The sequence below is a fragment of the Pseudorasbora parva genome, chromosome 22 (assembly GCF_024679245.1).
Source record: "Pseudorasbora parva isolate DD20220531a chromosome 22, ASM2467924v1, whole genome shotgun sequence".
In the NCBI taxonomy this organism is placed as follows: domain Eukaryota; kingdom Metazoa; phylum Chordata; class Actinopteri; order Cypriniformes; family Gobionidae; genus Pseudorasbora; species Pseudorasbora parva.
In genome coordinates, this window is record NC_090193.1 from 23,829,606 (window position 1) to 23,973,784 (window position 144,179).

At 37.6% G+C, this 144,179-nt stretch overlaps 3 protein-coding genes and 1 long non-coding RNA gene across 10 annotated transcripts in view; 2 read left to right on the top strand and 2 right to left on the bottom strand.

Moving 5' to 3' along the window:
- Window positions 1–2,770, top strand: part of foxp4 (forkhead box P4) — a 141,747-nt gene extending 138,977 nt beyond the window's left edge. For all 4 annotated transcript variants that reach the window (XM_067432294.1, XM_067432291.1, XM_067432292.1 and 1 more), the window contains exon 18: window positions 1–2,770. This exon is cut by the window's left edge and continues 2,703 nt beyond it. The gene's annotated coding sequence lies outside the window, so the exon portion shown is untranslated.
- A 7,999-nt stretch (window positions 2,771–10,769) lies between these two features.
- mdfi (MyoD family inhibitor) lies at window positions 10,770–41,866 on the top strand. Its single transcript, XM_067431092.1, has 5 exons — window positions 10,770–11,246; window positions 11,863–12,003; window positions 26,356–26,496; window positions 39,975–40,250; window positions 40,379–41,866. The coding sequence occupies exons 2-5, from the start codon at window positions 11,901–11,903 to the stop codon at window positions 40,630–40,632; spliced, it is 774 nt and encodes a 257-aa protein (XP_067287193.1). The 5' UTR covers window positions 10,770–11,246; window positions 11,863–11,900; the 3' UTR covers window positions 40,633–41,866.
- On the bottom strand, window positions 40,534–87,917 carry LOC137057973 (uncharacterized). Its single transcript, XR_010900557.1, has 4 exons — window positions 87,772–87,917; window positions 83,257–83,464; window positions 80,548–80,649; window positions 40,534–40,670 (listed from the first exon to the last, which is right to left on the bottom strand). It is a non-coding gene; the product is annotated as an uncharacterized lncRNA (long non-coding RNA).
- A 34,082-nt stretch (window positions 87,918–121,999) lies between these two features.
- tfeb (transcription factor EB) overlaps window positions 122,000–144,179 on the bottom strand; it is a 42,970-nt gene continuing 20,790 nt past the window's right edge. For 3 of the 4 annotated variants that reach the window (XM_067431342.1, XM_067431343.1, XM_067431344.1), the window contains 8 exons: window positions 138,084–138,349; window positions 132,166–132,453; window positions 131,350–131,442; window positions 128,424–128,541; window positions 127,658–127,714; window positions 127,069–127,144; window positions 126,782–126,929; window positions 122,000–125,053 (listed from right to left, as the gene is read on the bottom strand). In XM_067431342.1, the coding sequence (XP_067287443.1) occupies window positions 124,529–125,053; window positions 126,782–126,929; window positions 127,069–127,144; window positions 127,658–127,714; window positions 128,424–128,541; window positions 131,350–131,442; window positions 132,166–132,453; window positions 138,084–138,284 (1,506 nt within the window). In that variant the 5' untranslated portion in view covers window positions 138,285–138,349 and the 3' untranslated portion in view covers window positions 122,000–124,528. The remainder of the gene's footprint in view (window positions 125,054–126,781; window positions 126,930–127,068; window positions 127,145–127,657; window positions 127,715–128,423; window positions 128,542–131,349; window positions 131,443–132,165; window positions 132,454–138,083; window positions 138,350–144,179) is intronic. The other variant, XM_067431345.1, reaches the window with a different exon arrangement.

A 144,179-nucleotide genomic window follows, 5' to 3' on the forward strand; every position in this document is an offset into this window, starting at 1 on the left:
CCACGCTAATAAGGGATGGCTGACAGGGACTCAGATCGTTTCAAACACAACAGGAATCATTTTAAGGACTGTTCGAGTTATTATTTTCTGCTTTTTTTTCCTATGTTGGAGGATCTTTCTAACATACCTGGTCACGCGCGACCTGTGTATTCATTTCATACACACCTTCGAAACACCTTCAAAGAAATAAAACCAAAAATAATGCTACCTCCTTTTGAAAACGATTCACAAAATAGATAGGCCAATGAAAGTCACCTATAGTCATTCAAAAGGTGTAAATTCTTTCTAGTTTTTCATTCATCCACAAAACGAAATATAAAAAAACCACATTGTCGGAAAAACCAAAATATGATTCTTGTTGCATAGCTGTGAACGGAGCTTGTCGATTCCTCTCGATTCCAAATTCATTAGCATGAATGGAAACAAATAAACGAGACACAACGGGGAAAAAAAGAAGACTACCTCTCCACTCCCTCCTGAAAAAAAGAAAAATGCTGAGTCCTGTTAAGTATGAAGCATTAAGTGGTCAACATATTTAAAAGGGTCTACTCCAAATCACATATTCCCCACTTTAAGTGATCTATTAGCATAGTGTCTATGTACAGGTCCACTGTGCGGAGGCTTAATTGTGTGTTCTAATTCCGCATGCATAATGAGAGGCCAGGCCAATGAGAGCCATCGAGCTGGCCGGTCATTAGAGCGTACTCAATGGGCCAGTCAGTTGGGTGTCAGAAATGATGATAGGCAGAATGCATTAACGTAGGCCACTCTTGCACGGACCCCGCTTCCCAATTAATGCAAAGTGTAGCTTCGTGACGGCTGTGGAAAAAATAGCGCACACACACACCATCCCAGAGAGATCATCACGCTCCTAGTAAAATGGGCCTTTATTTTTACCGCACGACGAAACCAAAATATCCAAAGAGAACCATCGAGCTTGTGCTGCAAGAACTGAGGATTGCGAAGGAATTGAAAAACTCTCACAAATGAATTGCTGCATTCACGAAATGGACTACAATTGTGCTTTAAGCCGGTACATGTGTAAACAAAGCTGTTTTGTAAGATGTGGACTGAAACACATCAGTGGTGATCGCCATGACTCCTTGGTTACTTTTACGCGCGTTGTGATGATGTATTATTGTATATTATCGTTCAGCTTAGCTCTCAAGGGCATTCCCTCTTTTTCGTGTTTCATTTACTTGTTTTCTTTTCGCTTTTATTTTTCTGCACCTGTTTTTTTTTAGCTATTGTAAAGTTTTGAGCTCAGAATTCCTATACTGTATTGCTTATGCTAAAGTGTATGTATTTATCACATTATGTGCTGCAGGTATCATGGTTAAATTTAGTTTTCCTTTTTCCTCCCCCCACAGTTTTTCTGTCATGAAACGCCTGGGACGATGATTTTTTTTTTTTTAGTTTTTTTTTGTGTATTATCTCTCGAAAAAAGACAGATTAAGAGTTAGATAAGTGGTTTAGGTAACACACCTGTTTGTATATTTATCTTAGCTAGGTCTATTTTGATACTTTTGTCTCTGTAGTGCATTTATGCATTTTTAAGGAAAAAAGAGAGAAAACAAACTAAAAAGTTGAACTCATTGTGTAATGATACCTCAGAAGGACTTTTCTCAGAAGACAGGACCAAAACTTCAGAAAAACAGTGAAAGAGAAGAAAAAAAATGTGTAGAAAAAATGTGTAGCCCTCTCTTGCTTATAAGAAAGAGCAACTTTAAGGTGTTTTTTTAATTATTATTGGTCCTTTAGGTGCCAATATGTGTACAGACTCCCTTTAAAGTCAACTCATATTTACCATGAGCACTCAAAGCTGTCTCTCATAAGGCAATAGCGCTCCAGATTTGAACAGAAAGCCTCTGAGAAAGTGCACGGATTGGCTCTCTTCAGCATTACGTCGACTGAGAGCGTCTTCCTTATGTTTTCAGACTTTTCTGCACACTCATGGCACTGAAACGGGACCATGAAGTCATGCAGGCTATTTTCGACCACTGTTTGCCATTCGCTGTGAACTTGGTGTGGCTTTTCCACAGTAGCATACCAAATAAGATTGTGAAAAGGCTTTTAGAAATGCAGTTCATCTTCAGTGACCACCAAAGGGATTGTGGATAGACGTTCGTATTCCAAATTGATCAAGTCTGCCACAACTGTAACCAAACAAACGCGTGACGAAGGTATTTCACATTTCACGGTTATCCACTCTACAACCCAGAGCTCCATTGCCCGGTTATGAATAGCTTTGAGCTGCCGCTCTCCAAGTAAAGGACCCCTGCAGGGGAGCTTTTGCCTGATGGTATTAACTTCTTCGGCCAATCAAATGGAACTACCACTTCGACTCTCCTCTCATTGTATTTTTACGAATGTGTGTACATTTTCAGCAGTGACTTCTATGTACTTTAGTTTCATTTTAACTCGTTTACTTCTCTTTATTATTTTTTTACATTTGTTTTGCTTTTTCAGATGAGACTTGGGGGAAGAATATGTGGTGGCTTTTGAAATGGTATAGAAAATAAAAAAAGGCAACTAGCCATCCACCTTTGTCATTCTAACCCCCGGTGACCATGTTTATGCCAGTCACTGCCGTTTTTCTTCATGCTGTATAAAAAAACACATATATCTGTGTATTTGTAACCTGAATCTTCTTGTGTCTGTTCATGCAGACAATAAAAAACTGTACAGTAGGTCTAGTTGCATGTAATCTGTACTAATTATTGACAATGGCATTATAAAATGCAATAAAAATACTTATTACACTGTCTAAGGCTGTGCATTGTAATTTCCTTTTTTCTTTAAACATATTAATGTGTTTGTGTAAATAGCCCTCTTATTCATGAATGAAGTCAAAAGGAATTTTGTTTTCTTAGTCGTTCATAATTTTTATGTTGATAATTAATATCCCATTAAAAAGAATCATTCACCCAAAAATGAAAATTCCTCAAGTTGTTCAAAAACCTGTGTAATAAAGATGTAAAAAATAAGATATTTTGAAAAATGTTGGTAGCCAACCAGTTGATGGACCTCATTGACTTCCATAGCATGGAGAGTTTTATATATATATATATATATATATATATATATATATATATATATATATATATATATATATATATATATATATATATATATATATATATATATATATATATATATATATATATATATATATATATATATATATATATATATATATATATATATATATATTTGGATGAACTTGAGGGTGAGTAAATTATTTTTGGGTGAACTATCCCTTTAAGTATTATTATTATTTATGTATTAATTATGATTTATGATGTTCAGTACAGTAGAAAAAAAATTCATTTATGGAAAGTAAATTGCAATACAAATTAATACAAATAAAACTAATAAAAGTGTTCCTTAATCTACTAAAACTATCTCAGACTAAATTATAGATGTGCATGTTCTGGATGTACAGCCATTTTGCATTTATTGTATAAATGTCACAAATAAAAAAACACAATGGCATAACTAGGACAGCCATAAAAATGACAGGAAAGGGTCAAAGGTGTACATTATACAGTAAATGGTTCAAAATGTATTTTTTCTCATCATGCAACAGAGAGTTGAGATATAATTCACTTTAAAACATGCAAACATCCTGGCCAGCATTTGGCAGTTTGCAATAAGACGAGGTGTTGTGTTGTGTGGCTTTGCTGGAGCTTGTGCATATGGTGTTTCTATCTAAGACACACACACACACACACACACTCACACACAGCTACCAAAAGTAGTCCAATGTGTGAGGTGTAGAAAATGTGCTCTCAATTAAGAGCACGCAAGGGAGGTGGCTTCCCCTAAATCATGCAAAATGCATGTGACACGGGTCACAAAGTGGGTGATTGAACCAGAAAGCAGGGGCCTCAACTTCAAGAAAGTGGAATGTCTACAGAGCACTTGCCTTTTCAACTAACTTAGGAATAGGAACATCATGGCCAAGTCCATTTGATGATACATGTTGAGTAATAGGCTAATGTTTGCAGTTACCTTTTTGTGTAATAGCATCCAGCTAATCGCTAGCTTATATAATTTATTGCACACATTTAATCTGAGTGCAAACCTTCTCTCACTTACTTTAAATGCTGTCGAGTAAGCTGCAGACTGACTGCTAGCGGTGAGTACAGTAATGGATATAATCATAGAAGATTTGTGAGGCATCAATCACATGACGACAATGCATATTTTCAACAACTGCTCTTTTTTAAAAAGTGACCATAAATATTGATTGTATCAATAAAATGAGTCTCGTATAAAATAGGTTCAAAATCTTTTTTATTGGAATTGTGTGCTTCATAAAATGAAGAACATCTGACCTTGTGTACACACAGACATACCTATTGAATATTGAAATACCTAAGTTCTGGATGTATATACATTTTATTTTTCAATTATCACAACAACAACAAAAAAGCAATCAACAGCTCAAAAACATTGACTAACACTGACTTGCATAAAAAAAGTTTTGTTGTTGCTTATGCATTGCTGTCTAGCTCTTCAATCTCAGACTGACAACATTAATATTCATGTGTTCAAACCCTACAGAAGTGTGTCCATGTGATGGTCTTGTTGTTGTGTTACAGGCTCTGTCCACCAGGAGGGGTAAATAAACCAGCCAAAAACTGAATGGGACAAGAAAAAAAGGAAAAGAAAAGGAAAATAACAGGACAGGCCCAGTCAGTGAGCCCTTTCAGTCTTCTGAGAAAATCTCTCACTGACACAGACAGGGTGGAGAGTGTTATTTCAACCCATTTAGACCAGGATCAGGTTCTCTGATTTTCTTTTCTTTTTCTGCCATCTCTTCGCTTCGTTTGAAATCTGCCCTGAATGCTCATCTTTAAAACACACAGGCCTCCGTTCGGAAGACTTGTTGCTGCAATATTGAGAGAGATGATGTAAAAATGTGGGCGCTTTCGAGAAAGTTCGATTTTTATTTGATTTAATGCATTTTGAGATTCTCTCCCAGAGTTTGACAGGAAGGAAACTTACACTGGCCGCTCAATTTGGTAAAAGTTTTGGAAAAAATAGTCGTTTGTTGAAACGACATTAAACTCAGCAGGTAAACTCCAGATATTTTCCAAGACCGACTGACTCAGTCTGACTGATACTGTTTGCAGTGACTCCTGCTACTGATTGTCAAAATACCTCATCCGCTCCACTTATCCGCCTAGATAAATGATAAATCACATGCACATAAACACTCATTTAAGTGTATCCTCCACCCTCTGACGGTAGGCTTCATAATGAGTCTAATTAAGATGGCTCTGACAGAATACCTCAGCCTGGACTGCTGGCTTACAGAAGGACCCCAGACAGGAGAACAAAGGCATCTTTGTGAGTTATTAGAAACACATTTTCATCCCTCTCCCTTTCCCCGACCATGCCAAGATGTTCAATTCCGCTACAAACAATCAGTGTCAAACGTTTAAAATAACATCCAAGAGAAAAACACTGGTGGACATGAGTAATGCGCATGCCTCGATGTTTCTTACCAATATCTTGGAGAGGTTCTTGTAAATTAGCATTGTTATAGCTACTGTAATTTATAGTTACTTAAATTCTATTGGTTTCACATGAATCACTAAAGTATTATGGGAAGTCATTTACTTAGTCAGCACTTCAGTTTCTCAAGGTTCCAGCAGTTGACCTAGATATGGTTATGTACAATGCTATAATCACGGAATGATGCATTAGTCAGGCACTTAAAGGGTTAGTTCACACAAAAATGTAAATTCTGTCATCTCCCCTTCGTTTAATTCCAGACCCGTGTCCGTATGATGTCTTTACTACCTTTCTGAGGCTTGAAAGTTGTCATTGCATAGCCTCAATGAAGGGACAGGAAGCTCTCCGATTTTTAAAAGATTAAAAAGATCTTTGTGTTCTGAAGGTGAAAGTCATATGGGTTTGGAACAACATTAGGTGGAGTAATTAATGACATCATTTTTATTTTTTGTTGAACCAACCCTTTAAATGAGTAGTTCACCCCCCAAAAAAAGAAGAAAAAAAGAAAATTCTGTCATCATTTAATCACCCTCATGCCATAGACTTTCTTTCTTTTGCTGAACACTGAATGTTTCAACAGTTCTTTCCATATAATCAAAGTCAATGGGGTCCAAAACAACACTGAACCCCATTGACTTTCACTGTATGAACATTTTTCAAAGCGTAAATAACCAGAGAAATTACATTTTTGGCTGAACTATCCCTTTAACAGCTGATGCTTGGCCAAGCACTGTTCTACCCAATCTGAGCCACATTTAAGCAGGCAAAGCATAAAATCTCATGTCTCCATGGAGCCATGCAGTAGATTAAGGCCATCAGAACCACAGCAATCTTAGGCCATAGAGAGAAGAAACTAAGCAGAATGGCACCTGGTAAATGTCAGGTTAATTACCAAGGCAAAAACCTTAAAGGGTTGAATATCATTGACCGGTCAACAAACATTGGCAGAGGCTAATGAGTGTCTGACGCTGTCTTAGGAGTGCTGTGTTATTTGCAATGAGTGTCATTTTGATTTTAGCAGTGGGTGAGGGTGTGGACATTACACCTTACACAGTCATCAACATGTTCATTTGATTTCATCATCAATCAATCAATCAACTTGATTTATATAGCGCTTTTACAATGACAATTGTTTCAAAGCAGCTTCACAGCTAAATTTGATTTGGCTGTACAGTTGTTCTGGAGAAAACAGTGATGTTATCAGCTTATTTTAATTTATCACATAGCGACAATGTTGGCAGATCAGTATTATAGTTTATAGAATTAAATAAGACCTAATTCATTCATTTTATTTGTATATTTAGTTGAATAACTTGGATCATAATTTAAGTGTCCCCAACTGAGCAAGCCAAGCCAAAGGCGACAGTAGCAAGGAACTAAAACTCCATCAGGGCATGATGGAGAAAAATAAACCTTGGGAGAAACCAGACTCAGTCGGGGGACCAGTTCTCCTCTGGCCTATTAACTCACAGTGTATGATTATTATTCTGGCAAACTTACAGGTCTGAAATTATAGTAGATCAGAATATTCGAAATTTCTGTGTATCACACAAGAGACGGGTTCATTTAGGATGGCACGTTGATTACACAAGAGTATGAATACTTGAAAGATATCAGTTTGTATGACATACACAGAGCTCAAGTCTGCAGAATGCTGCTGTTGATCGACGTCGGATCCAATGGGAGTGTATCAAAGTGTAGCGTTCCTTTTTACATGTGCAAAGCATTTGCAGGAAACCGCTAAAAGAGAGAGCGAGAGATTATGGAACCATAAACATGGAATTCAGGCCTGACACTGACATAAATGAATATAAATTGGAATGCGTAGAATCATTCCTGCCCCCTGTGCAAAAAAAAAAAAAAAAACCCAACAAAACCTCCACTGGCGCAGATGGCACGGGTCTAAAACTGATTTAAAAGTTGTACACATGATTTTTATCTGTTCCGCTCAACAACAAAAAAATGTTTAAAAGCACATTCAGTGTGCCCGCAGGCTGCAGGCAATTGACTATGTTGACCTTTAAAACATTATTTTTACCTTTATTTTACATTATTATGTACCATTATTTTCTTTCATTTAAACATACATCTTTCATATGATTTACATATTAAATCTTAAATATAATTTCTCTTTAAAAAAAAAAAAAATCTCTCTCTCGCTTGACTATAAAATCTTGGCTCTTGGCTTTCCTGTAGCTCAAACAGTAGAGCCACGCCAAGGTCATGGGTTCGATTCCCAGGGAAAGCAAGAACTGACAAAAATTAAAATAAAATAAAATAAAATACAGTTCCTTAAAATGCAATGTAAGTCGCGTTGGATAAAAAGTGTCTGCCAAATGCGTACATGTACAACAAACAAATATATTAAAAATAAAGTAAATATAAGGAAAGGAAAGAAAAAAATTATAAAATAAAGAAGTTTAAAGCCGGATTTGGATTTGGAAGCTTTAAACATCCCAAAGAGCACTGTGCAAGCGATAATATTGAAATGGAAGGAGTATCAGACCACTGCAAATCTACCAAGACCTGGCCGTCCCTCTAAACTTTCAGCTCTTACAAGGAGAAGACTGATCAGAGATGCAGCCAAGAGGCCCATGATCACTCTGGATGAACTGCAGAGATCTACAGCTGAGGTGGGAGACTCTGTCCATAGGACAACAATCAGTCGTATACTGCACAAATCTGGCCTTTATGGAAGAGTGGCAAGAAGAAAGACATTTCTTAAAGAAATCCATAAAAAATGTCGTTTAAAAATTGCCACAAGCCACCTGGGAGACACACCAAACATGTGGAAGAAGGTGCTCTGGTCAGATGAAACCGTTATGTTAAGCGTTATGTTTGGCGTAAAAGCAACACAGCTCATCAACCTGAACACAATATCCCCACTGTCAAACATGGTGGTGGCAGCATCATGGTTTGGGCCTGCTTTTCTTCAGCAGGGACAGGGAAGATGGTTAAAATTGATGGGAAGATGGATGGCGCCAAATACAGGACCATTCTGGAAGAAAACCTAATGGAGTCTGCAAAAGACCTGAGACTGGGACGGAGATTTGTCTTCCAACAAGACAATGATCCAAAACATAAAGCAAAATCTACAATGGAATGGTTCAAAAATAAACATATCCAGGTGTCAGAATGGCCAAGTCAAAGTCCAGACCTGAATCCAATCGAGAATCTGTGGAAAGAACTGAAAACTGCTGTTCACAAACGCTCTCCATGCAACCTCACTGAGTTCGAGCTGTTCTGCAAGGAGGAATGGGCAAAAATTTCAGTCTCTCGATGTGCAAAACTGATAGAGACATACCCCAAGCAACTTACAACTGTAATCGCAGCAAAAGGTGGCGCTACAAAGTATTGACTTAAGGGGGCCGAATAATTTTGCACGCCCAATTTTTCCGTTTTTGATTTGTTAAAAAAGTTTGAAATATCCAATTAATTTCGTTCCACTTCATGATTGTGTCCCACTTGTTGTTGTTTCTTCACAAAAAATTACAGTTTTATATCTTTATGTTTGAAGCCTGAAATGTGGCAAAAGGTTGCAAAGTTCAAGGGGGCAGAATACTTTCGCAAGGCACTATATATATGATCAAAATTAAACTTTCCTATATTTTAGATTCATTGCACACCAACTGAAATATTTCAGGTCTTTTATTGTTTTAATTCTGATGATTTTGGCATACAGCTCATGAAAACCCAAAATTCCTATCCACAATTAGCATATTTCATCCGATTAATAACAGAAAAGTGTTTTTAATACAAAAAAAGTCAGCCTTCAAATAATTATGTTCAGTTATGCACTCAATATTTGCTCGGGAATCGTTTTGCAGAAATAACTGCTTCAATGCGGCGTGGCATGGAGGCGATCAGCCTGTGGCACTGCTGAGGTGTTATGGAGGCCCAGGATGCTTCGATAGTGGCCTTAAGCTCATCCAGAGTGTTGGGTCTTGCGTCTCTCAACTTTCTCTTCACAATATCCCACAGATTCTCTATGGGGTTCAGGTCAAGAGAGTAGGTAGGCCAATTGAGCACAGTAATACCATGGTCAGTAAACCATTTCCCAGTGGTTTTGGCACTGTGAGCAGGTGCCAGGTCGTGCTGAAAAACGAAATCTTCATCTCCATAAAGCTTTTCAGCAGATGGAAGCATGAAGTGCTCTAAAATCTCCTGATAGCTAGCTGCATTGACCCTGCCCTTGATAAAACACAGTGGACCAACACCAGCAGCTGACATGGCACCCCAGACCATCACTGACTGTGGGTACTTGACACTGGACTTCAGGCATTTGGGCATTTCCTTCTCCCCAGTCTTCCTCCAGACTCTGGCACCTTGATTTCCAAATGACATGCAAAATTTGCTTTCATCCGAAAAAAGTACTTTGGACCACTGAGCAACAGTCCAGTGTAGCTCAAAAGTGGCTTGACCTGGGGAATGCGGCATCTGTAGCCCATTTCCTGCACACGCCTGTGCACGGTGGCTCTGGATGTTTCTACTCCAGACTCAGTCCACTGCTTCCGCAGGTCCCCCAAGGTCTGGAGTCGGTCCTTCTCCACAATCTTCCTTAGGGTCCGGTCACCTCTTCTCGTTGTGCAGCGTTTTTTTGCCACACTTTATATGCGGTTTATATATATATATATATATATATATATATATATATATATATATATATATATATATATATATATATATATATATATATATATGTATATATGTGTATATATGTATATATGTATATATGTATATATATATATATATATATATATATATATATGTATATATGTATATATGTATATATATATATATATATATGTATATATATATATATATATATATATATATATATATATGTATATATGTATATATGTATATATATATATATATATATATGTATATATATATATATATGTATATATATATATATATATATATTGTATTGTATTGTATTGTATACAGTTAACATTAAAAATAATATATTAATTAGCATTTAAATTATATCATATTAATAATAATATTAATTATATTATATATTATATTAATTATATTATATTTATTATATTATATTATATTATATTATATTATATTATATTATATTATATTATATTATATTATATTATATTATATTATATTATATTTATTATAGACTTGTTTTGTCTATTATTTTGTGGTCCTGGAGAGTGTAATTGTAGTGTACAGGCATCTCGCCTGCAGGGAGTAATCAGCCTTCAATGTCATTTCCTGTCGAACTCAAGAGCTGAGTGCGAGTGCGCGCTGCTGTTGCAGAGAGTCCTGAGCGACAGTGCGCGCAGTGAAAACAACTGAAGAGCGACCTCAACAACTTTCATCATTACTGGAATTTAGGAGGATATGAGAGGGGGAAACCACTTTCATAGCTGTTTGTTTCGTGTCTTCCTTTAGTACAGTGAAAAATAAGACTTCACTTTACGATGTTTTCTGTCAAGTTGTTTGACTCTGGGAGAGTTTGAAGACGAAGATAACTCGTTTATTCAACACTGGAGATAACTGTCGAAATTAACAATAACGGAATAACGAGTGTCAACATTAATGTAAATAATAAAGCAACTCAAAAACTTGGAGAGAGCGAGAGATACATGAAGAGAAAGAAAAGACTTTCCCCCGCGAAACGGGACACTTGAAAGTTTGTTTTGCGCGAGCACTAAAAGATGCATCACTGAAACAACACTGGTACCGAGTGACCATTGCAGGTAAGACTTTTAGACTGTTTTGTTTTATATATGCCCCAGGTTTGTCTATAAATTGAACTGTGGACACGTTCAACAGGTTTGAGTGAGTTTTAGCAGGAGCGTGCAGAGACTCGTCACAGACAAACCACAGCATGAAAACCAACAGAGTCCTGCTGTTCTGTGTGCTGTTCGTGATTCATACAAGATTGTTGATTATTCGGACTACTGGAGTTTTTATGAAGTTATGTTTATTATTATTTATTATTATGAAGTAACGTTATCATATCTTGAAGTGGACTACATAGCTTTATTTTAAGAAGTTAATCATTAATTCAACACATGCCATTTAATTGAAATGGCATGTTCACCACAGGAATGCCATGGTCAAAATAGGTTGTTTATTTCTTGGACATTCAGGTTTTTTGGTATCATTTCTGGCCATGTTTCTCTGTTTCATTGTGCCATTTTAGTTTCTTCTTCTTCTGCCAAGCATTATTTCCCAAGCCGCTGGTGTTTTTAAGTACTTTGGCCCACTGACATGAGCCAAACAATAGGAGGGAAAAGTGATAGTGGGAACAAGGACAGCTGTATGTTCGCAGGCTTGAGCCTGTTTTTCATCGGTGTGGTTCTTTTGCAGGGTAATTTCTAGTCGCCTGGCACCTGGCTCCAGAACAGATGTCCAAGGAGGACCACAGCCACAGTGCCAACCCACCCGAACATTCAGATGGAGCCCAACCAGACAGCCGGTCCCTGGAAACTCTCATCGACCCATGCCCAGGTACAAAAGACACAGCCAGCAGGTCTCTGGATGTACCTTGAATATAATTTGTATAGTCTCTGAAATCAAAATCACAATTATTTTTGTATGTAATATTGCAGTATTTATTATAAATGATTTATCTGTGCACAACATTGTTGAATAAAAATAATATGACCTTTTAATCTTTAATCAAAATAACTTCCCCTTCATCTTGCAACAACTTCTCTTTTCTGATGATTTTTGGTGCGAAGGTGGCACAACCTGTTTGAGAAGCCATTTCATTCTTGTTGACTTTAATAAGTGGATTTTTGCCATTTGATCACAAAAAGAGAGTGAGCTAGGCAGTAGTTTAGGGCATCATAGGTACGCTTCTGACTGTTTCGAAATGTAGGTAACTTAATTATACTGCCTGAAGATACTTTTTTAAACATAATTACTAGGCAGCATCTTATTCATGGAGATGACAATCCCAGAATGCATTGCTTTGTAAAAAAAATGGCAAAGCAACAGAAATGCTGGTTATATAATTCATTGTGCAATGATTAAAAACTCAGGATGATTATAGATTTCTAAAACAGAAAATATAGTTATTTTTTTAAAGAAAAGATACATAATACAATAGCTTTTCTAAAACCTAGTGAGAAACCTCTTTAGGCTTGTCTGGCTATCACCAGACCAAGCTCAGTCTTTTAAATTTGAACATTGGTCTGGGGAGTCTGCTCTGTATCTTCTACTGTACAAGAGGTGTGATAAACGAGAATAATTCAAATGACTCTATACGCAGTTGGATAGTCCTTCAACCAATCAGACCACAAGAGCTGTGATCAATGAGCATAATTCAAATGACTGTGCGTCTCAATCAGCTCCTTAGTTCAGTAGTCAGGGCACTGATCAGGACATAAGTCAATGGGCTGACTCCCTGATCAGTGCATTGACTACTGAACTAGGGAGCTGATTGAGATGTACCTTCCATATGCAACTGGATAGACTTTCAATCAATCAGACCACAAGAGGCGTGATCAACGAGCATAATTAAAAAGACTGTACGCAATTGGATAGTCCTTCAACTAATCAGACCACAAGAGGCGTGATCAACGGGCATAATTAAAAAGACTCTACGCAATTGGATAGTCCTTCAACCAATCAGACCACAAGAGGCGTGATCAACGGGCAATGATCCATCGCTCCTCTATCCGTCATTGTGTTAAACCTGCCAATAGTGCCAGGTGAATAAGTCTTTGATTGGTTTGTTTGCTTGCATTTATCGAAAATACTGTAAAAAAACATAATATTGTGAATATTACAATTAATTTTAACATAATTTAATTTAATAATATATTTAATAAGTTACTTTCTGTGATTGCAAAACTGAATCTAATTCTTCAGCAGCCATTATTTCAGTCTTTAATGTCACACGAACTCATTCTAATATGCTGATTTTAAATGCTTAAATTATATTGTTGAAAACTACCCTTTTAACTTTAAAACTTTACTATTTTTGTGGAAACTGATTTATTTTTTCAGGATTCTTGGGTGAATAGAAAGTTTAAAAGAAAAGCATTCACTTGAAATCTAAATCTTTTGTAACATTATAAATGTTGTACTGTCACTTTTGATCAACTTAATGCAGCCTTGCTGAATAAAAGAAAAAATCTGACCCCAAACCTTTATGTATATATTAAGAATATACTAAAGAGTATCAACAAAAATCATTTAAAATAATTCAAATGTTCCACTTATAATAAGAGAATAAAGAGATAATAAGAGAAGACACTATTGTTTTAATGCTTGGCTAGTGGAAGTCTGCAAATAGAGTTCACAGTGCTAGTGAAACCTTCTGTGGTTTGAAGGCAATGAACTTTGCTTAGCTTTGGATTCAAGCATTGCAGTGAATGGGGTTCAGCGAGCTGTGGTTTGTCAGTTGGGCTTGGAGGGTCTCTGAATTCCAGAGGAATCAGGCACTTGGAAATGCTTTTCAGATCTTTCAGACTGTCCCATTAGTGAGGGGTCAAAGTTCCAGATTAGTTATGGTGCTCTACACAGAGGGCACTGCAGAATATGCGTGTCCTGTGTGTGCGTGCGTGTGTACAACCAAACATGTCCGTTTTTGGTGTGGGGGCCGGTGAACATGTGCGAACAACAAGTGGCTTTGAGTGCACCACCTCTGCAAACTGCCACAGTCCCCTCCGGAGGAATCAGATCTGCAGGCGGAGGCCTTGTATTTACTGTGGGAGAGGGCAAGTCCTGGCCCAGTCTTCCTTTTGCATAAAAGTGCTGCAAAAACCAGCGAGCGTGTTGATTCCTGTGTTACTGCCACAGCCAATACACCATGGTAAAATTAGGCTAACAGGCATCTATGCCACCTGCCCAATAACCGTTAATTATATTGAGCTCAGAATTGTTCCTAGACATTTGAGGTTTGTGCCTCAACATGAAGCACACTTATTTAGATTGCAAGGAATTCTCATCTACTCGCTGCGTTTAGACATTAGCTTAAGTCGTTCATCCTGGGGTCGTTCTTTGTACCTCGCTTAATACCTCTGAGATGATCCTAGATCTTCTAATCGTGATAGCTGATCTCTGGCTAATTTGGTCCTTCAAAAAAAATTGTGCATTGGATTAAAATATCTGGATCAAATTGTCTAAGTTTCTATGTTGGAGATGCATCAATACTCGAAACCACGATTAGCAATGCAGCGATTAGCTGGCGGCAAGATATAATTCTATTATAAAAGATATAATGGCGGCAAGACAAAAGCTACCTGACCAATAATTTTTGTACCTTTATAAGGAAACAGCCAAATAACCAATACATCAATAAAAAGTGCATTGTTTTTGGTAAAAATGATTACAAATTATTTATACTCATGATTTTATAGTATTTGCAAACCCTTTAAATTTTTATTTTCATTCAGATTTTATTTTCTAATTAGCAATTTATTTAATTTTTAACTCAATTTAAAGCAGATTTGTTACGTGAAAGTATTAATTACATTTTCTTAAGGGTCAAGATCAAGTTCTCCGTATCTACTGCGCTGCATCAAGCCATCCCATAATATGTCACTGCTCAAATGAATACACGGCTCAGATTAACTACAGCATGTGTGTAAACCTCCAATAAAATTATAAAGTAATTATTCTATCAAAAATAAATCTCTCAAACAAGTGGCTGTTTGTAGTATTATACACAACATTAGCCTATATATTATTACATTCAAATACATTTTTATATTATTATTGTTATTATTTAAAATGATTATTGCCCCTGGTTCAGTAAGGAAATCTTGTAATAAAGTATCAGTGATCAGCGAGGTATCAACACCACTTAAAAAGATCTAATCCTGTTTACATGAAATAAGCTGCTCGTGAGCAGGTTTAAGCTTACGGACCTGGTGCTATGACCACAAGTCCAGGATGAGCGTCAAAGAACCAAACAGTCCGAAATCATGCGAAATAGCCAACAATCAAATCCAGCTAACTGAGCTAGTGAAGTACAAAGAACAGACCCCTGGTGTTTGCATTTGTCTAAATTGAAACGTTTACATTTTAAATAATGATGATATTGTGATAAATATAATTTTTACAGTTAAGCCCAACAGAATCAGCAAAAAAAAACTCTTTGCAAACACAAGCTTGCATAAGGCCGCCTGGTTACGGATATGGCGCCCGTCCGAGGCTGAACACTGCCTGCATTGACTGGCGTTCTTCAGCTTTAGTGGCATAGTTCTGTGTGCAGGCCTGACTCACTGTGGGAGATGAACCATCTACACTAACTCCCTGCTCTCCAGAGTGCATGACTAAAGCTGTTTTCGCGAGATACACAGAAGGATTTGCTATTTCAAAAATCTTGATCTTTTTTTCGTTCGGTTCAGCAAAGAATTAAATCTAAAGGCCTTTTTTGTGTAATTTGAAACTTGACGAACTTCCAACATCTCTGCTTTTGCTTGAATTGAGTTATGATTTGACAGCGATGACAGAGAGCTCTGTTTGTTTTAAGATTTATGAATCCTGTAACTGTTTTTATGTAAAGTGCACTGCAAATATAAGAGAACTACATAGATGTGGGAGACTGCAAAGAGGGCAACATATTTCTATGCTATCTATGCATTGTGGTTTGATAAGATCATTTTGGAGTATGTTTCTCAAAACTGTGGTCAACGATACAGAAAGCAGTTATGTGGCGGGGGTGGGATTTTTTTTCTTTACTTAAAGATATTTTGCATCCTCAAGCATCCTAATTCTGTACTTAACCTGTATTTTAATAATCAACTTTCTAAAAAAAAGCCATGGTTCATTCCAGCAAAGAATTACTGAATTGATCAATTATTTCTAAAATAGGTTAAGTTTTATTAGCATGTTACATTAGTATGTTTTTTATTGGCACAACAGGATGAGAAATCTTTGAAGTCAACTTTTACGCTTGGTTTATGTTAAAATGACAAATAAATGCCTACTCAGAGGGCACTCCACAAGATGCATCTGATTATACCATTTGGATGCTCTAAATTGATTATTATTTTGCACATAAGTTAATTGGCGTTCTAAATGAATACACTGCTGCATTGTCATGCACACACATACCACATGTAGACTGAACGCACAGAATCATTCAGCACGGAAATGCATTTTACAACAGTGTTCTGTGGTTTATAAATAAAATAGCTAAGAAATTGAAAAGTTTTTGCATATATTTCTTAGTTTGAGTATCAGCTTAACGTTCAGGCTTATTTGTTCAATAATGATGTCATCAGCGAGTAGTTGACATCAACTTGACTTTCATCATATAAATGCAGACTTTAAAAAGTCTAAAGTCGTGCAACCCCATTCCAAACCTGTAAGACTTTCGTTCATCTTTAAAAGAAAAAAAAAAAATGAACACATGAAACTTCCATTGACAGCTACGCAACTACCACTTTGTCATATCAAAAAGTTCATAAAGAGATTGTAAAAGTAATCCATAAGAATTGAGCAGTTTAGTCCATTTTCTGAAGTGACTAGATCGCTTCATATGATGAACAGATTGAATTTAGGCTTTTATTCACATTTAAACATTGATATGCAAACATGAACAGAAGCTCAACCGTACTTGCTTGACGTGCAAGAACAAACCTCATTGATTCTCACACATCTAATGAACACGCATGAGCTTCAGTTTACCATAACTGATGTGTGAGTAGATTCATTTTAATATGCGAATAAAAACTTAAATTCAATCTGTTCATCATAAAAAACGATCATTTCTCTTTTTGGACAAAAAAAAATTGGACTAAACTTCTCAGTTCATATGGAATAGTTTTACAATCTCTTTATGAACTTTTTGACGTTTCAAAGTGGTATTTGTGTGGACTGTCAATGGAGGGACGCAAAGCACTTATTTAAAGGGATCCCATGGTGTTGAGACTTGTATGGCTTAATATAACATAAATGATGTCTCTTACTGAATTATGTGGTAGAAAACCCATGAAAGATCTACGTTATTTAAAAAATCGATTTTATATTTGGACCATGGGCGGCGCCATTTTGTTTGCGTTCTAGGTTGATGACGTAGAGTGGTTGAACTCCTCAATCAGCTGGCGTTACCCGTTGCTATTTTTACCACAACGCAACTCGAAAATTGTTTCAGAGTTAAACAAAACAAATGAATTGCTTTGTAATTGTACTTAAAACACACTCAAACATACATGTGCACACAAACTCACCTACACAAGTCACAAACAGATCGGCGGGCGCGCACACACACACCTGACTGCTCTGTCTCAATCGCATGCATCATCACCAAAACATCCTGCCTCTCTTCCTCACGTTACTTTATCCCATCGTCCTACCTAGATATTTCCCTCTGCTGGTCACATTAGGCATTATAGTTAATCTACTATCAACAGTCTATCTAGGGAACAGGATGTGTTGAACAGGATATCAACACAGGGAATAGATTGAGGGTTATGTATGCGCGCGCAGTGCGTTCGTGTGTGTGTGTGTTCGCGCCGATCTGTTGGGGTGTGTGTGTGTTCGCGCCGATCTGTTGTGTGTGTGTGTGTGTGTGTGTGTGTGTGTGTGTGTGTGTGTGTGTGTGTGTGTGTGTGTGTGTGTGTGTTCGCGCCGATCTGTTGGGGTGTGTGTGAGAGTCTGTGTGAGAGAGAGAGTTTGTGTGCACATGTATGTTTGAGTGCGTGAAGTCGGACAGCTGTTTGTAAATCGGCTTTACTCGTTATTGCGGTGGAACGTGAGACTGAATGACTGCACTCGAACATGCACTATGGTGTCGGACAACACTACAAATGTCCGTCCCTTCAAATAATGCCCTATTTAAGGGTATAGGGTCGATTTCAGATTCAGCCCCTGTCGTGGAGACTGAGCAGCCCAACATCTCGATTGAGACAGAGCCTGTCGTGTGCGCGCCCGCCGATCTGTTTGTGACTTGTGTAGGTGAGTTTGTGTGCACATGTATGTTTGAGTGTGTTTTAAGTATAATTACAAAGGAATTCATTGGTTTTGTTTAACTCTGAAACAATTTTCGAGTTGCGTTGTGGTAAAAATAGCTACGGGTAATGCCAGCTGATTGAGGAGTTCAACCACTCTACGTCATCAACCTAGAACGCAAACAAAATGGCGCCGCCCATGGTCCAAATATAAAATCGATTTTTAAAATAACGTAGATCTTTCATGGGTTTTCTACTACATAATTCAGTAAGAGACATCATTTATGTTATATTAAGCCATACAAGTCTCAACACCAGGGGATCCCTTTAAAATATTTCCATTTGTGTTTAGAAGATGAATGGAAGTCTTACAGAACTGGAACAACATGAGGATGAGTAACTGATTTTTGGGTGAACTATCACTTTAAGAGAGTGCTCTTCATTTCTTAAGAAAATTCTTAAGAAAAAAAGTTTAATTGTAATGAAAGTTGCAAGTAAGGTTTATGTAGTAAAAATTTGTCAACATATACTTTTTTAACTATATGTGGTGCTTCTCCTTGTTTATTATGATTCGATCCTGACAAGTTCACAACCCCCTGAAAACAAGTTCACAACCCCATGGGTATCTTCAAAAAGAATGGCTTTTATACATTTTTATATGATTCATTTTTTCTGAAACAGTCCATTAAAACTCTTGTGTAAATGATATTGCCAAGTGACAGCAGTAATCTATGGTCCACTCATGACAAATATAGTCTATATTCTGACACACTTGAGCAGTCTTGTTCAAATGGCTTGATATTCACGGTACATAATTATTTGCAAATGTTCAGCAGGCCTTTCAAGATGTATATTTTGGCTTCTCCTGACATGTCTGGGGCAGATGTCACTCGCCGGTCTCCTTTGTGTGAGAAAGATTGAGATTTCATCATGTTGGAGCGTTGTGGGGTTTGTCTTTGATACCTGGCCTGATTTAAGTTGCTGTCGTGATTCTCATGTGTGTGTGAGGGGGATTCCTGCAGCTTTCACTTCAGTTATAAATCTTGCTGTTAAAATGGCAAATTAGAAAGCATTTCTCAAGAACATTTGGATTTTTTGACTGAGAGGGTTCAAATGAGAGAGCAAGAGAAAGAGAGCGAGCGCAGATCAATGCTGACCTATGAGGCAACTGTTGGCCTCTCACCAGTGTGTCTGAAACTTCCTGTTGCTTCTTTGGAGCCAGCAGAGGTGCGTGACTGTGCAAAAGTGAATGTTTTTATGTTAAAGAGAAGCAGGAGACATGGAATGTCACGCACAGAGATGCCAAGCCCTGAATCAGAGATGCAGACCCCCCACTTTCTTCACACTGCTCTATCTCCTCACAAAAACTTTCAAGCACAAGATATATTGCTGTTAAATCCTCCCTAAAGCCTGTTAAATACCAGACATTTTCTTTTTTAATGAGCTTACAGTGTGTCTCCCCCCCCCCCCCCCCCCCCCCACCTCTATTGTACTTGCTAAATAATCTGTGAATTTGGATAAATTCCAAAACAGTTCTTTGAAGCTTTTTCCCCCAAGCGTGTGTTTTTACTCTTGGCCAGTGTACAAGCCCAGATTAGACTCTATTGTTTCAGAGCCAAGCTTAGTGAAGACGTTACCGTAGTTATCAGCATGTCTCTTCAGAGGATCAGCCACAGACATTTGCTTAATTATTTTCTTTTTGCTTCCCTAATTACATCCCTGAGGGGTCATTGCTATAAAAAATGTGTCAAAGTCATGATGGGCTCACAAATTTGTAACAAGGGGAGCATGAATGTGGGCTTTAAACGAGGTGCTCTGCTTTAATCCATCTGAGATGCTCCACTAAGTGGCACCACCTGTTTCCTGTAGCACTCAGTACAATTGCAGTGCGTTGAGTAAGGTACAGATGAATGTGAGTAAATATGCAACAGTCAATTGAGTTTTTGTTTCTGGGAGCAGCATACTTATGGCTGAGGGTCATTGATTCAAAGGCCTGGTGAAGACCAACCATATGGATTTAAATATACTGTAACATAATTGGTACACACTTTTACAAATAGTTGAACAGCAAAATAATATAATGTTGAGGGTCCAATGGGTGCTGATCTAGTCATCCCAGGGCTCCAGGCACCACGACCTGATTACTGTAAAACCACAAAAATAGAGACAAAAAACAATAACAGTAGTTGTACTATTATTTCATATTATATATACGTTATGTCTTGTCCCACATTTGTACATTTATAAACCAACAATATTATAAGTAGTGCTGGGCAATTGATTAATTGCATCCAAGATAAAAGCTTGTGTTTACATAATATATGTGTGCACTGTGTAGAATTATTATGTATGTATATCAATACACACTCCTTCATGTATATATTTAAGAAATATTTGCATGTGTATTTTCTGTATACTATATGTGTATATATTTAAGAAAACTTTGCATGTATATACTGTGTGTGTGTGTGTGTGTGTGTATATATGTGTATATATATATATATATATATATATATATATATATATATATATATATATATATATATATATAAAACATGTTTCTTAAATATGTGTATTTATATATACATAATAATTATACACAGTACACACAAACATATTATGTAAACACTGACTTTAAGTAGTTTAAGTTTTCATTAATAATAATATAATTATACAAAATAATTATAATTATACTAAAATAAAATGATTACTAAAAATTATTAATATAATATTGAACATTCTTCCTAAAATAAATACTACAAAAATGCTACAGCAATATTTTGAATTTGCATCATTGCAACCTCTAACAATTTTATGATCCTGGCAAGAAAAGTTTTTGTAAAATGTGTCTGTTTATTTACAGTCTTGTGCCCTGTATACAGACATCTCTGACTACATACTACACACCTACTCAATAAAATGAAAAACTTCTGCTAACAATTGTTGATACTTGCAAATAGGTCTTATGAAAGCACAAATTCCACTTTAACACACATAACATATGATAGCTCCCAGCATGTACTGTTACATTTCACATGTTGCATAATGATTTTAGAGATAGCAGTCGCAATTATTATGCAGACATGACACAACACATTAGGAATCTGTCCTTGATGACTTGTTTTTGCTTTCTATATTTGCATTTTAAGATTAAATCTGGTGTTTAGCACCTTCTTTTCTCAAAGTGATCTCAGAGTACACCAGTTGGGAATTTAAGGAACGCAGCCTGCAGCGTAGTTTGATTCTGTAGCCCTCCAATTCCCAAATCTGTATCCCTCTGTTCTCTGTGCCCTGTGGCCAGCACATTGTTCCAGATGCCTGCAGAGCTACAGCAGACCCTGTCTGCCAAACCTGAAGCCGATGATAATATTAGCCTACAGCTGCATAAAATCGACCTCATTTTTATGCCTTTCATTTCATCTGTTCTTTTTTCTTTTACCTCTCCCCCTTGTTTTTCCCATCCTCGCCCTGTGCTAGCATAATATCACCCTCGTGGATTTTAAAGAGTGATGGTTTTAATTAGTCAGGGTAATGACAAGTAATTAACTCCCAACACAAGTGGCCGGTGCACTGCTCCTTCAGGCCCGCCTCTGAGATTGCCTGATATTTAACAGTTTTCTTTGTCACGTTACGCCAATATATTTTTCTCCAGGCATACACTGAATAGTGAAGTTGCGAGTTTTACACTTCACCTCAAATGCAAATTATCTCTAGAATGAAAGGGATGTTATTTTCACTGGCACACAAGAGAAAGTACTTTTCAAATGGTGTAATCTCTTGTATTAAAAAGTATAGTATTCTATTAAAAACTGAATTTACAGTCATCACTGTTAGGGGAGGTCTCGTCAAGTCAAAGGAGAAGTTCTGGATCTCAGAGTTGGAGAAAGTTCTAATTCAAGCATGTCTCTTGCCTAGTCTTCAGTTCAGCTATTCCACTGAGACGCATGGGGGTGTGAAATATCTCTAAGTCTCTTGTCAGTCTCTCTCTCTCTTTCACTTTTGTCTCTTTCTTCTGAAAGAGCATTAGTAGGGGTTGCTGAGGACAGAGCAACTCTGCCACAAAATAAAGAAAGGCTGGGGCTTGAGGGTTGAGAGTATTTCAAAGTGTCCCTGTAAAGCCACATGGCTGCTCAGGCTCTAATACCAGGCCTCATACCTGACTGCTCGAAGATTATAGAAAGTCTCAGTGTGCGCTCCCAGACCTCAGGAGTAAATAAGGCAACACCACCGAAAGAAGAGAAAGAGATTGAGAAAAAGAGAGACGCAGAGGGAAATGAAGAGCTTCGAGGCAGAGAGAGTGACTCAGAATCAGCCGTGTATGAGTGTCTTGGCCTATTAACCGGCGGATGTTATACACACCCGCAAAACATTGGTCATTCTGCTCAATTCAGGTGAATTGTGTCATTTTTTTGGATAGTGAAATCATTCTGTCCCAGTTTAATATTCAGAGGAAACTGTTTATAAGTTGATGTCCCTAAAAAGTGTAACATTTTGTGTTTGTTTGAGCATCCATATTCTGTTTGAAATCGTCATTATTTTGCAATTCTGTTTAATGATGTTGGTGAAGAAACAACACACTTTTAATGGGATAGTTTATGAGTCATATCATATACACACCTAATGTTGTTCCAGTCCTGTATAACTTCTTTCTAAGGAAGATATTTTGAGGGGGAAACAGCAAACAAAACAAAATAAAGTCATTGGGTTTCAGATTTGTTTTTGACCCCCACTGACTTAGACAAAACAGACCAGTTTGACATGAATGACGGAATTTTAAATTTTTTATCAGTGGACTATCAATCCAAAAAAAAAATCATGTGCCAATATTATACAGAATATCGCTGTGAAACTTAGCTAAGATTGCATCAATAGGGTGCTGATGTACATTTTCCAAGCAGTCTTTACCACAGACACCTCATTCCTCCTGTTGTCGTGGGAAAAGTGCTATAAAATTTAGGTGGGCCCTTTCCCCCCCACAACAGCAAACATTACATGTAGCGCAATGCCTTTAATGCCATAAAGTCTTTATGACTATTACTCACATACTATATTTTTATTCCTATGTTCTTGTGTTGTTTACTGGGAAATGTATGAGCCCTGTTTACAAGTCAAGTAAAATTTCCACACATTTTCTGCCTCTAGGGTACACACACGTTGTGTGTACAAGTAATGTCCTATACACACCATAGATGCATAGACATTTAGCAATTTTTTTAATGTACTTGGCCAGCTCAAAACAACTTGCGTGTCTAAAGCACTAGATCGTTAACCCAGAGATCTGACTTAGAAAGACTTTTGCAAACGTGGCGTAATTGCTGAGATCATTAAGAGCAGGTTCTTGAAATTCCTCATTGCTTCAGCCACATAATGTGTAAGGCTTAGCTGAAACTATGATGCCTGCACTGTAAATCTCCCCTGCCTGCTGTACGGCTTGATTATGATGAGGAATTAAAGCTCTGCCTTTGATAACGGCTGGGTTCCAGTTGCTAATGCTCAGTGATCCACAGCAATGGGAGAACAGAAGGAGCTGACGCACGCTTCAGTGCCACAGAGGTATAAAGGCAGACCTCTGTTCAGCAGCATTACCGAGGCAGGCTTCAGTGGTCTGTGTTTTAAAGCTAAAATGGTTCATAAACGTGATCCCTGTCTGTCCACAGTCCCTGCTCTGCTCTCACACTCACCCACAACAGCTTATAAACTCTCTGAACCCTGCAGGTTTTACTCTCTCATTTTTTCTCTCATTTTTCTCTGTATTGCCTTCCTCTAATAAACTGAACATCTTTCTGGAATACTTTAATTATGATCACAGAATCAAGCTATAATTCACTTAAAGGGTTACATCAGTGATTTAGCATTGAGCTTTGTATTTAAACTGGGTCATTAATGTAGTAGAAATGTTAAATTATTTTTGAATTTGGTGCCTTCCAGACTGAGAAAAGACAAAAAAATGTCTCATGGGAATGAAAGACAACAACACCCAGAATGCACTTGCTTCGCTGCCCTACAAGGCCACTCCCAAAGTCACCGCTGGATTACTGGATCACTTTCCCACTGCATACATATTCATAAAATCAGTTCAGTAAGAAAACAGGCACTACAATTAAAAACTGAACATTTCTGTTCAATAAAGTGTGAGTGTGCCGAACAAGAGCAGGAGTCAGATTACATTCATTACGAGAGCTGAGGTAAGCGCGTCTGCAACATACATGCGTGTTCAGTCTGCCGCGTTTTCAGTTCATGCCTTTGGAAGCTTAACTTTCATAAGAATTCATTTGAAAAGTTGAAACACTCCGCTCCAATAACATGAATCCGCGCAGCTAGCCAAGTGCTGTGTGTGCTGTATGTTTTTTTAAATCATATATATCCTAACGTATCTTCTGTACAAGATCACCTGTAAATAGATTATACAGTATGTATACTGATGTTAAATTTTATTCACTTCTGAGAGAAATCATTAGATATGTATTAAAAATTAGTTTTTCTCAGTTCTTTTTAGGCTGACAAGTTCTCTGCTGTGGTTAGAGGTTAATTTTTGTGACTTTCGCTGCTGTTATTGTGACTTTTTCTGCTCTGTCAGCAGCTGTTTCCAGATGTGAACTTACCAATTCCAGCTCCTTTATTACTACACAGCACAGGATATAAGGCCTTGGGGTCTGCACAGCACCACAGGATGCATTCAGACCTCAGCAGGCAAAGTGTCAGGGGATATTTCTGCTGCTAGCACGAAGTGTTGCAAACACTTTTATTTGTCATTGAGGTTGAGGAGGAGAAAAGGTTGATGCTTCTGTGAGCCATGAGTTCAGACCCTGACAGTTTGTCTATTGTTGGAGTTTTGGTTGATGGAAGCCCTCATGAGTCCTCTTGGTTTGCCTGCTCGGAGGTGAAATAGTTTTAGTAGAGAAAATAAATATGGCCATCTGGTTACGATGTTGTCAGCCGGTAGATCTGTGTTCTGATAGGTTCAAGATTTCCGTCACTCAAAATCTCTTTTATTTCTTTTTCTGGCCTTTTCTTACTGGAGAACTTTTATTTTATTTTTAAAAACTACCCTGCAAAACAATATATTTTAAAATCGACTCGTGTGTGGGATGCCTGAACACTTAATCAACAAATTGGTCTTATTTAGTTGGATTTAGGTTTGCAATGCTTTGTCCAAAGATGTCCATTTGAATGATGTAACTGCAGTGCTTTAAATTAGAATTTCTTTTTCTTTTTTTACGGGAGGGTTTTACCATGCAAACTGCCTATTAGTCATGCATTGGATGACTAATCGACTAATCTGTCATCTTGTCGAGACATCTTGACCCTGCATTTCTATAATAAAGTGATCATCTTGTCCTCAAAATTACAAGATAAGGAAAACAATCACACAGAAAAGGTAGAAACTGGAGGCTGCCAAGATAAAAGGCAGAGAGTCACTAAAGGAAATAAGCAGAGAGCAGTGGACTGATGTTCCACGGGAGATGTTGTGTGTTTATCAGACAGCCAGTAAAGCCCAGCTGGCTTCAATTTGGCTAGGTATGGGACAGATGCCAGGAAGGAGCAGAGCTCAGTTGTACTCAGCACAGCTAAACACAGCGCTTCTCCTTGCTAAGACCCAGTCCTGAACCCTCTTTGATGTCACGCTGCTCTAGCCTTCTCAGACAGTCCTGTGTAATTACCAGGCCACATAATAAGACCACTTGGCTCCAGCGTTAACTTATAAAGCACGCACACACAAACACATGCTGCTGACCGCATGAATGCGCTTTCACGGATACGTGAGCACAGCACACCAACTGATGATCTAGCAAAATAGCTGATGCAAATATAAACACAAACTGAGCATCCAGCATTGTACTATTGCTGCATCAAGACTTTAGAAATGGATTTCAAAGCAATGCTTTGTGCAATCTCTTTGTAACTTTTATTTTCTTTCTCTCTCCTCCGTGTTTGTGTTTTTTGGCCTCAGAGGGGAATGAAACCGGTGAGCAGACAGCACCGAATTCAAACACTCCACCCATGGAAAAGACAGGAGACGTGGAGAATGGCAACAACAACAACAGCCTGTCCCAACCAGACCTCACCAGCACTCCTGGCAAAAGCATAATATGTAAGCATGAAACTTGCGTGGACTACATTACCCAGCAGCCCTTCTCAGTTCATTTGTGCTTGGTATATATGTTGCACTATGGAAACTAGGACTTATAACACTGGCCAGAGGTCTCTTGAACTCGGGGCTGTCAGTGAATGTTTTTTTATTGCAGTTTTTATAGGACAGGAAATGGTGTGGGGAACTGGATCAGGGGGTAGATTCAAGAAAATATCCCGTAGAAGAAAGGGGTTAAAAAATGTAAAGTTCGCAACTATTGAAAAAAATCGTAAGAATTTCTTAAAAACTTTGTTTTTTTTTATTATAAAGAAAATGACAGGATTTGATGTTGTACTCGCTGTTTCAGTGGCCGCCTTTGTTTACTGCCTGCAGATCACCGTAAGAATCATAATAATCATGTACACTTTCTTCACTTATCCTTAACTTTGGAAATTTAAGACAAGTTGGAGGTTATCCTGACTTTGAGAGGTTGTTTACAATGATTTTTTTTAAAGATTCTTGAATTTAAAAAAAAAGTATTTTTAAGTTTTGTCTAGAGCAATCTTAAGGAAGAAAAAGATACAAACATTCTTAAGTTTTTCTTTAAAAAAAAAAACAAGAAGAAAATGACCTATATAAGAGCTTTGGCACAATATTTTAGTGCAAATACACGAACTTCAGGGCCGTGGCTCTGACTGATCGTAAAATCTTGAGCAATGAATGTTCTGGAGATGAAGGAGAGATGCGTGTACCGAGGTGTGTGTAGATGTAGACTGGGTGTGTACTAGTCATTAGGATGTGACTAAGTCGTCTGACTAAGGGGTAGATTGTGGATATGTCCTTTCATTGAGTCACACCAGCACCAGTCCCCTCTGGGACAGTATATCCACCCATAACCTGAAATAACTGCAAACACATAATGAGCACACTGACTATTCACACACTCATCTGTGTTTATGTTTATCTACAGCTCAGTGTATTAAATCAATCCATAAAATCAGTACAGCACAAAACATTTTTGGGTATACAAATATTGCTGTAAGAACCCAGACATAGATTCACTTTGGCAGGACAATAGAAGAGGGTCTCCTAATGTCAACTGATGTTGGTTAAGAAGTGTGTGAAATGGCCCATACTTGCTTTATTTAACATCTGAGATTTTATATTTTTGGAGGTAGCTGCTATTGTTGTTATGTTTCCTTGGCAACAGTGCCAGGTGAATTATAGCACTGTGCTTTTGGCAGTCAGCACCAGCTTTCTTACTGCCCTCCAAAGCATATATTGGTGATAGTGTTACATGGTCTTTCAGCTTACTTTTCACATTAAACATGGGCTTTTTGATTTGTATGATGTCAATTTATTTAAAGTATAATAGGGCTGAGTGGTATAGAGACTGAGCGTATTAAGGCCACGCCCACACCAAACAATCCAACGCTCTCCATTGACTTTCTTTTCTTACTTATAACAAAAAACAGAACAATGTCTAAAAGCTGATATGTGACGAGGTGTACAGCAAACAAGCTAAAAAACACAGTTAAGTTTTTAGAAGCTGTCAACCCAAAAAAAAATAGCATTTAAGGAGACAAAAGTGGATACATGCAATAAGACGTGAAGCTTCAGCAGGAAGAATGGGTCAGTTTTGGGATCCTGACACTCAATATGGTTACGTGTGCAGTAAACATTTTGTCAAATATCCATATGTCAGTTTTATATATTATATTTCCTGTAGCTGACTACGTTCCCCTCCAGTGGGTGTAGGTCTCAGTGTAATATAACATGCTGCGCTCTGTCTCAATTGCCTCTATCCACTTTTGTGTCCTGAAACATTCATTTTTTGGGTCAACAGCTTATAAAAACTTCTGGGTTGTTGGTTAGTCACATATCAGCTTTTAGACATAGTTAGTTTTTTTGTAATACGGCAGAAATGACAAGGAGGCCGCTTCCCGCAATAGAAAGTCAATGGAGACTTTGTTGATTTTTTTCCCATCTGCCACACGATCTTTCAGAAATCAAATCTAATATGATGATTTGGTGCATATTTCTTTTCAGTATTCTTTGATCAGAAGAACAGCATTTATTTGAAAAATAAATATTTGTTGACATTGTCTTTTGACATTACATACATGGCAAACAAATCATACTCCTTTTTTTAATCTTACTGTTCCCAAACCAATATTTCACATTTACATTAAAACTGTGACATACGACACATGAAAGTTTTGACTATTTCCATGGATACAAGCTTCTTTAAAAGACGTCATGAAAGCCACAACTTCATCGTACTGGTACTTTTACTAGTTAGAGCTGGGGGGGGGGGGGGGGGGGGAAGCTGAAAGTGACTTCCCGTAAGTGTTATTCATGATGGAATAAATAGATCCATGCAGGACCCCTAACCTGTTTGCACACAGTCACAGGTTATGAGAAACATACTGAGAGAAAGTATAGTAAGGACAGGCCCTCACTGTGTGTGCGGTAGTTGAGGTCGTGCTCTGGTTGTCCAGTCTGAGCCCATGTGCTGACACATTCCAGACACCTACTGCTGCTTATTTACAGGAATAATTGTGCTGGGGCGGCTGCTGCCATTTCCTCTCTCACCTTCACCTCCTCCTGAAAACCCTTACAGCACATCTAAGCATGCAACCAGCCAGACTTTAGCCACTGTCGGGCCAAACCGTTTTCTTTGCTTCATCGTTCCATTCCGTACCGATCAGGGCCAGCCGTTACGGATATAGTTTCATTTTCCACTGTGGGGCTGATAACCAATCCTGTTATCAATAAGTGACAAATCCTAAGTGGCGACGTAACTACACGTATTCTACCAGCACGAATGCCGTGCAGTACCAGGCTTAAGTGGAAACACAACAGGAACCGATACTGTTCCTAGAACCATTCGGGCCAATGGTGGAAAGGCAGCTTTTATCTTGAAGGAAACCAACGCACAGACTAAAAACAAAATAGGTTGCAGTGGTTGGGAATTTGGTAACTGGAATTCTTGGGGAGACTTTGAGAGCGGAAAGGCTTGTAACATGATCTCATTGCCTCTTCACAGTCTAGCAACATTTAATTATGTTGACGTAAATTGAATGATCTTGAAGCCATGTGTTTACGCCGACCATGTTTGGACATCGACTTCTCATATGGCAATGATATTGAGCTCATGTTAGCCCACTGCCACAAATCTGTCACACCTTAGTGCAGTCGTAATGTGCAGGTTTAGTGTGACAGAACAACATTACCTGTCTAAAAGTTCCCAGTAATGAGCTGGCCGGAGTGCAACGGAGACTCTCTACTGGCTGATTCGTGTAAACGCTTGGCCAGAGCATTGGGGTGTTTAAGACCCTGTGAAGACCCGGCGTTCCGCGTCACTAAGAAGAAATCATAAAAAGGAGATTATGCATCCTGCATTTCTTGGCTGTGCGTCCCCAGCACATTTTTTAAAATGGCCATAAAAATGGCAGCATTACGATTGCATAACAGAATGGACAAAATGTACAGCTCCATCCCAACTTTTTTCCTTGCAAACGTGTCTCCCTCGACATGTTTGGTTTTATTTGCAGATGGACCCGTGAGATGTGCCTATTTGGGACTCGTAAAATGTTAAACACTATTGCATCATCAGGTTTATAAGGAGTGTGCAATCCTTTATGGATCCATGTGTGCTTTGAGGCTGGCGGTTGCTTATTTATCTTTTTTCTTTTATTGATTTTTCTTTTGTTGTTTTTTTGGCGTACAATTTCTGCTTCTCGACAGTGATGTAGCAAGTTTAATGTTTTGCTGACAAGCAGAAATCAGTGACTTTTGTTGAACACAGAAGTGTGAAGATTCAGCTATGTCCAAATTCTCCAGCTCAGGGCGATGATGTCATGGATGTTGCAAGCGTGTCTAGACTGAATGCCTTCAACAGGCTGTGAGAGTGCAGAAAGGACTGTTAAATTCACTTTCATACTTTGGATCTGTTTCTAGTGTGAGTGAGAAATGAAAAAGAGAGTGAGAACATGGGTTCAGGTTCAGGTCCTCTAGCAGTTCTAGATTTCTAGCAGACCTCTAAGTTTGATGTAAGTGTAGATTGCTTTTACAAAACTATTTGCTGGATTTTTTTTATTTTGTTTCTTTGCCATAAAAACGATTAGTTCACTTCAAATTTAAATTTCCTGATAATTTACTCTCCCCTATGCCATCCAAGATGTTTATTCAGTGGAAAAGAAATTAAGTTTTTTGAGGAAAACATTTCAGTATTTTTCCCCAAAATGTTGAAGGTCCAAATCAATGCCGTTTCAAAGGGCTTCAGAGGCTTTTCATAATCTCACTTGAGGAATAGGGTCTTATCTAGCAAAACCATCTGTCATTTTCTAAAATAAAAATGTATATACTTTTTAACCTAAATTGCTCAATTGCATCTTGCGCTGCTCTGCAACATCACGGATTGTGCAATCACATTGGAAAGGTCACGCTAGACATAGGCAGAAGTACCGCCCGGTGTTTGCAAAAGGCTCGTGTGAAGACTAATATAAACACCCTTAAAGGTCCCGTTCTTCGCGATTCCATCTTTCAAACTTTAATTAGTGTGTAATGTTGCTGTTAGAGCATAAATAATACCTGTAAAATTATAAAGCTCAAAGTTCAGTGCCAAGCGAGATATTTTATTTAACAGAAGTTCCCTTTCAAAGCCTACAGCGAACGGCCAGTTTGGACTACAGCAGGAAGTGCAGGGATGTAATGACGTCACTAGAACCGTTTGTTGACTAACCCTCCGCCCACAAGAACACGCAAAATAGGGGGCGTGGTCTCGTTGCTCTCCCACGTGGAGAAGAGCACACATTCAGCGCTTGCATCTCCCCGTTATGGTAAGAGGCGGGACCTTTCTGGGCAAAGTGCGCTAAGCTGCTGTCCAATCACAACACGGGAAGCGCTGGTCCAATCAGAACTCGTTACGTATATTTCTGAAGGAGGGACTTCATAGAACAAGGAAATCATCAGGCCGTTTTTAGGACAGAGAAAACAGCGCTGTACAGATAAGTCAATTTTGTGAAAAATACTGTTTTTTTTTTACACGCGAAACATGAACTCATGTTATATTCCACACTGTAAACATAATCAAAGCTTCGAAAACACGCGAATAACAGGACCTTTAAGCAAAAAAAAAGGTTAAACAGCGATATTGGATGATTTTGAAGTTGGAAATTGAGTTTTTTGGTTTGTAAAGGCTGTTTGAATTAGTCTGGTACATTCACTTGGGGCGGGTACTTCCGCCTACGTCTAGCGTGACCTTTCCAGCATGATTTCACAATCCGTGGCACATCCCAGAGCAGTGCAAGGTGGGCAATTTAGGTTGAAAAGCATATAAATGTTAAATTAAAATTATTATTAAAGGTTTGGCTAGATAAACCCTATTCCTTTTCTGGGATCGTGCAGAGCCTCTGAAGCCCTTCAAAGCCCTTTGAAACTGCATTGATTTGGACCTTAAACATTTTGGTTGCCATTGAAATCTATTATGTGAATACAAATCCCGGAATGTTTTCTTCAAACTTTATTTATTTTCGACTGAATAAAGAGGGGGGGGGGGGGGGGGGGGAATTATATGGAAATTTTCATTTTAAACTAATCCTTTAACACTTGTCTAGAATATTTCAAACATTATCTAGTTAACGTATCTGGTTTACTTTACCTTGAATTAAATATATTTTAATACAAATGTTGGATTGGTAATATTAGTCCTTGAAGAAAATCGGACTAATTGGTCAAAAGAAAGCCTTTCCATAATTAGGATGCTTTCACCTGACCCTGAGAGAACGCATTCATTTAGAGATTTTGCATGAGATGTCGTATTTTGATTCAAAACCAACGCAGTGAATAGCAACTGGCCTGAAACATTCTCACATTGGCCCTGGACCACTGGGTCATCCTTACTATTGAGCCCTGGGATCAATTTAAATTCATAAAGGCCATTTAATCTGCCTATGAAGTCTGGTTTAAACTCACCCTGTAAGGTAAAATTGCATAATGTCTGTAATCAGCATTGACAGTCTAGACTCTAGTGTTTTGTTTATGCTATTTATATGCACATACTTAAAGATCATCAATACACTCACTCATCTCCCTCATACATCAGCAGAAGCACTTCAAGATATTTATTTTTATCAATGCATTCCCTCTGAATCAATTGCATGGACTTGCCTCTCTCCTGTCAAAACGGCAACTAGAAAAGTAACAGACAAGGGAGGTCCATATACTGTAAAGAAAGGCTTGATAAGAATTAAATTTGATCAGAGAATAGTCTCATTGCATATCCCACCTCACTGTCCCATTCTGGCCTTTTCAGTGAATTTTTCAGCTTCAGCAGGGCTTAAAGCTCAGTTCCTGTCTCCATCATCGCATCATCTATTATCAGAGTTCAGAGGGGCCGGCATCAGGGGAAATAAACGTCTTAAAGGAAGAGGGGAAAATGCTAGCTTAAATTACAGCTTTAAAATTCTCTGATTAGAGTCTTCATCGCTGGAGATTGTCATTGAAATGAGCTCAGGCAGAACAGGATTAAAGACTACTTGGTCTCTCTTGTGAACCTACTGTATGCTTTATTTTTTTGATGCCACCCTGTAAAATCTGTCTCTGCTTCTCAGAGAGCCGTATCATTTATCCCTTAACACATTTGGATGTTTTTTTCTTTTCTTTTCAGCTTTGACAAAAGACATCCTTGTTTAGAAAGTAGGGGATTTCCATCTAACTGGTGTTAAGATATGGAGCTTTCATTTGCACCATCTGTCCTACATGTTGTTTTTGTCTTCAGCTGAACATTTCTTTAAAAAAGATAAGCATTTATGCGTTTAATAGTTTGTTGCTCTTGGCGATTTCATGTGTTTGTGTTTTCATTTTGTATCAATAAGAAATTGCTGACTCACTGGCTTCTGTGGCCCCGAGGACTTAAAACAGAAGGTGGTGTAACTCACGGCTGTTTGGGGCAGCGGGGGATTTTTAAATGAGGTGTTACGGGAAGTCTGGGGCCCTGGGCAGGGAATTTAAGATGAGATAACTCCGCTGATGTTTGGGGGTCTCAGGGGCCTGGAGAGGCTTGTGTTTAGATGGTATGGGTCCTGAGTGATTCTAGACCCCCAAAGAAACTTGACATCTCAGGGCTAAATTTTACATTTTAGACAAGGACAGAATAGGTGATGCTGAGAGCTGTTGGTCCATGTGCTCTATGGAGGAATTTTGGAATTAAGTTGTTTTAGGAAGGAAATAACACTTGGATCCATACTTCCTTTGTGCAGTAGATTATTTTAAAATAAATGTAATAGCTAATTTACCAGAATAAGACTATTTAAGGACAAGACAGACACTTCTTCTAAAGAATTGTTTCCCCTTTGATTTACTTTCTGCCAGTTGTCATCAGCTTCACACCAACATTTTGACACTCATCTCTCCCTTTTGTTTCTGGTGTTATGGACTTTTGGATACATGGTAAATGATGAAAATTGATGGTAGGCTGCAGCCTGTTTTAGTATCAATTAACTCAACCTATAGCTCCATTCTTAATCATCCTAAGTTTGTGTACATGTAACTGCACATGTGTTTATGCACTTTATTTTGAATGCTAAGAGCATAAAGCGTTTCATAGTTTTGCCCTCTGATTCTCAGCAGAGTAACTTCTGGCTTCTGCAGAAATTTCTGACTTTCTGGCAGATGCCCAGGAGACCGGCTGACGCTGCCTGTTTACTGCACTAAACACAAACGCACACAAACAAAGTAACATCCATGATTTAAATACCTCATCCAAAAACTGCAGCACAGGATAAAACAAATATGCCCCTGCTATTTTGGATTCAATTTCTGACCACCAACTTTCCCAAAAAAAAAAAAAATTCCCTGTGGTCTTTGAAAATGTTTACACCCTTTAACCGCGTGTGCACTTTTATTTAGGTCAAAAAAGTTTGAAATGCTGTGGGTGTAACTCAGGCAGTGTACAATACAGTGCTGTTCTGAGAGCCACTAATGCTTCTATTTAACCTTGAAATAGACCCTTTAAATGCAAGTTTGGATGAGTCACAACATAATTGAAAACAATGTGTTTCTTTGAAACCATTTCGTAAGTTTGGCAAGTTTTAATCTTTCTCAAAAACGTTTATTTTTTTCTCTTGCTAGATTTGAAAAGCCATTGTGTCATTCTAACAAGATATATTGTTCATCTTCTTATTGAGCCACTTTGTTCAAAGATACCTAGTCTTACCCTTACAAAAGAGCATTCATTAGTAAGGGCGTTCATAAAAAGCATTCATTTAATCAAGCTATTCACATTTCTGCTACTTTTTCCATCATAATAAAACCATTTGAGTTTTAGTGAGATAGTTGAGATAGATGTATTTTGATGCATTTAATGTGCCCTTTCTGCTAATTACTTCACTTTTTTTCCTTTTAAATCTCATTGAACCCAAAATTTTGAATGGTAGTGTATAACGTAGAGGCCAGACCACAGCAGCTGGTGGTGAGGAGACAAAGTATTTCAGGGTTTCTGTCTTTGTGTATGAGAGAATCACACATCACAGCTTCAAAATGTCAGATGTAAATCCAGGGTGAACTGAAGCTGTTTCTGAAGCGCTGATCCTCCAACAAGAGCTGGCAAACTCAAGATATACGCACATTAAAACCTGACAAACAATATAAACACCCTGCCAATCTAACACCGAACATATGGACTCGAGGGTGATGTTTACCCGATGGAAAGGAACTGGCTTTTAGTCTTTTCATAGACTCTGACTTTTAATGCACTTCATATAAATGATCTTTTTTGTTTTCCCTTATAACAAACCGAACATCTGGAGAAAAGTTTGAAACGGCAACATATCCAATCAGAGCGGATTTGCTCGGCCAGGCTCCAACACCAGCACGCTGTGGGCATGTGTCCGCTCGGCCATTATCTAAGGTAGCTGATTGCCAGTTCGGTCTTCTAGACCTTCGAGCGTCAGACTCTGTGAATAGAACGAGGTGTGTTTGTGTATGTTTTTCCTGGACTATACAGAGTCCACATGCCTCGGCATGGGCACCAGACCTCTCGCTCTTTTTCTCATAAAATTCCCTTCAGGCGTTTCTCATATGACCTGAAACGTGCATTAAGGTCAAGAAAATGTTTATTGCAGCAAAAGGATGGGATTAAATACTATCATCATTTACAGAAAAAAATATAACAAAACGTTTCACGTAAAAGGTCCATTTAGCCTTTCTCTGTTTTGGGGTTTATTTCCTTTGGCTCTGATGGTCTGAATTTCACATAGTTTTTCTTTCTTCCAGAATAATTAGTCTTTTGCGGCGCTCAAGAGTAAAATATATGAAGTGCTGTGTGGAGCACTTGCCAAAGTCAACTCCACGAGCAGTTTGTGGAGGAACACTAGAACATTTGTAGGCTGTAAACTCACAGGGAGACTTAGTCTGAACTTCAAAACGCCAAGCGATTGGCCTCATCCTCACACCCAGCACAAAAAAAGACTGACGTTTTAATTATCATGTTAGTCATAACTTCGCTGATATGCCTCTCCTTTTGTTTTCATTACCCTGATCTGGCTACAACGCGGCGTATCGCTGTACGCTCTTTTGTTTTCGATGGCAGGCTGCATGCATCGCGGTTCACTTGTCAAATATTTGCCCACCATACGGTGCCCACGTTCAAGAGCTTCATTGAGAATTTGTTTAATCAGTGCCCATGCCTGAAACAAAACATTTATTTTTAATCAGACTTGAAAAATGTTTTTGACTTTTATGAGACATTCTATTTGGTTGAAATCAGAATGCAGATATAGTATTTTCCTGAAAATAAAGCTACATTCACATTGTCAGTCCAAATCCAATTATTTTCCAATTGAAATCTGATTAGATTTAGCAAGTCTAAACAGCCAAAAATCACATGAAATTTTTACAAATCTATTTCATGCTACAAGCTTCATATGCAGTTTGGAATCCTATTCAAATTGCATTTCTGGAAATCCGTTTCAGTCTGACTACTCTGAACAGATTTGGATTTTCTGTGATTTATGTGGCTTTCTCCAGCCACTTAAAGCGCAAACGTAAGACATTGAAAATGATAATAAAATATCATATATTACGGCTCACAAATTGGATCTGAACAGTTGCACAATCCGATATGCAAATAATCAGATTTGGACTTAACATCAAGCTTAACATCAAGGGTGCTTCCCAATTCTGTGCATCCTCGTTTCCTTTCCTAGATTCCTTTCCTCGCTCCTTAGCTCCGCCCCTTCAGGATGTGAGGGAAGGACGCGAGGAAAAGACGTGAGGACGGAGGAATTGAATCAAGTGAAATTATATATCCTCGCTCCCTTTAACGTCACTTCAAAGCGGCGTCAATTAATGATGACTGCACCGCTGGATTTAGTCGGGATTCTTGTACATTAGAGAAAACTATTTATATTGTGAGTTACAGCCTCCACAAAATACCACGTTTGTCCATATTTTAATTAATATTACCAGTTATTATTAACAACGAATTCCAGTTATTAACTGCTTTTTATTCATTGTATAGTATTGGTTTCTATTTGTTTCTCTATTTGTTTCGTTCATGTGCTTTGATATAATTCTGCAACTTTCAGATGTTGTTATTTGACAAACATTTGTGTCTTGTACATGTAAACACAATAATAGTAATGAATAAACTGTGGCACTGTGGATATGAAGGGGGAGGAGAATTAATGCATACGTCACGTTTAGTCGATAAAGCACTTCCGCAAAGGATCCACCTGTGTATCCTCGCTCATGACTCCTCAGGAAGCTTCCTCACTCCTCCATCCTCGCAGTGCATTTAGAGAATTGAGATCTCCTACAACATGGTTGAGCTCCATCGGTTTCCGGGTCATAGGATGGAGGACGGAGGAGCGAGGAAACGAGGAAACACCCCAAGTCAAGAAAAAGAGAGAAAAAAAAAACGTTGTATACAAGTAGGGTTGGGTACCGTACTCTATACTTTTCAGAGCACCGACCGAATTACATCAGTACTACAGAGTACTGATTTACATGAATTAAATCCGTACCACATTTCGGAACCTGAGAATGCACCTGGTAATATAGACTAGTGTTTTTGAATATTAAACAGCAAAAAGGCTATTTACGAATTTTGCGTGAATGAATGGCACTGACCCGCAGTTTATTTACCACATACACACACACACACACACACACACACATAGAATTGCGTGTGACAATCACGTTTCCCTCTCATACGAGGACATAACCGCATGTCCATCATATCCAGTCGCTCTGAGAGTCACTTCATCAGCATTTTACCGTTTCATTTGAGAAAATCTACCATCATGTTATAAACACACAGAAACTTAAAGGTATTTACGGCAACCTGTCAAAATAAAAGTTCGGTTTAACTTGAGAAATATATTACTGTTGTACAGTAGAATTAAGATGTGTCTCAGTGTAATAATAATGATAATACTAACACTAATGTAATAATTATAAACTATAAAAACTACATTTTTTAAGCAACTTACATTTTTCTTCCAAGAATTGATGTTACTTAATTTTAAAATTGTTTTAATTTTAACAGTATAAAGCTCAGTTGTGCAGCTTTGTTTAACAAAAAAGTTTAATTAAGTATAAATTAATAGTATCTTCATTGGATTACCAGAAAATACACAAAACAGAATTTGTGGGAAATCTTTTCATAGAAATTGATTTCAAACGAAAAAAATTATAATATGGTTGTTTTATGAATTCAATTAATTGAATTTTACATGATTATATGACTGGCACACAGCAACGGTTGAAGTTAAAATCTTCTTTGTGTTGTACTGAAGAATCAAAGACACCTACATTTTGGATGCACTGGGGGTAAGCAGATAAACATCACATTTTCATTTTTGGGTGAACTATCCCTTTAAGTATAAGTTACTATTTACTAGCAAATATTACAGTGAATAAACATCAGAGACTATGGCAGACCAGGCATATTGTTATTATGACTTGCAGTTATTGATGTATCTCTTCAGTACCGAAAAAAGGTACCGTTGGGTACCGGTTAAAATGTGAATGGTACCCAAACCTATATATAAGTCACATTTATTTATCACATTTCTGATGATAAAACATATTCCGGTAAAATGCAGTAGACAGGGTTGGCTGCTAGTTAGCATCTTGACAGTTTTAGACTCTTTACTGTAAAACCTGATCATTGCTTTTGTTATCTTAAAGCTATCCTGTTTATATTTTATTTCAATTTCTACATCTTTGGGCTTATTTATTTTTCATTTTCAAGGCACACAGAAATGTTTCCGGCAAATTGTGCTCCTTTGCTTGATTTGTGTATGTTGTCTTGTCATTTGCTCTCTGTGGGAAATGAATCGTAGTGGTGATCTCATGTTGTTTATTTGTTCTTTTGTGTACTCTTCCTGCAACTCTGAAGCAATGATTTGCAAATCCATTCTGGTCTCTTGATCTCGGTTTATTAAATCCTGTTTCTTTGTTTGTTTGCTTGTCTGTTTGCTTTGGACTTTTTCTTCTTGGTTCTTTGAAGATGGTTAGGGGGGAAAGCCATCAGACTGAAATGATACACAACAAAAAATGAAAGGAAACAAGCTATAGAAGAAACGGATGAACATGATCGAGTAACTAAGTGAATCTCAAATATGAGGCATATAAACAGTCTAGACCCAATGCTTACGGCAGACCAGCAAGCTCCAAGCGGATATTCTAAACACATGCGCTCTTCCCATCAGGACTCTTGTCCCTACTGAATTCTGATGGCGGTTTCCCAGAAACAAACCTCGATTTGGTGTAAATCTCCATCAATCTTGCCCTTTGTTTCCTTCTATGAGTGACCTGTTGACACAACTAGGGCTGGGTGATTAATTTAATTCACTTTTGTTTGTGTTTGTGATATAAAAGTAAGCAACATTGTGATTTCAATGTGCTTTTTATATGCTCATTAAGTTGCCTAAAGACTCATTAGACTAGTTTTGTGAGCTAACAAGCATTACAGACGCTTTAATAGTCTCTGATTAAAAAACAACAACAGCATTGATCATCATAAATGTTTCATGAGCACAAAATCAGCGTATTAGAATGATTTCTGAAGGATCACATAACACTGAAGACTAGAGTAATGTCTGTCTTAAGACGTAGCTTAGAGGTAGTATGCTAGATTTAGGATTAGAAGCTTATTACAAAAATAAAATTCTTAGGTATTGCAAAAGATTCTGCCAGATGCCCTCTTTTGGAAGTTGATTGGTCCACGACAGGAAAAGGCTAATTCCATTATAAGAAACAAGACACTAACTACATTTACTGGCCACAAATATGCAGCTGCTGCTTTTCTTCTACACATCCTCGGGCAGCAGAAGGAGAATAATTACACAGCAGCAGAAAAGCTGTTATAAAACCCAGCTATAACCCTGCTCACCTTTTTGTTTGCTTTCTCTCTCTCTCTCTCTCTCTCTCTCTCTCTCTCTCTCTCTCTCTCTCTCTCTCTCTCTCTCTCTCTCTCTCTCTCTCAGATCAACCTCAGGCACGGTCTACACCCATACACCCCACGCTAGCTAGCTCGATTGAATCAGCAGCGCTACTGAGGAGAGACAGCAAGCCACACAGCAACGGGGTCAGAAACGGAACTTTCTCTCGAGCCGCCTCATCGTCCTCCTCATCTTCATCCACAGCCCATAAAAACCCCAAGAAGCTGCAGTCGAACCCATCTATCAACAGTCAGAGCAGCAAGAGGAGCAAAGGTAGCTCCAAATCCAACAGCTCCCAGATCCCCACAGAGGCTCAGGATGGTGAGGCAATCATTTGCCGTGATTGTTTGTACACATTTCTTTCACTTGCAGGAAGTTTGACTGACACAGATAAGCATCACTAGCCAGTGAGTTTTATTGTTGTGACTAACTTTCTTTGCTGCGTCCAGATTGCTGTGTCCACTGCATCCTGGCCTGTCTGTTTTGCGAGTTCCTCACACTGTGCAACATCGTGCTGGACTGTGCCACTTGCGGCTCCTGCGCATCAGACGACTCGTGCTTCTGCTGCTGCTGTGCTTCAGAGGAATGTGGCGACTGCGACCTGCCCTGTGACATGGACTGCGGCATCATTGACGCGTGCTGCGAGTCTGCAGACTGCCTGGAGATCTGCATGGAATGCTGCGGCCTGTGCTTTTCCTCCTGAGACTCCCATAGGGGGCGCTGCCTCTTTTTGATTTTGACCTGAGAAGAAGCAAGCAAAGAATGGCATCAGTGATCTGGAGTGGCTGCAAACCAAGTCGGAGTTGTGAGTTACAGTCTAGTAGCTTTCTTTTGAACTGTCTTGCTAGGAGCAGGGTTAGTCGTCATACTCTTTATACATATGAACTCTTTCTGGACTGATTTCTGCTTAAAATGTTTTGTAGAGTCTACATTGGCATGATGCTGAATACAAATACATCCAGAAGACTTATGAGGCCACCGAGAAAGGTCCAAAAACATTCGTAAATGTCAGTGTTTGTTAGTTATTTGAAATCGTCCTAGTGCCAAGCTTTTGATAAATGCACAATCCAGTGGTTTAAGAATTCCACAATAATGCACACCATAAAAGAGCTTGAATTGCAACCCAGATCTGTTTTAGAAAACAATGGAGTCTCCTAATAACCTTCCAACGTCAAGTTCTCTACCGCTATTTTTTTAAATGGTATCCCAAATATCATCTCTCAGTACGCACACTTACTGTAGTACACTGGTGTAGTCCTCTGAGGATTACAAAAGCCATAAACTGTGAGTGTGAAACTCATAGATGTATGCGAGTGGGAGAAAGATGCGTGTATTTAATATATGGTGCCATACTACAGTTGTATCATAGATTGTATATGAACATGAAGAGAATCCTGTCAGTCTCTACATTTGGTCCTGTGACATTTTTATCCTCACTCTTTCTATAATTTTCACTTCATCAATCAATCTTCTTACATACTGGAATATTATACTGTAAACCATTGTGAATTGCTCTGTTTTTTTCCAATGTGAAATGTCTGTATTGTAATTCCAAAACTTTCCATTTAAATCAATTGTGAGTGAATTTAAATGTTAGTTTTACGTATCTACCTATTTTTTATTTTATTTTTTGATGTAGTAAATGCCTAGCGTTAGCAGTATTATTTTATCCTTTCTAGAAAAAAATGGCTGAAATCTAAATCTAGAGCAGAGGTTGGTGTAATCTAGAGAGTCAACAAAGCATAATTCATACCATAAACTGTACATCTTACAGAAAGATGGTGAAAAGCAATGCATTGATTTGAATCGTTTACATTTTAAGAACATGTTTCTATTGTTGCTTGCAATAAAACTGGAGGTAAACAGGATTTTTAACTGGATAAGAGTGTACAATGATGTGTACAAAAGAACAGGATAAAATAAATCTATCACTGTAATATTTGATCTTGTATCTTTTGTAAGGTTGTTTTATTTGATAGAGAGGCATCTAATTGTCTTGCATCAGATTTCCACCATTAAAGGGTTAGTTCACCCAAAAATGAAATTGATGTCATTAATGACTCACCCTAATGTCGTTCCACACCTGTAAGACCTTCGTTCATCTTTGGAACATAGTTTAAGATATTTTATATTTAGTCCTACAGCGTATCTAAGTGTATGCACACTATACTGTCCATGTCCAAAAAGGGAATAAAAACATCATCAAAGTAGTCCATATGTGACATCAGTTGGTTCATTAGAATCTCTTGAAGCATCGGAAATACATTTTGGTCCAAAAATAATAAAAATTACGACTTTATTCAGCATTGTTTTCTCTTCCGCTTTTGTTTTCAAACCTCAAATAAAGATTCAAACGGTTATGCATCAAGAGATTCTAATTAACCAACTGATCTTACATATGGACTACTTTTACGGACTAAATATAAAATATCTTAAACTGTGTTCTGAAGATGAATGGAGGTCTTACGGGTGTGGAACTTATTGACATCAATTTCATTTTTGGGTGAACTAACCCTTTAAAGGGATAATTCACCCAAAAATGAAAATAAGCCCATGATTTACCCAACCTCAAACCATCCTAGGTATATATGACATTCTTCTTTCAGATGAATGCAGTCAGAGTTTATATTAAAAAATGTTCTGGCTTATTCAAGCGCTATAATGGTAGTCCAAAATTTTAAGCCCCAAAAAGTGCATTCATCCAATATAAAAGTAATCCATATGGCTCTGGGGGCTTAATAAAGGCCTTCTGAAGCAAATGAATGTGTTGTAAGAAAAATATTCACATTTAACACGTCAAACTAAAATGTCCGACGGACCACCTTCGGTATTCAACATACAAAAAAAGCATAACTGGCAGAACGATGACGGACGTAGCGTAAGCATTTTGAACTGTGAAAAGTGTTTCTGTTTCTTCGTAAGTTAAATACAGAAGGCGCTCTGGCGGAAGCTAGATTCAGAAGGCCTTTATTAACCCCCCAAAGCCATATTGACTACTTTTATAATGGATAGATGCACTTTGTTGTCTTAATTTTGGACTGCCATTCACTGTCATTATAATGCTTGGAAGAACTATAATTTTTTAAAAATATAACTCTGATTACATTCGTCTGAAAGAAGAATGTCAATGCACCTAGGATGGCTTGAGGGTGAGTAAATCGTAGGGTAATTTAAATTTTTTGGGTGAACTAACCCTTTAAAATGTATCGAATGGGGCCATTAACACAAACCCATTTGCAATCCTAAATGGAAAACTTCTTCATTTACAAGACAACAGCCTTTTGGGGGCAAACTTTTGAAAATTCCACGTTTTTGAAAACAATACCGTTATTGTCTCTTGGTAAAAATGCAAAGCTGTGAAAGCGGTGATGTCATGCGCATGCGTATTATTTCTTTAGTGGATAGGCATGTGCGAGTACTTGACAAACAAAAAACAACTAAGGTCCTTTAATGCTAGGATATACATCAGTTCGCTAACCGGTGCCTGCTTTATTTGCTCATAACCAAATTACATCAACCATATCTGCATCTTGCTAGCATTTGTTACACACAATCCTCATATTTTCATCTTATTTGGCAATTAGCTATGTGAAGTTCTGTAAAAAAGACTGCTGCTTGGACAGGCATCGCTTCTAACCTCTTTTCTGTTGCCCAAGAAAGCTCTGTGAGGTTTGGGCAACAGAAAACAGTGCGGTTTAATAGGCTCTTAAAGGGCTGCCAAAGTCTTTGAAGAGGAATGTCTGTTCAAGGCAACAGTGCAATATGTGATAAGACCTTCTCCGTTACATCTCTTGCTCACTTTCCCGTTCTCTCTCTCCTTGTTTTTCTCTCTCTTCCAAGTGTTTGTACTATAAATATGGTTGTGGGTGGTAGATTCTATCCCTGGTTGAGCCTTAACCACACACATCTATAGATAGGGAGTTCACAGTTTTAACCTGCTGGACAAAGCAGCTCTGCTCTCTAAATGTTTGGATGAAACACAAGAGCCATTCAGTCGAGGGTAAAGGTTAAACATATTCTTGAACATCTGCATCTGTTTTGAGGAATCCAGTGTCTTCAAAACACAATGCATTTGTACAGTTTCTCATTTTCTCATGAGGGTATTCATACTCGGAGACAAATCCCATCCAGATATTCTCACAATTCAGCAACAGAGGACATTATTGAATAATAACTATGAAATTACAAAGAGCGCATTATAATGGAGGTGAAGGGGTCGCCAGCTGTGATGAAAATCATAGATTAATAACCCTGGCGTGAAAACGCCACTGGCCTCAAGCTCTGTGAAAATTCAGATTCTTCTTTCTTTCAGAAGTCACAAAGATGCCAAACAAAAGACATAGTGTCTGTTTTATTAATGCAGGGGTCAACAGAGGGCAATGGCAGCCATATTTCGATTGTTTAGTAGTCTAGTTCATGCTGTTAGTTGGACTGCTTTAGGAGAGAGAACTGTCCTTGGTGACTTTCAGAAAGTCATGATAGTTGTTCAGAGTAGGGCTTCACAAAATCTGCAATTGCGATTTTTCTGATGAAAAACGTAATTGTGATTTGTGTAGGTTTTTTAATAGTTGTTTATTGCGCTTGTTTAAAGAGCTGCACAATTTGGCCCAAAATTGTATAGTTAAATATCAATGATTATATAATAAATTATTAATATTACAACTACTCTAAAATATTTTTCAATTAATATTACAATATATACACCGATTATATATTGTAGCTCACAATTATGGTAAGGGACGAGACATTTCCTGAACACACGCTAAGAGGTTCCTTTAAAATCATTCAAATAAATGAAATCTTACCAAGCTGCTAAAATAACACACAAAAATGACTGTTATTTTCCAGTTTATATCCATTCAATCAGATTTTGCACAGCAAACATCCATGACGCCTTTTAACTTATCAATGCTGGCAAATCTTGGCCACCCGATGTGAATTATACAATATTTTTAGAATGGCCATTGAAGACCCAAGGGTCAACCATGTGGCATAGTAAAGTGGGGATTAATGTAAACACAGATATCGGATACCAGTCCTGTATAAAGTCAATGTAAACAGGTGGGATGAAAAATTGGATATGGTCAAAAGATCAGATCCGTTTATTAAGACTTACAGTGTAAACGCAGCCAAAATGAACATAGTGTGCCATGCTTGACTCTGAAACACACAGCGCATATATTTATTTAATTAAATCACAGACTGCAATTGGATAATTGCACTAAATCCGTTTTATTTCGGTTAATCATGCAGCGTGTTAGTGAAGTGTTTAGAGGACACTAGAGCACTTAACAGTAATGCTTGTGAAACAATGGTCTCCTTATTTTTCCATCTGCTCATCCAAACCAAACCAGATCAAATAGAGGAATGATCGGTTACTCTTAATGCATCCGGCCTTACTAATCAAACCAACTGCAAATGTGTATCTAAGAGAGTAGAATAAATGTTTTGCGGAGAGAGTGGGTATATTCAGTGCGTAATATAATACATTGGTCAGGTTCTTTTGGTTTTTCTTAATGAGGACGGCTCTCAACGGAGCACATCTCTCTGTTTGGATTTCACTAATACCAAAGTTTGAGCACAGCTGGTGGTTTCATGATCATTTTGTGGGATCCGTGCACATGTACTGTACATGAAGAACCACAGTCACACATACCACCCACACACACACACACACACACACACACACACAGAGAGAGAGACACATGGATCAGCGCTGAAAAGGTCGGGTGAGTCACCAAATATGTGGGACCAGAGCCAGTTACGCTCTCTACAGTAAAGCATCTTGTCCTCCCACTTACACACTCGACTCACAGGCCTGTCTTTAGCCATCGTTATATCTCAAACACACACTGATGCTCAAGCGCACTTACGGGATTCTCCACAAACAAACACAATACACAATCCCAACAGCATGTGTTGATCCCCTGAAAAGACGATTAATAAACCAGATTCCGACATGAAAACTTGCGTGGAATGATAATGATGTGAAAAAGACAATTTACAAGAACTCAAATTTTTGAAATAATATTTTTCTTTTTATCATTTAACCACAATTTTTTAATTCATTTAATTTATGTTTTACCATTTACTTAGACTTTTTACCATAAAATATATATATATATATATATATATATATATATATATATATATATATATATATATGTCTTCAAGTGTATATATATATATATATATATATATATATATATATATATATATATATATATATATATATATATACATACACATTATATATACACATTATATCTGTATATATATATATATATATATATATATATATATTATACATATACACATATATATATATATATATATATATATATATATATATATATATATATATATATATATATATATATATACACACATAACCTTCTCTAACCCTGTAATAGTATGTCCCATACCTTTTACTTCAAGAAATAAGAGACAAGAAATATTTACAACTTAATATTTTAAATATTAAAATAATAATCCTTTTAGAAACAAATTTAGAAACATGAATTTGAAATTCTATATTAAATGTACACACTACTGTTCAAATGTTTGAAGTCAGTAATATTATATTTATATATATCTATATCTATATATAGTTTACAATACCCTTTTTTTAATCAATCTTGGCAAGCAAAGGACGCAATAGACTTCTTTCAAATTTCAATAACATTTGGAACAGAAATGTATTGTTTACAAAAATGAAAATGCACATTCCACAAACACACTGTACTAAACTTTAAACACTAACTTTTTTTATTATTATGTCACATGCCATTCCACATGTAGCCAATAATCAGATCAGCTAATGGAAGGCTAATCATGACTGTGCTACAAACTGATACCCTAGAAATCTAGACGCACCCTAGCGGCAGCAAATCTAGTCCACCCAGTGTTGAGTGTCGTCTAGCAACTCTAAATACCCTTCTGAGATGTAAACGGCAAACTCTTGTCTGGCCAATCACATCGTGTATAGAGTCGGTGGGCGGGGCCATAATGACGACGGCTGAGTTGCGTTTGCGTGCTTCTAGTAAACACAGAAACTGGCGAACGGCGGTCTTTCGAATCAGCTTTGACCGCGACTCTGGAAGACTTGGAGTTAAGCTTTTCTCTGAGAAAAGAACGGCACTGAAGTCATTCTTAAAAAGGGAAGATGTGTTCGGAGTTTTGCCGAACGGACACGGCAAATGTTTAATCTATCAACAAGCTCTGTTTCACCTTCGTTGCTCTGGTTGGTTGTAGCTCTATCCTATCGCGTGCAGAGGGAGTTTGCAAGACAGCCGTTTATCCCGCCCCTCGGATTAAGCCCTGTCAATGGTGAGTTTCCAGACCAAACATCTTGATGTGGGTCTGGCTTTTCAGGCTAACAAACTGAAGCATCAAGAAAGAACTGCTGTGTACGATGTTAGCAGATTCGGCATGACACATCGCTCAGAATCACTTCACACACAATGGAGCTTATTACAAGAAATATATACGAGAAGAAAAATGATTTAAAATAAGAGGGAAATGTATTTTATCGTGGCTCCTTTAAACTGCCTCAGCCTGGCAGACAGTGATGGATTTGATTCGGTCTGGATTTGTTTAACTTGCACAATGAAGCTTGAACATAACAGACTCAAATGGCTCCTTATGGACTCACTCCAGCGCTTGTGTTCAATTTACTTTCAATAACAGGTAAATTGGCTTATGATGAAACTGTTAAGTGGATGTCTGGACGTTTATACTGAAAATGAATGACGTCAAATCTAAGTCCTATTTTGGACCTACTATATATCATGATATTCTTGAATAAATTGGAACCTCCATACTTCATTTATAAGAAAATGTAGCACTACTTCAGAAAGAAAAATCAGATCTGAAAAGTTCTCATTGCGAGCTCAACTTGCCTCGGCAGTGAGAACAAGAGATGCTGTTGTGTTCCACAAGACGAGTTCTGCAATGTCATAAAGCGACGAATATGAAGGAATTTGCCTAAGGAAATCATAAGCTTTTGCAACATGCCTCTTTTGCGCTTTCTCTCCCTCCCTCTCTTCATGGTTGTGTCACTCTCAGTTTGTTTCTGAAGCTCTGCGGTGCGGCACAGCAGTGATGCCTTCATTAGAAACACATGTTGAGCACAATGCTTCCCTTTAGACTCAGCAAACAATGAGGCTGCTTCTGCAGCCGAGGCTTCAACGTCAGCAGAAATACGAGATTGTCCGTCTCCGGGTCAACCTCACACATTTTTATCTGATAATGGCACCACATAAACACTTAAATGTAATCAAAGATGGTAATAAGATGGCGCTTTAGTGCGTTTCACCCTTTCGATTTGCTCTGAATTACATTCTCCAGATTGAAATGATTGTTTTAGAGTGCTTTTCAGAAAACCAATCTTTATGAAACTGGAATATTTTTTTCTTGATTTTTTTTTTGTATAAGTAATCATCATATATCTTTATAGATGCATGACAGAAAGATTAATCAACCTATCCAAATAACCATGATGGGAGACGGATTGCAGAATAATGAATCAGTTGATGAATGCCCAGATATATTCGTCCTCTTTTAATTGAAGTTTGGTAGTTGGACGATGGGGCTACGTGACTGCACAATAAGAGCACGGGGGATAACAGTGGTTTGAAGATGAAGGGGGAAGATTATTTCCGGTGGACTGGAGCAACCCAACACTGCAAAGTTAAATTAAAGGCAGAATTTGCACAACAGATGGGGGGTGCAGTCAGACAAACGCAGTGGAGAGGACCGGCTGGGTTTAATGACCTCTCCTCTGTGTTGATTCAGCTCTCGCATCAGCCCATGCAATTAACAGCCATATCCATCCCTTCGGCTTTTTATTTAATCAAAAACCAGTCTCAAGAAAGAAAGAGAGAGAGAGAGAGAGAGAGAGAGAGAGAGAGAGAGAGAGAGAGAGAGAGAGAGAGAGAGAGAGAGAGAGAGAGAGAGAGAGAGAGAGAGAGAGAGAGAGAGAGAGAGAGAGAGAGAGAGAGAGAGAGAGAGAGAGAGAGAGGGTGAAAAAATTAAGAAGCGGGAAAAAAATTAAAAGATGGATGAGATTACTGTAAGTGGCTTTAATAATGAACCTGCCATACATACAGTGAATATTAGAAAATAGAGATAATGCAACAATGAGATGAGCGTAGGGAAGCTTATAGAGTTCTGTGACGCTCTGTTCACTAATGCAACTTTAGACACTTCTCATGCAAACACCTTGATAATAACCATCTAAATTTTAGTTTAAAGGTGTCATGAACTGGCTTTTTAAATGTTTTTATACTGTTGTCTGAGGTCAACTAATGATGCTAGTGTGGTTTTTACATTCAAAAATATATTTTCTACACTGGTTTTGAGGCTGTGCCCTGAACGCTGGATTTTGATGGGCGTGCTGCACTGGAGACTTGGAAGTAAATGCCCACGGCTAGGATTGGATAATATTTGCATATTTAATGAGCTTCAGCTCCCCTGTCAGTTCAGTTCACATGAGAGAGGGATTGTTTTGAAAGTGGCAAACGGAATGATTCTCTCGATCGATCACAGCGCTCTTAAGCATCTTTATCAAACAAACACATTGATTGATTGGTATACAGTGCTTTGCGAAAGTATTCGGCCCCCTTGAACTTTGCGACCTTTTGCCACATTTCAGGCTTCAAACATAATGATATGAAACTGTAATTTTTAGTGAAGAATCAACAACAAGTGGGACACAATCATAGCCTGGATGCCAGCCGAACTCAGCCCCGCCCACAAATTGCTCCATAGAGGAGTAATTATCGCCGAACAGAAACTGTTCGGACCAATGAAATCATCAGGGCGGGCTTCAGACGATGATGGACAGATGATCAACAGTAACGTAATCATCCACGTCATCAAAGGGGCTTGGATTATATTTTTTCGAATCCTAGAATCAGAGAGCTTGTTTGTATATGCATTCACCTTCACAATTTCTCTCAGAAATGATGATCATGTTGGGTAAGTACTCTGTGCATCATTAAATTATGTAATTTTTTTTACAACATCGGCAAAGATCGTGTATTCCAGCCTGATACCAACACGCATGAAGACAGGGTTGCCAAGTTTTTACAACAAAACCCGCCAACTACTAGCCCTAAACAATAGCTTCTCGGGGGGTTCTCTGGGGAAAAATGGTGTTTTGGGGGGTAAAATGTGTGTTATTTTGGCAAGGTTGCCTGCTAAAATTCGCACTCATGGCTCTATATATCACATAATAGTCGCTTCAACCCACGAACATAGAAAACAACCCGCGGAAAAAAAACGCGGACTTGGCAACACCATGGGCAACACAGTGCAGTTGAGCTCTGTTGACATTTGACAATGCGTCGCTTCGCTGCTCTCATTGGTTGTAGGTCTATCCAATTGAGGTCTTTCCTGGTTCGGTTGAAACGCCCCATAATCACAGCCCAATGGAGCAGTTTCACACTCATATTCTGACTAGAATTGAGTATGACCACGTCAGGCTAACACAATCATGAAGTGGAATGAAATTTATTGGATATTTCAAACTTTTTTAACAAATAAAAAAACTGAAAAATTGGGCGTGCAAAATTAAGTGCCACCTTAAGTGCCACCTTTTGCTGCGATTACAGCTTAAGTCGCTTGGGGTATGTCTCTATCAGTTTTGCACATCGAGAGACTGAAATTTTTGCCCATTCCTCCTTGCAGAACAGCTCGAACTCAGTGAGGTTGGATGGAGAGCGTTTGTGAACAGCAGTTTTCAGTTCTTTCCACAGATTCTCGATTGGATTCAGGTCTGGACTTTGACTTGGCCATTCTGACACCTGGATATGTTTATTTTTGAACCATTCCATTGTAGATTTTGCTTTATGTTTTGGATCATTGTTTTGTTGGAAGACAAATCTCCGTCCCAGTCTCAGGTCTTTTGCAGACTCCATCAGGTTTTCTTCCAGAATGGTCCTGTATTTGGCTCCATCCATCTTCCCATCCATTTTAACCATCTTCCCTGTCCCTGCTGAAGAAAAGCAGGCCCAAACCATGATCCGGCCACCACCATGTTTGACAGTGGGGATGGTGTGTTCAGGGTGATGAGCTGTGTTGCTTTTACACCAAACATAACGTTTTCCATTGTTGCTAAAAAGCTCAATTTTGGTTTCATCTGACCAGAGCACCTTCTTCCACATGTTTGGTGTGTCTCCCAGGTGGCTTGTGGCAAACTTTAAACAACACTTTTTATGGATATCTTTAAGAAATGTCTTTCTTCTTGCCACTCTTCCATAAAGGTCAGATTTGTGCAGTATACGACTGTATACGATTGTTGTCCTATGGACAGAGTCTCCCACCTCAGCTGTAGATCTCTGCAGTTCATCCAGAGTGATCATGGGCCTCTTGGCTGCATCTCTGATCAGTCTTCTCCTTGTATGAGCTGAAAGAATCTTTTTGTATCCAAATCCGGCTTTAAACTTCTCCACAACAGTATCTCGGACCTGCCTGGTGTGTTCCTTGCTCTTCATGATGCTCTCTGCGCTTTAAACGGACCTCTGAGACCATCACAGTGCAGGTGCATTTATACGGAGACTTGATTACACACAGGTGGATTCTATTTATCATCATTAGTCATTTAGGTCAACATTGGATCATTCAGAGATCCTCACTGAACTTCTGGAGAGAGTTTGCTGCACTGAACGTAAAAGGGCCGAATCATTTTGCACGCCCAATTTTTCAGTTTTTGATTTGTTAAAAAAGTTTGAAATATCCAAAAAATTTCATTCCACTTCATGACTGTGTCCCACTTGTTGTTGTTTTTTCACAAAAAATAACAGTTTTATATCTATGTTTGAAGCCTGAAATGTGGCAAAAGGTCGCAAAGTTCAAGGGGGCCGAATACTTTCGCAGGGCACTGTATTATTTTTGTAATACTTGGCCCTCCCAATTGGATCGGTGGACATAAGCACGAATGCCCGCACGTGAACAGTGCAGATCAAGAAAGGAATATTATTTCACTATTTGAGATCCACCGCCTGCCGATGGGCTTCCGTTTCGGCAGCCCGTCTGGAAAACACATAGCCCTGGGCCATTGGGCTTTGCGTGCCCTGGCCCATACATGTCAGAGTCTGACCCCGAATCACAATCAACCAACAAATAAGAGATTCTCCAGCCTGTGACAGCGTGCTAAAGGTATGTTCTGTTAGACACGTACACATAATCAAAACGATCTATAACAAAGCAATACTATTAGCCTACATATAAAAAAAAAAACTTTTTACTCACATAAGTGTGTTGCACCATTCCTGTCATATCCAATATAGAAGAAACAGGATTGTGTTTTAATCTCAATATGTCTGGAAGTCTGGAGACTTGTTTACAAACGATTCCGCAGTAAAAATTAAGTAAAATGGCGTACATGTCTTCCCCACGTGAGCTGGAACTACATTAAAAATAAAGTTCAACCACATATTCCTAATATTAGGATCCGACGGAAGCCGACTGTTCTTCCACAACCAGGAATAGCGCAATATCTTGCTATCTTCTTCGGAATGTTTAATTCTGCTGGCTAGCACTATCCGAACAGCTCCATGAGTCAAATCGATTGTTTTCTGGGCCTGGTGTCTAAGTCTTGTGCCGAGTGAACTCAAATTCAGTAGATGGTGCTCCCAGCACACAAGGTGGAGCTGTGCGACTTTATGCTTCTGACACTCGCTTGTCCCACAGAAGAAGAAGAGAGATGGAATTCATGTGCTTGCCAAAAACATTCACACACTTTTTGCTAACTTGCAAGCAGCATTAGCAGCTCATCTTCTTCTTTGTCTACTTAATTCCTCTTCATCATATCAGTGTGTGCTCGGCAAGATTTTTTGTGCTTGAGTGCCACCAAGTCGTGTTTTACTGTAACTTCAGCAGCTCCAGGCACGTGAACAAAAGCGGCACTCATTGGTCGGCTAGTGTTTAACGCGCCGCGTAAAAAATAAATAAATAATGTGTTTTAATTTATTTTAAAATGACGTTTTTACGCCTGCCGGTATGCACACTCACATTGGCCTCCTTTGTTTAGTCACAATAAAATCGCACAAAAATAATCCCGGTGTGAACAGGCCTTAACCGCACCACGACCAAAGATAATAGAATCTATTATAATAATAAGTGATGCTGTCTACGCTGGATGTGGCGTGAAACAGGATGATAGGACGCAACAAAACTCAGACAGTTAACTGATGCCCCATTCTACTTCTGACATACTTCAAGTGCTCACACAACTTCTGACCAATGGGTGGAATTGCACCCATTGACTTCCATAGTATTTATTTTCCCTACTATGGACGTAAACGGCTAACGTCAACCCCATGGTTACTGACATTCTTCAAAATATCTTCTTTTGTGTTCAACAGAAGAAAGAAACTCATACAGGTTTGAAACAACTTGAGGGTGAGTAAATGATGACAACATTTTTGGCTGAACTATCCTTTAGTACAGCCTATAGTCTTCTTTTATGTTAGCGCTAAATAAGTGCTATATAAATGAATGTGTTGAGGATGGGTTTATGAGCTGATGACATGGATGAAACCCATTAGAAAATCTCTCACAGTATTATTGCTTTGAATTGTATACACTAATTTTGATTTATTTGAAGGAATAACATTTTTATTATGACTTATGGATCAAGTTTTTACATTCACAAAGATATCAAGCCATTAAATATGAAGTCTGGAGTATATCTATGGTTTTGCTCAGTGCTGGGTTATGAAAAAGGAGACAGTGGTGTAAAAACAGACAGCACAGCAAGGCGGTGACTTTGATCTGGGTGGGTGGGCGTTTTCTGATGTAAGACGGCACGTAAGGTTGTCTGCCTGTCTGCTGCGCAAACTTCCTCTCAGTGCGCTGCTCCAGTTTGTCTGCCGTTAACAGACTTGGAAGTCTGCGACAAAAAAAATGCAGTACAATATGCAGCCTGCTGTTTTATGACTACACTGTTACGCAACTACTGGTCTACAGCCAAAAGCACCCCATCTGACTGCATCAGCAAATGTAGCAAGACAGGCACCAGGGTGCATGAATGACTCAGTGTCCCAGGTGCAGTGCCCTCTTGTTGTGGACAGCCCTAATGGACCCTTTTGATATTTAAAGGGGCTTTCGGAAGTGTGTGTGTGTGTGTGTGTGTGTGTGTGTGTGTGTGTGTGTGTGTGTGTGTGTGTGTGTGTGTGTGTGTGTGTGTGTGTGTGTGTGTGTGTGTGTGTGTGTGTGTGTTTTGTGTGTGTCTTAGTACATATAAAAGCGCTATATAAATGCCTCATTCATTCATTCATATACAGTGCAGAAAATAAGTATTTGAACACCCTGCTATTTTGCAAGTTCTCCCACTTGGAAATCATGGAGGGGTCTGAAATTGACATTGTAGATGCATGTCCACTGTGACAGACATCATCTAAAAAAAAATTAAAAAATCCAGAAATCACAATGATGTTTTAATTATTTATTTGTATGATACAGCTGCAAATAAGTATTTGAACACCTGTCTATCAGCTAGAATTCTGACCCTCAAAGACCCGTTAGCCTTTAAAATGTCCACCTCCACTCCATGTATTATCCTAAATTAGATGCACCTGTTTGAGGTTGTTAGCTGCATAAAGACACCTGTCCACCCTATACAATCAGTAAGAATCCAACTACTAACATGGCCAAACCCAAAGAGCTGTCCAAAGACACTAGAGACAAAATTGTATACCTCCACAAGGCTGGAAAGGGCTATGGGGAAATTGCCAAGCAGCTTGGTGAAAAAAGGTCCACTGTTGGAGCAATCATTAGAAAATGGAAGAAGCTAAACATGACTCTCAATCTCCCTCGGACTGGGGCTCCATGCAAGATCTCACCTCGTGGGGTCTCAATGATCCTAAGAAAGGTGAGAAATCAGCCCAGAACTACACTGGAGGAGCTGGTCAATGACCTGAAAAGGTTCTTAAGAGCACAGTGGCCTCCATAATCCTTAAATGGAAGATGTTTGGGACAATCAGAACCCTTCCTAGAGATGGCCATCTGGCCAAACTGGGCTATCGGGGGAGAAGAGCCTTGGTGAGAGAGGTAAAGAAGAATCCAAAGATCACTGTGGATGAGTTTCATAGATGCAGTCAGGAGATGGGAGAAATTTGTAGAAAGTCAACCATCATTGCAGCCTTCTCACCTGAAGGACTCCAAGATGGTAAGAAATAAGATTCTCTGGTCTGATGAAACCAAGATAGAACTTTTTGGCCTTAATTCTAAGCGGTGTGTGTGGAGAAAACCAGGCACTGCTCATCACCTGTCCAATACAGTCACAACAGTGAAGCATGGTGGTGGCAGCATCATGCTGTGGGGGTGTTTCTCAGCTGCAGGGACAGGACGACTAATGATGGTTGTAATCGAGGGAAAGATGAATGCGGCCAAGTAAAGGGATATCCTGGACGAAAACCTTCTCCAGAGGCGGAGAAAGCAAAACCTTCCAACAAGCCAATGTCCCTAAGCACAAAGCTAAAATAATGAATGAGTGGCATAACAACAACATGTACATCAATGAGAAAAAAAATTAACTTAAATGATTTTAGAAAAGGGCTGCAATATAACAAAGAGTGAACATTTTAAGGGGGTCTGAATACTTTCCGTACCAACTGTACACACACACAAGTTTGAGTTGTTAACTTGGCCTCCAAATTCCCCAGATCTCAATCCAATCGAGCATCTGTGGGATGTGGATCGTGAACAAATCCGATCCATGGAGGCCCCACCTCGCTTAAAGGATCTGTTGCTAACATCTTGGTGCCAGATACCAGATACCATACTTCTTAATGAAAGAAGTCTCAAGCATTTATTTGATCAAAATACAGTAAAAAAAAATCAACTGTATGTAAAAAAAAAAAAAAAAACAAGCAAAAAAAAAAAAAAAACCTTCTGACCCCAAACTTTTGAACAACAGTGAATTACAAATGACAAGCATGCAAAGTTAAAATCAGAGACCAAGCCTATATGAACAAATAAAAGTAGACTCAGCACGTAATGTAGTTTATTTAATTAACCAGCATTTCTCTCTCAAACGTGTGCTTTGTGAGAGTCTAAGGTCAACCAGAGGTGGGTAGTAACGAATTACATTTACTTCGTTACATTTACTTGAGTAAATTTTTTGGGTAACTTGTACTTTTAGAGTATATTTAAAAATGGGTACTTTTACTTTTACTCAAGTACATTTCTTGTGAAAAAACTGTACTTTTACTACGTTACATTCGGTGGCGTTCCTCCGCTACTGTCAATGGTGATAATTAATTATATATTTTAAAATAAGTTATGACTTGTTCGCAAGTCTCGCGAAACGTTGGAGAGGCTGCTTCGCGAGAGGTGGATATTGTCACCCGCATAAAATAAGCGCGCGTTTAGTCAGAAGATGATGGCCGAAGCAGAGGGAGATGTGTGTGAGCTACTGCAGATCACCCGTACGTGGCCTCAAGTTCAGCCTGTTTTCAGTCCAAGATGTCAAAAAGAACAGTTTCATAATTTAATGCATGCTGTGTTCACCAAAACGAACTGACATCTCAGCATACAATAATTCCTGCTCCAACCTGAAAAAACAGCGGTAAGTGTAACAATGATGCCTATATTTGAACACTATTAATGGTAATTTGGTAATTATGGGCACTTTTCCTTTATTGTAATACTATTTCACACACTGTCCGAGTGTTTTCCTCATATGCGCCCTTGTGCAAGCATTGACAAATCGTTTGAATCCTCCGAACACACGTCCACAAACAAACGTTCACATCTGCACATTTACATATCTTTTTATTTTTTAATATAAAACGAGCAACCTCATTGGCAAAATGTACCTGTGGCAATGTTTTTGCAAACCACAAAATACGTACCAATACACACTGCAGGAATTCCAACAGAAATGAACACTATAGGCAGAAAAACTGCATTTTTTTAGTCTGGTTTGTAAACTAAAACATTTTGAATTTTGCGTCACAGCTCCATGTTCTGCTTTTCTGATTCACCAGATTTGCTCGATATAGCTCAGCTGATACAGATTTGTATTTGCAATGCGAAAAGCTTGAGAACGAACCCCATGAAGAACGAGTCATGATAAAAGAGCTCAAAGACGAGTTCTAAACACAAGCTAAAAATACATGGACACAATTTTATTTTTGTCACATTTGCTGTTGTTAACACTTTCGGGTAGGTTTAGTGTGGGTGTACTTTAAAAACACAACGTAACAAAACATGTCAGATTCACGCAAATCTGTTCTGGAAAAAAATAAGCTTTTAGCGCCACCCAGTGGACATTTCACTTTGAAACTGTCGCAATATGTACATATTGGTACATATTTTGTGGTTTGCATAAACGTTGCCATAGGTACTGATGAGATCAGGCTAAAAACGAAACAAATTGAATAGCCTAATGTGACATCTTGCATTTATACACATATCCGGACAGACAACAGTCTACATTTAAAAATGGGACTGTATTTTTAAGAATGCATATACTTATAAAAATATAAGAACAAAGTATGTTTTAAAAAGAGCTGTGGTTAGCCCAGCACACCATTAATTTACACGGTTTAACCATTAAACACACACACACACACATATATATATATATATATATATATATATATATATATATATATATATATATATATATATATGGAGGTGTGTGAAAGCTCTCTAAGTAGTCTGAAATTCAGGGTTTTTGGATCTTATCAATCAGATCGAAAGTAACTAGTAACTAAGTACTTGAGTAGTTTTTTCATCTAATACTTTTTTACTCTTACTCAAGTAACTATTACGATTGTTACTTTTACTTTTACTTGAGTAAAGATTTCCGTAAGTACTTGTACTTTTACTTGAGTAAAGATTTTGGCTACTCTACCCACCTCTGAGGTCAACAGAACACAGTATTTTATGTATTACAGCTAAATGTCAAAGAGGTAGCTTGGCAGAGCATGAAAAAACAGACCCCTGTTTAACCCACAATGACTCAGTGCAGCTTGCGCAAATAAGGAGCACAGACCGTGGCCTTGTAGGACGTTGCAGCCCTTCATGGAGGCTTGCCACAAGTAAACATTTTTCAGGGCTAACTGGCTCTCTGATTTCACCTTGAACTCCAGCTCATCTTAAACACTTGGAGATTTTTGTCTCCTCTAATATTTACACATGCTTGATTTGAAATATTTCACTGTGCGAAACGATCACCAGACTTTAAAATGGCAAACTAAATGTACCAGGTGAGTCAAATTAGCATCTGTCTGGCTAGTTTGGAACACAGGCCGATATATTGACTGGAGTGCTGGGTATTGATTCTGGAAGCATGAGAATGAGTTCATTTCTTTTAGTCTTGAGGCAAATGGTCTCAAATGAAGCGGATTTGCACAGCTAGGTGAAGATGTGTCACAGATCAGTAGCATTTGAAGCCCAGCATTCTGGAGCAGGTGTGTGCAGCGGGACGAAAGCACGGTAGGAACCCAAGCAATCAAGGACGCCCCTGGGATTCTACAGGAAGAGGCTCCACATCAGACCAAAAAAGTCTTTTAGGAAGGCAGAGGAAAACTAAACTCAAATAATAATAAAAAAGTATTAAATGAAATACAGTTCAGTGTTTAATTTTAATTTAATCACAATAAAATAAAAATAAGAAATTATTTTATAAAATGTATTTTTAATATTTGTGTTTCTCACAATTTCACATTCACGCTTTAATGCATATTTAATTTAATTTAATTTTAAATAGAATGTAATGCAATTTAAAATGTATATATGAAATGAAATAAATATAATTACAAAATATATATTATATATAATATTTATTAATAATAATAAATTTAATTAATTAAAATAATAATAAAGATATTTAATTAAATAAAATAATAAAATAAAGGCCCCTCAGACTCTTGCAAATGGCTCCACTTCATTAAAAAATGTCTCCAGTCTCCTTTATGGAGGCTAAGGGGCAGGCATAAAATAAAAATATTTGTATTATTATATTATTTTATTAAGTTCACCAAAATGCAGCATGGTAGTTTTCAGAAGGGGCCCCACTTAACTCTTGAGCTCCCCTTTTTGCAGCAGCTTTGTGCTCTCGTCCCTTTTCCCCGAGGCTGCCTGGTGCAAAATTCTCAGTGGACTATTACCAGATAGTCCATGAGGCATTAGTTCACCAAAGTGTGGCGGACCACAAGGCCATCCTTTGAAGAAAGGAAGGGAGGTTTGAGGGCTAAAGTGATTATCAGGGTCTCTCTTTATAGAAATCTCTACTTTATCCTTCACCCCAAAAATACTGCTCCCTCATCTCAGAGGGCCGCTGGGAGACCTGAAGTGTTTGGTCATAATGTATTGATTGCCAGGGAAACTAAAGAGACTCATTCTCTAGTCAGATGTACCGTACAATTCTGAAGCCCAGCCACCTGCTGTCACTCCATTGTTTTGCTACAGGCAACACGTAAACCACACAAAACAAGAGTGGAAATTGAATATTAAGACAATTTATCAATATATTTGCCTTTATTTATAGAATATTCTATATAGAATATTGGTAATTGACAAATATGCAGTAAAAAATGCTTGTTTTGTAAAACACCACTTCTAAAGAGAAATCATACATGTTATTATGTAGTGTGAAGTCTGATGTTTGACAAAATATAAGTTATTTTATTTTACATTTTGACTGAAAATATTTAACATTGAAAAATGAGAAAACTTAAAATAAAATGAGAATTCGGCTTTATTTTATATTTTTAGGTTCAGGGGTAGAACATGAATAAAAAAGATAATTGCCCTTATAAAAGGAAAAAAATAAGCTATTCTTTATGAAAACAACAAAACAAACAAACAACAAAAAACTAATAGAATAGCAAATCAAATAGAAGGGCTGTGATAGTAAACCGATATTGTATGTATTATATTATACAGTAGAACTGACTTGAATGCAATCTAAGTTGCTTTGAATAAAAGTGCCTGCCAAATGCATAAATGTAAATGTAAATAAAATAATTTAAATCTTTTCATATCTACCATATTTCAGCTTCAACCCTTGTCCAAAACTCAGTGTGCTGTCTAAAATAAAAGATATGCCTGCTGCATATTTAAATTATAAGGGAGTTTATTTATAATAAACACTTTATAAAGCGGAGGATCGTTATTCTGCATGGAACTGTGGAAGAACTGAAAGCAGGTTGATCTTTGGTTGACCATTCACCGGAAAGGGGGGTTTCATGCCCTCCCACACGTGGAAATCGAATTTTTAAATCATTAATCCATTTTATTTTCCTGAACATAAAAATATTACATCAAGCCAAATTCAAATTTTTCCACGTTCAATATTAAACCGGAAAACTAATGAACGAAACATACATGGACTGTGTGGCATAGCAACAATTAAGAATATAGGTGTGTCAAAAGCACAACAAAATGTAAAACTTTTATAGTTGTTAAATATCTTTTAAATAAAAAAGATAAATAGTTGAAGAATTCTGAGACAATAACTTCAGTAACAAACTTGAATTGTGTCCTTCCACTAATTCAACTTGTCAAGAGGAATTGCCCAATTTAAAATCAAGATATGGTGTCACACCGAAGGACATGGTTTTCAGTGACAAAATGTACACCATATTGCCAAAAGTACACCCCTCCAAATCATTGAATTCAGCTGTTCCAATCACATCCATGGCCACAGGTGTAGAAAATCAAGCACCTAGGCATGAATACTAAATATTCCACGGTCAACTGTTAGTGGTATTATATTGCAGAAGCAATTGGAAGCAATAGCAAATCAGCCAAGAAGTTGTAGGCCATGTAAAATCACAGAGCAGGGTCAGAGTATGCTGAGGCGCACAAACTTTGTGTGGCTTTTAGATCTTCATGGAATGGGTTTCATTGGTCGAGCAGCTGCATCCAGGTCTTATATCACCAAGTGCAGTGCAAAGCGTTAGATGCAGTGGTGTAAAGCATACCACCGCGGTACTCTAGAGCAGTGGAGACGAGTTCTATTAAATGACAAAAGTTTGTTGGGGGGGGGGGGGGGGGTATGGTGTGGGATTGTTTTTCAGGGGTTGGACCTGACCCCTTAGTTCCAGTGAAAGGAACTTTAAATGCTTCAGCATACCAAGACATGTTGGACAATTTCATTTTGTGCAATTTCCAACTTTGTGGGAACAGTTTGGGGAAGGCCCCTTCCTGTTCCAAAATGACTTTGCACAAGGCAAGGTCCACAGGGACATGGATGAGAAAGTTTGGTGTGGAGGAACTTGACTAGCTTGCACAGACTCCTGACTTAAACCTGGGTGGCTTTTAAAAATAAATAGATAAAACAAATCTTAATTTACTAAAATAGACACTTATGGCAGAGGTTTTTATTAACATGTGTATGCTTTTCTTTTTTTATTTATAAAAGTTGTAATTTATTGAACCATGCTTGGGACAGTAGGACACATTTGGCAACAACAACAAAAAATCTAAAAACAAAGCACTTTTTTCGATCAACAGGTGCATGTAAGACAGAATTTATTTTAACACTTACTGCATTTTAAATGATTGCATTACTGATTGTATTAATTTTTATCTTGTGTGACAGTGAAAATGGCATGTCACATCAATAACCCATATATAGAATATTAATTTGATGTGTCAATATTTAAATATCTTCTAGTTTAAGGAGCTACTTACAGCAAGATTTCATGCCCAATTCCACCCAGTGTCAGTCAAAGGGGATGGTGAATGATGATATAAAATCTTTGGAGCAATGATCAATGGAAGATTTAGTGGGAAATTTAAATGGTAATATAGTGTAGAGCATGATACTCTGGGTAACAGTGGCCTAAATATTGCTCTTTCTGGGAACAAATCTAATAAAATCATACCTTAATTTTATTAGACATCTTAAATTTTAGAGTAATGTAGATGTGTGTGGAAAATGCTGATTGCTGGCATCTGTCCTGTGCAAATAAATGAATGACAGCTGGAAAGTGGAAGCCAGGGCTAGAAAGACGGAAAAATGTCAGGACTCAAGTTTGCACAAGAGAGATAAACACAAGTTTATTTCTCTCAGCCTTACGTGTCAGATTTCATTCTGCATTTGGTACAATGCTGCCAGACTAAAAGTGCAGATTTGGCAAATGTTCCGGAAAATGTGGGCTGAATGATATTAGAAACAACTACTGACATTGAACATCTTGTTTAACAAGAAAAAGTGTCACTTAGAGGCATCTGGAAAGCATTATCAGTGTCTTAGCCTATATTCTTGTAGCATGAAATGAATCGATAAATGGACCTTTTTTTTTTTTGTACAATTTTTGGTAAATCGTAGCTGGAAATGAATTACAACTCCCTTTGCAATAATTCTGCAAGAGGAAATGTGACAGCCACCACAACAAATGAACAAACTGTCAAAACATGACAATAACAGAATAAACAGTACAGTAAATGAAGTGTTCTTCAATTTAATTAACACTTCCAAAGAAACTACTATGCTGGTTAACTTAGTTATCTGTTCTTGATAGCTAATATAGCTCAAGGAAGTTCACAAAAGACAGCCCATGTTGAGTCTGTAAACTGATCCCATAAGCTAGCTTGCTTACAGTAAGCTGTATTTCGGGAAACTTATACACATGGGAGGAACTATTCATCTTGTCGGGCCATAGGTGGACTAAAAAAAATGTATATTATACTATAGCTATCATATGGCAAAAGAGTAACATTAATATATAACAAAATATATACTATGTTATTCAGTGAATTCCATTACAATGGCAACTTACATGGACAAAGTATTAAGCATTATCATCTAAAATAAAACTCCATGTGACGCATCAGTAAAATCAACCATTTAAAATCACGCATGAGGTCAAAATCACTCACACACACACACACATTTATTTATTTATATATTCAGTTAGAACTTGCATGAAGACGACCACCACCCCCATTCTCAAAACTCTGGCAAAGTCTTCAAGGTTGTCCAGAGGAGGAATGAGTAATGACTGCCATTGTCCAACTTCACATTAGAAATGACTCTATGGTATTCAGCACTATCTGGGGCAGGGCGAGGAACATATCCAATCTGTCCCTTTGTCAGGTGGGAATTAGGCTTTTCTCACCTCATAGAGAGAAGCTCCAGAGAGCTGGAGGAGAGAGATAATTCACATACCTCCCCACCAGAAGCCCTGACCCATGATTGTCTCCCATATGAAGAGTTTGAATGGATCAGAAAATCATCCTTAATAAAATTTATACTTCGCCCGCCTCTCACCCTCCCATATGTCTTAAATATGATCATTTACTATTTGCACTTAAAATCGCCGGCATAATTTAGCTGTTTGTGCGAGGCGTCACTGATGCTGATAGCAAATTAGTTGCAGCGCAGTTGACCAGAGGTTTTAAATTGGCCAGCGAGGGCATATCCCTACCTTTTAATGAGGTCTGTATTGTTGCGGATGTCAAGCCTCTTGAAAGGTAAGCCACTTTGTGCCAAACCTCACCCCTCCCCAACCCCTGCTCTCGTTGGTTCAGGCTGAATGGCTCGGTGATGTGCTGTGCTCTAGTGTAGTACAGAAGAATTACTTTGTCTTATCTTCCAGTGGACAGGGGTGACCTTGTGGAGAAAAGGGAGAGGCAATTAATACGGCAATCACTTGTGCCGCTCAGTGAGTGCCTCGCAGAGTCCTCTCTGTTAACCTTTTAAGGGAACAGGTAAAAACAGAGGAAAAACAGGGTTGACGAATGCTCACCTTCACACTATTGGTGAGATCTCTGTCAGTGTGGTAGAGTTTCTGTTGTACAGTAATGGTGCTGTTGCAAGAGTAGAGCAAAGCTGCATGTTTTGATAAATTATTGTGATTCATTGCTTTTTTTAAACAGTGTACAAATAATTGTATAAAATATATTTTTGTCTAGTTTTTCAGCAAAACATATCTAAAAATCCTTTAAAAGCTGCAATATGTAACTTTTTGCCCCTCTAGCGGTTAAAAAACAAAACTGCATGCATTTTGCAGAAGAACGTTGTTGTGGTTGTGCTTCGGGCTATGTGACTGCAGAGCATTGTGGTTGTTCTACTGCTTAATTGTAAAACTTTTTTTTTTCTTTCAAAACTCACACATAAACATTATTATCTCAAAAATACAAGCATGTACATACATGTTGCTCACATATTATGGTAGCACAGTTTGTGGTGAATACAGTGTAATTACAGTTTGCCATTCATGTGTTTATAAGCAACTGAAAAAAGCACAAATGTCAGAGCATGTAAAAACTTCTAAAGGGCCTCAAAACAGCTCAGACTCCTGAGGGTTAAAAACATTCACTACTAGGCATAAAAATATAGCCAATTCAGATGGAAATGATCTCAAGCTGACTAGCTGAAGACGGTACTGTAGCTTTACCCATTATTGTGGTACTTTCTTGAAAATAAATTCCAGCCAAGTGCTACAACAACCATAATGAAATTAGCTTTCTCTACACAATAGATAATGCTTTACAACATACTCTGTTAGAGAGCTGCATTTCAAACCCCTCAGTTCTCCAGAATCTCCAGAAATCCAAGCCAGTGTTGATTCTCATTTTATTACAAGCTCTGTCGCATTCTCTTTTTGCCAGCAGACTCTTCTCTGTTCTGCATTTTTTTTTTTGGAATTGGTAATTCCCAATTATTAATAATCAGGTTCAAAATTTTGCGTGCTCCTGTCATGCCTGCCAGCCGGAGTGCCTGATGGCCACCAGAGGGCACTCCTTCCGTCTTTGTTAAACATCATCATGGACTGCATTTTCCACAAATGTGCCACACAAGTCCTGAAAAGTGAAGCCAAAATGTTTTGATCATCCCCAGGTGGCTGGATGCAGTATCGCTCATAAACCCTGCTCATATGTAATCTCAAGTGTTTATTTTTTAAATAAGTTTGGTTTTAGTTAGTTATTTGAAGTAGGAATGCACCGATAGTACTCAGGTCTCGGTCCGATACTGTGCTCATGTACTCGTACAAAGGTGTAGTTTGATGACGGCAAGTTTGAGCGCAGAATCTTGTGACGTGGATTTCACCTCAAAGCCGGTGGAAAAGAATCGGGATAGGACTCGGGCAGAAATCATGTTAATGGATGCAATTATTAACGTTACTGTAGTATGAAGCAGAGCAGGGGCGAGTGTTGTGGGAGCTGAGCAGGGCCGCTGGAACGCAACACGCCTCGCGAGCAGCAGGACTTTTATTATGTCACATTCGCCGGCGCCACTTCCGCGTTTCCTGACATGAGTATGAGGTAACGCAGCTCTGTTTATCATATTAGATACTGATATCTGAGTGTGTTGGAATTATGTTATGATGTTACTCTGTGCGTTCGCTCAGCGGCTGCTGTGACACTTGTTGCACTGCAGTAAGAGTAAAGCGTTTCTGCATAAAAAAAATTGAAACCGAGGGTAACACAGATATGACGCAATTGACAGGCGACTCCTCCGACGTCCCGGTTGATTGGTAAAAAAAGCTATTTTCTCACGATTTCCAAATAGCTGGAAACATTTGGGATATTGTAAGTACTCAATTGATCAAAATATATAACACTGGCCTAGTGTTTTTGGGATATTTTACAGAATTGTTTTTTACATAGTGCACCTTTAAATGTAAAAATTGCAAAGCATTTTTATTTTTATTTTTTAAGTGCATGATGAATTTATAGTTTTCTAGGATGATGCATTTAAATTTGAATAAAATAGATATGTGTTAGAATATTCAAAAACCATTACATTAGTACTTTTTCCAATAAAAAGACATTTACTAGATATTTAATAAAAACATTTGACTAGACTGACACTACCAGAAAAGAACTGAACTGAGCTGGATGATGACATCACTGTTTTCTTCAGAGCTGCTTTATTGCTCAATTGAACTCATTTCATAATTAATTCCCTTTACACAGTGATTAAACTGAATTAAATCTACATTAAAATGGTTTCATCTGAACAATGACACTATTGACTTATAAGAGCTGTTTTAAAGCAGAATTCTGTTTGTAACATGGATCATTATATTCTTGTTTATTACTGTAAAGATCCTTTGAAATCATCTTTAATGTATAGTGTAAGTGCTATATACATAAAGGTGACTTGACTTGTCCAATTTAATTCAATGGCATAAGGAGTAGTATTTATTCATAATGAGTTGTATAGTATAACTATTTAGTATACTATAGTCTAACTATTAAGTGTTTTCACTGTACCAATGATCTGAAAAGATGTCAAGAGACAAATACAGAAGGAGCTGTCATGGAATACCGTCAGTTATGGGAAAGTTGTAATTTTTCAATTGCCAGATACACCAAATGCTGATTTAGATTCAAATTATCCTTGTCATCTATCATGTTCTCCATATTTAATGCGGTTCAATCTCTGTTCCACTGTACTCACCAAAATAAACACACTCTCTTATTCAACAGTCCCTGAGCGACACTACACAACACTAATCTCTGAATGCAGACAACACAGATCAGGTATGCATCAGCACACACCGTGATTATTCCCTGTGCACACCAAGGTTCAGTTGCTTCACTTACAATGAAACACAATCACACCAATGGGAGAGAAGATGAGAACTGAACTGCATACTTTCCACAAAATAATCTATTTAATACAGTTTATGTACTGCATCCTGTTGGTTGCAATCTACTTGAACCACATACTGAAGTGCTGGCTGTGCTGTAAACAACTAAGTCTCTGACAAGAGAAGATTTTTTTTTTTTTAAATGAAGTCATAAGCTATAATAAACCTGTGATAAGGAAAACAGCACAGTAACAGACAAGTTCGGAATTTCAGAGTTGAATATCACACAAGCAAAAGTTTTGTAGATCCAGTTTTCACATTCTGATATTGCTGATCTTATAAATAAAACAGCATGATTGCAAGTGTGATATTACTTTTACTAGCCTGACAAGCCAGATTCACATCAAGATGTTTGGTCTGGAAACTCACCATTGACAGGGCTCAATCAGAGGGGCGGGATAAACGGTTGTCTTTCAAACTCCCTCTGCACACAATAGGATAGCGCTACAACCTTTACAAGATTAAACTTTCGCCGTATCCAGTCGGCAAAACTCCGAACACATCTTCCCATTTTAAGAATGTCTTAGTGCCATAACTAAGTGACGTTCTTTGTTCTTTTCTCAGAGAAAAGCTTAACTCCAAGTCTTCCAGAGTCACGGTCAAAGCTGATTCGAAAGACCGCCGTTCGCCAGCTTCTGCTTTTACTAGCGGGCAAGCGCAACTCTGCCGTCATTATGTTAAGCCCCGCCAGCCGACTCTGTACACGATGTGATTGGCCTGACCAGAGTTTGGTATTTACAGCTCAGAAGTGTATTGAGAGTTGCTAGATGACACCCGTGGAAGATTAGATTTGCTGCTGCTAGGGTGCGTCTAGATTTCTAGGCTATACTTTTACAACAATAGCTCAATAAACATAATAGGTATTGGAGTTTGAAGCTCCAGAGCGGCTGGGTTGGAGTTATAATCAACTAGTTTTTAGACAAAATATTGCAATATTATACTGCCAACAAAAATAGTTCCAAACAAAGCCACAGTTCAGATGCTGCACATCTCTGACTCTGAGCAAAACACAGTAGAGTCAGTGTTTTTAACTGAATTGGTTAAATGAATGATTCAATGACTCACTCGTTCCTGAAAATGCTTAAATATCAGGAAAAATATAGGGAAACCGATATAGTCACAACTTCACATCAATTGGTTATTTGCCTCCATGTCATGCATTCAAATCATTTAATGCACAGCTAGCCATGTATTATCCATTACTTATGTTAGCTCTGTTCTGGTTTTTGGGTAGAGGTATGCTACTCCAGGTTCTGTTTTAACTTGCTCAATGGACAATTTTTGACAATTACTAATACTACTCTTTCAGAGATCATGTATTTATCAGGATACTCTAATAAAAATAAATGATGTATAATTGTCCTTTGTTGAGCAATGTGTAAGATATATTCCTGATACATTGCATAATGCCTCTTCGTTGCACTTTTTGCATATGGGCCCAGGACTGACTTGCTACGCCACTGGCCTGCAGAAAGAGTCATTGAAAATCTCCTCCACTGATAGACAGACAAAACAAGAGTGATACAAAAAAGTGATATCAGCTCTCTTTGACTGATGTTCAGATTTAAGTGCAGGAACTAATTGTTGCATATTGTAATGGTAGCATTTGAGGAAAAGTGTGACACAAATACTTATTTCAGTCTCCCATGGAATTGATGCATTGCAATTGTAAAGCTGTGAAAAACGTTGAGTATGAGTGTGTTTGCTTTTGTGAGACCGATCTATTACAGCAAACACAAACATGCTTCAAAAACTGCTTTAGTACAAGTAGAGTTGTTTAGCTAACTAACCACCATTAACTAAATAACCATTAGTTATAGACGTCTGACTAAGAGCTCAGCCCTCATTGCCAAATTGAGCACAATTAGTTCTTCAGACCCCACATAGGGTCTTCTAACCCAAAGGCCACGTAAAGCTGAGCGAGGCAAGCCAGCTCTCATTAATCTCAGCCCGCTGAGTGCTGGCCTGCGAGCGGAAGTGACCGTGAAACGCGTGTCGAAGAAACACACGCTGGCGCTTTTGCATGACTGAGGAGAGCTGGAGACTCAAGCCAATTATCCAGTCCCCACTCTGCCTTTAATTTTATGCAACGCATGGAGCCCATGAAACTGCGTCTCCCTACCAGGCGGACACCCAGGGCCTGTCTAGATGATTGCAATTAAAGGCAATTCCACTACATTGCTGCAGTTAGGTGGAAACACTGTTGGGGAAGGAGATGGGGGGGAAACACTCAAGGTGGTCTTAATCATTGACCGGTGTGACGGGCTATTCTTGACATCCTTTTTCACATGCTTTAATTAGGCACTATGAAGAAGAGAGATAAATCTATGCAAAATCAAAGGAGGATGGTAGGTAATAATGCTGGACACACTGGTGAATGCAGAAGTATATAGTAGGTAGTGCATAGTGGAAATGCAGGTTTGAGTTCAGCATGTACTGATATTCCCGCTCATCTGTTTCATATTTGTAACCATCATAGATATTGAGGACATCTCAAATGTTCGAATGAGTGGTTAAACAATAATTTAAGGCGGTTTTACACAATTTGGATGTACATAAAAATGAAAGATTAAAAATTCATCCAAATGGTTAGAGTTTAGCTGGTTAGCATTAGGCGCTGATAATAAATGAGACACTGGCTCAAGTCCAAAATCACATACTCTGTTAAGTAGGTACTTACAATTCAACGCTCTCCATTGACTTTGTACTGCGTGAGGCTGCCTTCTTGTCATTTTGGACTTACTACAAAAAAACTGAACAATGTCTAAAAGCTGATATGTGACAAGGTGTACAGAAAACAAGCTAAAAAACACATAACTTTTTAAAGTTGTAAAAGCTGTCGACTCACAAAACGAACACTTAAGGAGACAAAAGTGGATACAGGCAATAAGATGTGAAGCTTCAGCAGGAAGAATGAGTACATTTTGGGATCCTGGCATTCAGTATGTCTCAGTATGCCTACGTGTGCAGTAAACATTTGGTCAAATATCCAAATGTCAGTTTTATATATTATATTTCCTGTCACTGAATACTTTCCCCTCCAGTGGGCGTAGTTCTCAGTGTAATATAACATGTCGCGCTCCGTCTCATTCACTTTTATGTTTTTAAAGGTGCACTATGCAACTTTCCATCCACTGTAGGGCGCCTATTCTAAAAAAAGGCGTAGTTTGATGATGCTAAGTGTGAGCGCAGTATCTTGGGACATGTGGTCTTCACCTCACAGCTGGTGGAAAATAGAACTCGGGCAGAAATCATTTTCATGAAAGCGGTTATTAACGTTACTGTAGTGTGAAGCCGAGCAGGACCGAGTGTTGTGGAGCTGAGCACGGCTGCTGGAGCGATTGTTATACAAACACACGGCTCGTGAGTAACGGGACTTTTATTATGACAGGACAGGACACAGTCGCCGGGCGGCCACACATTTCTGCTTTTTCCGGTCATGATTATAAGGTAAAGCGGCTCTTTTTTATCATTTTAGATAAATTTAAGTGTGTTTAGAATGATGTTATGACGTTACTCTGTGTGTTCGCTCGGCGCTGCTGTGACGTTCACACTGCTAAGAGAAAAGCGCTTCTGGAGAATAAAACCGAGGGCAACGCAGATATGATGCGATTGACAGGCGACTCACTCAAACGCTATGCTGAAACGTACCAATTTTCCCACAATTTACAAATAGTTGGAAACATTTGGGATATTGTAAGTACTCAACTGAACAAAATATATAACACTGGCCTGGTGGTTGTTGGATATTTTACTGCAAAAATACTACATAGTGCACCTTTAAACGCTTGTTTTTTTGGGGGATCAGCAGCTTATAAACACTTCTGGGGGTTTGGTTCTGGGTTTTTTTTTAGCTTGTTTTCTGTACACCATGTCAAATATCAGCTTTTAGACATTGTTAGCATTTTTGTTATAAGTCAGAAATAAGGAGGCTGCTTCCCGCAATAGAAAGTCAATGGAGAAGGTTGGTTTGTTTCCCCCCCGGCAGGTGTGGCTTCCAGATTATGACGCGTCTCACTTTGTCTCTGTGAGTACTGTGAATTCGGACATACTTCTCGTCACATACTGTTTTTCACCTACTATAGTAGTATGCGAGTAGTTGTAGTATGAAGCATGTGATTTCAGATGCAGCCAAATTCTTTCTCCATTGACGGCTATATAAAAGTAGCTTTGAATTCTGGTCTTTTTTCTTCTTTTGTATATATAAAATATAAAAAAAATGCTAAAAATTATGTCTGTAATTTTACAATAAAATTACAATGAAATACAAATAAAATGTAAATAAATACATAAAGAGCCAAGATTCCTAAATGTGATAATTTTCCAATTATATACACAACAAGCCTTCCTAAAACATTAAATTAACACCAAAAAAGAAGGAGAACAAGTTACTGCCACTGAGATGAATGGAAATATCAATGCATATATTTCTCCAAATATTAAATAGACAGGTATTACTAAAAAGTGGCTAAAATAAATAAATAAATAAATAAATAAATAAATAAATAAATAAATAAATAAATAAATAAATAAAGTCTACAGTTGAAAAATGACAGTGATTCAGATGAGACCCATATGGTTTGGTAAACAATCGCACTTGCTCATCGAAACCTGAGTTGTACAAATGAGTTGTATTAAACCTGAATCTGAGCTATAAACTCTCACCTACTAAATCTATGATATTTCTGAGCCTTAGGAAGTTTCCACCCAACCCAACGCTCTCTTCTCCAGTGGCATTCTGATCATCCACTAGCAGAGATACTGCTCCCCCTGCTGGTAGAAATACTGACTGCAGAACAGAGAGGCAGAGATGAGAGAGACTGCAAGCGGGAGAGGAAAAACTAAAGGTTGCCAAGCCCTGTTTCAATATTCCTTCAGCACACTGCCCCAGCTGTTTCATAATTAACACTGGTGTAGGGAGATGCTCTTCATCTGCTTGATTAGATAATTAAATAATTAATTAACTAGGGGCTTACACAACCTCTTCAGATCTGTCTTTCTCAGTAGAGAGAAAAGAAGCGGGCGGGAGGGAGTATGAGAGGAGGACAGATGAGCGTGCATTTAGCCTCCCATCTGGAGAGTTCTCAATGGACAGCAAATCATATTCTCCTGCACCTCGTTTGGTTAGTTAGTTATACTCACCCTAAATATCTTACAACATAAAAACAAAACGGAAATTTTAAACTGTCTTTCGAACTGAAGCTTATAAGATACACATTTAGTTTTCTGGTGGCAAAAAAAATATGATGCTGATAATAATCATCATCATAATAATAATAATAATAATAATAATGTCTTACTTTTTATAAATTAATATTAAACAATCAATACATAATAATAATATACAATATTTACTCTCTTTCACTCCTCCTCCTTTAATACAATTCATTATGTTTTATTTTATAAAACCAAATCAAAACTGCAACTAATAAGTCCTTAACAATTGTGCAAACCTAAAAAAAAGTAAGTGTCCATGCTGCCTTAATTTTAAGTTTAGTCAACTTGAAACATGACAACTTGGATATTTGAGTTCATTAAACGTAAAATTTTAAGGCTGCACGAACACTTACTTTTTTAAGTTGAAACAACAGATTGTTTTACAGTGTTGGAGGCAACATGAGAGTGAAAAGATGAACGCAAAATTTTCTAATTAGAGCAAATGATTAAATCTATACATCAACATTTTTGATATTTAATTTTCAAAGACACCGTTTATTGTTTTTGGAAGTTGCTTTTAAGGGGACGTCGTGAAAGTGATGTGGACATTTGGTCTCAACTGTTTTGACTTTACTCACAATGATCTAGATCTTCAGCTGACATTTATGGTTTCAACAGAAGTTGTGGCCATCGATATTCTCCTAAAAAATAAAAATCAAGACATGACCGATGTTTGAATTGCCAGATGCTTCTCATAACAGACTGCCAATGTGAGAAGACACATGGTATATTACATACCTCATTGTTTAATTAGGTACAAAAGGGTGGAAATCAGTTTTGAAAGAGTGAGGAAAAAGTAATAAAGTCAATGTTTCCGCCTGGTTGTCGGTCTGGAAGCTGAAAACCAGTAAAAATGTAATAATAATAAAGGAGCCCAAATGTGGATGTAATGGCCTGTATTTATGTGTTTCATTTTATCTTCAAAGACGGGCTGAAATTAAACAAACGTGCAAGTATAAAGGGCCATTTTAAAAATAGCCCCCTTTTTTCAGAGCGATCTCATCTCGGGTTCCATGGAGAATATTGCTACCGTCAGCACTAGAGCACATTAAGGGATGAATCAGAACAGAAGGAGCGAGAGAGAGGGGCGAACAGTGACAAAAAGACATTTTAATCACCGTTATTTCCGCCTGCGCCCAGGCGAACGAGGGCCGTGCCAGGGGTTGCGTGATTGAACAGCACCCTGCACCTTTAAACAAAGCCCACACAACTTCCTCACCGGCTTCATTTTAAAGACTCCTTTAGCCATAATCATTTTCATATAATTCACTTTCATACAATTCTTTCTCCTAATCATTATCAGGGCCACTAACGTCTTAATGACTTCATAAATTTAAGCTATAAAAAGTAATGGAGAAAGACAAATGAGATAATTAGGAATAAATCTTAGTGGAAGCCCATTTATCAAAACATCGAGAGCCACTGAATATTCAAAATCATTAGGCCCTGTGTGTAATTAACAAAGCCCCTCAGTTATGAAGGAAACCTGTTTCCAAAGATATTAAGATCCAAAAGACTCCATGTTATTAAATTGACCGATGAATCTACGGTGTATAATATGATGTGGATTATTAGGATCCTTTTTAATTAAAAAGTGCGTTAGTTTTTTTTCCTCTCTCTCTCTCTCTTTTTATTATTTAAATTTTTTAACACTTTAATGGGAAGTTGAATTCAGGTCTTTAGTCACAAGGAAGTAAGAGACTTATCTCTATTTTTTCTTCTCTCTCTCTCTCTCTCTCTCTCTCTCTCTCTCTCTCGTTCTCTCTCTCGCACCCTCCCTCATGAATAGGATGGAGATGATATAATGGACAGAAGACTAGCCCTCAGTCCCAATATTTTATTCTCCTCCAGCACTGTTGTGCAGCACATGGATGGAGAGCGTATTTTAATTTAACACACTTTGAATTCCTATTATCTTAAAAACTATGTGTAATGAAATCATTGGCCCTGATTAGCTAAAGTGAGAATAAGACTCATGTTAAGTGTCTGTGGAATTAAAAACAGATTTTTTTCCTTCACTTCGTGTCTGAGGACAGACAGAGCTTAACAGCTATTTTTTTTAAAGCAATTTCATGAATTTGAGATATTATTACTGTTACTGTCTTGAAATAAAAATTTTATATTGCCACGTGTTATGTATGAAAAAAAACTGTTAAGACGTTTAGATTTTAAATAAGATATGATTTGACCATTATTTACTAACTGTTCCTCAACTATTGGTCAGTTGCATTATATAAATTTGATCAAAAGTGACGGTAAAGACGTTACAAATGATTTATATTTCAAATAAATGCTGTTCTTTTGAACTTTCTATTCATCATATAATACTGAAAAAAAGGTATCACGGGTTTCCACCAAATTATTAAGCAGCACAACTGTTTTCAACATTGATAATATTAATAAATGTTTCTTCAGCAGAAAATCACCATGACTTCTGAGAGATCGTGACACTGAAGACGAAAAATGCATCTTTACCATCACAAGAATAAATTACATTTTAAAATAGTTTAGAATAGAAATTTGACATTTGACAGATATATGGACAATGTTGTGTTGTTTGCGTCTATACAGATGTGGTCAGGTCTTCAGTGGTCAAGGCAGACGTGACTCGTCTATCTGGCTCTACTTACCTCGGTCAGGTGTGAGATATTATTTCTTCTCGTGCTATTATCTCCCCTATCAGCCCCCTTGACACATAGATTATACATGCTTATCAGCAGAATACACAACAGTTCGTCATTAGAACATTAATTGAAAAAGTGTAATTAATCTGCCTCGGTCCAGCTCCTGGACCCCTGCCAGCATCATCTGGGTAAGACTGAACGCAAAAGAGGAGACGACCATGCAAACAGAAGAAACTATTGTGACTCAACACTGCCCCCTATTGTCCATAATGAGCTCCATCCACCAGGGAGAGGAGTCTCAGTTGTTCATCGATGCCAGCGCGAGCAGGCCACTGTTGGGCAGACTGACACCCCAACGGGCTGCAATTACCCCACAGCAAAACCTATTGTCTGCGTGTCACCCCCCTGATGAGCGCACACTGTAAGCAATCGTCTCTTTTCTCTCGCAGCATCTGTACAAATAGCTTCCAGAGGCACTAAAAGACAGAGCAATTTGGTATTTTCTGTCATTTGACAGGTGAATAGAGAATGCTGGCGGATACACTAACAGAATCATTTTGCGGCCATTTAAAAGGACAACGGGAAAAAGAGAATGTGAAAGAAGTATCGGCGGAGAAATTAGTGTTGCTAAAACAGCGGTTCAGAAGACTTCAGTCACATGGAAGGAAGCTGTGATTAGTCCAATCTGTCATTAGTGTGTCGCTGACGGACCCATTAGCCCTGACTCAGAGGAGTAAAACGCTGCTCGGCGAGATCTTTACATTAAATACGTCACCCTTCATCACTGATCTAGGACAATGCGTTAAGGAACAGTTCACCTTAAATTTCTAATTTCATCATTTACTCACTCTTTCGTCATTCCAAAAGCCGTACAGCTGTGAAGCAAAAAAGAGGTATTTTGAAGAATGTGCTTGTTGCTCTTTTCAGTGCAATTACAATGAATGTGAACTGGGGAACTGGTAAATACAATGTGAACTATGTGATTGTGAACACTATATTTCAAGTAGGGTTTCTTTCTACAGATTTATGAAGGTAAATTTAAAACTTCCTTAAGACCTTTTTAAGACCTTTTTAAGTAAGGAACATTTTCCCCGGTTTCACAGACAAGGTTTAAGCTAGCCCCAGACTAGAATGCATGTTTGAGTGGTTTTACCTGAAAGAAACTTGCACTGATATATCCTAAAATGTGTTACTGCCATTTTGTCTCAAGATTCACAGCTGTAATGTGTTTTTCTAAGGCACATTTATAAAAGCTTCCTAAATGTCCTAATTAATTAAATGTCTGTGAAACCGGGCCTTAACGTAATAATTTGAAGGAAAAACAATATGTCAATGTGTTCTCTAAATGTTAATGTCTAGGGAGAAACATGATGAGTTGTATTAGCAACACTTCAGAATAACTTCAGTAGCTCCAATCGCTCTGCTTCCAGCCATTAGAATATGGAAATATCATTTACTGTACCTTCTGATCACAATGAAGAGAAGTGATGTTCTTCCTCAGTATGTTTTGTCTTGTTTTTCAGCAAACTCTCTAAAGATCCTTAAATTATGATTCTTAAATCATGAGAACAAAATATGGAATGCAGGTAAACTGATATTTGTCTTAAAACATAAACATAAAAATTGTGTACATTTTTTCAAGACTTTTTACATTCAATTAAATGCATCTTGATTTTAACAGGTTTAGTTATTTGTATTGGTAACATAAAAAAGAAAAAGAAAAGAGAAAGATGCATGCAAAATTTAATACTATAAATATGAATTTCTGCTATGAACTTTTATGGCCTTAAATTTGCGCAAAGGTGAATAAAGAATTGTTAAGATTTTTGCAAGACATTTTTAAGACCTGCAGAAAAAGATCTATGAGAAACTAATTTGAAATCAAGTGATTCACATTTATGAACAAATCATTCAGACTGCTTTTGTAAACCAGATGAAATGATTCACTGAAATGTTTCTACTCAAAAAAACTATTTGTACCGTAATCGTATGAAAGCAGCGAGGAGCTAGATTTACAGTATGGATGACGATTCTGATTGCATTGTTTTAGAATCCTAAAAGCTTCAGTTTCAATTTACTGTAATTGCATGGAAAAGAGCAACAAGCACAATATTGTGATCGGCACAAGAAAGAAAGTCATACAGGTTTGAAATGGCATGAAGGTGACTAAATGTTTTGTATTTGTATTACTGATGAGCTATCCCTTTAGGCATAGAGAAAAATCAGGGGTTTGAAATAACATAAAAAATGAATAAATATCATGTTTAGTTTGGGTGAACTAATCCTTTAAGCGCAGTGAGAAAAATGAAAATAAAAGTGGGGGGAAAAACATGGGGAAATAGCCTCTTATCAGTTTCACCAACAGTGAAAAAATAAAAATAAAAAAAGTGTGTGGGTGTGGGGAAGGGGGGTGCAGCATCAAAACAATAAAAAAAATAATGTCGCCAACATTTGAGAGAAATGAAAGAAAAAGATGCAAAGAACATCAGTCCAACCAACACTAGAACTAATGGACATCCAGTGTTTTGGGGCATTGGATTGGGTTGCTGTCCGTTCAGTGTCTCCCAGGAGAACCCTTCATAACAGACGCATATAGATGAGGCTGTAATTGGCTGACCCCAGGCATCTTTCCCCAGGCTTAATTAGGCTGACAGTCTGTCCCCAGATTGTCCCTATTCTCACCCATCCCCAGTTTCAGAACTTGGAAAAGAGAAGCAGGGATGTGTGGGATTTGACACCCATGAGGACTATCAGAACAATTCTTAATATAAGAGCTCTTTTAAGATCTCTTTCGCAGCTTTAGCACATGACAACATGTATTAGCATTAAACAGAGCAAGAGCAAGTTCATGTAGTTGAAAACTTCAACGCAAATGCAGTGTGAATGAAGGTTCCTTTGGTTGAGTGGCAGTTTGATCAGGTACAATGATGAGGTGATGTCATGGCCAGTCTTTATGGATGCTTGCTAATGAGGTGTCAAAAGTAATCTGACACTTGGCACAGTCCAGCGGTAAATGTGCACGCTCATGAACTTACTGCAATCTACCTGAAATGAACAAACTGAATGATTCATTAAAACTCACATTAAAGTATTACAACTTTTTACTATAATTTTTGTAATTAATTAACTTTATAAAATGTGACTGTACAGTAGTCTACATGTCAAGGAATCTTAAATATTTCTTCATTTAATATCATAACTTTTCTTTAAACCTGAAAATGAACCATTTAAATAAATATTTCTTCACTCAATGTTTCTTTGTTGTGCATCTTTTTTCCCCATCAAAAATAAATATTTGATGTTTTTAACAATAATCAAATGTTTATTTTCAGGTTTAAGTTTTAGTATGATTTTAGTAAAGATTTTAGTATGGTATCAAGACTTTTGGAATGTAAAATTCTCTAAAATGTAACTATAATATAAGAAATAATGAACACTCTTAAGGGAGAGTAAGTATTCATCTGTGATTTGAGAGAGAGAGAGAGAGAGAGAGAGAGAGAGAGAGAGAGAGAGAGAGAGAGAGAGAGAGAGAGAGAGAGAGAGAGAGAGAGAGAGAGAGAGAGAGAGAGAGAGAGAGAGAGAGAGAGAGAGAGAGAGAGAAGAAACAAAGAAGACGTTCTTTAGCCAATGTTCCTGAGTTCCTTGAGTAAATTAGTGGAAGAGCAGGGTGGCTTACTTTATTATTGTAATCCACAGTGCTAGCGCCGTGACCTTTAGCAAGATGATTGTTTCTCATTTATGAGTTTGAAGGTGCAATTTACTGAACGGTTTGATCCATAGGACCTGACCTTTGTAAATTGGCTGTTAAGCATATCAGGACTCGACCAACCTGCCCCACATATGCTCCAGAATGAACACAACATCCGCCCTCGCCCGCCTTCCCACACACACTCATAAAGTAAAACTTAATGTTACAGACAGAAACTTCATCTAATTTCTCCAAAACAAATCGCATTGCGTTATTTTCAGTTAACCAGAGACATCAACATCGGCGCATTTAAATAGCATACATAATTAAATGGATTTGCTCACTCAATTTTATGTTTTATTATTGCAAATAATGTACTCACTCAGTTTAATTAAAGGGTTAGTTCACCCAAAAATGAAAAAAAATGTCATCAATTACACACCATCATGTCGTTCCAAACCTGTTGAGAGTTACTTTGAAACGCAAATGAAGATATTTTAAAGATTTCTGTTCTTCCATTGACAGCTATGCAACTACCACTTTGTCACATCAAAAAGTTCCTAAAGAGATCAAAAGTAATCCAAAAGAATTGAGAAGTTTAGTCCAAATTCTCAAAAAGAGACACGATTGCTTTATACCATAGACCGTAAAAAAATATGGACGACTCGACATCATCCGTTTCCGCTTGCCATATTTGAAGCTTTCAGGCGGGGGTGCACGTCGCTGACATCTTGGGACCGAGTCTGCGCAGTAGCGATTTCGGGACCGGAGTTGCGCAGTAGAGCGCAGGAAGTAGAGCAGGAAGTACAGTCGCGATATCAAAAGCCCGCCCACACTGTCGCAGATGCAGAACAATTAATTATGTTGGTGTGAAATAAACAGTTATGGAAATGTAGAAATTAAAGCTAAAGCTCTAATCTGCTCCCAAAAATTTCGAAAAAAGTCCGTTAGTGCCTCAGTGACAACTTCACTCAGAGAAGACGTCAGTCTCAGCTGTCAATCATGACGTCACACCCCCCGTTTTTATAGCATCAAATAACTAATTCAAACTAAACTTATTTTTAAAACGAACACTTGAAATGAAATCATCGTGATGATAACTGCCTTCAGTGACATTAACTAACTTTGGGGAACATTTTTTAAAGTGTAATTTTATTATTTAGTTTGCCTCGCGTCCATTAGAAAACACAGAGGGGCGGCTTTACTGGGACCGGTCACCGGGGGGCGATCGAGCCGCGAAAGCTTCAGTAAATGAGAGGGAGACTGCAGGCTTGCTTTATACGATGAACAGATTGAATTTAGGCTTTTATTCACATTTACATTTACATTTACATTTATGCATTTGGCAGACGCTTTTATCCAAAGCGACTTACATTGCATTCAAGGTACACATTTTACATTTAGTCAATTCTTTTAAATTTTACATTTAGTCAATTCTTTTACATTTAAACATTGATCAGCGAACATGAACAGAAGCTCAACCGTACTTGCTTGATGTGCGAGAACAAACCTCATTGGTTCCCTCGGAAGTTCAAAAGTGCGGTGCGGCATGAGAATGAACCTCATTGGTTCTCACACATCAAACGAACAAGCACAAGCTTCCGTTTGATGTGTGCGTTTATGAATTATATATATATATGTGAAAATATATATATTATATGTGAAAAGCCTAAAAATCAATCTATTCATCAAAAAAAAGATTGAGCCTCTTCAGAAAAAAGACTAAACCGCTAGATTAATATGGATTCGTTTTACAATCTCTTTATGACCTTTTTTAAAATGTAGTCGCATAGCTGTCAAATGGAGGGACAGAAATCTTTCATATTTCATTAAAATAGCTTCATTTGTGTTTTGAAGGGTTTGTAACGACATGAGGGTAAGTAACTGATGACAGAATTGTCATTTTTGGATAACTTTTTTATCCATTTTTGGAGCTTGACAGGCATGATTTTAGAGGGGGAAAAAACTAAATGCTATCAGTAACGAATAGAGCTTTACCAGATGGTTGAATGAAATGCTTCATTAATTTTTTCCTTAGTTTTTATTGCTTTAACGATTCAAGTTTCCATGAATAATGCTATTTGATTTTAAATGAATCATTGTTCATTATGAGTCAACGGAACGCTTCACATGTTCACCTGTATAAGTGAAATTTAGATAAAAGCAGATCATTTAATGCTGTAGATGTTGCGTTGAGTAATTCGAGGAAAAGGGTTTCATTATGCAAGAATGCAAAATTATCATTATGCAAATCAATCTAGATTTAAATGAGCACTCTTTTACCAACACGCTGTGGAGCAGAACATTACCAAAGCTGGAGGCTACCTATTTAAAACACAGTAGTGAAATCATTTAACTGAGCAATAGATTCAATTAACATCTGAGTCTCAAGCCCACCGATCCATTTGAGAGGATGCCAGTGTCCGACCGCAATTAAATCTCATCGTCATTCTCATTCTGATCAAGGCTGAGTGAAGGATGGTGACAGTTATCCTCTTCAACCATCTCTTTCTACTCACCAAATGTGGCGACTTGTCAACACCAGTACTTTTTCTAAATGGGATCCACACATCCTCCAGACTGTCTCAGATCTCACCTAAAGCCGCTGGCTCGGCCATCGCCTGAGATAAAAAGACATTATTTTATTATGAGTCCATGGGTGTCAGATTTCATTTCATGGCTTAAATTTCACAGATTAAGCTGTTAGAGATATTCCAGCGCATCTCATTAATATCTGAAAGCGGTAATGTGTAATTTGTGGTGGTAATCATTTAAATAATTTCTGTGAATGTATGCAGCAGTACAATTCAGGCTTAGGACGCTGCGGGCCCCTTCTATTTGACAATTAACTTATAATTCCAAACAGGGATTTGTCCTCTGTCCACGGTTATTTCTCAGACAGACAAGAGACCCACGGCTGTCGACAGGGGGGTACGAATAAGGGGGAGCCTAATAGTCCTCTATATGGAATTGAACAGGTTTTTTTTTTTTTTTTTATGTTCACATACATATATACACATATACATACATATATATATACATATACATACATACCTACATACAAGGTGCGAACTACGGGGGAGCTAGTGGGAGCTCGGCTCCCCTAAATAAGACATGGGCTCCCCTGAAAACGTGATTTGTGAAATTTTGTGGGGGTCTTAAAAAATATTGACACTGTGTTATTTTGAGGTGCAATTTCAGTTTTGTGTAATGTAATCATCGTGGATTATTATATGTAAAATTGCTAAAAATATATAATTAATTCATCCATGACGGCGATTTAAATCTAATTCACTTCAATAAAGATAACTATACATGCTGTTCTTGTCATGACCATCAAGGTGTGGTGGCGCTGCAGTGCAAATTCCACTCATTAGTTTTTTCTACGAACCTTTGCGTTGACATGTACTGAACTGTTCAACTTTGCGTTGACATGTACTGAACTGTTCAACTTTGCGTTGACATGTACTGAACTGTTCAACTTTGCGTTGACATGTACTGAACTGTTCAACTTTGCGTTGACATGTACTGAACTGTTCAGTACATTTCAACACAAAGATTCGTAGAAAAAAAACATAAACGAATATCCGCTTCTTGATCTTGGATTTCTGGACGAACAGCAAAGGAAGCTGACCCCAGGCCTCTGTGGTCGATTCTGTGTTAAGGCATGTTATTCCCAATTATGTGTTGTGGTGGCAGGGTTGATATAGGTATTCTTCTGTAGCCTGACGAGTAAGTTTAACCGTTGTTCATGTGAACTCAAAGACAGCCGGATGCTTTGTTTATAGACTATTTGTGGGTGGCTTTTTGACCTATCAATTCGTGTTTTTTTCCCTTTATTAAAATCAAAGATGTTCTTCAATGATTGTATATTAAGAGCAGGTACACGTTTGTGTGCATTTTGTTTTGTGATTTCACCGGAAAGAATAGTCTCTCTCCGCAATAGCATTAAGCGATATATTGACACGCTCGTCTGTGTGTGAAGGAATATACAAGTCCTCTTTTGAGGCACGCAGGACCTTTTACTGTATATGCGCACAACCCATATACACACATATACATACATATATATATATATATACATATACATACATACATATACTGCGTGCTTCATTGCAACGCACACATACACACACATAGCCTGATCACGCGGAGATCGCGCGCTCGCCTCACACAAAACCATTCAGTAGCGCAGAAATGTATTGTCAACACTGTTCTGTGATTTATCAGAAAATAGCTTAGAAACTGAAAAGTTCTAGCATATATTTCTTGATAACTAAAACTCACAGCTTCTCTATTAGTAGAGAGATGCTGGCAGGTAGAATTAATTCACACACAATCACTCACTAATGCATACATATCTTTATTGTGCTACTTTATCTGTATCTTATTCAGAACGAGCAGAAATCTGTGAGAAATATAACGACCATAACACAAAAGAACTGATACAAAAGCTGTTATGTAGGACCAATAACCTTATAGGCAGCGCTGTGTCATATGCCATAGCTGTCCTGTGCACAAGAAGACCCGAGTTCGAGTCTCAGCTCGAGGCTCATGGTTATTTGTTTATTAATGACGTCATCAGCGACTAGTCGACGTCAACTCGACTTTCATCACATAAATGTCGACTTGGAAGTCAATGGAAGTCGTTCAACCCCTAATATGTGTGTGTGTGTGTGTGTGTGTGTGTGTATATATATTATATTTATATATATATATATATATATATATATATATATATATATATATATATATATATATATATATATATATATATATATATATAATTGGAATATAATTGCTATATATATGTGTGTGTGTGTGTGTGTGTGTACACATATACATATATATATACTTACATACATACATATGCATACATACATACATACATACATATATATACACACACATATACATATATATATATATATATATATATATATATATATATATATATATATATATATATATATATATATATATATATATATATATATATATATATATATATATATATATATATTCCAATTATATAGCTTCGGAAGCACATTAACTTTGTTGTCTTTATTATATTACCCTGTAGAAATCAATAGCATACCATTTCAGCATTTTCTGACATTGTTAAAATGTTGTCCCGTGAGTGACCGTGAATTTTTTTGCAGAGACCAATATGTAGGAGAGACTGAATGACACTCATCCAAACAAGGTACATTTGAATATTCACACACCTACATGAACAGCTGCAGGCAAATAGCAGATTTCCTCCCCAGACATTCAGACCTTCGGACTTTGTCCCCCTCTGTGATGTGACCCTCGTTTGCAGCGGAGCAAATCTTCCTGACTGGCATCCCCTCTATGCTCTGACGTGAAGGACAGATGAGAGATGGAGCGAGGGCAGGAGAGAAGAGGCAGTGAGGCCGCTAACTTGTAGGTTGTCTATAAAGAAGCAAAGGCACATGAAATTAAAGATGATCATCCCAGTGTCGGAAACAGAGCTCTGCTGGCGAATTTCGGCCCACTCTAAGTCCCCATAGAGACCTGTTATAAGGCATATGCCTCTTGCCAATCAGAGCAGCCCCAAGCTCTATGGGATCACTGATGAAATATGGACAATGGCGTGCAAGGTGGGCACAAGGGGAGGCAGGCAACTTAATGAGGCAATTTCTCAGATAATAAGATTGGAAGATATGCTAATATTTCTACCTTAAGGAGATAATTATGATGTAGAAGATAGAATATTTTATCTTAAAGCGACAGTGCACTGGTCCCAATCCTGATGCTTTCATGCAATTTATTTTTTTGGTTGATGTTTTCTACATGTGCACAGGGACGGGGGGAAAACAATGCTAGCTAGGACTGTTTTTTCTTCTTCTTTGTGCTTTCTTTGATTATTTTGATAGGGACTTTGTATCAAATGTTCACTTGGGACTTCAAAAGAAAGTATCGAAGCTTATAAATATTTATGCTCCTTGGGAATTAAGTGAAAAATAATTATAGTAATATATAAATAAACTCATATACATTGATCTTTATTATTTATTCAAATAAAAATAAATAAAAAAAACTCTCAACCTCATGATTTTTTTTGGTCATAATCATAACTATAATTTTCATACCCAGTCAACAACGCAATATGTTGCCCATATTCAGATTCAGTTGCTGTATGGGTAAGGCCCAGGGCTTTAGAGTCTCCCACAATTTTCTACTTATTTTATTGCTCTTTCTCTCTTTTAGAGGATACAGGCGCCTCCAATTACAGCTTATAATAAGTTCCATCAGATAATTACGAGCTCAGCTGGACTGAAAAACAAGTTGATACATATGGCACAAGTTTCGGTGTGAACTCGCAAAGGCTGTGAGTTTTGTCCCCAGACAGGGAAACTTGAGACCTGAACAGAGATGGTCATCAGGAAGTATGTTTAACCACATGTCACTGCTGAACAAAAGTAGGACACATCTGGAAGCTTTAACCAGACAATCTACAGAATCCACATTTTGGGTTTCTGAGGATGGAGGTGTGATGAACGCAATGTTCTCTTGTCAATGACTGCTAGACATCTGGCTCATCTCTTAACTTTTCAGTGCTGTTACCAATGAAGATTCAGCCAGAGATAGTATAAGGGGAGGAGATGGACCACTTGGAGGAAAATGAATAGGAGGAATCTAAACGCTCAACATGGTAACTGTAGGAATGTAAATAAAAATAAAATAATTTACAATATATATATTTTTAAAAATAAAAGAAATTAAATTTAGCGTGTTACCTGCAGATTTACATTTCTGTACAGTCTAATTTATAATTCTCGTACATTAGAATTTCATATAAAAATGTTTAAAAAAAATAATGTACCCAAAAAGCTAATTAATGTTCCTTAGAACTAGTTCTATTTGAAATAAAATCTTTTTTTTTTCTATAGTCTGAAGTCTTTTGCTTTTAATTATGGGTGAATCTCCAGCTGTCATTGATGATTGTCGTTTTGTACCTTTCTGGATTATAATCTAACATCAAAATGACATCCATATTCCAGCTGTTGTGAGAAAAGCATAGACTAAAAAAATATGGACGTAGTGTCCGTGATGTAACCAATCTGAGGAGCAGTTTTGAGTATTAAGTAGGGTTGAGCTTGCCATTGCCCTCTTGGCAGGTTGTTATCATGCATCACGCCTGGATAACAGAAAATGCGCAAAGAGGCGGGACATGGGCAGAGCTGAGGTGACGCGATTACTAACAGACAGAGGATAAATCGCTATCCACATGTCACTCAAAAGTGGCCACACCCTTAAATATGCAGAATTTTAAGGCTTTATTTAATTATATACGATTGAGTTATAAAAAAAAATTCACCCCCTCACAGTTGCCATAAAGGGCAAACTTAGCCATATAGACCAAAACCACAATTTGTAACAGGCGGAGTGTCAACATGATTTTTTTTTTCATCTGCTGTAAAGTTGGGCATTTTAACATAAGACTCAATGAGATTCTGCTCCCTTCTGGAGCATGTTCCTAGTGGCCAGTCGATGAATTGCAGTTTAAGTTGCTTCCCTATTGACTTCAACAGAAACTGAGGGAGGTTTCCCTTGGAAAAAGGGCTATAAATGATCTGCCACCCAGCCTAGAAATCTAGACGCACCCTTGCAGCAGAAAATTTAATCTGCCGCGAATGTCGTCTAGCAACTCTCAATACATAGCCTAGAAATCTAGACGCAACCTAGCAGCAGCAAATCTAATTTGGCCGCGAGTGTCGTCTAGCAACTCTAGCTGTAAACGCTAAACTCATGTCGGGCCAATCACATTGTGTATAGAGTCGGTGGGCGGGGCCATAATGATGACAGCCGAGTTGTGTTTGCGTGCTTCTAGTAAACACAGAAACCGCCGAACGGCGGTCTTTCGAATTAGCTTTGACCGCGACTCTGGAAGACTTGGAGTTAAGCTTTTCTCTGAGAAAAGAACGGCACTGAAGTCATTCTTAAAAAGGGAAGATGTGTTCGGAGTTTTGTCGACCGGATACGGCGAATGTTTAATCTATCAACGAGCTCCGTTTCACCTTCGTTGCTCTGGTTGGTTGTAGCGCTATCCTATCGCGTGCAGAGGGAGTTTGAAAGACAACCGTTTATCCCGCCCCTCGGATTGAGCCCTGTCAACGGTGAGTTTCCAGACCAAATATCTTGATGTGGGTCTGGCTTGTCAGGCTACTTAATACAGTTCTGAGCTGTAAAAACCAAACTCTGGTCGGGCCAATAACATTGTGTATAGAGTCGGTGGGCGGGGCTCAACAAAGTGACAGCAGAGTTGCGCTTGCATGCTACTAGTAAACACAGAAGCTGGCGAACGACAGTCTTTCGAATAAGCTTTGACCGCGACTCTGGGAGACGTGGAGTTAAGCTTTTCTCTGAGAAAAGAACAAAGAACGGCACTGAAGTCATTCTTAAAAAGGGATGATTTTTCGGAGTTTGGCCGACCGGATACAGCGAATGTTTAATCTATCAACTAGCTCTGCTTCCGCTTTGGTTGTAGCGCTATCCTATTGTGTGCAGAGGGAGTTTGAAGACAACCGTTTATCCCGCCCCTCGGATTGAGCCCTGTCAATGGTGAATTTCCAGACTAAACATCTTGATGTGGGTCTGGCTTGTCAGGCTATCTGCCACCTGCAGCCTCCTCACATGCGATATAGCCTACTAGCTGGACTCCTTTTTTATGTATAGTGTGTGTGCATTGACATCACTTTTCTGCGGGAACACGCCCCCTCAGCTGGACTGAGTGGTCAAAGAGCTTAATGCTGCATGACTGGGTTTAATAGAGAAAACGCGACGAGTATCAGTTTAAGCTAAAGTTTGGACTCGACATACTAGTGTTCATTATGACTTACCAAAGTTCCTTGTAATCCTTGAATATTGACGTGCAGCCAGGAATCATGTTTCCTGACATTTATATGTACCTGATTTCGAAGCTGGGGAAATACATGAAGAAAATTTGCTTGTGAACGGTAGGTCTAAATCTGGGTGACCACTTATATCAATGTTAGGCCTATACAAGTTTTAGGCCTGGAGTCCAATTGTTTCTGTGAATTGTGGTGATAATTTGCTTCTCTTTTATTTAGCTAGCTTTTGGCAGTCTGTAAAATCAACCTCAGATTGCTTATCAAATCTATTTGTACAGTCAATCGCAAAGCTCTTTCCCGTTTTAGACATGTTTTGTGTTTTTTTTTGTGGCATTCACGCTGCAACTCAGTATTTTTGCCACTGTGGACATAGCCAAAACGACTTAGGCTAATGGTGACATCACGTGCACGCCCTCGAGGTGCAGGTGACATGCAAAGTAGAGATGCACTCATCAGCTGATATTTATCGGTGATGTATGATCAATTTACAACCATCGGCATATGAGCTATAGCATGAAAAAGGCTGATAGCCTATAACAAACCGATATGGTGCGTGAAGACATGAGCTGAGCTTATACTGTAATATCGCTGTTGTCTGTGATTTAATGTTAATCAAACAACAAAAGATATTTTACAGAATTTTTCAAATTTATGATGAATAAACGTTGGAAAGTACATTTAAATCCAATCGCGATATAGTGTCTGTGAATATTAAATATTAAGCCGCAAATAGACCGTTTAACGTTAAACACTTTGAGATTTTGTTTAATATAAAGTGCATTATAAATAAAATTTATTATTATTATTAAATAGGAATCATGTTCTGTGTGTATCTGTGTGAACGAATGGCGCAGTTTCATTTACCTCACACACACTGAAACTTGCGGTGTTTTTCAGCCTCTGCCCCCTCAATGTGAGGACATGAATGAATCTCCCATTCCAGTTACTTCATGAGCATTTTACCGTTTCATTCGACAAAATCTATCAACATATCATAAACACACACAGGAACTCGAAGGTCTTCACAGTAAACCGTCAAAATAAAAGTTCAGTATTTTGACAGGGTGGTGGCTACAGCTATCATAATAAAATATATGTATAATATGTATTTAATCTATACACAGAGAGGTATATATATATATCAGAAAAAATAATAATAATTATATATATATATATATATATATATATATATATATATATATATATATATATATATATATATATATATATATATATATATATATATATATATATATATATATATATAATTATTATTATTTTTTCTGATTTAAAACATTATCAAATCACTCTATTTTAATGACAAAATTTCAAATAATAGGGGAATTGTGAGGGATATTGGAATTGGCCAATAACTTGTAGGTGGCAGGGCCAAAAAATCCTGGCTGAGAATCCATAATGCAAAGACGAACGTCGATAGGCAAGCAGGCTATAGGCTATTTCCCGCGGAAACCCAGTAGCTACAACTCAAATTAGAACACATTATTGCAAACTACCATTGTGACTCGAGCTAAGGTAAGGATAGTTCTGAACACTGGCTGGTTATGTACTTGCTCAAAAATTTATTTTGGATCATTTTAACACAAAAAAGTGCAGCTTTTACAAAATGTAACACAAACTGGATGTAAATGACTAATAAATGCACAGAATAGTGAAATACTCAATAAATGTTGCTGGCATTTTTATTAATTTTTTTTAATGAGAGAAAAGCAAAGTGTTCTTTGTTATTCAGCCAAGAATGAAGGAAAAATGTGACACGTGTACAGGTACATGTTAGCTCTCTCTTTAGCATACTGATTAATCTATGCCCGGTGTGGGCGTCATGGGCCATCTGAATGGTGGGTAAATGCCATCTCCGGGCGGGCGGGAGACTTTGTGATATTGCTCCTCTCTGTCAAACAGAATTCATGTATATTTTGCAATCCTTGCATCCTATTATGTGCAATAAACTAGGTACTTTATCCATGACAGCACCTGGCTGGCGGTAAAAATATGCAGAAGCCAATCTGCCAAACACACCCTTTCAAAATCAAATTTATTTAGTTAGAAACGGTCTCAAAGACACTCTTGTAAGCTATCATGTAACATTGTGATTAGAATACAGACAAGCAGAAATTTAATTCATTTCAAATTCAGACCCGCTCCGCTTCCTATTATGCCGCTGTATCAGTAAATTGTAAACCCTCCGTTGCGGCATTACAATTCAAACAAGGTTAGTTTTCAAACACCTGATTTGAATATGCTGAAAAAAGGGAAAGGAAAATGAAGGAAGAACTGCTTCGACAGCCTTTGTGTCAATGCACGGCGAAAGATGAAGAAGTGAAGGCATGCGAGCAGAGAAGAGGCACTTTTGGATGCGATGGCTGAGTGATAACGCCCGAGGAAGTGTCAGCTAATTTCAATGCAGCACCTACAGCACAATTATTATTATTATCACCAAATCATGAAAATAAATTAAAAGAGCGAGATCCGAAAATAGCGCATCTGGGCCTTACACTTCACAGGTACACCCAGTGGGGATTCAGAAGGAGATGACTTTGCCTCATTATGTGCTTGGGTGGCGTGTGTGTGTGTATGTGTGAAGGGAGATGGTGGACTCGCTGTAATGCCAGATCTCAACAGACGAGATAGGGGCTGTAATTTGAATGCCAGTGGGAGGCAATTTAAACACATGGCAGTCAGAGAACGCCTGAGTATGGTGACACTCTGATCAGCAGCAGGGCCGTTCGCCGTTCAGGGCTCGGCAAGGTCAGTGTGTGGGCCTCCTCAGAGAACACTATGTTGGTCAAAGAAGGAACGACTTTGACATGTTTTATTAATTGGCCTGAACTCCGACAGAAATTACACTTCTACATTTTTCATAAATGATTTCAGCACTTGGGTGACATTATTGAGGTTGAAAGAATGCCAAATGCCCCGTAAAACGAGCTCATTGTGCCACCACGAGCGGATCAAGCGGAACAAACCAAAGGAAATGTAAAAGTGTAGCGTTAGCCAAGTGCAAACAAAAACACAACCGTCTGCTGTGTGAACTGAAAGCTTTCCCAGTTTATAATGTTACTCCGTTTGACATTACCCCGGATCATCTGCCAGGAAAGCAGTGACAGGATATTCCTGTAACTTTTTGTGAGGAAAGAAACCAAGTGAAATATCTGGCATGAGATGGACCGACATAACCGAGCAGGGTTCCTTCCTTCCCTCTGAAACAATGCATTTCTCAATCAGTGTCAATGAACGCTGATTAGAACATCACAAGTGCTACAATCATATCCGAATGTGAATGATAACCAAAGTACAGTAATTTCCACCAAATGAGAAGCAGAACAAAAATCAAGCGAGTTCTTAATCAAAAATGCTTAACGGCCGACGATGCGAGAGGTTCAGTGGGGGCCCTCATTCTTTTCCATCCAGGAATGCCAGTGACTCATCCTTCACTCTTTCCATCCCTCCTCCTGTCCAATGATTCATAGGCACAGGGGGGGCCCCATCTCCCTGGAGAAATTAACAGTGATTTTAATTGCGTAGACATCTCCAATTCATTACTGCCCACTCGCACAAATTTTCACCCTCTCAGGTGTCAAATGGCACTTAACATCTCTGCCAATCACGGCAGCACTAGAGGAGAGCTGAAGGAGATGAGAAGCGTGTGGTGGGTGCGTTGGGCCCCCCGGTGCCGAGACGACGTGGAGGACCCCTCTTATCCCCTCACTTTAACTCCTGCAACCCTGCACATACGCCCATAGTGTCTAAATGGTTGTATATGTGTTGAATCAAAAGACGTGGTGCGTGGTTCGGCGCCCACTGTAGCATTTCCTTCAATTACATCAATGATTAAAGCTTTAAGAGAAGATGATGACATCAATTTTATTTTCAGTCTTGAGGCAGATGCGTGACTCGCTCACACCCTACAAGATCCTGCCCGATCGTAATATCCAAAACTGAATATGAAAATGACGAGGGGCAGCAAGCTTCACGTGGTGAAAATCCCTGATGTGCTCGTGAGTCTATTTACAGCAGGCTGCCCTCAGGGCATTGATTAATTTCAGATAATCAGCGGCAGCTCCTTGACCTTGGAGTTCAATATGAATGCGCCTCATATTCTGACTTCTGCTTTACAGACAATTCCACAACACACCACTGGGTAATGCCAGTTTGGTGGTTGCTTGCAAAGTTCAGATAGTACAGCTGAATTCATTCCATGTCCATCTATCCATCCATCCATCCATCCATCCAATCTCCATCTCCATCTCCATCCATCTCAATGCATGTTATGAGAAGTTACATAGCACAAAATCATAAACATTGTAATATAAAACAGAAATTTCAAGACACCTCCGCTGATGTAGAGTAGAAAGCTGTGATTAGTGGCCTAATTTAATTAATTTAATTTGCTGTAATAGGAGAAATATGTCACAAGAAAAAAATATCTCTCGACTGCCTTTTTCTCATTCAAATGTTAAAAAAAATCTCTCTCTCTCTCACACACACAAACACACACACACACACACACACACACACACACACACACACACACACACACACACACACACACACACGCGTCTGGTTCACTATCTTTGTGGGGACTCTATATAGACGTAATGGTTTTTATACTGTACAAACCATATTTTCTATCCCCCTTCACTGCCCCTGCCCCTAAACCTACCCATCACAGGAAACATTCTGCATTTTTACTTATAATTTTTACTTTTTACTTTTATTTTTACTTCTCGCGCGTGGATAATCTGAAAACACCAATAAACAAGTAGGCTGCATTTTAATGATCTCCATTTGAGATGTTCTGCTTAAAGCGTCATTCAGTCTGTCTGTGTTCTGTCAGGACGGTCAGGACTCACGAGCTGCTTTACTGAACTGCCGTGAGCAGTGAGCTACTGAAACAAGCCAATCAGAGCAGAGCTCAACAGTAATATTCATGTCTCTTCCAAATAAGGCAAAAACAGAGCATTGCATTCTAGGGACAATTTATCCGGTTGTTAAGGCTGACGTCACGCGGCAGCGCTTCCGGGTCCAAACGCTCTATCTTATACCACAAGAAAAACTATAAACTGTGCTACACAATGTGAACTACAAGAAAAAAGTTATAATACTAACCTTTTTCTCCATACCAAAATTCCATATGGCCAGACAGTGATTCATCTTTTATAAATCGTTAAAATATTAATGTCTCTAACGCTGTGACCATAGATAATGTTGTATAGACTGTAAGTATTTAAAATGTTTAACTTTTTTAAATGTTTGATGTTTAATATGAAAAAGAGCGCTCATAAACGGGCGTCTATGGCATTCTCAAGTGAAACGAGTTGAGGCTTGGACCCAGAAACTGTGTTCCTTACGTCATGACTTAACAAGCGGATAGGATTGTAAATGGACCTGTAAAACTGCATCCGGACAATTTTTGCCCTAAAATAAGCCAAATACCTTCTATGTAGATATCAGAGAACAATTTTAACATATTGTTTCAAATCATTATAGGGCACCTTTAATATTATATTAAATGTTAAAAGTTATATTATATTATATTATATTATATTATATTATATTATATTATATTATATTATATTATATTATATTATATTATATTAAAAGCCACATTTTCCTACAACACTTGTGTATATTGCATATAAATATTATTTACTTTAACAGTCACTTAATATGCTTTTATTAATAAATAAACATAAACATATATGTTTATTTATATGGGAGTGTGTGTGTTTTCCTCTTTAAATGTGAAAAGTGAACCCTCTATATGCAATATGATATCCCTGAGGTAATAAATATCTGTGGTGTTTTTCCTGCTTAAATTGGACACTATCAATTAAAAAAAAAAAAAAAACATTTTTTACTCTTTTTTTTTTTTTAAGTTTGTTGCCTCAAGGCAACATTGCTCCAAAATGGACAAATTGAAGCATTTGATATTTTCATGTAGAAAAAAGATTCAGATATCATATCAAGTTTTTTTTCATCTTCATTCTCATCTCCATCTTCGGTCTTATACCCTCACTCTATCCCTGCCGGATTGTCACTATGACCTCATCTTCCTCATAACATGACACCTCATCCTCCCCCTCATCAAGTAGCGGCTGTGTTTTAAACCTTTTTTAAGTGCTATAGAAAATGTCCAGATCGTAATATGTGCAGTTATAATATGTGAATTACTATTCTTATAAATGCATTACAAAATCTGAAAAAATGCTAATATATTTAGATAATTCTATCTCTTTTTGTATTCAACCTAGTATGTTTGTTAATTGCCTTATGTGATTTCATTATGGTACAATGCTGCTTTGAGGCAACACACAGTTTTGTATTATTTACTCTAACACATCTGATGATATATAATGTAATGTTCTTGAAAATACTTCTTTACTTAGCAGTGAAGGTGACTCATATTTTTGTGGGTGATTAACTGGACGCAAATTAGTGAAAAAAGCACATTTCATCTATCTATCTATCTATCTATCTATCTATCTATCTATCTATCTATCTATCTATCTATCTATCTATCTATCTATCTATCTATCTATCTATCTATCTATCTATCTATCTATCTATCTATCTATCTATCTATCTATCTATCTATCTATCTATCTATCTATCTATCTATCTATCTATCTATCTAATTTTTCTTTTTTTTTTAAATGGCAGCATATAAGTCAAATAGGGTGTCAAAATTGTACCTTTAGCTTGTCGCTGGGGCAGTACCCTTAAAAGGACATCTTTGTACCTGTTTTACTCCTAAAAGGTGCATATCAGTACCTTTGAGTACAAATGCGTACCTTAAGGTACTACTATGAACCTTTTTGTGGTAAAAATGATACAACGTTGTTCTTTTAAGGGTACTGCCCCAGAGACCAGCTGCTGTACCCCTAAAGGTACAATTTTGACACCCTATTTTTCTGTGTGTAGAGAAATCTTCAGTATGCCTGGATAACTGTACGTTCATTGTTGTCTTAACCACCCTCAAATGCAGAGTAAAATACACTTCTCTATAGGGTGGCTTTGAAAGGTCATGAGGTGTTTGTCTTGGAGACAGTTTTTTACAGTATTATTTTCTTTTAATTATATAGGGAAAGGCAAACTATTTGATGTTCTCAAGATAAAGCATCTAGTTTAATAGACAGAGCAAAGTTATGGACTGTTTACAAAGACGTATTTCATTTGAACAATAATGACATGCATTTTTCAACTTTTTCAGAAGCACACACCCACACACACACACACACACACACACACACGTAGTGTTTCCATGTTTTATGGGGAATTTCCATAGACGTAATGGATTTTACACTGTACGAAGTGTATTTTCTATCCCCCTACACTGCCCCTGGCCCTAAACCAACCCATCACAGGAAACATTCTACATTTTACTTTCTCCAAAAAACTCCTTCTGTATGATTTATAAGATGTTTTCTTCATGGGGACCAAAAAATGTCCGCACAAGGACAAGGATTTCGGATATTGCCATCTTTGTGGGGACATTTTGTCCCTATAACGTAGTGATTACCAGCCCACACACACACACACACACACACACACACATAGCCTGGATGCCAGCCGAACTTAGCGCCGCCCACAACATTTGAGCTTGGGCAGTTCGGTCTGGACTTGATTCATAGAGGAATAATTATCCCCGAACAGAAACTGTTTGGACCAATGAGCTTAGGTGACGCAATGACTATAGACAGTGGATAAATGGCTAACCACCAGTCACTCAAAGTAACCACGCCCTTAATTATGCAGATCTTTAAGGATTTATATAACCTAAACGAATGAGTTATAAAAAAAAATCCACCCCCTCACAGTTGTCATGAAGGGGCAAAATTAGCAGTATAGGCCAAAACCACAATTTGTACCAGGCTGTAAACATGTTTTTTTCTGCTGTAAAGTTGGGAATTTTAACATGGGGCTCAATGAGATTCTGCTCCCTTCTGGAGCCTGTCCCTAGTGGCCAGTCGAGGAATTGCAGTTTACATTACTTCCATACTGCCTTCAAGAGAGATCGCGAGAGGTTTCCGGTTGGTTGAAACACGCCCCATAATTACATCCCAATGGAGCAGTATTAGATTTATATTCTGACTAGAATTAAGTATGACCATGTCAGGCTAACACACACACACACACACACACACAACACAAATAATCTAACTAATGCATGTTTATAGATGGCTCATTTACAAACAATATAGCCCTTTACAGGGGGTTAATGAAAGACATTAGATCTCCATAGTGGCCGGTAAGCAGTAATATGTGGTGCGGGGCAAGTGTGTGCTGAGACTACAGCATATGACCACAGAGGTAGTAAGTCAGAACAGCTTAAATGGTACTTATCCAGAGTCTAGCAGAGTAGCTACACTTTGTAAACAGCAACCTTTCTCTCTGTTATCCTGCTTATAGGTACCTGCCTCTCTGCCTGACTTCAGAAGGAATTTATTTATTTGCCTGATCGATCATTCGTCATTCATGTTAGTAGCGGGAAGTTCGAATCATTTTACTTACTCGGATCTTTGAATCTCATTCAGCAAAATGAACAAATCTTTTTTTCAAGTCATTTCGCTCATAATAGTTCATTAAAGCAGAATCTAATTAAAATGTTACATTTTTCAACATATTTAGTTCTTTTGGAATAATAATTAAAAAAACTATAAGCTAATGCAGTAATGGCCAAGCTTTGAGAATAAAAATAATGAATTGCTTAGCTTGCCTCACCTCCCGATCCAAAAAGTTCTTTCTTTAGTCACTTTGCATTTAATCATGTTCCTATGTTTAGTCTATTCCTTAGAAAGATTAGTATTAAATCAATTATTATAGGCCTTCTAGTTAATAAAAATAAAAAATAAAACACCTATACACACTTGTTTGTGAGAAGGCTGTGATTGAACTATTTCTGTATCCAACACGGCTGTCACGTCACGTGACAAAAAAACAAGACTCGGACCAAAGACTCAAGAGAACGAATCATTTCGTCACATCGTTTCTGGTACAGACTGCATAGCCTTGTATATGGGGCTGGGAATTGATGAACGAATTACTCAAACCCGGACTCGAAAGATGAACTAATCAATGCTGTTCCCTGTACAGAATATATGGGATATTGTGCATGCGCAGTCAACATAAAATTAACTAATCGCTCTCTGAGAAAACCTGTCGTTCTCGAGTCATATTAAAGATTCGTTCAAAATGAACAACTTGTTCATGAACGACACATCACTAATTCATCTAAATGGAGCGGTGCGGAGCAAAGTGAGTGTTTCAACTTTTCAAATGAATTCCTATACGAAAGTTAAGCTTCCAAGGGCATGAACTGAAAAGGCGCCAAACTGAACACGCGCTGTGAATGTATGCTGCAGACGCGCTTACCTCAGCTCTCGTAATGAATGTAATCTGACTCCTGCTGCATTTGTGCCATGACACTCGTTCGGCAGTTCACTCACATTATACTGAACAGACATCCGTCCTTCGGATGAGACGTTAAACCGAGGTCCCGACTCTCTGTGGTCGTTAAAAATCCCAGGGGTATTTATCCCAGAGTAGGGGTGTAACCCCGGCATCCTGGCCAAATTTGCCCATTGGTCTCTGTCCATCATGGCCTCCAAATAATCCCCATATCCTGATTGGCTTCATCACTCGGTCTCCTCTCCACCAATCAGCTGGTGTGTGGTGGGCGTTCTGGCGCAATATGGCTGCCGTCGCATCATCCAGGTGGGTGCTGCACATTGGTGGTGGTTGAGGAGATTCCCCCCTTCAATGTAAAGCGCTTTGAGTGCCTTGAAAAGCGCTATATAAATCGAACGCATTATTATTATTCATTATTAGATAGGTTCAGTTTTTACTGTTTTTCTCAGTCGCTTTGGTACATTTCTCGAATCAAACTCACAATTTGCAAAACAGTAAATGCATTTCTCAAAACAATTTGTACAAATAGCAAAACACCATGGATAACCTGCAAAAGCCACTCTCTTGCTCAAAATGTTTAGTTCATCTCTCAAAAGTAAATATCTGTGTCAATGAACATGTCAGTGCCATCAGAATGACAAGTCCTTGTGTCATTGTGTACGGATAAGACAGTCAAATCTGCTAGTTGATGTTTCATTAGAAGCACCTTTGTTAGAGAAAGCCAAGATTCACAACAGATTTAGAAAAAAGTCTAATGGAAATATAGAAAGTATAGAAATATGCTTGACATATCATAACCATTTCGCATGTAAAGACTTATGCTATGAGCTTATGCCTAAATGTTGTGGGGGGGTGAGACCATTTAACAGAGACCCAATATAATACATTTTGATCAACATGACATAAGCAAATGATAATGTAGGAAACAACAGAGAATTGTACCTAATCATTTGCATGGATGTACCAAAGCATTTGCAACTTGTTCAAAGAAATGAGAAAATGCTTTGTTGATGCGCACAAGTGACACAATGATGTGAGAATTGAACAGGTAGTTTTGAGAATTTCAATTCTGATCTGAGAGTACCAAAGCGACTGAGAAAAACTGTAATTGTAGTGTCTGTTTTCTTACTGAACTGATTTTATAAAAATGAATGCGGTGGGAAAGTGATCCAGTAATTCAGAATCGGTGGCTTTTGGAGTGGCCTCGTAGGGCAGCGAATCAAGTGCAATCTGGGAGTTGTTGTCTTTCATCCCCATGAGTCTTTTCTCAGTCTAGAAGGCACCAAATTCAAAATTATTTGACATTTCTACTACATTAATGACCCCGTTTAAATACAAAGCTTAATGCTAAATCACTGGAGTAACCCTTTAATAATATTGAAATTAAATACTTGTTGGTGGCCGCTAATATGTTTTATTATTTTTAAAAATTTCAAATATTTAATATATAATCATCCATCAGATGTTTTTCATTTTATTATCTTAATATATAATTTCAGATAATTTCATTATCACTCAAATCCAAACAAAGAATGGGGACACGGCTGACTGTGCTATACATTTATATGGTACTTTCCATTTGCCCTTCTAACCCATTACTGCCAGTCAATTACTGTATATGTGAATCCATTTGCCCCTGAACCTCAGATGCCCTGCATGTTCATGACACATCAGCGTTCCTTAAAGGGGACCTTGAGGATTCTCTGACGGTGACCTCCCATGGGCTTAGCAGCTAAAATGTTAGAACCCCCGAATGAACAATGGCACCCCTCACCACAGAAAGCACTTTGGGAGGAGCGCGAAAAGGCAGACGATGGAGAGGCCTCTACAAAAGTCCGCCAAGGTACATTACTGACAACAGACGCCGGCTAATTAACCATTGTGCGGCACTTTTACAATTAATTAGCCCCTTAAGCTGCTTTTGTCAAAGGCGGTAAACAAGGCGAAGTGAAGTTAATGACTTACTCAGATCAAAGGATGAGTTATTGTCTTTATTTTCCAGCAGTACCTGTGGGAGGTTCAGTTGCGCTCTAGCAACATGGAGATGTTTCCTTTCATCAGTTCGTCATCAGGGGCAGCCGAGCCACTTCTGGGGGACAGAGATGCTGGATGGAGAGATTTCTAGGGAGAGAGAGAAAGAACCAGCATTGAGATCCAGCTCAAGGGAGGATTTATGAAATCTTATTTTCCTCTTCAATTTAACTGTATCAATTCCCACGGGCATTCCTCAAAAGTGAGTTAATGATATGATGCAAATCATTTTTGATCGGTTCAACTGAAGGCATAAACAACAACAAGGACACGCTGGCACATTTTCGGCGGCTAGATCTTGAGGGCCAAGAATTTTTAATTCCAATGAGAGCAAATCCAAGGTCAGACTCTGAACTTCCTGGCCATTAAGAGATCACAAAGACTAGCAAGTGAGAGTGCATAATATCCACACAGCTATTTTTGGCCTCAAATTAAAATATATGACATGTTGAAATGACTGCAATGTGCAAGAGAGGTATTCAAACTAGACACTAATGATGCTTATTAATGGCGTGAATGAAGTCTTGACAGGTCATGTGTCATTTTCCAAGGAATGCTTCACTGGCATAATGGCTAATGTAAGTGGGTGTAATTATATATATTATACCCTGTCCTATTGTATTTTGGCAGCGGTTTGAGGGAGTCAGACAGTTAGGATGAAAATCAAAGCCGTTATGCGGAAGGAACAGGAGAGCTAGAGGAATTGTAGGCCGTTGCCAATGTGCTCGTTTCACGTGAACCGGACAATGTTTAAGCCAATAGCACCCATTAGTGGTCAATTGGAGAGTTTGGCAGTACAGGTTTCACATATATGTATAGGATTAAATAGTATGTTGTAGCATTAGTGAAACTAAACGTCACAGATTAATCTCCTCCAACAGATGACAAAATGCTAGTGGCTGGCTCTTCTTTTTTTCAGTTTTTTTTTTATTATTAAAAAAAAGATCTCTAATTGGAGACCCTGAGGTAAAGCCTTTCATTAATCATTAAGCTTTGCAGTCTTGATAACAGATCTGGCAAGCTCAAACACCTCTCTCATTTATTTTTATTTACATATTTCCTCTCTCTCTCCTTTTTTATCCAAAGGGAACAAGGTATGGAAAAAACGTCAAAAGAACAGACAGGGAAAAGGGTCGGAAATGGTAACTTATGCTCACTGGGAATTACCAAAGCACTTAGTAATTAAATCTAAATTGACATTCTAGTAATTAGCCCCTTAATTACGAGGAATAACACAATTAGCCACAGAGTCTTTGCTAATTGTTAATTAGCACAGGCATAGTTATTGTGTGTGGCAGAAAGAAGTACGCAATAGAACAAATGTTATAATTTGTCTCATTCAACATCCTTTTTACTCTGTTCATTCACATATTTTACATGTTCAATTTGAGTAGTGATTTAAAAATAATCATGATCACCATCACCACAGTTTATAAAAATTCTACTGCCCTGTTTCTGTTCAGCTGAAAAAGAAAACTGTTATATACAGTTGCAAGAAACCTCCTGCAGAATCTGTGAAAATGTGAATCATTGTAACAAAAGAGATTTTTTTTTATCTAGAACTGTCACGAAAAGTTTTTTTTTTTTTTTTTTTTTTTTTACTTTTTTTTTTACATTTGGTCCATAACCCCTGAATTTATTAAAATGACCATTAAAATGTTAATGAACCATTCATTCTAAATACTGTGTTCTTACCTGAATGTTCCACGGCTGTTTTTTTTTGTTTTTTTTTTAGTTTTTTGTGATGGTTGTTTTTGAGTCGTTTGTCCTGAGCAGTTAAATTGCCCAATGTGTTTCAGAAAAATCCTCCCGGTCCTGCAAATTCTTCAGTTTTCCAGCATCTTTTCCATCTTTTTCATATTTTTTTTTAATTTATTTTTTATTTAGCCCTTCAGAATCAACGGAAGATACTTGTTTCCCGGAAGACAAATTACGTACAATTTACCTTGATCTTCAAGCTCTCAATGCATTATTGTTCTTCTGGAGTCCCTCAATTGTCCTCATTGTGAAAAGATTTATCTCAAAATCATACAGTCACTGCTGGAGAGGGTTCAAATTTGCAAAAGATGCTGGAAAACTGAATTTGCAGGACCTATAGAATTTTTCTGAAGAACATTGGGCAGTTTAACTGCTCAAGACAAACAAGGGACTCAAGAACCATTCGAAAACAAAAAACAGCCGTGGATCGTCCAGCTAAGGACACAGTATTGAGAATCAGTGATTTATAAACTTTTTAATAGTCAAATTAATAAATTAATCTTTTTTTAGTCTGATGGACCAAAGGTAAACATCTTTCATGTAAAAAAACATGCATTGTGTATGATCTCACTTGTTATATTAAAATTGTGTGTGTATATATATATATATATATATATATATATATATATATATATATATATATATATATATATATATATATATACTTTTTTTAAATTATATTTCTTATTTTTATATATATTTAATCATGTTGGTTTAATGTATGAGTGGATGGAGAAAGACAGAAGGAAAGGCTAAAATTATTGTGTCTGTGATTTATTGTTGTCATTGCACAGCATTACAGCAAAATCAAAGTACAACTCCTTGTGGTAAAAGTAACACGCAGCAGCAAAAAAATACAACACTGAGGAAAAGGTAACAGTAACACACAACAAACAAACTTGACATTGCGGCAATAATAGATAAATAAATAGCAGTAGAAAGTATATTGCACTATCTCATGTGTAACTGTGTTATACGCAGTCCAATATATAACCAGTCCAATGTATTGTGTATTGTTCATGGAATGAATATATATAAATAATGTCCTTGTGCTACCAAAACAGCATCAACCCATTGAGGCATGGACTCCAGGTGCTGCTCCAAGGTCCAGTTCCGACTCTTGCGGAGTAGGTGCCTTTGACGGTGGACAGGGGTCATCAGCGCTCCGATTGGTCTGTGGCCATGCAGCTCCATATGAGTGTGAGGCACTGTGTGTTGTGACACATTCCTCCCATAACCATCATTATATTTTGTGTGACTTGTGCCACAGTAGACCTTCTGTTGGCTCAGACCAGATGGGATAGCCTTTGTTGCCCTCGTGCATCAATGAGCCTTGGGCACCTAACAACCTGATGCCGGTTTGTGAAACACAAGCCTTGCCATTTCAGAGATAATCTGACCCAGTCACCTTGCCACAATAATTTGGCCCATTTCTCCTGCATCCAACATGCTTATTACAAGAACAGATGGTTTGCTTACCATCCAATCTACCCAGAGATTAATATGTGGCCTTGTTAGAGGATGATCAATGATATTCACTTTACCTGTGATAGGACATAATGTTCTGGCTCATGCATACACATACACCTGCAATTATCTAATCAGCCAATCACATGGCAGTTGCTTCAATGCATTTTAGGGTGAAATAACCACTCATTACATCTGAGGTATGCATCAAAGCATTTGTGAAGCCACAACACGCACAACCTTGAGGCGGATGGGCTACAACAGCAGAAGACCCCACCGGGTACCACTCATCTCCACTACAAATAGGAAAAAGAGGCTACAATTTGCACAAGCTCACCAAAATTGGACAGTTGAAGACTGGAAAAATGTTGCCTTGAATGAGAAAACAGAATGAGAACATGGATCCATCATGCCTTTTTACTAGGGATGCCACAATACTCAATATAATATTGAACCGTTCGGTACGGCATTCACGGTTCAATATGCGCTGGTGAATTGCGTTTTTTCCAGTTTTGCATTTCATTAATTATTTCCATTTTTCTCCATTTGAAATATTTCTCTCAGTTTATTTCAGTTCTTTTTGAATGTGCATGAAAGTCTACGCGCTGATATGAGCAAAGATCCAATCATATGCACTAAAGTTAAGGGGTGTTTACCCGCGTTTCAAAGCCTTGCCGGTTAAACATTTGCTTATGCACTGTTTTGCATTGAGGACGCACACTAAATGTCTGTCAAACACACGTGATTACTGGACAGTCTTACTGCACTAATACTGTCAAATACACACAAGGTTAACATATAAACAGAGTCGGTTATATCTAAAGTGAAAGTAAAATCCTCTGCGTTACAGATGTGACCAGGTCTTCAATTGACAGCAGCGCAGCCTAGTCCTTAAAGGGACAGTTCACCTCTAAAATGATTTTGATAAAAAAAAAAAAAAAAAAAAAAAAACACTTTTAATGCAGTAGCTTTTAATCAATGTTGTATATGACTATGTAGTTTTAATTTTAACCTACATTTATTAATTCAATTTTATACCTTAATGCTCTGAGCTGCCACTGTAAATCTTTATATATTCTGCAAGCAGTTCATATACTTTTTCTTGCAACTGTGTGTGTATATAAGTAAGGGGTCTCAAGTCTTTTAAGTAAAATGAAGAAAGAATATTGCTATAAAAACATTTTCTCCATAAATCTTTTCTGTTCCTATCGCCTAAGAATAGTATAGCAAAAAAAAAAAGAGAACCGAACCCGAAAAAACGTGGTTAAAAACCGAGGTATGTATTGAACCGTGGACTAACTGTATTGTTGCATCCCTATACTTGTTACCACTGTGAAGGTGGTGGTGTAATGGTGTGGGGGATGTTTTCTTGGCACACTTTAGCCCCCTTAGTGCCATTTGGGAATCATTTAAATGCCACGGCCTACCAGAGCATTGTTTCTGACCATGCCCATCCCTTTATGACCACCATGTACCCATCCTCTGATGGCTACTTCCAGCAGGATAATGCACCATGTCACAAAGCTTGAATCATTTCAAACTGGTTTCTTGAACATGACAATGAGTTCACTGTACTAAAATGGCCCCCACAGTCACCAGATCTCAACCCAATAGAGCATCTTTAGAATTTGGTGGAACGGGAGCTTCGTGCCCTGGATGTGCATCCAACAAATCTCCATCAAATGCAAGATGCAATCCTATCAATATGGGCCAACATTTCTAAAGAATGCTTTAAGCACCTTGTTGAATTAATGCCACGTAGAATTAAGGCAGTTCTGAACGCGAAAGGGGGTCAAACACAGTATGTATGGTGTAATCCTAATAATCCTTTAGGTGAGTGTGTATATATATATATATATATATATATATATATATATATATATATATATATATATATATATATATATATATATATATATATACACAGAGAAACTAAGGACCTGCTTGCATTTTGGTCTACCACAGCACCCCAAACCCTGAGGTTAATTTTAAAGTGGTCTCAAAGAGTGGATTCAGCCCTAATGCCTCACGGTTGAAGCAGTATTGGCAGTGCAGAGGATTTATCCAAATGCTGTTATCACAAGGTTCAGCATGCACACAACCTCCTGCCCTCCATGACTCCAGTGTCCTTCCTTTCCAGTGGCAGCTTCAAAGATAAGTGTATGTACTCAGCCACAGATTACCCCGCCAACTCACAACAAATATTTGGCTGGCGGATGAGCCATCTTAGAATCCAACCGAACATGAAATTAAGCGGTGTGCAGACGGGCAGGGGTGCAGAGCAACCAAAAACATGATTTAGGCCTCTGTAAATACAACAGAGTGAGTAGCAAAGGTGTGGAGCGGAGGAGGTCGAAGGTGTCATATGCTCAGAAACATGGCTGTGAACTTCTGAAAAAGAATTGATTACTGTAATAACAGCTGTGTATCTTAAAAGTAGCATTTCAACAACCCATAGGAGCACATTGTGGCAAACTAAGTGATTTTGCTTCTTTATCTCACTTGCCCTCGCTGCAGTCAGAGTTCAGTGTGAATCTAAAGCCCCCACTGCTCTTTTCCTACTGTGTCTTTAATTGGATCCTTATTACCATTCCGGCTCCCTGAGAATGATGAATTTGTATGTGTGAGAATTTCATTAATCATTCTTATTCACAGTCCACCCAGACGAGAAAAGAGACGGAGAGAGTGAGAGGAGATAGAGAAGGAAGAAATTAATAATTTTTCGAGACTGGGATATATTTCGTAATGAATATTCATGCCTGTAGGATATTTGGGGTCAGCCGTAATCAGGCAGGTAATTTGTAATTTGCTGTGTTTTCACCAAGGACCTGCCGCATAGGTTAATATGCATCTATTTGAACAGAACTAGGGGGATTTTTGAAGTACCTCCAGCCTTACCTGGGCTATTATTTATTATTTATAGTGCAATTATGAAAATTTCAAAACCTTGTCATTTGACGTTTTCACTGAGCATGTTATAGAAAAAGCTTTTTAGAGGTTGCAACAATCTATCTATCTATCTATCTATCTCTATCTATCTATCTATCTATCTATCTATCTATCTATCTATCTATCTATCTATCTATCTATCTATCTATCTATCTATCTATCTATCTATCTATCTATCTATCTATCTATCTATCTATCTATCTATCTATCTATCTATCTATCTATCTATCTATCTATCTATCTATCTATCCTGATCAAAAGTGACAGTAAAAGTATTTACAGATTAATTTTATATTTTTTTTAAAAACCTATTAAACAAAGATTCCTTAAAAAAAGTATCACGGTTTCCACATAGATATTATTATTATTATTATTATTATTATTATTATTATTATTATTATTATTATTATTATTATTATTATTAATAATAATAATAATAATAATAATAATAATAATAATAATATTAATAAAACATGTTTCTTGAGCACTAATGCAGCATTTTAGAAAGACTTCTTGAAGGATCATGTGACACTGAAAACTGGAGTAATTCAGCATTTCATTACAGGAATAAAATACATTTCAAAACAAATATATTCAAATAAAAAATTAAAACATAAATACAACCTTGGCAAGTATAAGCAACTTCTTTCTAAAACATTACAGAGTCCGACCCCAAACTTTCAACAGTAGTAAAAGAAAGAATTAATTAAAAATGTATACTATTAAAAAACGTTGATAGACATTTGACAGCTTTCTTTTATTTAAGCTCACACATTTAAAATATAGATTATAAGGACACCTTCAATTAATTGGGGGCAGACTGCCATCATGTATAGTATTTAATTGTATTTAGGGGGTTGAATGTAAGTACTCATTCCAGACAAGATTACTTTCAGACAAGTTCCCATATTCACATATTGGCTCTCAATGGCACCTGTTTAATAGTACAACTCTGCCATTTAAAGCGAGTGCACTCAATTTTTTAAATATATCTCAGGGCTGAAAGCGAAGAACTGGCACTCAGTGCAAACAAGTGGAAAAAAAAGAATATCCATAGTTAGTCTCTTCTGTCCAAACAAGACCAAAGACCCACTTTAGGGAGGAAAAAAAGTGTTTTTGAACATGAAAGAAACCAAACTGCCAACACTTGGTTCATAAATTCACAGCGCCTATACTTTAAAGTCTTCACCCCCAAAAGGATTTTTCCAATTCTTTTTGAAATTATACCCACCTGGCATCACTTAAAGTTACTTAATTAATAATTAATCGATACATTTTGGGATGATTAAAATTCATGATGAGAAAGTGTTTTTAAAATAATGTCCAACCCCCCAGGGAGGCTAATCAGTTTGAAGCAGTCGCTAGATCTCGCCGAAATAATTAATTGCACCTGAATGTTTAGCAAGGTCAGAGAATGGTAGCACAACGCCTGAGGTATAGAGGGATGTTTATAACATCACTTGATTGCGCTAAACCAACATTTTCATCTGAAAATTAATTCAGGAACCGAAGCTGGAGGCACACGCATCGGCCCCTACCCCCCTCCTGTGCGAAATGAACATCGTTTTAATACGACTTTGATCATTACCGGTGGAAGAAACCTGATGTGTCAGATTTAGAAAGTGGAGGAGAGGATGTGTGAGGAGGAGGAGAAGGAACAATAACAAATTTAAGAGTACATTGCCTAACTGTTTTCAACAAACGCTCATTAAAAGGAGAGCAGTTTATGACACCAAAACATTAACCCCTGAACTTGGTGAGAGCATGTTTTAGAAAATCACAATGTGCAATGTCATAGAGACATCCTTCGCTCAACAAAATACAATTTCCTGTTTCAGCCCTCTATCTGGGAACATTTCGGGTACGCAGGCTACCTGCACCTCTGAGATCCATAAAGAAGGTTTGTAAATGATAAATGTGGGCATTGCATGGCATACTTCTGGCCTTCATAGTCTATTTGTACCCAGCAATCTCACCTGACAACAGAGAGATCAAGTTCTCAAAAAGAACGCCATGATGAGATGCCAACAGAATTGGAACCGAAAAATGATAATGGTTCTGTAAAGCTGTAGAGCTGCACAAAAAAAAAAAAAAAAAAGAAGCCCAACAGCATTTCAAAAGCAACCGTTTGATTGACATATCAGTGGGTAGGGAGTGACTGACGCATTTGCCAGTCTGAAAGGGAATGAGGGAGGTTATTTTCCTGCTGGACATGACGCATTATGAGAGGTTGATTGGGGACTGTTGGCAGCAGGTTAAGGAAGCTGTCATGTTGCAGGTCTTTGTGTAACTCTCCCCAGGGCAAAGCAATTGACAGGAAAGGGGGCCTGGGACAACACAGACCCCTATAACAGAGGCGGGGATGGGGATGGGGATGGGGGGGTTCATACAAGGACGGAAACATGAAAGTAACATCAAGGAGATGCTTTGCTGTATCTGAATCTTTTGAATGTGACAGACAGGACTAAATACATAGGTTAGATTGGTCTAGAATATTAAGTTTGATTATTAATTGAGGCATTGAGTTTAACACTTTCACAATTGAAAGCTAAAGTTTGTTCAATGATCATAAACTTTAACAACAATAATAACCTAACATTATGATTTTTTTAAACCGGGATCCCCAAAAATACCGGGGGTCCAAAGAGAAGATATAAAGAAGATTTTTTTTTTTTTTACAGTGAGTGAATCATTTAAAAAAATAATTTGTAAGCTAGTGATAAATCAAAATATTATTATTATTAATATACACTTATGAAAGGGTTCTGACTTAGAAAAGTAATTGATATTGACTGTAAACAGAAAACAACATTACGTATATTGATATGAAAACATAACTGTAGAAAGGAAAATGCTGAACTATAAACTATACATTTGTCCAGATGAAGCTGAAGAGAGTTAATGGGGCAAAAGAGATTCATCTGAATAATTGTAGCATCTCTCTGATGGAGGTAAGATCACATTTATGTATATTATTTTAGACTCATGCATTATATATAAATATATCCTACACCCTGGGTTCAAAGGCACAACACCCATGAGGGTTGAGGACTCTTTTAAAGATATGTGCTCGCTTAATCACTCAAGAAAGAGCCCCCATGAGTGAGCCTAATATTACAATTAATTAATTCAGCAAAAAAATGGTATTAAATTTCCTCCCTCTAAGGATATTATCTGAATTCATTGACCTTTTTGGAAATCGCCCTCTAATTGTAACCAGGTTCCATTGCATTTAGCGACTAACTTGTTTCCCTTCCTCGCTCTCTCTCTCCATATCTTCTCCTTTCTTTTTTCAAGAGCTGTAATAATAGTTGAGAAGAGCTTCTTGGTGCCTTATGTGGTGTTAAGATCTCTCCGCCACAAAGTCATTCCAGGGCTTTATCTCCTGCGAGTGGTACAGACGAAAAAAGAAACTTTTCTTATTACCTGGAAAGTGAAAATGGAATCCAACTTTAAGTCCACATATCTCAAAGGAAGACTGGATCTGACCCAACACTTGCAGTAGGTTTCTGGAGGTGTGGGCTTCTGGGCTCCTCAGCAAAGAGAGAGGGGGTTTAAGTGGAATCCCGGCAATGGCAGCATTGTCCCAATTCTTTAAATCGGCAGAAATATGAAAGGCATTATGTTGGCGACTGTATTATTCTTAAATGTATTCAAGGATTGGTACTCAAATGAGACAGATTTATGACTGTAAGGGGCAACTTCAGATTCCTGTGTTAGTATCAAGGCTGAGTGGTGTATGACCTCTATAAGGGTATTCATTCTAAAGAAGAATATTATGAAATCACATTATTGGAGATGGGAAGCCAAGCATTAAATACACACGTTACAAAAAGTGGTTTTAGAAATATGCTATATACGACAAGTGTGCGCTGTGCGGTAGTGTACACGCCACACGTAGCCTATTCAGAACAGAAATGCGAATGTGATATTGTTATTTTATACAGCAGTTCAACAACATAATATTGAGTAGCTTACATTTTAGGCAAAATGTCCCCACTTCGTCTGATTTAGCGCAGCCAAAACAGAATAGAACATTGCGCGTCTCTTCTTCTTCTTCGTTTTCTTTCTATTTTACAGCGGTTGGCATCCAGTGTTGCGTTCCACTCCACTTTTAGACATGCACAATGCCACTTGCCCTAAGTATTTCCACTCTGGGAAATCCCCGCCACCATTTTGAAGTGCGTTCCACTTCGTGAAGTGGACAAGGGAAGTTTATATGGACAGACCCTTTGAGTCTACTTCATATGAACACTTCAGGCAGCTTCATATACCACATGCACAATGCAACACTACTGTGACGTCACCGCATATCGCGTTTAATTTATTGCATCACAAACAGCTCTATGATATTTCAATTATTTTTTTAAAACATTTAAAACAACCCAAACACACATATAGGCCTATAAATGAAGAATGTTGCATTACACAATTTCGTAAAGGAAAAAAATAAATAATAAATCAACTTCATAGTGAATTCCAAATGATTATGGGCTTAGGATTTAAGCAATGACGGACATTCCGAGTGAACGAGATGGAGGGAAGCATTCATTGGTGAATGAATCGATAATTTGACCAAATCAGGTAAATTAACAATTCAGTGACTCACTCAAAAAGACACTGGCTGAATTCGAAACACCATGATATTAGCATTCTACTCTGAATTCCTGAAATATTTTAAATGAAAGAAATAGTAAGAGTAGCCTAGTATGCTGTTCTGAATTCAGCCGTGAATTCTGAAAAAATCAGTACAGTTTTGTTTAAATGAATCGTTAATGTGAATAAATCAATGACTCATTCATAAAATGAATTGCTGTTTGAATGATCAGTTGATGAAATGATTCATAAACAGTTAATTGTCGCCACCTACTGGCCTGGCTTTCGTACTTTTTAATTTTGTTATCTATAGATAAACGTAAAGGTCAAGGGCATAATTAAATAGGAAGTTTTATTTTCTTTAATTAATCACTCTACATTAAAATGTTGAGCTGACAGCCTTATCATTTTATAAGTGTATAGACTAAATGTTCCATTATGTGCTTTTTCACATGGTTCGGTTTGGACAGCTGTTTCACTTTTCCATTTTGTTATGGTATATCAAGTAGTGTAAACAGTGATCATTGCACAAGGTTTTTGCAACAGTGTTATTTTGAAAGACATGTTGTTGTAGTAAGCGAAGGCATTATTGCGTAATCATTTTCTTGCATTCTTCATTCAATCCTGGGGTGAAGCACCAACTGAATAAACATGAGCACTCTCTTCTTTCTCTCTCTTCCTCTGTCAATCCAATTTGCATGTGTCAAGTTGTTTTATATCTCTATTCATTTTTATATTTCAACTGGATTACAAGCTTTAAATTACAATATTTCATGAAAAATATAGGATATACAGTTGCAAGAAAAAGTAAGTGAACCAATTACAGAATCCGTGAAATGTGAATACATTAATACAGCTGTGGATCATCCAGGTATCGACACACAGTATTTAAACCAATGGTTCCTAAACTTTTGAACATGATATATATATATATATATATATATATATATATATATATATATATATATATATATATATATATATATATATATATATATATATATATATATATATATATATATATATATATATATATATATATATATAAAGCCTGTGAGTGCCTACTGTGACTACTTGAAGTGAAAATAGCAAATTCATTCTGATTTAGGCCTAATAATATTTGCAGTTGCAACAAACAGAACATGATCTTTGCTCACAGGCTGCAGTCTGCTCTCAGTCTTCATTTACTGGCCTTAAAAGTGCAGACCACTGCTTCCCCCTGTTGGTTCTCTGTGTGCTGGTTTCTGATATATCTTCAGGTTGTGGATGGTATATTTAGTCTCTCATCTATTGTTCAGGTGTTCAGGTAAGGAGATGTTAGCAAGGTCCACAGGGAGGAATACGGGTCTTAATCAGGCTCTGCTCTGGTTTATTTAGTTAGGAGATTTGTTTAACCAGAGAGGGGCCAGGAAAACACAGCTGGAGGCTCATCAGAAGTATACACAAACATCCATCACGTAACATTTAAACACATGAGCGTGCAAACAGACACTTAAACAAACAGTCATGCACACTGGACTGCAACATTTTAATAATTACATTTATTTTAATACATTATAAAGTTCTTAATTATATAGTTTTTTGCTTGCTTTGTTTTTGTATTATTGACATTTTGAGATTCATGATCTAATTTTATGCTCACAAATAAGTTCATTTTAACTTTTTTTCTAAATGATATGTAAAATATATCATTGGTAATGGAAGATTTCTGTTGAATTAGGAAAAAATATGCACAATAAAAGTATTTTTAATATCTATGTTTGACTTTTAGATTCTGCTGTATTTTTGGCAATATTTAATTTGTTAATATTAGTTCCCTATACATTAAAAGTGGGGTAAGTATTATTTCAAAACTGCTTTATAAATGTGTCTCGGCGGAGTACCAAAACAAACTTGTAGCCAATCAGCAGTAAAGGGCGTGTCTACTAATGATGGTGAGAAGAGAGCGCTCAGTGCACGTCATTATTTAAAAGACACAACACACAGGACGGCTTTAGCCGAGCGCTGACAGAAAGAGAGAGAGATGACAGATAAAAAACAAATGTGGAAAATGTCCATAGAACAAAAGAAGGCTTATGATCAGGCAAGAAGTATTACTTTCCAGCGCTAGAGAGAACTCAAAGAGAACTAAGGTCCGCAGGGACGGGACCTGTCCTAAGGGACGCTTTATTTCTTCTCGATATAAAGTGAGTAAAATTGTTTTTGTTTTGTTTCACAGAACTAGTATATGCTAGCTTTTGCTCGTCTGTCATGTTCGATTGTTTGTTCATTTGAAATCGTATCATCATTTACTTCAGCTATGATAAACATTTTCACATCCTATAAACCACTGTCTTATTCAAGCGTCAGCTCGCAGTTTAGATAATAATAATAATAATAATAATAATAATAATAATAATAATATTAATAATAATAATATATGTTTGTTTCCTAATATATGTTTGTTTCCTTTGGTTCCTCATTTAGTGATTGATATAACCCTCTAATCTTGTCACAGTTGTAATATATTTGTTAGTTGCAAGTGTTGGAAGCAAAAAATGTGGGTTACTTTATTATTTATTATTATGTATTATTATATTATTATTTATTATTATTGGTTATTTCCAATACTGATATATAACAACACTCCTAATACAGACCCTCTCATCTCCCTATAATAAGACAATCTCAGATATGCCCCTTACTGCTGATTGGCTACACGTGTGTTTTGGTGCTCGGTCTGATCCACTTTCAACAGCCTTTCTCAGAAATCACTTACTGCACCTTTAATAAATGCTGTTTTTGTTAATTCATGATAACTTAATGTAGCCTATGTAACCTTTTTAATTAACATTTTTTTAATTTGTGCATGTGCATGTCATCCTATCCGTAAATAGAGACAAGTTGCTCTGGTGACTTAATGTGCTTCTCAAACGGAATGCTGCATCCCTGACCGGACAGTCACGCAGAGCCAAAGCACAACCGAATTAACATTATTCTGCAAAATGCATACAGTTTTATGGACCAAAAGTTACAGTTAATGCTTTAACAAATGAGACATTATTGTAATTACTGGCATTAAGTGATACCATATTTTTATTTACTTCACTGAAACTTATATTTATAATTTTATTTTAAACTATTTAAGCATATTTTACATGTTGGAAAATTTTACGTTTGGAAATATTCTTGCCCAAATGTTTGATAATTTAATTTAAATAAATAAAGCTTATTTTATATATATATATATATATATATATATATATATATATATATATATATATATATATATATATATATATATATATATATATATATATATATATATATATAAAATTTAAAATGACTAGATCTTTTTTCTCGATTCATATTAGAGCAAACATTAATACCAAATCTGTTGGGACTGACATGTACCAATATCCGACACTGTTCAGGTTTGATATTTGGCCCTTTTTTCAGACAGATTTGGAAACTGTTAGTGTTTGGTACATCATTGTTTCAGGTTTCAAATGATGGCACTCAGTTAGTTTGAGATCAGGAGTGTTCACTGATTTTCAGAAACTTGAAGCAGGAAAGGTCCTTTCATTATGTATGCACTTTAAAAAAAATGTAGCACTCCTTTTGTAAACGATACTTTGACACAGGAGTTGATGAGCACGGAAGCTCACAGAGCAGAAGAGCCCCAGCCGGAGCTGCCGTGGGCCTCAAAGGAAGCTCAGATCCATCCTTGGGGCAACCTAGATTAGTTACACTGGGACAGAATGGAGTTTGCGTGGGGGTCTAATCTTCAAGGTCATTGCGTGGTTTTAGATGACCTTCTAACTAATCCTTTACAGCGCTAGCACTAAAAGAGACCCTCGGCAGCAGAATCCCATCTTTTATTCTCACTCATTCCCTTGTTAATTGCCAGCCAGTTGATTTGATCTCTCCATTCTATAAGTTGTAAATTGACCTCTTATTTCCTGGTTTTCAAGCCCAGCTTACTTAATTAAGCCTATATGAAAAGAAGAAAGAACCTTGTGAGACATCGGCAGGTCGCAGGCGGCGTCGCGAGGGAGAATTGCGATCTGTGCCGGATTAAAGAGCGATGGCATTCTCAAGGCTGAACAATGTCATTTTCCTACCTTCTCTCACCTCTGCTCCTTTGGCCTCGACTCACGTTCTCTAGACGCGAAAGGGCAATCAGTCTCCCAACCATGTTAATGCAGAAGAGAATTATTCACCTTCTTTTCTCACCCTTGCCAATTTGGGCCTCCGTCTGATGGTGGATTGAAATAAGTCAGGAAAAAAGTATTAAATATGTAGTGGAGTCTGCAGTGAAGGAAGAGAGAAAGATGACAGGGTAACTACCTGAGAGGAAGCTGTCACAGAACATAATTGACCTTTCTAGGAGGAAAAAAGAGCCCCCATTTACTTCTCTGACACAATCCTCCATGTGTCGATTGTCCAACTTTATTATTCTCTTTTTGAGGCTCTTCTCTCAGGACACCGAGTTTGGTCTCGTCTCCGTCATTAAATCAGGCCGCTGCAGACAGGCTGAGGTTACAATTGATCATCTCACCATAAAGAATACATAACCTTCAATTTTGCACTGAATCCACATGCTCAGTGCTTTGTGTCACGGTGGAGAAAATGAGCTGTCAATTTCTTAAGACAAGATCATAAAAAAGCCCCTGATGGATGGTGTGGTAATGGATAAGTGTAGGATCAATAAGCAATATCAGAAGTTTTAACATAAGCCAGTATGCATAAACCTTTACGAACTTCACAATGTCACTTTGTGTTCATAAAAGTTTTTTTACTGTCTTGTGAACAAAATGTAATAAATATATCCCAATCTGTCAGGTTTTACAGCCTGCAGCCCCTCCTCCTTACTGATCTTGACACATTCCTATTAAAAATACAGTGTGGCCTCATGAGGCTAAATTACCTCAATCAGCAGATATTTGCCCCCTGCTCTCTGGGTTTAAACCCTGATGATACACTGCTTTAGGAAGGATAGGCGGAAGGACATGATCGAAAAAGCACAGATGCATGTAAGGAAATGCCATCTGACAGCGGAATGTGTCAAATCTAGAAGTCAATTTCTAATAGATCTAACAGAAATCGATAGATAGATATCAAGTTGTACGTCCGTCAGCAGAAATTCTTTCTTGATCTGGGCGCGCACGTGTGTGTGAGCGCGCGGTTCGAGCTTATATCGACCGATCGTGCAGGTGTGGGCCATGTAATACAATCACGGGTGGATGAGAAATAAATCATTGTGTTTGTTTGATAAAGACAAGTTGCAGTTGCCGCTTTCAAAATAATCTATCCCTCATGTGAACTGAACTGACAGGGGCATATATGACAGCGGAGCTGAAGCTCATTAAATATGCAAATCTTCTCCAATCCTAGCCGTGGGCTTTTGCTTCCAAGTCTCCACTGCGTCAAGCCCATAGACCGTAAAAAAATATGGACGACTCGACATCATCCGTTTCCGCTAGGCAGATTTGAAGCTTTTAGGTGGCCTGCTCGGCGCGGACATCTTGGGACCGAGTCTGCGCAGTAGCGATTTCAGGACCGGAGTTGTGCAGTAGAGCGCAGGAAGTAGAGCAGGAAGTACAGCTGCGATATCAAAAGCCCACCCACACTCTCGCAGATGCAGAAAAATTAATAATGTTGGTGTGAAATAAACAGTTATGGAAATGTAGAAATTAAAGCTAAAGCTCCAATCTGCTCCCAAAAATTTCGAAAAAAGTCTGTTAGTGCCTCAGTGACAACTTCACTCAGAGAAGCCGTCAGTCTCAGCTGTCAATCATGACGTCACACACCACCGTTTTTATAGCATCAAATAACTAACTAAAACTAAACTTATTTTAAAAACGAACACTTGAAATGAAATCATTGTGATGATAACTGCCATAAACTAACTTTGGGGAAAAAATATTTGAAGTGTAATTTTATTATTTAGTTTGCCTCGCGTCCATTAGAAAACACAGATGGGCGACTATCCTGGGACCGGTCACCGGGGGGCGATCGAGGCGCGAAAGCTTCAGTAAATGAGAGGGAGACTGCAGGCTTGGTCAAGCCCATCAAAACCCAGCGTTCAGAAGACAGCCTTAAAACCAGTGTAGAAAATAGCCTATCACTTATTAATTATGATGTTTTTGAATGTAAAAACCACACTTACATCATTAGTTGACCTCAGACAACAGTATAAAAAAGCCAGTTCATGTCACCTTTAAAGCTGGAAACACTGATCTAAAATGTGTCTATGTGTAAGGGAACGAACTGGAAAAAATGTACAATAACCTTCCATGAATGGATTACCTTGTTAGGCTACTCATTTGTTGGGGCAATAAAACTACCTATTTGATTATTTTCCCTTTTCTCTTGTTTATGCTTTATCCTCCTCCATCCCTCTTCCGCATGCCATACGAAAGCTCTTCCAGAGCACAAAAGAGGATTTTCTGCCAAACACCAGAGCAGGCAGGAAATGTGGAGCCTGCCCAGGCCACCTCCAGGGCAGACATGCTTCAGCAGTGCTAAAACCTTGTGGCGTAACACAAGCCCTCCTGTACCTTAATTTATGTTTTCACATTTGATTTTTCTCTTCCTCAAACTTACAAGGTTTTTCAGCAGGAAACCACAAGGAAGTATGTGCTGGTCAGGAATTTTCACGTGTTTTGACGGCGACGAGTGGGGGGAGGAAAATAAGTCGAGTGATGAATTAAGGAATAAAGGTGTATGTGTGTTGAGGGGGGTTGGAGCAAGGATTCCAACAAGCGAGCCATAACATCTCCACACTTCAAATCTACAGGGATTTATTAGATATGGAAGTCCATTAGCATCATAAAGAACATACAGAGAATGGCGCTTCGCCAGGGCTGGGGCAAGCTTAAAGACACATGGACGTCTGGATCTGAATAAGCCGATTTGTCTTGATTTAAGCACAAGAAGGGCTGTTTAACTCAGATATGCATCTTCAGCACTCAGAGTCTGAAGGAAGGTGTATAATCATGGGGCAAGATGTGAGTGAAAGGAGACCACCAACAGTCCACACTTGCACAGCACTTTCTTTATGTCAGTGTCCAATTTGATGCAGATGGTGGATTGGGGAATGAGTGTGTAAGTGTGTATGCCCTGTCCATGTGCACGGCAGGAGAAAATACCACGGTTTTAAATATACAATCTCAAACACCTTTTACTTTGACAAAAATAGACCACACATGCAAATAATGGTAAAATGAAAGTATCAAATACAACAGGCTTTTCAACAAAACAAAACTAGAAATATTTCGCAGTTTGTGGAAGGAAAGTATTATTGCATAAAGGCCTTAAAAACTGCTACATCAGCTTAATTTTTTCAATGAGAACAAACACAACCATAGGTATTTATTTGATACAGTGACTATATTAACGAGAAATAAAGTAGAAATCACAGTAGTAAAGACTTTTTAAAATTTCAACCATGCAAACGTCCACTACAGTATTACATCATACATCATATCGACCCGAGGAACAATACCATTCATTCTTTGCTATAGGAGATGTAGAAATATCTGAACATGTTAAATCATCACACTCAAAAACATGTATGTTAGACCCTATACCTACTAAACTACTGAAAGAGATGCTTCCAGAAGTTCCTCTTTTCAATATTATTAATTTATCCTTGTCTTTGGGATATGTACCAAACACTTTTAAGCTGGCTGGGATTAAACCTCATACTAAATAATACCTCAAAACCTTAACCTGATCCTAAAGAACTAGTTAATTACAGGCCAATCTCAAATCTACCTTTTCTGTCAAAAATACTAGAAAAGTATTCTCACAACTGTCTTCCTTTTTTAGAAAGGAATGGTATCTGTTAGGATTTCCAGTCAGGATTTAGATCGTATCCTCATATTAGAGTTACAAATGATTTGCTCTTATCATCTGATCATGGTTGTATCTCTCTATTAGTGTCACTGGATCTTAGTGCTACATTTGATACTATCGACCACAACATTCTTTTCAAATAGACTCGAAAATTACGTTGGCGTTAGGCCGTTAGGGGAAATGGATTAGCACGGTTCAAATCATACATATCAGTGACAATTACCAATTTGTAGCATTAAATAAAGAGGTGTCATATCGATCACAAGTTCGGTATGGAGTGCTGCAAGGCTCAGTACTAGGACCGTTGCTTTACATCCTGTACATGCTTCCCTTGGGATATATCATTAGGAAGCATGGCTTTAGTTTTCACTGTTACACAGATGATACTCTGCTCTGTATTTCTTCGCACCCGGATGAAACATACATTCTCAAAATTAACAGAATGTATAGTTGATGTAACAATTTTGGATGACTAGTAATTTCCTACTACTTAATTCTGAAAACAACAACAACAAAAAACAGAGTTTCTAATTATTGGGTTCTAATTATTACAAAGACATCTGCACGTAATAACCTGGAATACTGTCTAACACTGCTGCTCTGTCAAGTCTTCATCGTCAGAACCTGGGTGAGCTATTTGATACAAATCTTCCATTTAAAAAGCCACATTTCTAGCATCTGACTGCATTTTCTATCTTAAAAATATATCTAAGTTATGACATAAACCGATAAGGCATAACATCACTGACAGGTGAAGTGAATAACACTGATTATCTCTTCATCACAGCACCTGTTAGTGGGTGGGATAAATTAAGCAGCAAGTGAACATTTTGTTTTCAAAATTGTTGTGTTAAAAGCAGGAAAAATGGGCAAGCTTAAGGGTTTAAGCGGGAGCCAAATTGTGAGAGCTTGTAATGTCTAGTGTTTTGGTTTTGTTTCATGTTAATGTTTCATCTTCTTATTTTATGTTCAATATCATGTTTGTCATGTCATGTGTTTCCATTGTGACCCCATGCTTGCCTTGTTCCCTTGTCTAGTTTTATTCACAGTACCGCTATTGGTGAGTTCTGTGTCTGTTTGAGTCAAGTCAAGCCATCGTTTGTTTTGTATCTGTTCATTGTTTGCTCAATTTGGAAGGCTGGCCTGTGTGGTTCGATCAAACAGACAAGCTACAGTACTGTAGCTCAATTTGCTCAAGAAGTTAATGCTGATTCTGAAAGAAAGGTGTCAGAATACATAGTAAATCACAGTTTTTTGGGAACGGTTTTCCTTGGGAACACATGGCACAAGGATACACTAAGGGAAGAAGGCAAGCCGATGGAGGCAGTGTGATGCTTTGGGCAATATTCTGAAAACCTTGAGTCCTGCCATCCATGTGGATTTTACTTTGACATGTACCACCTAAGCATTATTGCAGACCATGCTCACCCTTTCATGGAAACAATTCCCTGGTGGCTGTGGCTTCTTCAGCAAGATAATGCGCCCTGCCACTAAGCAAAAATCGTTTGAGGAGCACAACAACGATTTTGAGGGGTTGACTTGGCAAGATCTTAATCCAATCAAGCATCTGTAGGATGTGATAAACAAACAAGTCCGAACCATGGAGGCCCCCCTCGCAACTTAAAGGACTTAAAGGATCTGCTGGTAACATCATGTCAGATACCACAGCACACCTTTAGAGGTCTAGTGGAGTCCATGCCTCGCTGGATCAGGGCTCTTTTTAGACCCTTTTCCGATTTAGCACCCAAACTCTGGAATAGTCTTCCTAGCCTTGTTCAAGAAGCAGACACTCTGTCAATTTAAATCTAAACACATCTCTTTAACCTAGCACATAATCATTTTTTAATTATTCAAATCAGTTAAATGATTGTTAGACTGAATTAATTAGGTCAACCAGAACTGGGAACACTTCCTATAACAACCAATGTTTTTTACATCGTAATAACTTTTAGTCTGTCTGTCTCATCCTTAATCTGAGGTTATCCTGAGGTCCATATCCAGATCAGATGGTGTACCTGACACGACCAAAGCGCTTTCTTGAATTTCAGCAGAAACTGTTTACCAAATCCCCTGTGAAGGCCTCATCAACATGACAGCCATAGTCAAAGATCCTCAGCAGAGACCACAATAACCAGACAGGTCCTTCACACAGACCCTATATGGTGATGAATCGATCTTCAATCAAAATAAACTGGAAGAATATTTGAATGCTACCAGCTATCCCAATCTGAGTTCTAACTTGTGATTCAGCCTGAACCATAATGACACCGTGTTTGCTCATTGAAATGGGACTTTCAAGGTTTTTCTCCATTTTCTCACCTGATGGAGTTTGGGTTCCTCGCCAATGTAACATCTGGCTTGCTTAGGTGGGAACACTTAATATTCAACAATATTACTGATCTGACGCTGCTGTAGGAGAACTGAACTGAGTTAGACGATGAACTGCTGAACTGCTTTATATAAGAGTAACTAATTTAATAATTCATGACGTTTACAACAGAACTGAATCAACTGTCGACATTTCTGAGACACTATTTTGAGATATTTCTATGAATTTTATGTAAGTAGTCTGCTGTCCTGTTATAAAAATCTCATTAATTTACATTTTCATCTTATTTTATACCATATAAATATCAGTACCTAACTGATTTTGGGCCTTCGTCCTCGACTGTTATAAGCCATATATCAATAGGCTACACGTGTGAAGAGATTTAAGCTTGATAGACTGTTAAATAAGAAAAAAAAAAAAAAAAAAGAATATATATATATATATATATATATATATATATATATATATATATATATATATATATATATATATATATATATATATTTGATTTTTTTCAAACAATTTTGTATAGGCTATTTAATACATTTAATTTAATATTATATATAATAAAGAACACAAATTAATAATAAACTATTAATGCATTAGATAGCCTACGTCTTTTGGTGTGTGAACTGTGTGTATTTGTATTCAGTTAGCATGCTAACCCCAGTCAAGGCCTAAAATCGCTAGTGATAATTGGTAGTGATTATATTTTCATGTTTATTTTTGATACGTTTGGAATTCGTGTTTGTTTTCTTCAGATGATATATCAAGAGGTCAGTTTAATTGACGTCATGCACAAAGAGCAGATTAATTCGACAGTTCCTCTCAGTCTCTGTTTACAGTTCACTCATTTTAACGCAGCAACACAGTTCTCGGCCAGAACGTTTCATATGCGTGAGGTGGCAAGATGACTGCAAGCTAATTATTCCTCACCTCGTCCTATTTTAAGCCTCTCTTTATCTGGGATAAACCGCCCTAATAAAATGGTATTTAAAAATGGGTTAATTGCATTGCAGTGCTGTTTCTGTAATTGTTACAGGAAATAAATGAGGTTGCACTGAGGGAGTTTCAAAGTTCTCTGGTGCCCCCTAGAGGATACAGCGCGGTTTTTTGAGACTGTTTTAGCAATACTTCCCACTGAAGATATCTCTTGATTCATGAGTGTATGGGAAAATTAAGTGGTTATGGCAGATTAGTCAAGATTGATGCTTGAGTTAAGTAATGAGTCCCATGTTCACATTTAATCTATTTATACCCTTGAAAAATTTGTAATTTGTGCCAAACCAAGCACCAAGTATGGTGCTAAAGACATCAAGCTTCGGTTCATGTCATGGATATAAGAAATAAGATATAATAAAAGATAATATACTCGTTGTAAGACACAAAACAAAGATGTCAGTTCATCTATAATGAAAAAAATAAAAAAAATAAAACATTTCCAGTTTTCAATATGGTGATAACAAATGTTGTATAAAACCTCAAAAATGTTTCCCAGAGTATATTTCTATTTCTTTTTCCATTGTTGTGCATGTTTCCTCACAGCAGATATAGTTTAGCATATTTACCATATATGGGTGAAAAAAAAAAGTTTTACTAAAAGCTGAAAACATCCATGTAGCCTACCATTTGAAATTACTACAGTTACTGCACTATATATGCATACTGACTGTATGCATGGAATACATGAATTACCTAGCAGTGTGGTTACTGTAAACTAAAACTATTAAACAAGGCTTTCGGAAGGCTAATATAGCTGAAATAAAAATGTATTGGAGAAATATTTTAATATTAAGAAAATAAACTATAAAAGAACTCAAAATTCTAAAACTTAAAATAAAATAAAAATCGAATCTTATAATAGCATATAATCCCCCCCTTCTTATAACAGTAAGAAGAAAATTTGAAATAATCTGTATATTTCTATAAATACACAAAGTAAACTTACCATTTCAAATGACTAAATCACTAGGCCTATGTGAATTTAACATGCAGTGTAATGAGAGCATGACAATGCATCATTGTACTGATCGAAATGTTTATCATAATTCATTATTTTAGTATGCAGTACAATACTGCTCCAAATTCAGTCAGCATTTAACTGACTAAAAGTATTACATTTAAAGACGAAACTGTTTTAATTCAGTATGCTGGTGTAGAGCTCCCTCTCATGGCAATGTCGAGAAACGGTTATTAGAAGGAAAACCGATATTATAATCAAGTTAAATAATTTTGATATACAGTATATATATATATATATATATATATATATATATATATATATATATATATATATATATATATATATATATATATATTATTGCAATGAAATTAATAGTAATATTATTTTTCTTGTACAATTTTTTATTATTTGGGGGAAGTTCCATACACAATAAGAAATGGTCTTAAGCCAAATTTAATTAACTTTCTCCATGAGATTGCCAAAAAGCTGAATCATAAAATAACGACTACACTTTTTTTTTTAATTATTAATGAATGGATGTTTTGTACACTGGTTAATTTAAAGGAAAGGATGGTGGGTCACATGATAATTATAACATATACTACACACATTCATAGTTCAAGTATAATTCAAGTAATTACTTATTCAAACTGAGTGCCTACTCAAGAGAGTATGCGATTTCAATCCAGACGCAGCCCATTATTAAGTGCACAAAACACAGAAGCCAGTCAATGTACCATCAACTTAAATACATTTAATGTGAGGTGTCGTTTATTTCCAGAGATTCGTGAAAGGGCAAATCCCATAGATATGACACAGCCACAGTACTGAAACATTCTCAAGGCCTTCAGAGGGGTTTGGTAAAAACTTGAGAAACATTCTGCTTGTGTTGTCTTTCAGCATACATGCTGCATAATAAGATGCCAATGTGTTTTTCTTTTTTCTATTTAATCATCAAGATAGTTTACCAAAGCACACTCTTTACTTCAAGTGATTTATATTCATTCTTAAATGGCAAACCTTCTCATTCTTGGTGCATGGATGAAACAAAACAAAAGAAAAAAAAATTCACTCAAGCAAAATTAGAAGCCCCTTTCTGCTATGCTTTCCAAAATGCCCTTGCTTATTTTTGCTATGCTACGTCTATTCTAGCTAACCAAGTCAAAGATTTGCATAGAGTAACCAACTCTCAATAAGAGCTGTTGGCTGGTTTTAACTCGGCTGAATTCGGTGTATGATCAAGGCAGTTAATCATACACCTGCAATAATAATGCATAAAATACACTATCACAAAAAGTGTCTCACCAGTATTTTCAATACTAATTCATGAGGTTTGAACGGTGCCGTTTCAGCACCTATGAACTGTACCTTTAAAACAATAAAGCAGTAAAACAGGGAGAGGTGGTTATAGGCAATAAGACACTGGAAGTGCATCATACTGTTTCTGAGGACAGCTCATAGGTTCTATTAAAGCTCATGTTCAACACAGGCAGTTTACAAGCCACCTTATTTTAACTGTACAATAACATTCACATTCTCAAAGTTTTAATTAAATCTCTACTCAACAGTATCACTTTTCCTCAACTGTCTTTTTCATAAAAAAAGGAATAAAATCAATATAAAAAACAACATTACACATTGTTCTTTAAATCTCGTAAAAGCCTAATGTGTTTTAACGATTCTGTACACAAAAAAGAAAAAAAAAAAGAAAAGAAAAATATACTATGGCTCTGCACTTGCCATTTATATAACAGAATGGCAGAAATATTTGTATATTTCAATGGCTCGGCAGTGATAGAATACAAAATAAAAAAGCACAGATAAAGTACATTTAAATGGCTTAGTGGCATAAAACATTTGAAATAAAACTCACTTCATAAAATCTTTATAATATCAATTAAATTACAAGAGTTTTTTCCAGTGCTTTGGGAAAGAAGGGGGAAAAAAAGGAAAATCTATAATAATAATGTACATTTTCTATATATTATACTTCCTTCAGTGTACAGCTCAAAAGCTGGATCAAATTTCACGTTGATCCAGGTTCCCTGAAAGGCACCTTGGGCTGTATGAACTTCAGCTGGACAAACGCCGCTCACAGCTGCGGGCTTTATTTTACAGCGTGCCAATACGAGGGCATTTGAGTGCGTGCTTCTTGAAGAATCCGGCCATGGCTTTACGGCACGTGTGGTCTAACTAGTTAATTTTTGTTGCTTTCTGCTGCACTGTCCACTAAACGTACTGTCACAATAGCACAATGCATTTTGGTGTTGTCACACCCGAGTGCGACCTGTCCTTTTTTTTCTCGCAGTTATCTGAATGGACATTCAAGGCCCTCTTAGAGTTCCGATACACTTTAACCAATGAATTTTCCAGGACCTTTCAAGTTTCAGTGTGACTTCAAACAAATTCAGACTGATTAACTAATGAATCGTTCTGGCTGACTCATTTAAAAGAACTAAATAATAGTCTTAGGACTAAGATTAATACAACTAAGATTGTATTAATGTATTAATCTATATATAGAAAACACAATTCCTTGATATTTCCAGGTTTTCCATGGCTGTGGGAAGCCAGTTCTTCCTGCTTTTTGATAAACTGTTTGAGGATAAGCTGCCTTTGCATATTGCTATGATAGAGTAGGCACTGTGTTTAAGAGCTCAGAAGTGGCGGTATAAAAAAGCTCCAATAATCATTTCTATCTGGATTTAGAGGACAAAGTGTGTTCTCGCATGAGAAACGTCTGACTTTATAATTCTAAAAATGTAAAATTCTATAGCTAGAGAATGTGAGTGTGTGGTTTGGACTGTTTCAATTTAAGGGTGAATATGCATATCTAAAAGGCATATTTAAATTAGTTTGGACTATTCAAAAGATATACTGCTATATGGCAGGGAGTGCAAAAGTTCAGAATAGCACTTTTTCACTGCCTTCAATGTATCGTAGTACATATTTTTGTACAAAAGATTCAATATAGGCATTTCCTGGTGACAGATTTCAAGCATATCAGTTCTCTTTGTTTAGTCAGTCTATATTGCATGTATCAACGTGCATATTTTCATTTCTGTGACAGTTGCGGAGCGAAACATTTGGTATGTCAGACTAGAATATTATTTTAAAAAAATAGCTAAACTTTAATTTCATGGTTACAGGGCGCATCAGAATCGTACCTTTCTTCTTTAACAGTGTGCCAGACTAAATGCAATATTTGTGTGTTGCATCATATGAATGTGGTGCAGTGACACCCAAGGCTGTCCAGGTCACAGTATGTCTGAGTCCTCAATGCTGAAGCTGCTACGGCGGCTGCTGTCAACAGAAGCATCGGGGGACATGGCGGACAGCAGCGGGTCTCCCCCCAGAGGCGACAGGGCCTCTTCCATCAGTAAGAAGCCTAGCTCGCTCTTCTTTCCCATCGACGCGATACCGCCGCCCAACGAGCCGAGATCCCCCATGCCATCCTGATATCCCGGGATGCCGCCGTCGCACAAGTCCAGCGACTGGGCATAGTCAAAGTGCTGGGAGCTGCCCACTGCTGGGTACTGCAGTGGGGGCTGGGGGTGGAGGTGCTGGTGCTGGTGGAGTTGAGGGTGGGGTAGGGGCTGCTGCTGCTGGCCCAGGTGCTGCTGATGCTGTTGGTAGTGAGGAGGGAGATGGGGCTGATGCGGGAGGTGGTTCTCTTCAGGGCTGTTCTCCTGCTTGACGAAGGAGTTTAGAACCTCGGTGTTATTCAGGCCGGATGGAGAGGAACTGGGGAGGCCGTGCATTCGGGCCTGACTTTCAAGCTCCTGATGAATACGCACAATAAGATCACAATAAGACGGTCAGTTTAGCATCTCTCATACCCGAATATAAGACAAGGTTTGTGTCCTAAAAATAGGCTGAAAAATGGGGGGTCGTCTTATATTTGCGATATAGACAAAATCACATATCTATTATAGTGGATAATAGTATAATGTATAATGAACTGACAATAACACGGTCGCGCTGTTGACGCTCGCGCAGCATCACGAGGAGAAATGACAACACGAGCGCTCGCCACTCACACAGAGAAACTGCGGTAAACATTTAAAATGTTACGTTTTTATATTCATAACATATGATACAATTAAACAATATCTCTTGACCAAGAGTGTTTTCCTGAATACCATCACGACTGAAAATGACACTGATTTCATGAGACAGTTCCATAAACAAATTAACATTAAGTCACTTAAACATACTTCCTAAATTGTCTTATTTATCCAAAAATACAAATATCATAATATTTAATGCAGTTGCAATTTTTCAGTGTAAATTATTTTATTTGAATGGTACCAGCCCTATAGTGTCTCATTTTAATTGAATGTATAGATCAAATTTAAGAATATAATTTAAAATTAGGGGTAAAAATGCCCTTTAACATGTCAAATGTCGAGCCCTGTAATGAATGGTGCTCAAATGTTTGATTCTATTGATTCTATTATCAACAGAATTTTCAAATAAAATTAGTTTCTGTTGAAAACCAGATTTTTTCCACAAAAATATTCCCCCCCCCAAAAAATGAGTCTGGAAAATGGGGGGTCGTCTTATATTCAGGGTTGTCTTATATTCGGGTATATACAGTATTTATGTAAAATGAGTAGGGGTACACAATATAAAAATACCATTATGGTCGATATTAGATTTGTTTGTATTTATTTGTATTGTTCTTTATCAGTGTTATTTTAAAGTTATTATTAATAGTTTGAATAGTTTTGTTTTTAATATTTTATTAATTTGATTTCAGTTTTAGTTTTTTTAGTACAGCAAGTTAAACTAAATAAATATGAGACATGTTGCCTTGGAAACTAGCTGAAATGAAATAAGTTTTTTAAATAATTTATTTTAGTTAATGAATATTTTATTTCAAGAAACAAAATAGTTTTAGTTTAAATTAATCTAAAATAACCCTGTTCATTCATATAAAATTCATCTAAAAAAACATAAAATATGTTTATTCATATTTTAGACCCCATGAATAAACAGGGTCTAAAATAACCCTGTTCATTCATTTAAAAAAATGTTTGAAACAAATAACAGTCATATTCATTTAAAACAATTATTAATTATTATTATTTTAGTTCATAAAATAAAAGTGATGATCAGCAAAAAGAAAAAAAAAAAGAAAAAAAACATTATCAGCCTGCATTTTAATATTGTGGATTCCTAAAATGTTATATTTTTGTGGAAACTATGAAACATTTTTGAGGATTTTTTTTAACGAACAGAAAGTTCAAAAAAACATTTATTTGAAATAGAGATCTTTTGTAACATTACACATTTCTTTACCATCACTTTTAATCCGATTAATGAAATTCTTTGCTGAATAAACAATTTCTTTAGAATAACACTGAACTGATATTATTTTAAAATGGTTTCAGTGTTGATTTTTTTGCAACGCCAAATGTTTTCCCAGTTATTCTTAGTGGATGCTTTAGGTTTTATTTTTGTAATGACTACATTATTTGTTACATATGTCCCGAATGAATGTTCACCTGAATGCGAAGCCACAGCTGTTTGTTTGCCATCTCCATCCTCCTGAAGTTGTTCTCCACCTCTCTGGTTCTCTGGACGTCCTTCTGCATGCGTTTAATATACTCCACAGAGGCCCTCAGAATAGTGCCTTTATTCCAGCGCACATCCCTGAACACAAGAGTTTCCAGAAGGTCAGGTGCAAATCAATATAGGAATACTAGAGTTCATCTCCAACTCTACAAAGTTCACATCTAGTCAGTAGGAAATTACAATTGTTTAAATGATTAGATGAACACCGCAAACTTACAGGTCATTGGTTTTGGGAATCATGGTGCCCAGCTCTTTAATTCGATCATTGATGTTGAACCTTCTCCTCCTTTCAACTAAAAGAAAAAAAAGAAGAGTTTGTAAGTTTAGTAATACTAAAAATTAGCAGTATTAGGACAGAATGAAGAATCCACCCCACTCTTTCTTATACAGACTATAGCATGATATCTGAACTGGATCATCATGTGGTCATCATTTTTTAAATTTGTTTTCGGACTCGATTTAATGATGGGAGATAAACGGTTCTGTGTGTAAATTGCAATGCACTAGCAATATATACTCTCTTTTACCAAAGTACTTGGGAATAGGCCAAGATATGCTAAATTACTGTCTTATTGTACAACTCCAATACTTGTGAAATGTCACAGGCAATTACATTTTAATGCCACAGCAGCAGGATCTGTCCGAGTTAACGATAGACCAAAGTATAGTGCGCTGTCAGCTAAATTTGCCCGGAGGTGGTGGTGACAGGGGGTGTCAATGGCAGGGCACTGGCGGAGATGGTGTACTTTAAACTGTGAGGGGTTGTAAACTGAAAGAAATGAGGGGGAAAAAAAGCGCATACTCACTCAGGTTGTGGTTGTCTTTCTTCTGCCTCTCTTTAGCCATTGCCCGAGCTTCAGCATCTTGCCAAAACAAGAGGCAATTCTGTCAATCAACATGCATTGCTACACATGCAAATCCTGTCTGAACTGGATTTATGAGGCTTTGTAATAGTGGCAATAAGTGACATTGCTTTGGAATGGTGAAATTTGCTTACATTTTATCCAGCAGGGTTATGTTAAAATGATTCTCTCATGTCTTACAGTTGTTAAACGGTGTCTTTTATATTTGGGTAGTATTCCACACATTATAAGATGGGTTAAAAAAATTGCCTCAGGTTTCTCAAGATATAAAACATAAAAACACATCAAGAAATTGTAAATATGATCTAACATTCTCATCAGTTTGCCTTATGATAATGTCATGTTTGCTTCCCATAATTCATGTCATTCAGATCACTTGCATAAACTATTTTAAAGGGTATAACCTATTATATACTTCCAGTCAAACATTTAGACGCTCTTAACTAAATGTATGTTTTTCATATTATTTAAATTATACAGATTAATTAAATCAATTCTACATTTGGATTTCTTAGCAAAACAAATATTTATATATATATTTTTGGTTTGTTTTATTTCACATGGCTTATTTGTCGACCGCTATCTGGGTAGTAATGCTAATAAAATATATGTCTAAACTTTTGATGCCATAGCTGAAATTGTATGCGCTTCCTAACAGTAGGAACCATGTGTGTGCAGAACTTTGTTTTGTAATGTCTAGAGAATGTACCTGACAGTTCTCTCTTTATGGCCAGATTTGCAGGGCAGGAGTTGCTGGTCATGGCGATAGCGGATCCGGGCATACCTGGCCCCGTGTACACATCCAAATGGCTGCTGGACAGCGGGAGCTACAGTGCACAAAGAGGTTATATGTGAGTCTTGGTGAGTAAGACGACAACTGCAGTGTTTAAAGCTATAAAGAAAATCTTTCTAAAGAAAATCTTTCTAAGCACTGAGTAACAAACCAAATCATCAAACATATTGATATAATACATTCCCCTGTTTTTGAAGACTATGGTTTCCTTACAGGAGAAGATTCAACTAGTTTGTCAAATGGCATTTTTATGAAGCTATATTCAGCGTAAACCTGGTAAATCATCACAATCACTAGAAACCCAATAAACACTCAGCTTATTGCTAGAGCAAATCCATAAACGCTTGAGATAATGGAGATAAAACAAAAAACATCACACTATGGCTATTGCTTCTAGGTGAGAGAAATGATTGACTATGTTCTTTCTTATCTGGGTCTTTATGGTTTTATACCAGTTGTATCTTTTATTCCATCTTAGTGTCAGAGTATAATTGTAAGCGAGACGGCTATGGGCTCCTAATGAGCCGTGACAGATAAATCAGCTCAGATACCTTATCACAGAAGCTACTGTGAAGCACGAAGGCAAACAAACACAAATCAACAGTAAAAAGTAAGCAAAGAAATGTGCACCCGCCGTTACATGAAACCTTAGGGTTTTCTTACGCTCAATATTGAGAAAACAGAAATGGCTCATTATGCATTTTGAATGCGTTAAGGTAAACTAAGAGGAAAGTGTACAAAAGAAGGTGTGAATTTGTAAATGCTGCTTCCTGACAAACAATGGGGATGATTCCAAATACATGTATGCACAATGCAAAGTCTTGACGCCTTATTGGTTTAGAGAATTCCACCCCGAGAGGCTTTTAATCGCTGATCAAAGAAACAGTGATCAAAGGAGGGACATGGTCAACAGGGTCAAAGGCGGCCTTTGCAGCCTCATTAGGAGTCGAAACCCCACCTCTGCACCCCCATGCATTTTCTGACCTATGCCTCACAGAAAAAAAAGTATAGTTTGCACATTAAATATTGAGCAAAGTGGCCTATGTTCTTAGACTATTCGCCACTGTTTGCTTTTTTTAATGGCCGTATTACAAATCTACCAGGATTAGGAATTTAATTGTTCCACGGATAAGCATAATGACATAACTTATCAAACAAAACCCTTGCATATGGAAAGAATGGTAGAGAAAAGGGGCAAGATGCTGGACTTCTTTAGGTAAATATGTTTCTGGTAAGAAAACCAACAGTAGCATTTCCTTATGCATGATGTTTCCTGTATGCAGACACATTCACTCAATACTTAATATAATATAATATAATATAATATAATATAATATATAATATAATATAATATAATATAATATAATATAATATAATATAATATAATATAATATAATATAATATAATATAATATAATATAATATAATATAATTTAATATAATATAATATAATATAATATAATATAATATAATATAATATAATATAATATAATATTCACTTTCATGCCGTTTTTCGTTTCATACAAGTTTTCATCCATACAATAAAAATCCGTGTGGTCTAAAACAACACTGAACCCCACTTACTTCCACTGTATGGACAGGTTTAGAACACCATGAGGAAATGATGACAGAATTTTTAATTTATGCGTGAACTATCCCTTTAACAGCTGTACTCAGTTGCTCCCCTGCAGGTCCACCAAAAACAACAGCCATAAACAACAAGCCATTTACAGATGTATGTGCACAACACGCTATAACTGTACGGCTAAATGTGTGTGACAAGGTTACCGGTGTCCTTAAAGTGCCCATGGCGTTTGATTTTTTCTTTCTAGTCCCTTTAGTTTCCAGGAATAAGACGCACAGAAACAAATCGCTGCAAGACTTAAACAACCCCACCCCCTGCTTCCTACCCCATATCGGCCTGGAGAAAGGAGAGCGATGGGAAAAAGTCGGCCTTACCAGCTGAATCTTCTCTCCATCGATAACCTCCACAATAGCATAAGTTTTATTTGTGTCTTTCATATTGGCCTCTGAATCTCTCATAGCTGCACACACTTGTCGTTCACCCTCAACCTCTCCGGAGAGACTAACATGAGCCGCCCAGGGACCTTCTCTCTTCTACTTTCTCCTTACCACTAAACACTGAACTTTCCCCTATCTGGACTTTCAGCCTCCCCTCCCCGTCCCTCTCTCTCCCAAACCTTCCCCCCGCTTCCCCACCTTCACGAAATGCCTTGTAAACAAGTTGAACTCTAACTGAGAGCAGCTTAATTGTTAATGCCGGGCAGTTACTTTAAATACAAAGCACAGTGCTCCCACTTTCCTGATTTCCAGCGCAATGTCTTCCCTTGAGTAAATCAGGCCACAATTTTAAGTCAATTAAACATTTTAAATACATTTCCCTCAGAGACATGCCAAAGGAAGCTGGCAAAGTCCTAATATCGTTTATCCAAGAAATCGAGCACACAAAATTCAGCAGGCAAAAAACAAGTCGTTTTGAGGTTGCATGAGAGAAAAACAGTTGCATCATTTTACTGATACAGTGCTTCGCTAAAATTAGATGCGACTTTTGGTAATCAGACAAAGATGCTTTTCATCCCTATAATCCTGATAAAAAAGCACCACAACGAATGGATCCAGCATAATTCTTCCATTGTCAAAGTACGAGGTTGTGGGGGTTTCAAAAATAGACCTATTCAGAGGCAAGGCGACGCAGAGTGTGCATCATAAACAACATATTCACTCAATTTTCCACTTACCTTCTGAGATTCAGTGATCTGTATTAGTCACAGGCGGCAATGTCAACGACTAAAAGGCCTGAACCGAGTGAAGTCTTTACTTACTGTGTTTGGCATCTGGACCACGGGGTCAATATAAGCATGGATGTCATCATAACTGGACTGCAGGCTCATGATGTCATCAATAACCTCATCCATCTTGTCAAAAAACACATAAGGAGAATTTAGACACCTTGTGCATTTGCATTTTACAAAAGTATGCACATTTTCTCTTGATTATTGAAGGTTTTTGCTATAAATTCTCCAAAATAACCATCTAATTATAATATCATTAGAAATTACAGATGAAAGATGGATTCCTCTAAACAGCCGTACAGACATAATCCCTCTGTAGTTAAGCTCACAAAGGTTGTTAGTGTGCCACAAGCAAACATTCACTTCATATCCCATAGGATTTGGTGGCATTGGGAGCGGAGGAAGGAAGGAAGGACCAAAGTCTGCTCCGTTCCAAAGGGCCATCCTGCCTTGGGTTCCCTGTCACTCTTTAATCTGTAATTATACCTCCATGGCCATAATTGGCCACTTAAACTCCAATGACAATGAAGTTAAGTTAGTTAACACCCTGACCTTTATGTGCACCTGGGCAAATAATACCCAGCAGGGGTGAGAAATGGAGAAAATCATATGTATGAAAGATGAGCAAGACTTTGTCATTTACTGAACTTTAGGTTTCTGTGAACTGAAAGAGGAACTATGGTGCTAAATATAAAACTGTAACGGATATATAAACGGTGAATTAAACATGTTGTGACATCAAAATGAATCACTGATGAATGTGATGATATGTTATGGGAAAGATTTTTGTATCACACATGCCTGGACATGCTTCCAACCACAACCGTATGAAAACGAAGAAACTACCTCGTTCTCGTGACTGGAGCCGATGTTGAGCATGGCCATGGGACTGTTGGGCGCGCTGTTCCCTGCGGAGATCATGAGCTGCTCAGTGCGCATGCAAGGAGAGGGCATGGATGGTGGGACGGTTCCTGTCTGACCCTGGGCCATGGTGGGTGGAGAGGGCTGTACCAAGCTTGTGACAGCGTGCACAGCCTGCTTGGTGGCATATGTGGTGGACAGGTACTCCTTGACTTGCTGCCGTTGAGACTGTCGAATGTGGTAGTCTGTGGGGTTCTCAAGATGGGTCTGCACCTGTAAACAATAATATAATAAATAGAATTCATATAATATAATCGAATGAAATGCTATGATAGAATGACATGATTGATGTGATATTTTGTTTTAAAGAAATGATTTTATTCAGCAAGGATGACAGTAAAGACATTTATGAAACGTAACAAAATTGATATTTCAAATAAATTATATTGTTTTATCAATGAATCCTGAAAGAAAAATATCATGAAAAGTGTTTACATTGATAGTAATGTTTCTTGAGCACAAAATCATCATATTAGAATGATTTCTGAAGGATCAAGTTATAGTAAAACTGGGATAATGGCTGCTGAAAATTTAGCAATTTTAAAATATACAGTATTTGAATAGAAAACGGCAATATTGATTAAATAAAAAAGCCCTGGTGAGCATGAGAGACTTCTTTCAAAAACATTAAAAACTCTTACAAATAACAAACTTACAGTAGTAAAATTATATTTTGACTGGAATATAAGAACTGTAAGAATGCAATAACTTGCCTTTTCTAAAGCAACATTGAGTAAAGCTAGCCTAGAAATCTAGACCAACCCTAGTGGCAGCAAATCTAATCTGCCGCGAGTGTCGTCTAGCAACTCTCAATACCTTCTGAGCTGTAAAAACCAAACTCTGCTCAGGCCAATCACATCTTGTCTAGAGTCAGTGAGCAGGGCTTAATATAATAAGCTACTAGTAAACACAGAAACTGGCAAATGGCGGTCTTTCGAATCAGCTTTGACTGCGATTCTGAAAGACTTGGACTTGAGCTTTTCTCTGAGAAAAGAACAAAGAACTAGCCTGGATGCCAGCCGAACTCAGCCCCGCCCACAACATTTGAGCTTGGGCGGTTCGATCTGGACTCGATCCATAGAGGAGTGATTATGCCCGAACAGAAACTGTTCGTACCAATGAAATCCTCAGGGCGGGCTTTATATGATGACGGACAGATGATCAACAGTAATGTAATCATCACGTCATCAAAGGGGCTTGGATTATATTTGTTCAAATACTAAACTGAGAGCTTGTTTGTATATGCATTCACCTTCACAATTTCTCTCTGAAATGATGATCATGTTGGGTAAGCACTCTGTGTATCCTTGAATTCTTTTTTTTTTACAACACCGGCAAAGATTGTTTATTCCAGCGTGCGTGCAGACAGGGTTGCCAAGTTTTTACAACAAAACGCACCAACTACTAGCCCAAAACAATAGCTTCAGCCAGTAGAAAACAGGACTCGTGCAGGTATCATGTACATGGGTGCGATTATTACCGTTACTGTAGTATGAAGCAGAGCAGGACCGAGTGTTGTGGGAGCAGAACAAGGCCGCTGGAGCGCTTGTTACGCAACACATGCCTCCCGAGCAACGGGAATTTTATTATGACGGGACTTGCAGGTGCCATTTCCGCTTTTACGATCATAAGTGTGAGGTAACACAGCTCTGTTTATCATATTAGTGTGTTTAAACTGAGGTTATAACGTTACTCTGTGCGTTCGCTCAGCGGCTGCTGTGACATTTGTTGCACACAGCTAAGAGTAAATTGTTTCTGCCAAATAAAACTGGAAACCAAGGGTAACACAGATATGATGCAATTGACAGGCGACTCCCTCAGACGTCCCGGCTCCTTGGTTAAAATAGCAATTTTCTCAAAATTTACAAATAGTTGAAAACAATTCGGGTATTGTAAGAACTCAACTGAACAAAATGTATAACACTGGCCTAGTGGTATTTGGATATTTTACTGCAAAAATACTACATAGTGCACCTATAAACAAAAATATATATAAAAAACCTGTGTATCATCTGGCAATATCACGTCTCATGACTATTCCAGTGTTTTTACGGTCACCATTACACCATTAAACAGCCTTCAGGCTCAGCCAGCTATGTTTTAGAGCCACAGTCGTAGATAGTTATGTAACTGTGGGGTTTAAATCTAGGCATGTACGAGGCACAGAGGGGCCAGAAAGAGCCTCTAGGGGTTCAATGAATCACACAAGCACCTGCTGGTGGAGGTTCAGAGTGGGGGTGACGTCTGACCGGACTGGCCTCATTCTTTCACTTCAAAGCCACAGTCTTTAACCGAGTGATTTAGTACACAAAACAGACATTTGATAAAATGTGTGATAGATGTGCAGTGAAGAAAAGAAAACAGATAAGTGCTAATAAAGCAACATATTGTCTGTGAACTTTTGCACGACTGTTCTCATATTTGAGCAAGCATGCGTATCAACAAAACTGAGTTCCAATGCTTGTGTACTGATGGAAAATATTAGCCATAATACATCAACCACATTCCTGAATGAAAACAAGCCTCGGGATTAGTGGATGAAAGCATTTAGACTTCAGCCTCCAAATTATTCTATCTCAGTCCGACCACTTGTATTATTTAAAGATTGAAAGATTAAAGAACATGATGGAGCAAGTAAAACTTTTATAGGCAGTGAAAGCGAAAGATATGGGACTTCAATTTACACACACAAGCTGTAAACCGGGGGCACTGTCTGGGAGGGCAATTCCCTGGTGTTAAACCTCTCCATGAAGGCTATGCAAAAGAATTTTGGGTAGGGCCAGTTGCTCTGAGCTCTCAGAGGTGAAATTACAGAAGGTTAGTTGTGGTTAGAAGTGCATCTAGCATGGAGCTCTTCATTACATATTTTTATTCGATCTAGGAAAGGTGATGGTAAATTTTCCAGCTAAATGATACACTCTGTGTGAAACAGGAGCTACTGTTGCTAAATCCTGAGGTAACACATGGTTGGCTGTATGGGAAGTTAGCAACCACATGCTAGCAGCTCAAGATATTGCTTCTTACACTCAAGAAACACAACAGTGTAGCTATTATATCTTATGATGACCCTTAATACTAATTTGGTCTGAGAAAGACAGAGGTTTGACTATACAAACAGGATCTGTTTGAGGCGACCAATATTACTTTCTGATATAGACACAGATTATTGTAATGTTTGAGTTGCCAAAGTGATGTCATTTTATTAATGTGATTTAAACAGTTTAAATGTTTGGGGTCAGTATGTTTTTTTCAGCAAGGATGCATTAAGTTGATCAGAAGTGACAGGAAAGACATTAATAATATTACAAAAGATTTCCTTTTCAAATAAATGTTCATCTTAACTTAATATTCCTGAATACACAAAATATAAGCAGCACAACTTCAATGTTTTCATTGTTTTCTTGAGCAGCAAATCATAATAGTAGAATATGATTTCTGAAGGATCATGTGACGCTGAAGACTTGAGTAATGATGCTGAAAATTCAGCTTTGCCATCACAGGAATAAATTACATTTTAAAATACATTAGAATATAAAACAGCATTTTTAAATGAACATTATTTTAATTAATTAATAATAATAATAATAATCATCATCTTTCAAATGAATGCAGACTTAGTAAGCAAACTTTCAAAAACATCTCACTGACCCCAAATGTTTTAACAATAGTGAAAGTAGTTTTATTTATGTTTTTTAAAAACAATTAAATGACCACTCCCAGTGAAGTAAAACAATAACACCAGCCACAATATGCATTAGAGTTTATGATTATTAATAATATTACTAACTAAAACTGTAAAAAAAAAATTCAGGTCTCCAATTGAAAACTTTCTAGTGACTGATCACGTCTACATTTTTTAGTTGGCCAAAATAAATTTCTGTGAATTAAATTGCATCAATTCACAGAAATTCAATTTGGCCAACTGAAAAATTTAGACGTGATCAGTCACTAGAGACTGAATTGTTTTTTTGTTTTGATTTTTTACAGTGTACTGTTGTTATTTTACGATTTGATACATTTCCTAAAACAGTCTAACAGATTAAGAGTCTCCATCTCTAATGTTAACACTCCCTAAATCTGACACCCAGTTTGAAGGATTCTTTCAAATATTATTGTCTTGAAGGAAGATAAACAAACCTTAATGTTTTAGTTGCCTACCACACATAACAGAGCCTGTTACTGTCTATTCAGAAGCACAAAAAGTCCCCAAAGATGAGCTATAGTACATTCATTTACTATAAAAAAAATATAATAAAAACCAGGGAATTCCACAACCTCACTTTCTTAAGCTTTACAGATCCCCCCCCAAAAATTTGAAAGATCTGAAAGAAGAATGAAAGACACTGTTCTATACATTTTTTAAAAAACGTGGAGAAATATAAAAACTTCTTGTAGGTGAAGTACAAAGTTTCACAACATCACACACACCTAAACTCAAAATGTACACTGAGAGAAGAGTTGCTTTCTTTAAACAAACTGATAATAATCCAGGATAACAGATGCAATCAGACAGAAACATGTCACCTGTAAGAATGTCTTCCTGTGTGTTATCTCTATGTCAGAGTGGCCTTTCTTTTCAGTCTCTTTCCTCTTACCTGGCTACCGTTCCACCGCATTCTTCTTCAAATTTTCCTCACTTTGTTTTTGATCTTGGTTGAAATGTAATCTGGCACACCAAAGCCGTGGTCAGTCCTGCACGACCCACTGACTTCTAGACTTTGCCCACTACTCTTTCACCGCAACACAAGAGGAGATTACCAGAGTACTTAATCTTGCCTAATTTGGTCTTCGTGCACTCCTTAGAACTCATTCATCCAGTTGGGACCACTAGGGTGGCCTGAGCGCGGCTAGACTATCCAATTGAAGGCAAGATTAGTGTCTCATGGGGGAGCTCATTCATACTACGAACATAGCTGCACAATGATTAGATGGAATTTGACAAGATTTAAGGGAGAGGGAGCTTCTTATCTTAGCAAAGAATTTTCACAAACACCTACTCTTTGTTTCATCTTTTTCATGAAAACCAAAAAATGGTTTTGAACTAACTGACACTTTATTTCTGGGGTTCTCAGAAGTGGAAGTTTTCATAGTTAGGTAAACTTTTATAGTAGTCAGAAACTACAACAAATATAATTTTTGCATTCCCATTCGATCCAATAGCAATAGATAAAATCCACCGTCGTGTTTCTATGACTTTTCCAAAAGCGGAAAAAAATATTGGGAGCTTGATTCCATTGGTCAGAAGAGAGATATCAAACTGACTTCCTCAGTGGTTGTATTAAGAACACTCATTCAGTAGTGTGTTAACCAGTTTTCTGAAATGTAATGCCAAGGTACTAAACCACAAAAGGCAGATTAACTAACAGCTTGTGCACGTGCAAACCCTCTTTTGGCGTTAAAAACTGCTATTATGATTTACTAAAGACACGCTGGAAAGGCATAGACACAGTTATTTTTTATGGCTGACCTTATTGCATATGGATTTGTAAGAATTTTCCTGTCAGACTGCAAACTTTATGGGCGGAGAATATTTAAATAAATCATACAGCCTGATTAACTAAGGTTTGCAGTAGTCAATTAAGTGGTATTTGCGGTATTATTTATTGGCCAAAAATGCCAGTCTTAATTTTGCACCTGACTAAATTTATCAAAAGTATTCTTTAAATGTCTTTATTTAATTAAAAAAATTTAAATATAAAAAACTTTGCTAGATTTATGATATCAATAACTGGGGAAATGCATCATCATTGGTATTTGTGGCCTGTTAAATGTATAAATGTAAATCTAAAAATCACTTAAACTCAAATTAGGATGAGCACACACAGGCTGATGGATATACTTACTTTTAGCACTTCAACAGGCACCTGCATGGGCGTCTGGAAGTGACTTGGTGCGCTGATGGCTGATGAGGGTGCAGGTGGGCCTGGCATGCGATGCTGCATGTAATGCATGGATGCTAGCTGTTCTTGCTGCCGCTCCCGCTGCTCCTCCTGCTGCATTTGGTCCCGCATGAGCTGCAGGCGCAGGCCGATGCGTGACGACATGGCTGGGGGACGCGGGGGGCGGGCTGCTGTCGCCGCGCAGTCCAGCCCGAAGAGTGGTGGGGTGTCTGCAAAGAAAGTAGTTAGAGGAGATGAGTAAATGGTTCCAAGCAATTATACTTTATATTTATACTGTATTAAAAACAGTAAAAGCATTTAGTAATGTTACAACAGATTTATATTTCAAATAAATGCTGTTCTTTTGAACTGTCCATTTGTCAAAGAACACAATCATGGTTTCTATAAAAATATTATGCAGCACAACTGTTTTCAACACACACGCATGCACACACACACACACAATTTATAGATGGTGGCTTTAAATATTTATAAGGTATATATACCTTATTATATTTATTTAAGGTAGAATCCCAATACAAAGCCTCTATATTAAATGAATAATGCAATAAACTGTAGAACCTAAAGAGGAACCTAAAAGACAAAGCATGTAACTTGGCAATTCCTAAAATAGAAAGAAAAGAAAAAAACATTGCGTGCAAAAAGATTTTTATGAAAATTTTATGTATCTCTTATTATATCCACATTTCCCATTTAACCAATATCTGATCCATTCATAATGTCATTTAGGTGTCTTCAAATTGTCCGTAAAAATTTCAAAGCCTATGAAATTTCTGGCCCCACAAGGAGACCAACAGCTCTAAATAAATACAACTCAGAAGTAACAACAAGTGTGATGGGGAAGTCATGTGAGGGTCAGGTGGTGTTTTTCTTTTTTTTTAAAGCTCATGTGAGTTGTCTTTTTAGTTGGGAAATACCTCCAAAACATCCTCACCCCACTATAAAGAAAGGTCCACACCCTGCTTCTTCTGCGGTCCTGGGCAGTCCCTAATCAAAGGAGTTCCTCCTTTTGAGGTGCTACAGAAGACCAATATGCAAACAAGCATGACTTTGCCATTTCTGAAGATATAGTGAGATAGATTCAAACATGAAGGGGAATTTAAGTGTACTTATCGAAAGATGGGGTACTTAGTATACACACAATGTTAAATAAAGCCATCTGAGGTCTGCCAGGCACATCCTCAGTTGCGCCACACCATAAAGTATACTGTACATAGCCACGGGGTTGGAAAGGACAACCCAGAGGGACTGGGCCGCCTATGGAGAAAAGCTTATTGTACTAGAGGTACAATAAGCAAAGCAGCTCCTATTGAGATAGCACTGAAGCAGTATTTAGCCAACAGTGTACATTTCAGCAGTGGAGGGGGGCAAACACACTACAAGCTTTGTGGTTCATGCTGGTCAGTGGACACTTTCAGGCTCTGTCACCAGGGCAGTTGCCAGAGGTTGACTCAGTTCCAGGAGAGCAGAGCTTTGGGACGGGCTGTCTCGCAAACAGCTGTACTGATGTACAGAAGAACCAGACCACCGGGGTGGTTCATTACCTGCAGTTTTGAGGGAAAGTTATTTTTAAAAGTAATGCATTACAATTTTGTGTTACTCCCTAAAAAGTAACTGATTGCATTACTTAGTTACTTTTTATGGAAAGTAATGCATTACATTAGACTGGGTAAACCCAGCCTGATCTGTCGGCGATTTGATTTAGCCCGGCATCTCATCAGAAACCTGTACATTAATTTCTACTGCTTCTATTACACTTTTGCGGGAACCAATCACAGACTGGCTGATCCACCTGGTGCGCTATTGACGAGTTTAACACGATGACAGATAGAGAAGCGATGGGTCGTTTCCCGTTGATCAAACCTCTAGGGGTCTGATTTGGTTGAAGGACTATCCAATTGCACACACAGTCATTTGAATTATGCCTGTTTATCACGCCTCTTGTGCAGAAGAAAATACAGAGCAGACTCCCCAGACCAGTGTTCAAAATTGAGCTTGGTCTGGTGATAACCAGACAAGCAATATTACTTTTGCATAACCTTGCTTGGCTTGTTTGCTTGTTTTTTTAACAACAACAAAAAAAAGTTCTATTTTTGGCAAATGTAAAGGCCCTTTCACACCTTAAGTGAAATTAACAAGCCTCAGGCTGAAAGAAATGCAAATTCATGCCTGTAGAGTAGAGGGCTCAGCCCAAATTAATCTTTCAGCTGTGAATTCTGGATCGCAGAACAATAGGATACAGGAAAGGAAAGTTCAACACTTACTTCAGCAACAAAACAAAAACAAATATATATATTTTTTTAAATGTTAAAAAAAAAGGTTTATCTAAAGTCATTTTTGATTATTATTATGGTTGAAGTTGACCATCAAAGGTCAGCAGCAAAAACATATACCCCCCAGTTTTCACAGACACGGCTTAAGCTTCCCAGACTAAAATGCATGTTTGAGCCGTTTAACTGAAAGCAACTTTTAATGAAATATCCTGTGAGTGTTATTACTTTTTCTCAAGATGCACACCGGTAATGTTTTTTTCTTAGACATGTTTATAAAAACTACTTAAATGTCATAATTGAATTAAGGCCTAATCCTGACTTAATCTAAGCCCTGTCTGTGAAACAGGGCCATAAACATATACAGGTTAATAAAGTGAGATTAAATACACAAAGTATATTTGTGTCATTTAACATATTTAATAATTGCAGGTTTGCATAATAATCTAAATTTGCATTTCACTTTTTTTTAAATACCAACTATATCCATACCAACACATGGTTTTAAAATGAGTGAGGCAAGATCAAATTTGAAGCTGATACTAGAGCTTCATTAGTAATTTGAAAAACTGACCATTATACTAGTGGGCAGGTTTCATTATTGTTGCTTTAATGGTTGCCAAGATGTTATTGGTAGTTTCTAGAGCAGGAGTGTACAAATCTGCTCCTGGAGGGCCAATGTCCAAAGAGTTTAGCTCCATCTTGCCTGTTGCCTCGACACACCTGTCTGGAAGTTTCTAGTGCTGCGTTTGAAATTGCATACCATATAGCAGGTTGGTTTGAAACTTACTTTGCGACCGTTAAAAAAAGTACGTTCTAAATAGGAATATGTTAGTAGTTTGAATGAAATTCGGATGTACTACATCCACCACGTTGTCATTGTCTTGACATACAGCATCATTTGCATCGATCAGAACGAGCATCTGCAATATCAGATATGAGCTCATTCACAAATCCTCTTTCGAGGCCTCATGGGATAGTTAAGTGTCCATCGAATGCACACTTTAGAATCTCACAAGAAGCAGTAGGTCATCCAGGTACTTTTTGACTACTGTGAATACTATGAATTACATACTACTTGGCTCACAACTGTTTATACTGTTTTTTGCTTACTATATAGAGCAGGCATATTCAGATGCAGCATAGTAATCCTGAAGATCTTTGTTAGCTTGTTCAGGTGTGTTTAATTAGGGTTGGAGCAAAACTGTGCGGGTCGGGATTGGACACCCATGTTGAGTGTCTGTGTGGTAGTTTTCTCTGCAGTTTCTAAAAATGTCAAACGCTTGGTTTGAAAGTGACCTCTGTCAAAGATTTACTTGATCCATCTCTCAACACTATTAACAATAGTCTTTTCCCCCATACATTTGTAAATTCGCTGATGTAAATGTAAATTCTGTCATTAATTACTTCCCCTTATGTCGTTCGATACCCGTAAGACCCCTGTTCATCGTCGGAATACAAATGAAGATATTTGTGCTGAAATCTGATGGCTCTGAAAGGCCTTCATTGACCTTAACCACTTAAACTCCGTGGATCCTGTACAGGGTCAGGAATGACAATGTCATGTATATACTTTCCATTTTAAATGTCTGTGGAGGAGCTATGATGTCATATGTGGTGCCATTTGAAAGCTTAGAGTCTCTACTTTCTGGAGATACACATCACTTTGACATTTCTTTTGGACAAAGTAATGTATTTACACTAAATTACTCTGTTGCTATTTCCGTCTGGATTTGGCCGACCCAAATTGAAAAGCCTCCCATACACAGTATCTGCAGGTTCCAAACTGTCTGCAGGTTCCTAGAGCACACAGGGCCTGAGTTACACACTTTCAAAAATGAATTTATATAAAAAAAATCAAAAAGCGCCTACTTTTCTGGGGGGTTATTACAGCTTAGACGACATATACTTACATGTTTATCACTTTTAGCAGTGTTTTGTGTAACTTCAAAGGGTTTCCTGTAAAATGACACCAACATTTTGAATTTAGACCACTGTATGTGTGTATGGGAAGCTTTTCAAAATCCAGGCGGAAATCCTAAAAAATGGCCATGGAGTGTAAGAGGTTAAGATGGGCTTTGTAACGACTTCTCACTACAGTGGCTCTACAATAATTTTATGAAGCGACGAGAATAGTTTTTGTGCGCAAAAACACGACTTAGCCTATATGGGCCGATTTCAAAACAAAGCTATGAACCGTTATGAATTAGTGTATCGATTCATGATTCGGATCACCAAAGTCATGTGATTTCAGCAGTTTGGTGGTTTGACACGCGATCCGAATCATGAATTGATATGCTGATTCATAGCGGTTTAAAGCATTTTATTTTTTATAGGCCATAACTATATACGTTTTTTTTTTTTTTTTTTTGCACACAAAAACTATTCTCGTTGCTTCATAAAATTATTATAGAACCACTGTAGTGAGATGGACTTTGTAACAACGTCTTCAGTGCCTTTTATGGGCCTTGAGAGAGGAAATGACATTGGTGTCAATGGAGACTTTTCTGAGCCATCGGATTTTAAAAAAATATCTTCATTTGTGTTCCGAAGATGAACAAAGGTCTTATGGGTGCCGAATGACATGAGGGTAAGTATTTATTGACAATATTTTCATTTTTTGGGTGAACTAACCCTTTAAGAGTGTGGAAAATATTTTACTCATTTTACCGAATGCAAGTCTGATTGCTTTAAGAAAAGAAAAAAAATGGTCTTACAGCTAGTCCTGCCCCAAGTTACACCATTGGTTGAGTCGGTGTTGTTTTGGGCTGATTAGAGGGGTATTCCAGAAAGCAGGTTGTGAGACATACTGGGTATGTTTAAGAGTAGACAAACGGATAACCTCAACTTTCTGTTTCAAAAACAGAGGTAACTTTGAGGGCAAGCAGCCATAGCAACTCACTCTCTGAACATAACCTGCCCCGGAGCAATAGGGGAAATAGCATGGCATGCAGAATTAAATACCAAATACTGACAAATAGTTAGAAAATCTCTAATATCAGCCAATATCATTTTGTACCTACAATATTGTGCATCCATACTTTTCAAGGGAATCAAACTATCAATAGCTTACATAGAGTTGTCTTGACCTCTTAAAGGTTTTTAGCATTGAAAAAAAGTTGTAAGTATAAGCATGAGCAATAGCTTTGCCAATGACTAAGTGGTCATTTATAAATAACTGGTAAACATTCTCAGTTCTTCCCATGAAGAAACAACCTGATAGCTTAGCTTGATTGTTTCTCAGAAGTCACTGAAGAGTCAGAGTAGGGCGCTCATATCTTGTATCATTGTTGTATCAACAAAACATTTCAGGCTCAGCCCTGAACATAGTGACGTATATATCCGGCATATACTGACGCTGCTCTGTGCGTACACCACCTCCTCTGGTGACGTTGCTCTCCCACACCACCCATCAGCGAATGCCAGGCATACACTGCCCCGATGGAGATGCATCCAAACAAAGCCAGCTATCAAAGTGCCCCATTGTCACAGTAGCCAGTGAATTCACAGCATATCTACATCAAAGGATGAAGGTAAAAAAAGTTTTTCACAGTGCTTATATACACAAAAACACACCTGCATGCTTGCAAAGTCTCATAGTATCCAATATATCACCATGCTTGTGTGCCGCCTTTAACACAGCAAAGCTTAATACTGCTTTATTATATATTTATTATATATTCCAGCATTGGTTTATGTGAACATTTATGTGAACGATGGAAAAGTTAATGCATATCTTCCTTAATTGGCAAAGACATTGATAAAGGAG

What these genes read in the sequence shown, in the direction of transcription:
- mdfi (XM_067431092.1), top strand. Translation starts at nt 11,901, where the DNA reads ATGTCCAAGGAGGACCACAGCCACAGTGCCAACCCACCCGAACATTCA. An exon ending in TCCTGGCAAAAGCATAATAT is followed by an intron (nt 26,497 to 39,974) that starts GTAAGCATGAAA and finishes TCTCTCTCTCAG; the next exon opens with ATCAACCTCAGGCACGGTCT. An exon ending in CCCCACAGAGGCTCAGGATG is followed by an intron (nt 40,251 to 40,378) that starts GTGAGGCAATCA and finishes TGCTGCGTCCAG; the next exon opens with ATTGCTGTGTCCACTGCATC.